At 32.4% G+C, this 144,179-nt stretch overlaps 1 long non-coding RNA gene across 2 annotated transcripts; it reads right to left on the bottom strand.

Moving 5' to 3' along the window:
* Window positions 1-53,161: 53,161 nt before the first annotated feature.
* On the bottom strand, window positions 53,162-135,843 carry LOC116421267. Of its 2 annotated transcripts, none has more exons than XR_004231570.1 (3): window positions 135,806-135,843; window positions 135,606-135,712; window positions 53,162-53,679 (listed from the first exon to the last, which is right to left on the bottom strand). It is a non-coding gene; the product is annotated as an uncharacterized LOC116421267 (long non-coding RNA). The 2 variants fall into 2 exon arrangements; XR_004231568.1 differs by lacking the exon at window positions 135,806-135,843 and adding an exon at window positions 72,096-72,160 and having other exon boundaries at window positions 135,606-135,795.
* Window positions 135,844-144,179: the final 8,336 nt, after the last annotated feature.

The following is a 144,179-nucleotide window of genomic DNA, read 5'->3' as shown; positions in this document are numbered from 1 at the left end:
AGCTCCTAGCTGACAATAAATGAAAAGAACATCAGTGAGAGTTCATGAATTATAGGACTAGAAACTTACCTTTTGGAACTGTCCCTGGAACCCTGAAAATCATAGCCTGCCTCTGGAAATCTAGCTTACCAGTATAAGTGATCAGTAGAAAAAGAAGTTGCAGAGCAAGTGATGCATATATTTTGTTTTCCTTTATGTTCATAAAGATAAAAATGTGAATTAGTTTACTCAATTCTTATAATAGTTGTTTGAGACAGTTACTGTAGGAACCATTATTCCCTTTTTTCAGAAGAGGAAAAATAAGTTTAGACAGGTTGATATGCAGAGAGGTTGATCAGATGTAAAGAGAACAATCTGAACTCAATTATTCCTAAGTGTAGTTCTAGGACACTCTCTACTTCATCATAATGACATGCAGAAAATATGTATCTGTTTATTTATTTCCAACATGTCTTTATATAATATGTTTGATCAAACTAATTTTTGAGTCAATAAATCTTGACTATTGATTTCATTGCTCAAAATATTCTCATTAATGTGAAATTATGTTATTTACACCTCTGACTAATGTCTGAACAACTCTATTTAGGGTTGCTATTCAATGGATCACTGTTGATATGGGAGAATGAAGAATTCCATGAAAATTTGGAAGACTTCAATATAGATGTGCCCAAATTGTCAATTTGATGACTTACATTTCCACTTAAAAGGGATGCTAAGATAGGAAAGTTCATTTTGGAAATGATATTATCAGAATGGATAACAATGAAGACAGTGCATACAAGGGAAAGAACATTTAATATGAACAATAATTATGGCGTTTATTACACAAAATAAATTTGTTAAATCATGTGATTTCTCTGGACCTGACCTCGGGTTTTTTATTATTAGAAAAATAAAGTGGCTAATCTAAGAAATCTCTAGGTTTACTCTCAGCTCTAAACACCTTCCTAAATAATCATACAAAGTGCATGTGGAGATATTCTGAATTATCAATGATAATTTACTAATTAGTAAAATGAACAGCAAACAGGTGAGAAGATCAGGGTTCAAGCTTCAGATCTGTTTATTAGCTATGATATATAGAATGTTCTAGAGATTTAACTTCTGGGTAACTAATTTTTTTATTTGTTTTGCTAATTTAATTAGCAAAAGTTTTCAGTGACATTCTCATATGACCCTAGAGCCCTCATGGAACTCAGTGCTTATATGCTCTTGGAAGAGTAGATGTTGCTAAGGTTATAATACATTCTTATTAGTTAACAATTAATGAGAAGAATGAATATTATAATAAGTGGTAGACCTATTGTAATGAAGGGCTGGTGGATATCACTCAGTTTTGGACCAAAGGATTTTATTCTCTTTCAGAGTCCCCCTCGCTAAAGGAAGCTAAAAAAGGGGGGTCTACCTCTGCTCCAGATCTGGCTAAATGGAACACAATAAGTCATAATTAATCTTAGATTAAAATTTTCACAAGGTTCTGTCCTTGGTTGCAGTGTCTTAGCCAGCATTAAAACCAAGTACACTGGAAATTTGGGTAATCTCATATATCAACAATGCCCTTCAGAGACTGAATAATCTATAGTATCTAAATCAATCTTAGTCCTAATTTGATAATTAATTATAAGTATAAAAGAGAGAAATAATTATTTTCTTTTAACAATGTGGTCTTGGGTGATACACTTTAGATCATTGAGTCTCGTGTTATTTCTCTATAAAACAAGAGTGATGGTATTACATTAGTTATTTTATCTTAGAACACATGATGAGGGAGTGTGTGTTAGAAGGAAATGTTGTTACCATGGTCAGCAGATTTTGCCATCTTTTTTGTCATTAGATACTTAATAAAGTATTTAGAATAATGCTTGGCCCAAAGTAGACATTTATAAGTGCTAGTTATTATTCTTCCACTTCTTCCCCTTCTCCTTCCTCTTCCTCTTCATTCTCCTGCTTCTCTTTTTCTTCCTTTACTACTACTACTACTACTATTACTACTAATATTACTATCACTTTTGCTACTGCTACCATTACTATTATTACTGCTATTACTGTTGCTACAGCCATCTTATTTTTTTAGCATCCTCTCACATATTTCTCTTCAATGCAGAATGTTCTAGGCAAAGTGGCTTACTCAGACAGAGATAAGATGGCAGAGAAAAGACGAGGTTTCTATCTATCCTCTTCTGAGCTTCCCTCAAGTCAACAGTAGATTAACTCTCTGAACTAGTTTTGTAGTGACAGAACCCACAGATATTTGGAGTACAACGAATTTCCAGAAGAAAATACTTTGGAAGTATTTCAGAAAAGGTCTGTTTCCATCTACATGAATGCTGCTGAGCACATATGCAGTTCAGGGAGCCCAGGGTAAGGAGTTGGGGCAGGGTGCCAAGGTGTTGATTGGGGCATCCACATATCAGGAAATATACTGCAAGGCTCTTAAGCTACCTGTCCTGGTTACAAGCCAGTGGTTCAGAGATTTGCTGTGAGACACTCAAAACAAATACAAAAGGCAAATTATGAGCCCCTGAACCCCAGAACATAAGATTTATGCCAGGAATGCAGAACTGATTCAATAATAGGAAAACTATTAGCATAATTGATCACATCAATAACCAAACTAATAAAAATCACATAATTATCTAAATATATGAAGAAAAAAAATCTGATAAAATCCAACACCCATTCCTATTAAAAACACTAATGAGTATAGGAATAAATTTAAAATGATCAGTAGAATCTATTTAAAACCATCAGCATACAGCATACATTATTCATATATAATGGGGAACAAACTAGAACCATTCTCAATAAGATCAGAGATAAAACAAGATTGCCCACTAATACCATTATTATTCAATATTGTGTTAGAAATGTTGTCTTTGGCAATAAGAGAAGAAAAAGAGATTAATGAATTAGAGTAGGGAAACTAAATTATCACTCTTTGAAGATGATAAGATGGTATACTTAGAGAACCCTAAAGAATCAACTAAAAAGTATTAGAAACAATTCACAATTTTGGAAAAGTTGCAAGATACAAAATAAATCTACATAAATCATCAGATTTTTAAAAATATATTGCCAATAAAATACCAACAGCAAGAAATGCAAAGAGAAATTCCATTTAAAAAATCTGTCAACAATATAAAATATTTAGGAGTCTATCTGTCAAGAGAAAGCCAGGAACTATATGAACTCAACTACAAAACACTTTCTACACAAATAAGGCTGAGCAAATATAATAAAAATGACACTACCTAAATTTATCTACTTATTCAGTACCATAACAATCAATTCCCAAGAAATAATTTCACTAGGCTAGGAAAAATAGTAAAAAAGTTCATCTGGAAGAACAAAACATCAAGAATTTCAAGGGAATTAACAAAGCAAAACAAAGGTGGTCTAGCTGTCCTAGACCTAAAATATACATTCTAAAAAAGTATCAAAACCATTTGGTACTGGCTAAGAAAATAGTCAATCAGTGGAACAGGTTAGGTTCATTACTCAGTTTTTAGTGGCAAGGAAATCATAAAGATGAGGAAAAGACCCATATGAGGAAAAAAAATTGTAGCAGCTCTTCTTGTATTAGCAAAGAACTGCAAAATGAACAGATGCCCATCAATTGGGAAATGGATGAATATGTTGTGGTATATGAAAGTAATGAAATATTAGTGCCATATAAAAATGAGGAACAATTGATATTAGAAAGGCCTGGAAAGATGTGCATGAACTGATGCTGGAAGAAACAAACAAAACTATACATTTTACATAATAACAACAAAGAATAGGCAATGAAAAACTTGGTTCTTTTTGGTTCACTGATCCAAGGCAATACCTATAGACTGTGGATAGAAAATGCCATCTAAATCCAGAAAAAGAACCATGGAGATTGAATGTAAATCAACACATGCTGTGTTCACTTCTTTTTTCTGCTGTTTGTTTTTCTCTCCCATTGTTTTTGTTCTGATTTTTCTCTCCCAACATGATTCATAAAGCAATTTGCTTTAAATATAAATAAATTATTTTAAAAGCAATAAAGATACAAAATACTTAAATCTTATATAAAACAAAATACCCACTCTCACATTTCTGATCTAACTATTCCTGTTTTTTCCCTCAATTTTTTTCTATGTCTAAACCCAGAAACCTAACAAATCCATGAAATTAGTAGAGAGTGAATCTTGGGGAAATTTTTTTATCTTCATATTTATTCTAATGCAAGGCTATATTCCAACACTAAATTTTATTTGTATATATGATATATCTCTCTACTAGATAGTAAGCACCAAGAAGGCAGGGATCATATTCAATCATTGTATTTGCCTCCTAGCCCTTACAACAACTTTCACATACTAGCTTCTTAATGAATTTGAAAATTTAAAATGGGGGAAATTATTCCAACTCAGAAAAACAGGCAAAAGTTTTCTTTATTGGCTTGCTACCTTCCTTTCAGTCTATTCTTCCCTACTAGGAGTTTTTTGTGTTTTTGTGTTTTTTTGTTTGTTTTCTTGGTGTTTTCATAATGTCAGTGTTCTATGTTCCATCAAAGTTCCTTCTTCATTCATTGCCAAAGAAAGGGCTCGACGTTTGCAAGTTCAATAACTATCAAAATGGAAATCTCAACTGAAATATGAGAGATCAGACTAGAAGATTTAGAACCTATTGTTCAGATTAGTCAATAGTATCCAACATATTAAAGTTCTAGCTAAACAGGAGAAAAAACTATTGGAGTTAACATGTAGGAGGGGTATAAATTGGCAATTAAGCTCCATTCAGACTGAAAGGCACAGTTAAATTTCAAGGATTTACTTTGTGCCAAGCACTATATGAGGTACAAATACAAACAGTTAATTTTATGAAAGTAAATAGAATATATCTTGGAGATTTAAAACTAGCTATTATCATAAATTCTGCAAATCATTACTATTTAAAATAATTAGAATTAAGTCTATTCAGAAATCCATGTCACACCCATTAGACTGACAAATGTGGCCAGGAAACAGGGGTTGTGGGAGAATTAAGCAGAATAATTCATGCTTGGTTGGTGGAACCTCAAGGTGTCTAACAATTCTGTAAAACATTTTTAAAAGATTCACAAAATTTGCTTTATAGTTCATGACCCACCCAGGTATGCTACTAGTTGTACTATATCCTAAAGAGATGGAAATTAAAGAAAAAGATTCTATCAACAACCATATTTGCAGCAGTTGTAGCAATAAAAACAATTGATGCTAAGGGGATATTCATTAGTTGGGAAATGAATGAAGAAATTGTGGTATACCAACATAATAAAATACTATTTTGCTGTAAGGTGTAAAGGGAAAATATCAATTCAAAGATTCAAAGAAATACTTGTATGACTTGATGCAAAGTGAAGAGAGGACAAAAATAAACAATTGATGCAATAAGAACACCACTATATAAATGAAAACTTTGAAAAACTTTAAGAACTCTAATCTGGATAATGGCTTTCCATCAGTCCAGAGGATTGATGATGAAGCACATTTTCCAGATCCTGTTAGAGAGGTGATAGGGTGTAGAATGAAAGCTTTTAAATATGGTCAATGCAGAATTTTATTTTGCATCATTATGTATATTTATTAATTTTTTTCAAAATGGAATTAGAAACCAGAAACATTTCTAATTAAAAAAATAAAAAAATAATTTTAAACTATATGATCTTGTTTTGTGAGATTTGTGTCATGATATAGGGGGAATACATGTCTATATATAAATATAATATACAAAAGAAAGGCAATGAGGTCTAGTAGAGAGAGTTTTGGCCTTTGAATAAGGAAAACCTGGATCTAAGTCCTGCCTCTGACTTATGTAGTCTACGTTGCAATAGATGAATAATTTGACCTCTAAGTGGCTTCAAGTTACACTCTTAGACTAAAATATTTCTGATCTACTTTAGTAGAAATCTCTAAACTGATGTGGATCTGATATCTCTGATATATACCACTATCAACACCAAAAAATAATGGAACATATTGTGTGAATTACAAAGGAAATTATAAGTTATAAAAATTTTAGGGGAAAAAGTTTATTTTCACCTCATTGGGAACAGAATGGAGGAAAAAAATTGTCATGGAGGGTATGGCACTTATGGACATTAAAATAAGAAAAATGCTTCAAAGTATGGGAATAGGAATGAGAGAAGTACATTCTATTTATAGAGGAGAATATTAAAAAGGCATGGAGATAGGAAATACCAGGAAGAAAGAACAAAAAGTTGTCCAATTCCATTTTATCTGGGACATAGATTATATGACATAAAATAGTATCAAATAAAAATTGGAAAGTATATTGATTCAAATTATGAAGACACTTGAATGCAGGCATAAAGTTTATACTTTATTTAAATTGAAGCATTTAGATAGCACAATGGATGGAGTAAAATATATGGATTCAGCAAGATTTGTTGTCAAATTTAGCCTCAGATGCTAATCACATGATTCTGGGCAATTTATTAAACATTTGTCTGGCTTAGTTTGCTCATCTGTAAATTGTAAATAATAATAGCACCTACATATTAATGTGATTGTAAGGTAAAATAAAATAAATTTAAAGTATTTTTTCAAATTCTAAAGCACTATTCAAGTGCTAATCATTATCAATATTATCATTAAGTAAGTGAAGGCTAGTAATTCCTTAGGAAGATGTCTAAAGAAATGATATGAAGGATTATTTGAGCAGGAATTATATTAGAAGGAGGGAAACATTTTTGGAAAGCTGTTACAATAATCCAATTACAAAAATATAAGACCAGCATCAAGGTTGTGGCAATATAATTAAAGAGCTGGGGTGGGGTAGATGACAAATATACAGTCCAGGCAAGATCAGCAAGATATATGTGAATTGTGGACATGACAAAATTGAAAAATAAAGTAATGCCCAGTATGTGCCCTGAGTAACAGACATTTACAAAAATTAGGTAGCTGGGAAGATGGCTTTATGAGCTTAGGAAAGGGCAGAACAATAATTTTTGAATATGAATTTTAATATTAATTAATGAATTAAAAATAAAATTAGTGAATAGCATTAATTAATGCTATTAAAAGGCTTATTTGGGGAGAGAAATAACATGTGGGAAAATAGTGGCTAGGGAAAGATTTAGTTAAAGGATAATGGCTGGCTATTTAAAACCACCACAGAAAAACCATTATAAGAATTATATACCTATTCCAGAAGCAAAAGTAGTACGTATTTGACTCCTATTCTCAGAGATAGAATTAGAAAAGGGATGGATGGGGAGAGTAGGACCTCTGGTATGCAAATAAAATGGCATTTTGGAGTGATTGGGGCCAAGTAGTTATAATGGGTTTTCACCAATTAATTGTCAAAGTTCTAAAGTGGGATCTGAAATCAGTTTGGAAGGCCTTATATCAGGAGATGGGACATGAAAGGAAGAAAGTGTCAAATGATCTGGGACCCTTCTCTAACTTGTGGGTGCCCAAAATGAAACAAAACAAGCCAGAGACAGGAGAGTCAGGAATCAAACAGAAGTTTAATTTCAAAGTGAGGAAAATACCTGAAAGGGAAAATCTACTTTCCTGAGAAGGAGGGTTAAATAGCTTATGACAAGGGCATATACAGAGACTATTTGAAGGAAGGACCTAAAACATTCTTGAGTAAATAATTCCTAAGCTTGGTATTCCTTGGATTTTGTGGGAACTGTCTCTAAGTTATTAGAATTTTTGAGCCTTGTGATTATCTCAAATTCTTAGTGTGGTTTAACTTTGTAATTGTTCAGCAGGATACAGAACCAGAGTTAGCATGGGAGGAACAGAAGTGAGGTAATAGATTTAGTTTATTTAGCAGATATGAGCAAGGGAGTTCAGGAATACTTAGCATGTAAGGAGATTTTGGTTGATTACTTTCTGCTGCAACATATTAGCTATTTCCAACTTCAAGTCCTTGGGAAATGGGGATTACAATAATAAAAATTTTTGATTTTGCCAGATGATGAGCACAAGGATTGTTGTTATGCCAAACTTAGAGCATAGCTTGCTACCTGGGCTTTAAATATCAAAAAAGAACAGGGTGTTTCCTAATACTTTCATGAAGGCCATAGACAAAACTTTCAAAGACACTCTTGTTTAATGAGTTCAAGTTATATAAGAAATTAGTAAAAGTGAAAACTAACAAAGTGAAGGAATAACCTTTTAAGATAATATCATAGAAACCAAGGAACTACAGATTACTGACAAGAAAGAGTGGTTCAAAGTGTTAAATGTCCCTGAGAGTTCAAGAAGAAGCACAAAAAAGGCATTGCCTTTAGTAGTTATTAGTCTATCAGTAATCTAGGAGAGAGTTATTTCAGTGAAATGTCTTCTACACAAAGCTGTTACTTTCAGATTTACTATGAATTCTTACTTTTTTTTGTATTGTATTTCAATTATTTGTATAAATAATATGTCATTCAGGGCAAATATAATCTCTTTGAGGGCAAGCACTATTTCGGTTTGGGGGTTAATTTTTCCTCTCTAATCCCAATGCCTTTAATTTACTTGGTTTAATTGAACTGACTAAAATTAATAATGAAGATGGATACCAAACTCAAGAAGTTTGGCAGAAAAGAGGAAAAGAGAAAAATGACTCCATCTTTCTAGCTATTCTCAGAAATACAATGATCCAAGACAGTCCCAAAGGACTAATGATGAAACATATTATTCATCTTGGGAAATGGGGAGGGGGGACGGGACTGATATCATCTGAATACAAACTGAAATGTTATTTTTCACTTTCTTTCATTTGTTTTAAAATTTCAAATCTTTTTGTCCAAAATAACCAATATGGAAATGTTTTACACAATTGCACATATGTAAAATATATTGAATTTATTGACTCAGGAAGAGATAAAGGCAAAGAGGGAGGGAGGAAGGTAAGGTTGGGATTTGGGGACTCAAAACTTAAAAAAAATGTAAATATTTTAACGTGTAATTGGGGAAAATAAGTTATTACATATTTTAAAAGAGCATCTTTTGCCATATAGTAAATGGCAAATGTGAGTAGGACTAGCTGTAGCTTTGTGTTAATATCTCTTACCTTCTCTTTGCTCTTCATCCTATTCCCCTTGTCTTACTGCCACATTGATCATAAACTTTACATTTTAAAAATAGGAATCCGGATGCTGGTGTCTAGAAAATCAGAGAACTTTCTCTTCTATGTGACTTGTAAAAATATTCACGATTACTGATTTAGATTGGATGGAACATCTTTGAAAGAAAAAAAATCATGTGTGTAATGCATAATACAGAAATAAAGGTAGGGTAAATGAGTATTATTTTGATTTTTTTATTATGCATTAAACTATCTCATTTCTTGAACATGCTGATCTGTTAATTTTTATTCTTCTAAATCTGGAAAATAAGCCCAGTCATATACTTTCCTGTATGAGGAAATTGATTTTCACACTACTCCAGGTATCATATGTTTACCTTCACTTAACATAGAGGAAAAACTCATAGCCACTTTATGACTTATATTAACTGCAGCTTTCAACCACCTTCTCATTTGTTTATGGCTTTTGTGAAATACTTAATTCTTCAATAGAACAAAAGACCTTCAGGCTTTCACTGAGTTTGTCAATAACATTTTAAGTTTTCTGTAAGTCTTTTCCCTACTCTTCTTATTTCTGATTTCAAAGTGGCCACAAAACAGTTCCTTTGTCATTTGTGGATTTTTTTTTTCAGCTTTCTTTCCCCCTTTCCAGTAGCAATTTATTTTCCTAATGAAAAATGTATGAGATCAATCTAACACAAATAAAGTTCCAAAATCACTCACCTGTGCTTGTCTCTTTACATTAGCATGCAACCTTACTCTGACCTAAACCATAGATCTAAACAAGACATTATTATTCCCTTTTGGCATCATGATATAAACAAAAGAAACTAATAGAAAAATGTGATCATAAAGGGCTAAACATACAAGCATTATCTTTCTCCTTGTTTTAATTTTTTATTGATCAGTATTTCTTTCTCACCCACACTTTCTCTTTTGTCTACCCTTCACATCTCTTCCAAAATTCCCATTTACATCTTAAAGTAACAGAACTATTTTTTTCTTTTCAAGCCAGTGATTTTTTTTTAATTGTTCTTGCTAGCAATGCCGGCCTCACATATCCTTTTATCAGATGCTAATATATGTTTTTTGGTATTATGAGGGAAAAATGATTTATTTTTGCATATATGTACATATGTAGATATATACTAAGTACAATCAATTATTAAAAAGATATAAAATTTATATGAAATTACATGATAACAAACAAAGCATCATATTTCTCTATGCCTGTTCTATACATGCTATGGAAAATTATGAAGTCCGTGTTAGCACCCTGGATATCTTAGAATCAGCTGGAGTCAGAATAAGCAAAAGCCCTTGGTCTTTATTCTTGGTCTTTAGGGGGAGAAGTAAAGGAGATGGACACAAGCTTTCCACAACCTCCCTTCTCTTTATCCACCACCAAAGTGACTCTGGCTTGTCTTACTCCACTCCCTAATCCCTCCTACAATTATCTGTATAAACTAAAAGATCCAGCCAGCACAAAATAGTGAGAAGGGCCATTTTCCAAGCATATCCTAATAGAGTATTGTCCAATAGGTAATTAGCTTTAAGTGCTCAGTTGTCTGATTCCAGTGCACCTATTCAGAGTTTCAGCCCTTTACAGAAAATAGTTTCTGATCAGCAGCCTCCACCAGAGATGATGTATTTTTGTCTGGGTAGAATCACTGCCATCCTCCTACTTCAGAAGTCTTTATGAAATCAGTTATGCTTAGTCTCAGATGATCTCCACTACATGTGCACTATTCCAAATCTGCCTACCTTTATGCCTAATGGAATTAAATCTTTCTGGAGCTACTTCAGGAACACAACTATTTCTTATTCCTATACCCAGAGCAGGTTAAAAAAATAATTTACCATATAATGGCATACCTTGCTGTGCCATGCCATATTCTATACCATGTCACACAGTGTCATGTCATAACATGCTATTCCACATCATACAATATAATAAACATTTATTAAGTGCCTATTATGTACCAGTAACTCTGCTAAATTCTAGAATATAATTAATTAAAAATGATATTGCTTGCTCTCAAATATCTCATAGTCTAATCAGGGCAGGGAGAAAAACACAAAAGCAAGCTTGAAGTGGAAGAAGGAAATCATGGATATTCAGGCCATATACATTTGATTCCATGGAATCCATACCAGGCAAAGTAGCAGGTGTAAAGGGGATTGTGAGCCTGGAAACCTGACCTGACAGATGAAGCACATTTTCTCACAAAAAATGTTTGAAATAGTGATTATGTATTAAAGTACTATTGTTAAAGATCAGCTACTTTGTAAAATAAACTCAATTTGATAAGCTAACATGGCAAAACAAGATATCATTTATAACATTGCTACCTGATTGGGGGATCAGGAGAAGAAAATATCACATTTTCTATTTTTGCACTTAATAATATTTTATTTTTCAAATTACTTGTAAAAATAGTCTTCAATATTCATTTCTGTAAGATTTTTTAATTCCAAATTTTTCTTCTTTCATTCCTTTCATCACTTCCCTTCCTCAAGACTATGAACAATCTAATACAGGTTATACATATACAGGCATGTTTAAAAAATTTCTACATTAGCATGTTGTAAAAGAAGATTCAGCAAAAAAGGTGAAAAGTGTAAGAAACAAAAAGTGAAAATTGTATTTTCAATCTACATTCAGACATCAGAATATGGATAACACTTTCCATCCCAAATTTTTTGGAATTCCCTTGGATCATTGTATTGTGCATAAGAGCTAAATCTATAATAACTGATCATCACACAATGTGATTGCTACTGTGTATAATGTTCTCCTGGTTCAGCTCACTTTATTGAGCATAGATTATTGTTATCTTTACAGGTTTTACTGAAATCCATCATATCATCATTTCTTACAGCAAAATGATATTCCATTACATTCTTGCACCACAACTTGTTCAGTCATTCCCCAATTGATGCATATCCCTCAAATCCAAATTCTATGCCATCACAAAAAAGAGCTAGTATGCATAATTTTAAACATGTGGGTTTTTTCCTTTTTTATGATCTTTTTGGGGATACAAATCTAGAAGTGGTATAGCTGGATCAAAATGTACGTACAGTTTGTTTGCCATTTTGGCATAGTTGCAAAATGCTACACAGAATGATTATATTAGTTCAAAGCTCCATCAACAATGCAGTAGTGTCCCAATTTTCCCACATCTTTTCCAACATTTATAATTGTACTTTTCTGTCATATTAGCTAATCTGATAGAAATGAGGTGGTACTTCAGTTCTTTTATTTGCATTTCTCTAATCAATAGTGATTTTGAACATTTTTTTCATATGCCTATAGATAGCTTTAATTTTCTCATCTGAAAACTGCTTGTTCATATCCTTTGCTTGTTTATCAATTGGGGAATAACTTGGATTCTAATAAATTTGATTCAATTCTCTCTAAATTTTTCATATGGAGCCTTCATTAGAAATACTAGTTGATGTGCATACCCTTTGATCCAGCAGTGTTACTACTGGGATTATATCCCAAAGAGATTATAAAGAAGGGAAAGGGACCTGTATGTGCACGAATGTTTGTGGCAGCCCTTTTTGTAGTGGCTAAAAACTGGAAACTGAATGGATGTCCATCAGTTGGAGAATGGCTGAATAAATTGTGGTATATGAATATTATGGAATATTACTGTTCTGTAAGAAATGACCAACAGGATGATTTCAGAAAGGCCTGGAGAGACTTACACAAACTGATGCTGAGTGAAATGAGCAGGACCAGGAGATCATTATATACTTCAACAACAATACTAGATGATGACCAGTTCTGATGGACCAGGCCATCCTCAGCAATGAGATCAACCAAATCATTTCTAATGGAGCAGTAATGAACGGAACTAGCTATGCCCAGAAAAAGAACTCTGGGAGATGACTAAAAACCATTACATTGAATTCCCAATCCCTATATTTATGCACACCTGCATTTTTGATTTCCTTCAGAAGCTAATTGTACAATATTTCAGAGTCTGATTCTTTTTGTACAGCAAAATAACGTTTTGGTCATGTATACTTATTGTGTATCTAAGTTATATTTTAATATATTTAACATCTACTGGTCATCCTGCCATCTAGGGGAGGGGTGGGGGTAAGAGGTGAAAAATTGGAACAAGAGGTTTGGCAATTGTTAATGCTGTAAAGTTACCCATGTATATATCCTGTAAATAAAAGGCTATTAAATAAAAAAAATAAAAAATAAAAAAAAAGAAATACTAGTTGAAAATTTGTTTTCCAGATTTTTGCTTTTTTTTTTCTAATCTTGTTTGCATTGATTTTCTTTTTGCAGAAATGTTTTAATTTAATGCAATCAAAATTATCCATTTTGCATTTCCTAAGGTTCTGTATCTCTAGCTTGGTCATAATTTATTCCCTTCTCCATAAATTGACAGGTAGACTATTCTTTACTCTGCTAACATGTTTATGGTATAACCTTTTTTGTCTAAATAATTTGCCCATTTTGTTTTTATCTTGGTATAAGTTATAAGATGTTAGTCTATGCCTAGTTTCTACCATACTGTTTTCCAATTTTCTGAGCAGTTTTTTTTTTTCCCCATCTCCCAGAAACTAGTCTCTTGGTTTGTCAAACAGTAGATTACTATAGTCATTGATTACTGTGTTTTATGTGCCTAATCTATTCCACTGAACCATTCTATTGCTTAGCTAGTACCAAAGATTTTGGATGATTGTTGCTTTATAATTTTAAATCTAGTACACCTAGGCCACCTTTCTTTGCAATATATTCCATTAATTCCTTTATTATGGTTGATGTTTTCTTTTCCAAGGTGAATGTTTTTCTACTATTAAAATTAATTTTCCATACACACACACACACACACACACAATTTTCCCACTTATTAAGATTTCACTTGATGTGTGAAAAATACTTTATAATTGTGTTCATCTACTTCCTGAGTTTGTCTTTTTTTAGGTAGGCTTCCAAATACTTTATATTTATACTAAATGATATTTTTCTTTCTATATCTTGCTTCTGGGATTTGTTAATATTATATAGAAATGCTGATTATTTATGTGAGTTTATTAAATATCCTACAACTTTGTTGAAGTTGTTAATTTTTTAAAATAGCTTTTCAGATGATTCTCTAAGTATATCAACTTACCTGCAAAGAGGATAGTTTTGTTTCTTCATTGCCTATCCTAGTTCCTTCAATTTATTTTTCTTCTCTTACTGCTAAAGCTAGCATTTTTATTACAATGACTAATAAAGATGATAAAATACATCTTTGTTTCACTCTTATTTTATTGGGAATGCTTCTAGCTTATGCCCATTGGTGATGGTTTTAGATAGATGTTACTTTTAATATTAAATTAAATTTCAGTTATTACTATTCTGCCTGCTATTTTTTAATATAATTGAGTGCTATATTTTAAAATGATTTTTGTTTATCCATTGAAATATTCATATGATTTCTGTTAGTTTTATTACTGATATGGTCAGTTATGCTAATAGTTTTTTTTTTTTAATATTGATCAGTCCTGTATTCCTGATATAAATTCTACCTGGTCATTATTAACATGATAATGAACTGCTGCAATCTTTTTGCTAATACTTTATTTTTAAAAACTGCATCAACATTATTCAAGGAAATTGGCACCATATTTGTGTCATAAAAGGAATTATAAGTAATTTTTTCAAATAGTTTATATAAGAAATCTATAATTTATATTAGGAAAATTTAAGAAATTTTTCATACAGTTTTTATAATATTGGAAAAATATTATTTCTTTTTAAAAGATTTTTATTAAATATTTTATTTTCAAAACATATGCCTAGATAATTATCAACATTAACCCTTCTTTGCAAAACCTAATGTCCAAAAATTTTTCCCTCCCTTCCCCCAGTCTCCTTTCCTAAATGGCAAACAATCCAATATTTATTAAACACATGCAATTCTTCTATACATATTTTTGCAATTTGCACCAGAAAAATCAAATCAAAAAGGGAAAAATGAGAAAGAAAACAAAATGCAAGGAAACAACAATAAAAAAAAGTTAAAATACTATATTGTGATCCACACACAGTTCCCACAGTCTTCTCACTGGGTACAAAGGATTATTTTCATTGCAAGACCATTGGAACTGGCCTGAATCATCTAAGAGTTGAAAAAAACCAATTATCCATCAGAATTGATTATCATATAATCTTGTTGTGTACAGTGTTCTCCTGGGTCTACTAACTTCACCTTAGCATCAGTTCATGCACATTTCTCAAAGCCTTTCTGAAATCATCATGTAGATTGCTTCCTATATAAAACAATAATATTCCACAACATTCATATAACATAACTTATTCAGCCATTCTCCAACTGATGGGCATCTACTCAGCTTCTAGATCCTTGCTACTACAAAAAGGGATGCACACGTAGGTGCTTTTCCATGTTTTCTGATCTCATTGAGATACAGGTTCAGAAGAGACATTGCTGGATCAAAGGGTATGCACAGTTTGATACCCCTTTGAGAATAAATAAAACTGAAACTTGGTTTTGTTTATTGGTAGAATAGTTTTCTTACTTTCAATGTTATTATTCTCTCATTTTCTTCTCAGATTTTGATTTGATATTTGATCAAGTTTTTTGTACCTCTTAAGTGAATATAATTTACTCTATTTTGACTTGCCCTTTCCTCTTCTTCCAGTGCAATCATTATTTTTTTTTAATATTTTCACTAAAATGTCAACTTAAATGTACACTTTCTATGTATATATCTTCTAACTGAAGTAAAAGAGAAACATTTTTCAAGAGTTACAAATATTATCTTCTTAAGTGGGGACATACATAGCTTAATCTTAATGAATGACATTTTTTTGTTTTTGTTTTGTTTTGTTTTGTTTACTTTCTGTTTAATTTTTTATGCTTCTCTTGAATCTTATATTTGAAGATGAAGTTTTGTGGTTACCTCTAGTCTTTTCATGTTATGGGCCAGAACTCTAAAACAAGGATTCTTACAAGGTGTTAACTCAGTGGAATTGATGAAACAATGGTTATCTATTTTAGCATGGTGATTAATAGTTCTCTAAGTTCAGTATAATGTCCAAGCTAGCTCCCTAAAGGCCTCAGGGTCAGTCAGAGTCAAAGCAAGCAAAAGTCCTTGGTATTTAGGGAGAGAAATGAAGGATATGGACAAAACTTCCACAAGCTCTCCACTAACCTTGCTTCTCCTGGTCCTGTTGCAAAGTGAGTCGGGCTTGTCTCACTCCACCCCAAAAGATCGAGCCAGCACAGAATAGTGAGAAGGGCCATTTTTCTAAACATATGTTAATAGAGTTATTGTCCATAAATAATTAGCCATAAGTGCTCAGTTGTCTGATTCAAGCACACCTTTTAAGAGTTTCAACTCTTTATAATTCAGTATGATTGGTTTAATCTTATAACAAATAGTGGTTTCCTAGTGGTATAATGATTGATTTATACTCGGTGTAATGCATATAAGCTGGGACTCAGAGACAGGGACAAATTTAGAAGGATTTGGAGAGAGACTCAGAAGGACCAGACACAGACTTGGAACATTTTGGCTTACAATGAGGGGCTAAGAACTAACATCTGTGATGCAGAAATTAGGGTGAGTACAAAAACAGGCAAGAAGGAAACTTTGTTAAGGGCAAAAGTAGTGTTTCAGCTAAAATGGGACAAATGTTTAGAAAGGAGCCTTTTCCACTTCAAGGAAAATGTGTCAAAGCATAGTTAAACTCATTAAAGGCCAAGGTTTGATTGTAACTTAGGAGCAGATCATTGAACTTTTAGAAACAGTACAGTACACATCTCCTTGGTTCTTAAAGGAAAAAGAATTAGATCCAGAGGAAAGGAAATTAGTAGGAGAGCAACTAAGTGAATATTACAATGATAATGGTACCGATTCAATTCCTAAAGAAACATTTTATACATATAGCTTAATACAATTGGCTTTAAGAAATAATATAAGTATTAGAATAAGAAAAAAGAAGAAAGTGCAGGAGGGGAGGATACTGACAAACTAGGTGAAAAGGATGAAGAATTAGACAAGAAAGGTGTTAAGTACAATTCTGATGAAATTAAAGAGTGTGGTGCTTCACAGCAGGCGCCATTAGGGCATTCCCCACCCCTGACCTATTGTCCTCAATTAACCTTTCATAGGTGAAGGGAGAGGGATGAGGGGGAGGGGCAGTGCACAATCAGCACCACTTATGAAGCAGCCTATGACAAGATTACAAAAGGCAGTAGTTAAAGCTAAAAAAGAAGGACAGGATATATCTGATTTAATAGAAGCATACTCCGTGATTGAAGAATTTGATTCTTCAAGCAAAGCCAGAAGAAGATACACTTCTTTTGATCTGGGAAAAAAAAGCAAGGATTTGAAAAAGGGTTTCACTCATTATAGGACTACATCATCTCATGTTAAGATGGCATTAGAGAATTTGGCTTATGAAATCTTAACTCCTAGTGATTGGAAATCTATGGCAAGGACATGTTTAGAACCTGGACAAAACTTGTTGTGGCTTTCAGAGTATAATGAACTATGTAGGATACAAGCCCAATGAAACAGGCAAACTCAAGTTAATATACAAATCACCTTTGACCAATTAGCAGGTAAAGGTCAGTATGCAGAGGCTTCAGCACAAATTAATTATCCTTTGATAGCATATAAGCAAATTGCTGTTGCTGCTGCTATCAAAGCATGGGGCTCCCTACCAGGAAAAGATAGAGGAGAAGCTTCACAAAAATAGAGCAAGGCCCAAATGAACCTTTTGCTGATTTTGTGGGACATCTGCAAACAGCTGTCACAAGAATGATTGGTGAAAATTCAGCAACAGGAATAATGATCAAACAACTCACTAAAGAAAATGCTAATGAGGTTGTAGGAGAATTATATGGGGACTACACAAGGATGCTCTTTTAGAGGAGATCACAAAATGCTGTGTCACAGTGGGCACAAAAGCCTTTTATACCCATACTATGATGCAGAACATGGGAAGACAGGTCCCTCTTGTCAAAGGACTTCAAGAGAGACTTATCAATGCTTTGAATATGGTAAAGTAGGGCATCTGAAGGCTCACTGTAGGCATAGAAATAAAGTAAGAAGACAAGGTGAGAGAACAAGACCCAAACCCCCATGTATAAAGTGCAATAAGGGCTTCCACTGGGCCTCAGAATGTAGATTGACCCAGTGAAATGAGAGTTGGGACTCAGCTCCAAGATCTCAAATAACAACAACAACAACAACAACAACAACAAAAAAAAAAAAAAAAAAAAAAAAAAAAACAGGTGGGGCATGATGGCAACTGAGGTTACACCCAGAGAGTCTTTAGAAGTTCAGGACTGATATTATCAATCAGCAGAGAAGCAATCAGATAGCAGAAAGGGATTACAGTTGGGGAGAATACAGGGTTTTTAACCTGAAAGAAGGGCAGTGTCCAGTTCAAGCAGCGGCAATGTAATTGCCAGGTGATGGGGAGAAATCCAGAAAGTGGTGAATGGAAGGTACTATATAGGTTAACTGCTTGGGAGAAAAGGGTTTGCTTGTATCTCTATAGCTGGGTAAGGAATCAAATGGGTGCCAAAGAGCCATATATGCTTTGTCCTTTGGAGAGAGACAGAAAAAGAGAAAAAACCTTGAAACAAAGAAGATGATCTAAAAAACCTCTGACACTGAAAAAGCATGGCTGATAATGAGACTGTTACAGAACATCAAAACTCGCAGGAATCATTGGATTCCTTGAAATAAAAAAAGTTGATAAGACTGATACAGGCCTTCAAAATCTGCAGGAATCATTGGATTCATTGAGACATGATAAGGGTGATACAGAACTTCAAAATCTGCAAGAATCATTGGATTTCCTAATACATAATAAGACTGATGCAGGACTTCAAAACTTCCAGGAATTATTGGATTCCCTACACATGTACATTAATGGACTATAGATTGGTTGGGACTATTGGTTATGGACTTGTATAATTCCTCATGTTGATTCATGCTTGTTACATCACTATTAGCCTTGTGTTACTATGTGCTTGTATAATGACTCCCATGTTGATGGATTTATGTATATCTGTTTCAAATGAGAACCTTCAGAAACCTGCTAATCTGGTTTGATTTCCCATTTTCCTTTGGTTTTTATCTCCCTTCCTGACATCTCAGGAAGGGTGTGATCACCTCCTTTTTGATGTTTTCACCTCCTTTTTGAGGAGTCAGGGAAGGCATGATCACCTCCTTTTTGGGGTTCTCACCTCCTTGAGAAGTCAGGGAGGGTGTGACCACTTTATGTTCTAAAACAAAAGAAAGCAGGAGATGTTATGGGACAGAACACTGAAACAAGGATTCTTACTAAGTATGAAGTCAGTGGAATTGATGAGACAACTGTTATCTCATTTAGCATGGTAAGTAATAGTTCTCTAACTTCAGTATGATTGATTTCACCTTCAACAAATAATGGTTTCCTAGTGATATAAAAATTAGTTTATACTCAGTGTAGAGCATATAAGCTGGGACTCAGAGCCAGAGACAGACTCAAAAGGCTTTAGAGAGAGAATCAGAAGGCCCATATACAGACTCAGAACATTTTCATTAGGTACATTGAAAAATTCCCTATTTCACTGAATCTCTATCTATTCCCCTAAAACATTATGGTTAATTTTGCTGAGTAGTTTATTCTTGATTGTAATTGAAGCCCTCTGATTTAATGTAGAAGGTGCTAAAGTTGGTGAAATCCTAATTGTAGCTCAATGGTATTTGAATTTTTCTTTCTGACTGCTTGCAGTATTTTCTCCTTCACCTGATAATTCTGGAATTGATTACAATATTCCTTGGAATTTTTATCTGAGAATCTCTTTCAGGAGGTAATTGGTAGATTCTTTCAAGCCCTATTTTATCCTATGCTTCTAGAATATCAGGACAGTTTTCATTGATAATTTCTTGAAAGATGCTGTCCTTGCTCTTTTTGGATTCTTGACTTTCAAATAGTCCAATTGTTCTTAAAATAACTCTCCATCTGTTTTCAAAGCAAGTTATTTTTCAATGAGGTATTTTACATTTTATTCAATTTTATTTTTCACGTTTTATTTGATTCATTCATGATGACTCATAGAGTCATTAGCTTCCACTTTCCCAATTCTAAATTTTTTAAGGAATTCTTTTCTTTATTCTACTTTTGTTCCTGATTTTGCTTTTGGGCAGTTCTATTTTTAAGTTATTCTGTTCAGTCAGTTTTTGTGCTCCCTTTTTTAAGCTATTGACTGTTTCATAATTCTGCTGTGTTACCAACCTGATGATTCAGGACCGAAAGGTCTTGGTTGTTATCTATTCTGTGGTTAAGAGTCTCTTAATGGCTTGTGCATATACCTTCTACCCTGTATTGCACTCCCCTTTTATACAAGTGAGATAGAAATTTCCTGAAGCCCTTCTAAGTTACACTTAAGTTGGAAAATTATCTTTTTGTGGTTTCTGTTGCTCCAGAATGCATTTAGAAGAGTGATTCAATGATGTTTCTGAGAGGAACTCTGGATTCAACTTCCTGTTTTCTCTCTGCTATATCAAAATGTTACACCTCACAATATTACAATTTTCAGAAACAACTAATTTTAAATGAACATTTTTATATACTCTTATTTTAGGCTGGCAAGTACCTATAAATTGTACATGCTAAAATTAGTAGTGAGAAACTGCTATGTGTTACACACTGTGATAAGTGGTGTGGAAATTATGTGATTAATATAAAATATGAACACTTCCCTCAGGGAGCCTAAAATCTAAGGGGATAAATAGGGCATATCCATAAATCAAGTATATTACAAAAAAAAAAAAAAAAAAAAAAAAAAGTCATGATTTAAGCTAAAATGTTTAGGTTATCAAGTTTGATCTAAGAATCCTAATTCTGAAGGCTAAAATTATGTATATAAAAAGAACACATTTTGTAGATGCTTGTGAAAGATTTGGAGATAACTAAGATCTAATTCCTGCTCCCAGTTTACAATCTGGTAGTACTGCTTTGTTATTTAAAAGTATTGGAACATCACCTAACTCCTTAGGTGGACACTTAAGATGAAATTTCAGCTAGTTTTTCTAATTATTCTTTATCTTTCTGCAGCTTTTATCACCTTGATATTTATCATCTTCAATCATAAATCTCTCTTTTCTCCTTGATATTCACTTCTCTTTAGGATTTGTGAATGGTCTTTTCAAGTTTTTCTCTTAAGTGTGTTTTTGTTCCTTCTCAGTATTCTTTGCTGGGGTCTTCATTCAGTTCATGCCTGTTTACCATGGGTGTCTCCCAAGACTCTATCCTATGCCTATTCTATTCTCTTCTCTCCTTTTAAGTTTTAATAATCTAATTAGCTTCCATGACTTCAAGCTTCATCCCAAAGCAGATGATTGACAAATCTACTAGTCCATCTCTAACTCCCCTCTCAACTTCTATTCTTACATCTACAAATGACTTTTAGACATCTAAAAATAAGTTCAATATAGATAGCTTAAACTCAATATGTTTGAAATTATTCTTACTCATCCCTGCAAAAAGGAAAAAAAAAACTTCCCTTCATCCTAAATTCCCTGTTACTATCAGAGCTACTACCGTCCTCCAATCCAAAGAAGCTAGTTGTAATATTAGTCCTTTTACCCTCTGATATCCTTTCCTTCAGTTGTGAAATCCTGTCACTTCCATATTCATAAAACCTCTCATAAGTGTACAATTCTCTGCTCTACCACTGCCACCATTTGGGTACAGGTTGTTCATTTGCTTGAAGTATAGCACTCATTTTATTTTTTTGTTTATTTATTTATTTATTTGTACTCCTAGTGCTTAGCACAATATTTGGAATACCAAATTTCTATTTGGAAGTAACTTTTGAAACTGAGAAACACTTGAAGGAGATTTAAAGAAATAGATAGAGTTGATGTCTTTTATTCCAGGTTCAAATGTAACACTTTGATGTAAAAGCTTTTAAAGGAAGAACAGTAGTCTTCAGAATTTTCCAGAGAGTATATACGCTTGCATGTAGGTATGCATAAGTGCATGCATATATACACAATGTTTAATTGAAAATATGTTTGTTTCCAGCAAACAAGAAACTGAACCTGGAATATCTGTTTGAGAAAATAATCACTTTTATGTATTATATGTATATTATATAGCACATTAAATAAATAGGAAAGAACAAGTTACTTGTTTAATTTAATTTCTATTAATTTCTATACTGTAATAAATTTAAAGAACTGAAAAGAACTCTTGGAGTACTCCCTTTTCTATTAATTTAACAATTTAACCTTTTAAAAAATTTATTTGCTGTTATTATATTTATTTTTCAACATTCATTTTTATACAGCATTGATTTTTAATTTTTTTTGTCAATCTCTCCCTCTCCTCCCACCATCTCAAGATGGCAAGCAACATGATACTTATACATGTACAAGCATATTAAACATATTTCCATGTTAGTCATGTTGAGAAAGAAAATCAGAATCAAAGGAAAAAAGCATGAGAAAGAAAAAACAAAAGACAGAAAAAAGTGAAAATAATATGTTTTCATCTGCAATCAGACTCCATAGTTCTTCCTCTGGTGGTGGATAGCACTTCCATAGGAATCTTTTGGAATTGTCTTAGATAATTGTATTTCTGAAAAGAACTACGTCTATCAAAGCTCATTACACAATCTTCTTGTACTGTGTATAATGATTTTTTGATTCTTTTCATTCACTCAGCATCAATTCATAAGTATTTTCTGGATTTTCTGAAATCTTCCTCCTCCTTTTCTTCATTTCTTATATGACAGTAGTATTTCACATATTCATATACTATAATTTATTCAGCCATTCCCCAATTGATGGCTGTTCCCTTCATTTCTAACTCCTTGCCACTACAAAAAGAAATGCTATAAAGTTTTGTTTATGTGAATTTATTTACTCTTTTTTATGATCTCTTTGGGATATAGACCTAATAGTGATATTGCTAATTCAAAGAGTATGTACAGTTTGAAAGTCCTTAGGGTATAGTTCTAGATTGCTCTTCAGAATGACTAGATCAGTTAACAACTTCATCAATAATGCATTAGTGTTCCAATTTTCCCTTGTCTTCTCCAACATTTATCATTTTTCTTTTTTGTCAAAATAGCTAATCTGATATGTGCAAGGTATTACTTCAGAATTATTTTTAAATTTTCATTTCTCTAATTAATAGTAATTTAGATCATTTTTCATGTGTAATATGTAAAGCTATAGACAGCTTGCATTTCTTATCTGAAAAAAATCCTGTTCATATCCTTTGATCATTTATCAATTATGGGATGACTTGTACTCCTTTAAATTTTATTTTTTTTATTTTGAAAAAAATTTCTTTACAACATTATCCCTTGCACTCATTTATGATCCGACTTTTTCCTTCCCTCCCTTCACCCCCAACCCCAGATGGCAAGAAGACCTATACATGTTAAATATGTCACAGTATATCCTAGATACAATATACGTTTGCAGAACTAAACAGTTCTCTTATTGCACAGGAAGATTTGGATTCAGAACATAAAAATAACCCAGGAAGAAAAACAAAAATGCAAATAGTTTACATTCATTCCCAGTGTTCTTTCTTTGGGTGTAGCTGCTTCTGTCTATCATTGATCAATTGAAACTGAGTTAAATCTTCTCTTTGTCGAAGAAATCTACTTCCATCAGAACACATCCTCATACAGTATTGTTGTTGAAGTATATAATGATCTCCTGGTTCTGCTCATTTCACTCAGCATCAGTTCATGTAAGCCTCTAAGCCTCTCTGTATTCATCCTGCTGGTTATTTCTTACAGAACAATAATATTCCATAACATTCATATACCACAATTTACCCAACCATTCTCTAATTGATGGGCATGCATTCATTTTCCATATTCTTGCCATTACAAACAGGGCCACCACAAACATTTTGGCACATACAGGTCCCTTTCCCTTCTTTAGTATCTCTTTGGGGTATAAGCCCAGTAGTAGCACTGCTGGATCAAAGGGTATGCATAGTTTGATAACTTTTTGGGCATAATTCCAGATTGCTCTCCAGAATGGTTCGATGCTGCTGACTATTTTAAGGAAAAGTCAATTTATTCCTATCCTCCCAAGTGTTTTTTATTAGGAATGGATGCTGAATTTCATCAAATGCTTTTTCTGGATCTATTAAGATGATCATATGATTTTTGTTAATTTGGTTATTGATATAGTCAATTATGCTAATAGTTTTCCTAATATTGAACCAGCTCTGCATTTCTGGTATAAATCCTACTTGGTCATAGTGTATTATCCTGGGAATTATTTTCTGTAATCTTTTTGCTAATATTTTATTTAAGATTTTAGCATCAATATTCATTAGGGAGATAGGTCTATAATTTTCTTTCTCTGTTTTCAACCTATCTGGTTTAGGTATCAGTACCATGTTTGTGTCATAAAATGAATTTGGTAGGACTCCTTCATTTCCTATTTCTTCAAATAGCTTGTATAGCATTGGGGCTAATTGTTCTTTAAATGTTTGGTAAAATTCACATGTAAATCCATCTGGTCCTGGGGATTTTTTCTTAGGGAGTTGATTAATAGCTTGTTCTATTTCTTTTTCTGAAATGGGACTATTTAAGCAATTTACTTCTTCCTCTGTTAATCTGGGAAGTCCATATTTTTGGAGGTAATCATCCATTTCACTTAGGTTATCAAATTTATTGGCATAAAGTTGGGCAAAGTAACTCCTTATTATTGCTCGAATTTCTTCTTCATTGGTGGAAAGTTCCCTTTTTTCATTTTTAAGACTCACAATTTGATTTTTCTCTTTCCTTTTTCTAATCAGATTTACCAAAAGTTTATCAATTTTATTGTCTTTTTTTCATAAAGCCAACTCTTAGTTTTATTTATTAATTCAATAGGTTTTTTTTACTTTCAATATTATTAATTTCTCCTTTTAATTTTAGAATTTCAAGCTTAGTATTTAATTGGGGATTTTTAACTTGGTCTTTTTCTAGCTTTTTAAGTTGCAAGCACCGTTCATTTATCTTCTCTTTCTCTATTTTATTCAAGTTAAGTCTCTAAAGATATAAAATTTCCCGTTATTACTGCTTTGGCTGCATTCCCCAAATTTTGGTATATATATATATATATATAATTTGCTGTTTCACCCAATCATTCTTTAAGATGAGTTATTTTGTTTCCAATACTTTTGGTCTATTTACCCCTAACTTTTTCTTGAATGTAGTTTTTATTGCATTGTGATCTGAAAATAAAGCATTTACTATTTCTGCCTTCCTGCATTTAATTTTGAGGTCTTTATGTCCTAATATATGGTCAATTTTTGGATAGGTTCCATGAACTGCTGAGGAGAAAGGATACTCTTTTCTTTACCATTCAGTTTTCTCCAAAGATCTATCATATCCAATTTTTCTAATATTCTAGTTACCTCTTTAATTTCTTTCTTATTTGTTTTGTGGTTTGATTTACCTCATTCTGAGAGTGTAAGATTGAGATCTCCCACTATTATAGTTTTGCTGTCTATTTCTTCTTGTAAATCTCTTAACTTCTCCTTTAGGAAGTTAGATGCTATACCACTTGGTGCATATATGTTTAATAGTGATATAGCTTCATTGTCTTTAGTACCCTTTAGCAAGATATAGTTTCCTTCCTTATCTCTTTTGATTAGATCAATTTTTGCTTTGGCTTGATCTGAGATCTACCTCTGCTTTTTTGACTTCACCTGAAGCAAAATAGATTCTGCTCCAGCCTTTTACCTTTACTCTGTATGTATCTCTCTGCTTTAAATGTGTTTCCTATAAACAACATATTGTAGGGTTCTGACTTTTGATTCAGTCTGCTAACCGCCTCCTCTTTATGGGAGAGTTTATCCCATTCACATTTACGGTTAAAATTACTAATTCTGTATTTGCTGCCATCCTAAAATCCCCAGATTATGCTTTTCTTTTTCTTGCCTCCCCCCTTGCTCTCTTCCCTAGTATTAAACTTATGGGTCCCATTTGTGTCACACAGCTCTCCCTCTTTAGAATCGCTCCCTCCTCCCTTTGAATCCCTTCCCCTTTCTTGTACCCTTACCTTATTACTCTTTTTCCTTTTCCTTTTTCCTCTCCTACTTTTTATTGAGGTGAGAGAAGATTCTCTGTAAAATAAATATGTCAATTCTTTCCTCTTTGAGCCAACTCTGATGAAAATGAGATTCACACAATGTTCCTCCTCCTCTCTAAGTTCCCTCAGATAAGATATCAGATAAGATAGATTTCCTTTGCCTCATTGTGAGATGTAGTTTCCCTCTTTTTATCTCCCCTTTTCCCTTTTTCTGACACTATCCCCTTTCCATTTCTACTTCCCTTTTTTATGTTATATCAGTAAAATCAAATTATACATGTGATTTTTATATATATCCCCAAAAGAAATACAGTTCTCAAGAGCTGCTTTTACCTTTTTCTACTTCTCTTGAGTATCCTATGTTTATAAAGATAAAAATATGAATTAGTTTACTCAATTCTTATAATAGCTGTTTGAGATTGGAGATCAAATTTTTTGTTTAAGTCTGTTTTTTTTTTTTTTTTTTTTTTTTTTTTTTTTTTTTTTTTTTTTTTTTAGATACAAATGGAATTCCTCTGTTTCATTAAATGCCCATCTTCTTCCATGAAAAAATGCTCGGCTTAGCTGGGTAGTTTGTTCTTGACTGCAGTCCAAGTTCTTTTGCCTTTCGGAATATCAGATTCCAGGCCCTTCGATCCTTTAATGTTGTGGCAGCCAGATCTTGAGTGACCTTTATTGTGGCACCTTAGTATTTGAATTGTTTTTTTCCTGGCTGCTTATATTTTTTTCTTTAGTCTGAAAATTCTGAAATTTGGCCACAATATTCCTTGGAGTTTTTATTTTAGGGTCTTTTTCAGAAGGTGTACAATGAATTCTTTCAACGCCTATTTTACCTTCTGGTTCTATTACCTCTGGGCAGTTCTCTTTGATGATTTCCTGTAAAATACTATCTAGGCTCCTTTTTTCATCAAAATTTTCAGGTAGTCCAATGATACTCAGATTATTTCTCCTAGATCTATTTTCCAGGTTTGTTGTTTTTCCAAGTAAATATTTGACATTTTTTCCATTCTTCCATTTTTTTGGTTTTGCTTGATTGATTCTTGATGTCTCAATGAATCTATCATTTCTATTTGTTCAGTTCTGATTTTTAGTGAGTTATTTTCTTCAATAGGTTTTTTTATTTCTCTTTTAATATGTCCAATTGTGTTTTTAAATGAGTTGTTTTGCTCTATAGAATTTTTTTCCATTTCATTATTTTTTTTAGTGAGTTATTTTCTTTTTCCAATTCACATATTCTATTTCCCTGTACTTCTTGGGAGTTTTTTTACCTTTTCCAATTCACATTTCAGCATGTTGTTGCTCTCTTACATAGCTTCTCTTTCCTTTCCCCATTTTTCTTCTAGTACTCTTTTAAGGTTTTTAATAATCTCTTCTAGGAGAGGGGACCAACAACTGTCTGGAGACTGTCTGCTTATTAGTCTCCTCGGGGTTGAAAAGCTGCTCTCTTTCTGTATAGAAGCCATTGATCCCTTTTGATTTTTTTACTCAATTTTTACTCAATGCTGCTCTTTGTCCTGCAGGTACTGGAGTGAGTGCTCTGGGAAAGAGTTCCCCACCTGGAAGTAACTCAGGCTTGCAGGGCAGAGCTGGGAAAGTGCCCTGCAAAGAACCCTGCTATGTGGGTTAATGACTGTCTTGGGGGTAGATGCTGAGCAGTGAAAGTTTCACTAACCCAAGCCAAATCCCAGCCTGGGGCTGTGGGTATTAGCAGCTAAGCAGTAAGGGGTCCTTCAGGGACCAGAAGTGTCTCTGCCCCAGAAGCACAGTCCTATTGGGGAAGTTCTATTGCTCCAGGCCGAGCCCCCTACTGTGCAGATTAGAGGCTGCCATAGGCTGTGCCCTTCTGTTGTGCAGATTTGTAACTGCCCCAGCAAAAGCCCCGAACTGCAGAATGTGACTGCAGGGCTGTGTTACGAGTAATTACAACCAGATCTTGTTAGGTTCTGGTGTTTTTTTAGAGAGTACCCTCTGTTTTAGGCTTTAATTTCTCTGCCGGTTTACTGCTTTGTAATCAAGGCAGAGCAGTTAGCCTATACCAGAGTCATCTCTATAACTTCTCTAGCCACAGAGATCACCCCCGCCCTTGGTCTGCTCAGGATGCTAGTCTCTCCCTGCCTGTGCTGGTCTGTTCCTGACCCCTCAAGACAAACCTTTCCTGGCAATCTTGCAGATTATCTTTAGCTGGTGAGTTGTGCTTCTTATTTTCATGAATTTTAGCAGTCAAGTGCTATTTTTGAGGCTGAACTTAATAGTTGGTTGTGACGGAATGAGAGGAGTTTAGAAAGTCACGTGTCCCTTCTCAGCCATCTTGGCTCCACTCCCCACTCCTTTAAATTTAAATCAGCTTTCTATATGTTTGATAAATGAGGTCTTTATCGGATACACTGACTATATTATTTCATGTTTCTCTTCTAATCTTGATTGCATTGATTTTGTTTGTACAAAAACTTTTCAGTTTAATGCAATCAAAGCCATCTATTTTGCATTCTTCATATTCTCTTTCATCTGCTTGATCATAAATTATTCCTTCCACTATATTTCTGACAAGTAAACTATGCCTTGCTCTTCTAATTTTTTGTGATATTATGCTTTATACATATATCATGTACCCATTTTGATCTTATTTTGCTATACAATGTGAGATGTTAGTCTATGCCTAGTTTCTGCCAAACTCTTTTCCACTTTCTCAAGCACTTTTTGCCAAATAATGAATTCTTATTTCAGAAGCTGAATCTGGTTTTATAAAACAATAGATTGTTATAGTCATTAACTACAATGTCTTGTAATTTAATAGACTTTAAAAGAGAAACATTTATGAGTATTTTAAAATAATATTTAATCCAAAGAAATGAATGGTGTTAAAATGGGGATTCCAACATTATTCAGAAATACATACATATGTGTATGATATATGTATATGTAGTAAATTTTCTACATTCTTGCATTTACTTTTGATATTTCAAGCATAATTTTCTTATAATTTTCTTTTTATTATTTTATTATTAACTTCATTTTATTTTATAATTTTATTATTAACCCCATTTTCATTTTCATGTTGGCAACACAATATATTCATAACTATGTACAGTGGAGGGAAAAATTCAGAAGTGCAGAGTGGCTAAATAACCTACTAGGCATAATTGATCTAAAGACAAAGAGGTTACTGATCCCATCAATCATCACAGTCTCACAGCTATATATCAGCTTTCCTCTGTTATAGTTCTGTACTTTGAGCCTTGGAAGGATCTCAAATGGTCCACAAATTAGATGTTACTAATTTGTTACTAAATGTTACTAGATTATTTCAAGCTGATGTATCCTTTATCATCTCCAACACATTCCACCAACCATGAAGAACAGAGTATCAAAGGTTAAGTTTAGAACTCACTAGTGATAGCATCTTCTAACAACAGTAACTAAATTTCTAGCACCCTTGCCTTTTAAATTTTTTTTCAGAAGGTGGCCAAAGTAGACAGATTTATAGCAGGACAGTTTACACTACCATCTAACACAATAAAAGATAAATTCATGTAAAAATATTTAAATTTTAAGAATAATTTTTCTGTATAGTATTTATATCATTATACATTTCATGTATTATAAAAATGAAGTCAGAAATAATTTTAAGTGCAATGATCATGTGAAAGGTCACAGAATTATAAAGAATTTCTTGCAAGAAAAATGTTTTGAATGTTAACATTATTTTTGTACCCATTTCATAGATTATTTCCTGATTACTGTGTTATGAAAAGTGCATATTTTCAGAATTAATGTTTTGTAATATAGAATTATGTGCAAAAAAGGTATAATTTCAGCAATTTTCAGCAAAAGATTACAATTACAGTTAAATCACAGGAACTCAATTCCTTATTTCCTATAGGTCCAGTGTATCAAAATTATTATTTTTTTTGTTTTATACTCTTTTCTAGGAACATTAAAATTAAAGATTGACTGTATAGAATTTATCATTAAATCAATGAATCAAAAGTTATTAGCTGAGTAAAAAAAACCTTAGTGGACTCTGCCCAATTAGAGGAAAATAAGTCAATCAATGGAAACTTAGAATATTCTTGTAAAGTAGGTAATATTAAGGAATGTGTTTTTTGAAAGACATAAATTAAAATCCACAACAGAAAAAAAGAAAAAGTAGCTGAAAAAAATAACCAGCATTTTTGGATTTTGATGTTACAAAATTTGCTTTGATTTTTTCAGGGTTTTTTTTTTGTCCTTCAGATAAAATAATAGGATTTTTATTTAATCATTTTTGCAGATAGCATGAAAGAGGTAAATGAACTGTTAACATGATTTACTTGTGTATTAATTGATTTCAATTAATCCTAAACAGTTTATCCTATTTAATCTAAATAGTTCTTATTCAACCTTGGATTGTGTTACATGCTTTAGTGACACTAAAGAAGGTCATCACTGAAGGTATGTCTTTGTTCGATAAATCTTAATTACAATATTAGTGTAACAAAACCATTATCTCAGTACAAGTAATTTATAAAGATGTTAGTTTAAAAGTTCAAATCACTTTGTGAATGTTGTTGCACTGTCAGTTCAGGAACTCAGCTAATTGCTTTTTGAAATATAGTTCCTTCCTTGGAAGTTCTAATTGATTTTGAAAGCATTTTCAATTAAAATAGCAGTACAAAAAATCTTTCAAAACAATGTCCAATTATATTTTTCCACATAATGAAAACACCTTAGAATTATGTACATAGATTATGTTCATAAATTAACTCATTTCACTAATATTGAGTGGATTTTGAGTTGCTACACCACACTTTAAGAACAGATATTGAAAACAACAATTCACATGGTCATTTATGTGGGTGATTTATGGTTTCTGTTTTGTTTTGCTTTTAATCTTGGAGGAATTAAGATGTGCTGTTTATCCATCTCGATATTTTTAAAATGCTTAATATTTTAGAACCACAATCTAAAAACAATGTTACTTGTTAAAACATATTTTCTCCATGTCTGGAATTAAATTTTACAAATTGTTATAAAGTTCATAAAAGAAAAAAGCACCACATTCTTTCCTAATAGGTAGTTTTCTTTTTTGTTTGTTTAACAGTTTCATATCAAATATTTCATTCCTCTCCTGACCTATTTAAATATATAGGAATGTTCTCAAATTATGGTAAGTACTAGGGGAGAATGGATTGAACCGAGTTGTTTTGTTAATCTAGGCAATATGAGAAGCACTCATGTTTATAGAGGGTTTTAAATTTTAGAAGTCTTTTCCTTTAAAAATGCCCATAGAACCAGTAATACAATTATTTTTGTTTCCCTCTGCCTTTTTTTATTTTTTCAAATATGCAAGCTGAGACTCAGAGAAGGTGAGTTTTCCACCATCATAGAGGCAGAAACTAAATTCTAACTCCAAACTACTGATATTTCAGTATACTTTTCCCCAAGCAAACCAGATTTTCCTATAAGCTAGCCATTTAAAATAACACTAATCATTTTACTTTATGTGAATTGGTTACCATTTCTGCTTAATTATGGTTAATTACCAAAACAAACAACACTAGTCATACTCATCCTTTAATTAAAAAAATTAAACAATCACTTCACAGATTCAGGTCAGATCCTTCTATACCTTCTAATGTTATATAATTCTTTTCTTTCCCTATAAATTCTGTACACAAATTCTGAACTGGAGTCAGCTTAACTTTAAATTAGGCCTTAACTCTTACTATCTGGATGATCCTAAGCAAATCTCCTGACCTCTGTTTATCTTGGCTTCCTTTTCCAGAAAATGGGAATGATAATAACAGCATCTATTTCCCATGGGTTCTATGAGGATCAAGAGAGATAAAATTGTAAAGTTCTTAGCACAGTATCTTGGACTTGATACACATGATTAAAAAAAGTCATTGTTGTTGCTGTGCAATTTCCTGATTAAATGACAGACTAACTTCATGGTAAATTTCATTTTAGATTCTGCTCCCAACTGAATCACATTTAGTTCTTTTTCTTTGTACTTATTTTGTTCATTTGCCTACCATTGAAAAAAAAAATCAAACAATCAACCAAGGAAAATCCAGCAGAAATCCTCTGTGATCTTATAATTACATACCTTATAATAGACTATTTTCAATATCCCGTTTCCACATTCTTCTAAAATTAAAAAGTTTAGGCTGCTATTTTTTTTTTTTTGCTTTTTAAAAATGGAACTAAATACAAAATAATAAAAAAGACAGAATAGAAAAAAATGACAGAAAAGGAAAATTTTTTTAAAAATCATCATGTTTCCAGCAAAATATCAAATAAATTACAAAATAGAACAATACATTTTCATTTTGAGAAAGAATATACAAAAATATAAGGAGAAATCATATTCATATTTGTGGTTGTCCATCTTTTCTTGGCTTCTTTATAGATTGTTATTTTGTTTTTTGCTGTGCACTTTTGATTTTATTCTTTTCATCTCTCCCACCTCCCCCAAGCCAGCTATACTTAAGCATAGATATATTTATATGTAAATATATATAAAATATGTTATTATTATTCACACTTACCCATAGACCCACACATATACATATATCTATATATAAATACATGCTACTGCATACATACATACCCTTATGTACCCAAATATACAACATGCATACATGTATGTATATAGATAAGAATATATATATACACATACACATACAAACACACATGCATTCACCCATATGTAAACATGCATCTAAAAGACTATTAACATGACTGGCATACAATGTAGATCACTCTGGATTGAAAATTTAATTTTGACTTTGACTAAGATCAATGATAACTAGCCCATTTTTTTCCCCTAAAAAATTGTACTTTTGATCCTTGTAGGGTTGGTGTATATTTTTTATTTCCTATCCCTGCTAACTCTTCTACTTTAATTCTACTCCTTAATCTCCTCCACCTAGCTATCACTTAATCTCCTCCACCCAAGGATCACTCTCTTTTCCCAACCCTTTCCTTCCTTCTTTATCCCATTCCCATTAATCTACATCCCTTATTCCATTTCTATTAATTCATATAACCTTCTGTACCTCACCTTATTTTATGTTCACCCTTTCCCCACCTCTTTAGCTCTTTCCTATTAATTTATACACCTTATCCCACTACCATAACTCTACATATCCTTCTATAGTCAACTTTATCCTTTATGCCATTTCTAATCAGTAGAGTTTTCTTTAATCTTTTTGGACTCAAACTTCTGATTGTGCACACTGTCTGTCAGGGAACCAAAAGTTCTTGTGGTTCTGGAATCCAACTAGCCCCATAGTTCCTTACTTGCTGTTTTTGTAGAACTATGCTGGACATGTTTACACTTCACACTAGTTATACTTCACCCTGGGGTCTTCTTTGGTCTTCTTGAGTTGTTTTAGGAGGAAACCTGTTCTGCTCCAAATGTTCTTTGTTTTCATCAGTGTATGTTCTCCTTGAGATACAAAATTGTTTCTTGGGGGGGGGGGGGGAGGAGAGAAATATGAGGAGCTTGATATTTTTGACTGGTTCCATCATTTTCCCAAAATCTTCCCCAGGTCACTGCTTCCTGTATATAATTGCTCTGGTAGCAGAATTCTCCTCTAATGTATTGTATTGAACATATGCTTTAACATATTTAAGATGTATTGGTCTACCTGAATCTGGGGGAGGGGGTGAGGGGAAAGAGGGGAACACTTGCAACAAAAGGCTTTGTAAGGGTCAATGCTAAAAAATTACCCATGCATAAATCTTGTAAAAGCTATAAAAAAGAAATAATTCACAACTTTAACAAAGTCTTATTGTATGGTGTTAAGAATAGGTCAATGCCTAGTTTCTGACATACTAATGTCCAATTTTCCCAGCAGTTTTTGTAAAATGGTGAATTCTTATCCCAAAAACTGGGGTTCTGGAGTTTTTCAAATGTTGGAATCTTTACAAATTGTTAAGGCATTAGAGTTGATAGAGACAATAATTATCTAATTTAGCTTAGTTCAGTAGGATTGATCTGATCCTAGGAGGAGATATTATGAACCAGAACTTGAAACAAGGTATTAAGTACAATTGATAGAAACAATGCTTGTGTTCACACCTTTAGAGAGCTCATATAAGCAAGAAGTATTTAAGTACTTATTGGAGTTCACACGTTTGGGTTTGGGAGATTTCAGGGTTTAATATGAGATATCCAAATTCACACCTCCCTTAATCCCTCCCTCAGGAGGAGTCAACCTTTGGGAGATCATATATTTAGAAGAAGTTCTTAGAGCTTCAAGTGAATTACTTCAGAACATTCCCAGAGGTCGGAGAGGAGCACTCTGGGACAGACACAGAGCACTCTGGGAGATTGAGAGCCAGAAGCCCTCTCTCGAAGGCAAGACAGATTCACCTTGGTACTGGCTGGAGGCTGAAGGAAGCAGAGGCAGAAGCAAAGGACAAAGCTTCAAGAGCTCTTAGAACCAAGGAGAGAGAGAGGCCTCTAAGAAAACAAACCGGGCTATATTGGAGACAATAAAAGATCTGAACTTTTAACATCTGGCTGCATTTGGGGTGATTATTACTCTTAACTGAAACTAAGGCTGCCTCCAGAAAACCTCCCCAAGAAATCTCTTTCCCAGAAAGAACCATTATTATTTTAAAGAAGAAAAACACAACACTCAAACATTACATTATTAAAATTATTGTCTGTTTTGTCCTGTGAACCTAACCTACTCCACTAATCAACTAGTCTATTTCTTAGCCAATACCAAATGGTTTTGGTGACCACTGCTTTATAATATAATTTTATATCTGGTACAGCTAGGCCACCTTCATTTGATTTTTCTTTCAATAGTTCCCTTGAAAGTTTTGATCTTTTGTTCTTCTAGATGAATATTGTTATTTTTTCTAGGCCATTAAAATCATTTCTTGGGAGTCTGATTGGTATAGTACTAAATAAATAGATTAGTTTAGGGAGTATTGTCATCTTTACTATATTAGCTCGGCCTATCCAAGAGCACTTAATATTTTTCCAATTATTTAAATCTGACTTTATTTGTGTGGAAAGTGTTCTGTAATATATAACTCTGACTTTCCTTTGGTAGATAGATTTCCAAATATTTTATGCTATCAACATTATTTTGAATGGAATTTCTCTTTGTATCTCTTGCTGTTGGATTTTGTTGGTGATGTATAAAAATGCTGAGGATTTATGGGGATTTATTTTGTATCCTGCAACTTTGCTAAAGTTATGAATTATTTCTAATAGCTTTTTAGTAGAATCTCTGGGGTTCTCTAAGTATATCATCATATCATCTGCAAAGAGTGATAATTTGGTTTCTTCATTACCTACTCTAATTCCTTTAATCTCTTTCTTGATTCGTAATAATGGTGATAGTGAGCAATCTTATTTCACCCCTGATCTTACTGGGAAAGGTTTTTCCCATTACATATGATGCTTACTGATGGTTTTAAATATATCCTCCTGACTATTTTAAGGAAAAGTCCATTTATTCCTATCCTCTCAAGTGTTTTTATTAGGAATGTATGCTGGATTTTAGCAAATACTTTTTCTGGATCTATTGAGGTGATTATATGGTTTTTGTTAATTTGGTTATTGATATACTCAATTATGCTAATAATTTTCCTAATATTGAACCAGCCCTGCATTCCTGGTATAAATTCTACTTAGTCATGGTGTATTATCTTGGGGATGATTTTCTGTAATCTTTTTGCTAATATTTTATTTAGGACTTTAGCATCAATATTCATTAGGAAGATAGGTCTATAATTTTCTTTCTCTGTTTTCAATCTAACTGATTTAGGTATCAATACCATAAAAAGGAATTTGGTAGGACTCCTTCATTCTCTATTTTTTGAAATAGTTTATATAACATTAGAGTTAATTGTTCTTTAAATGTTTGATAGAATTCACATGTAAATCCATCTGGTCCTGGGGATTTTTTCTTAGGGAATTGATTAATAACTTGTTTTACTTCTTTTCCTGAAATGGGACTATTTAAGCATCCTCCTCTGTTAATCTGGGAAGCCTATATTTTTGAAGGTAGTCATCCATTTTACTTAGGTTATCATATTGATTGGCATAAAGTTGGGCAAAGTAATTCCTAATTAATGCTCTAATTTCCTCTTCATTGGTGGAAAGTTCTCCCTTCCATTTTTAAGAATAACAATTTGATTTTCCTCTTCCCTTTATCTAATCAGATTTACCAAAGGTTTATCTATTTTATTGTTTTTTTCATTAAACCAATTCTTAGTTTTATTTATTAATTCAATAGTTTTTTTTTTTTTACTTTCAATCATCAATTTCTCCTTTTAATTTTAGAATTTCAAGTTTAGCATTTGATTGGGGGTTTTTAATTTGCTCTTTTTCTAGCTTTTTCAGTTGCAAGCCCAATTCATTGATCTTCTCTTTCTCTTTTATTCTATTTATATTTCTCCATTTTATTCTATTTATATCTCTATTTATTCTATTTATGTTTCTATATTTTATTCTATTTATATATCTAAAGATATAAAATTTCCTCCTATTACAGCTTTGGCTACATCCCACAAATTTTGGCATGTTTCCTTATTGTTGTCATTATCTTGAGTGAAATTATTGTGTCTATGATTTGCTGTTTCACCCATTCATTCATTAGGATGAGATTATTTGGTTTCCAATTACTTTTTGGTCTATTTACCCCTAGGTTTTTGTTGAATGTAATTTTTAGCACATGTGATCTGAGAAGAATGCATTTACTATTTCTGCCTTTCTGCATTTAATTTTGAGGTCTTTATGTTGTAATATATGGCCAGTTTTTGTATAGGTTCCATCAACTGCTGAGAAGAAAGTGTACGCCTCTCTGTCACCATTCGTTTTTCTCCAAAATTTTATCATACCTAACTTTTCTAATATTCTATTTACCTCTTTAACTTCTTTTTTATTTGTTTTGTTGTTTGATTTATTTAATTCTGAGAGTGCAAGGTTGAGCTGTCTCACTATTATAGTTTTGCTGTCTATTTCTTCTTGCAGCTCTCAACTTCTCCTTTAGGAAGTTAGATGCTATACCACTTAGTGCATATATGTTTAATATTGGTATAGCCTCATTGGCTATAGTACCCTTTAGGAAGACATAGTTTCCTTCCTTATCTCTTTGATTAGATCAATTTTTGCTTTTGCTTGATCTGAGATAAGGATGGCTACCCCTGCTTTTTTGACTTCACCTGAAGCATAATAGATTCTACTCCAGCCTTTTACCTTTATTCTGTATATTTCACCCTGCTTTAAATGTTTCCTGTAAACAACATATTGTAGGATTCTGGCTTTTGATCCAGTCTTCTATCCACCTCCTCTTTATGGGAGTTCATCCCATTCCCATTTACTGTTAAAATTACTAATTCTGTATTTCCTGCCATTTTATTATCCCCAAATTATGCTTTTCTTTTCCCCCCTTAACTCCCTCTACAGTATTAAACTTATGGGCACCATTTGCCTCACATATCTCTCCCTCTTTAGAATCCCTCCCACCTCCTTTGAATCTCTTCCCTTTTCTTATACCTTTCCCTTATTATTCTTTTCCTTTTCTCTTTTCCTCTCCTACTTTTTAATGAGGTGAAAGAAGTTTCTCTATAAACCAAATATGTCTAATATTTTCTCTTTGAGCCAAATCTGATGAGAGTAAGATTCACACAATATTCCTCCCCCTCTCTTAATTGCTTCAGATATGATAGGTTTCCTTTGCGTCTTCATGGGATGTAGTTTCCCTCTTTTTATTGCCCCTTTTCCCTTTTTCTGATACTATCCCCTTTCCACTTCTACTTCCCTTATTTTTGTATTATAACAGTAAAATCAAAGTATACTCGTGCTCTTTATATAGGCTGATAAGAAATTTAGTTCTCAAAAGTTCTTTTTATCTTTTATGCTTCTCTTGTCCTATATTCGAAGGTTAATTTTTTTTTTTTTTGTTTAGCTTTGTTTTTTTCATTAGGAATACATGGAATTCACCTGTTTCCTTGAATGTCCATCTTCTTCCCCGGAAGAAAATGCTAAGCTTAGCTGGGTAGTTTATTCTTGGCTGAATTCCAAGTTCTTTTGCCTTTTGGAATATCAGATTCCTGGCTCTTTGATCCTTTAATTGGAAGAAGCTAGATCCTGGGGGATCCTTATTGTGGCCTGTCGTTATTTGAATTTTTTTTTCTGGCTGCTTGTAATATTTTTTTCTTTAGTCTGATAGTTCAGAAATTTAGCCATAATATTCCTTGGAGTTATTTATTTGCAGTTTATTTTAGAGTTAGTATTTATTTTATACTTCTTTGGAGTATTTATATTCAGAAGTTGTTAGATGAATTCTTTCAATGTCTATTTTACCTTCTGATTCTATTACATTATGCAGTTCTCTTTGATGATTTCCTGTTATAAAGTATCTAGGCTCTTTTTTCATCATAATTTTCTGGAAGTTCAATAATCCTCAGATTATCTCTCTTAGATTTATTTTCTATGACTGTTGTCTTCTAAGTAGATATTTAACCTTTTTTCTATTGTTTCATTTTTTTGGTTTTGCCTGAATGATTCTTGATGCCTCAATGAATAATTCATTTCTCTTTGTTCAGTTCTGATTTTTAATGAGTTATTTTCTTCATTAGCTTTTTTTTTTTTTTTTACTTATCTTTGCATGTGTCCAATTGAGTTTTTAAATGAGTTGTTTTGCTCTATGGATTTTTTTTTCCTTTTCACTAATTTTCTTTAACTGAGTTATTTTCTTTTTCCAATTAACAAATCCTACTTACCTGGGAATTATTTATCTTTTCCAATTCACAAATTCTGTTTCCCTGGGAGTACTTTACTTTTTCCAATTCACATTTCATTAAGTTGTTTTCTTTTTCCACTTTATCAAATTTTTCTTTTAATTAGTTATATGCCGTTTCTATACTTTCTTGCATAGCTTCTCTTTCCTTTCCCCATTTTTCTTCTAGCTCTTTTTTAAGATCTTTCATAATTTCTTCTAGGAGAGCCTTGTATGATGGTGACCAGGTTATGTCATCTTTGGGGACTTCATCTGGAGATAATCTGCCTTTAGTCTCCTCTGGATTTGAAATATGTTCTCTTTTGTTATATAAGATATCAATTGTTAGAGTCCTCTTTATTTTTTTACTCTTTTTTTTAAAGTACAGTTAAGGTCTGCTTTTAGTGTTGAAGAGGTTTTCCAAGCACTAGCAGCTGTGCTGAGTCAGTGCTGATTCACTCATGGTGCTGGGTGTGTGTGGTCAGGTCCCCTGAGATTCTGACATTTTGGGGTTCACTATTGATCTTTTGTAATTGTGTTGGATGTTTTATAACTTCTCTGCTAATCTACTGGCTTGCAGCCAAGGAAGAGTGGCCAAAACTGCTGTAGTTTCCTGTAGATAGCTCCTTGTGGAGATTCTCTGACACATGGAGTCTGCACTGCTTGGCAGTGTCTGCATTTGTACTCAGTTGGTTGCACTGGCTGTCTCTCTTCTCTTCCCAATTGAAACAGATCTTTTCTGGTGATCTTTGAAATTGTCTTTTCCTGATAATTTGTTGCACTCCCAATATTTGTAGGTTCTGCCTGTCCAGAGCTAATTCAGAGGTTGTATTTTGTAATTATTGTGAGGGTTGTAAAAAGGTCAGAGAGAAACATGTGTCATCTGTGCCATCTTGGCTCTGCCCTGGAAGTCCCCATATTGCCAGTTCTTAATGATATAGTAAAGATAACTGAAGAGAAGCAGACCTTCTTCTGACTTTGTTTTCTGTGTAGTGTTGCAGGTGCTCACTGAGGAAAAATTGCTGAGGCCAATGTTTCAACTTCAAAGACAAGTCAACTTCTACATCTGCTGCCTATGTGATCTCTTGCAAATTTTTTTCAGAAGTAGAAAATCTCTGTTGTGAAGAACAGTAACATTCTTATGACCTTAACCCTTCAATCTCTCTCTCTTTTTTATAATAGCTTTCCCCCAAAAAATACAAAATTAATTTTAAACATTTTCCTTTGCAAAACCTTGTGGTCCAATTTTTTCTCCCCTTCTACCTCTTCACTTGTGCTTATTCCTTGAGGAAAAAAAAAGAAGAAAGTTAATAGAAGTTTGAATTTCTTTCTTACAGGATACTATCTCCTATCTAACCCCCAACCTTTAAAGAAAGGAGAAATAGTGAAATGGGTTCTCCTATGTGAACTTCTTACCATGTGGCTTCCATCTCATGTTACATTTATCAGTTAATTGATCTCCAGTCTACTCTCAGAAGAGGAGTAAATGGTGCCTTTTCACATCTGGCCAAACCTTATACATCCCAGTGCTTTCAAACCTTGTGATTCATCATCCAATCTCCATTCTCCCTCCACAACCTCATGTTTTTTTTTTTTAATTCTCTTGTCACTTACTCTACATACCTCTAAATCCCAATCAAAAACCACTTAACCTTTCCACTATACACTACAGAATGCCTATTCCATTAGGAGGTATTGGAAGGTAACAAACATCCTAAATCTTTTCCTTTCCCACTCTTTCCATTATTTAACAATCACTGAAACTTGGCTCCTCTCTGAGGCATGGCCTCCTTGAACACCTTTTTTAGTATTTTGCTAGATGTACTATCACTTATTCTTCCATTTGCTGATCAAGTCAGGGGAGTTGGAATACTTCTTCCTCTCTATTATCTCAAAATCCATTACTCGGTAATTTCTCTTTTTATGTATAAGCTATTCAAGTGTAGCACCCAATCCACATCCTGTTAGTGTATTGTCTGTAGATTTGCAGTTCACTGATAAACCTTTTTCAATAAGTGGAGTATATGCATCAGAATCTTTCAAATGGTTATCCCTATGGATCTATTTGAATTCTCTTCTCTTTACTTACTGTTTTCACTTAGTGATCTCATTATCTCCCAAGGATTTAATTAACATTCTATAGTGATCATTCTCAAATTGGTCTATTATGTTCTAACTCTGTGCTAATCTCCAATCTACATCTCCAACTGCCTTTTAGACACTTAAATTAAACCTGTTCAAACTGAATTAATCATCTTTCTCTTTGAACTCTCATGTCACCAAATTCTTTATTAGTGTCAATGGAAATATTAACCCACTAATCTCTCAGGTTCATAACCTGATTGCCATTCTTTGTTCCTTACTATCTTTCATTCCCCATAGTATCTGTAGTCAATGACTATTGATTTCATCTTTGCAACATCTCTCAAATATGGCCCCTTTTTTTCCACTGATATTACCACCACCCTGTTATTGGCCTTCATTATCTTATTTTTGAATAGTTGCTACAGATTATGTTTGTCTGCTTCAGTTTTCTCCTCTACAATTCATTCTTCATTCAGTTATCAAAGTGACTTTGCTTAAAGTCAACATATCACTCTCCTATTCAACAAACTCCAGTGACTCCTGTGGCCTCCAGAATCTAAATCAAAATTCTTTGTTTAGCATTCAAAACCCTTAATAACCTATTGTTCCCCCTTTGTACCTTTTCATAAATTTATATCTTGCTTCCTATCACACATTCTTGGACCTATGTACATTGGTCTCCTTTCTTTTCCTCAAACAACAGAGTTGTATTTTCTCCAGCTGTTTTTCATACTTGGAATGATTTCCTACTTTATTTCTCCTTATTAATTTCCCTGATTTTCTTCAAATACCAACTAACATTTCATCTTCCACTGCCTTTTTTAATTCCTCATAATTTAAGTAGCTTTGTGTCCTTTAATCATTTTCTATTTTCCTGTATGTAACTTATTATAAATATATTTGCTCATTATTTTCTCCATTAGATTTGCAGTTCCTTAAAGACAAGTTCTATCCTTTTTCTTCTTTTCTAGATCCAGGGCTTAGCACAGTGCCTCCATATAGTAGATGTTTAATAATTTTGCATTAAACTGAGATGATAAGTGTCTATGTGAGGTTGGTAGCAGTATCAGAAGAGAATAGGAGTATACAATAGATATAAAAATGATAGAACCTGACAACTCCCATTGGCAAAATGAGGGAATGAAAAATAGTAAGGAGTCTAGAAAGACAACTTAATTGGTATCTTGGGAAATGGGTAAGATGGAAATGTCCTTGAGAGGATTAAGGAGGTTAGGAAGAGGGAAAGATTTGTGATGAAAAATGACTTCAGTTTTGAATATGTAAAATTTAAGATGTATATGGGATATACAATTTAAGACCTAGATTAAATTCCACATAAAATATCTTGTGGATGTGTGATTTTTGCCAAGTCACTTAAATCTATAATGCTAAAGCAAGCTTTAGAAAATATCATAGAGAATTTGCTGATATGCAGGGTTAAAGGGAATTTTCTTACAAGGGAATTCCTTATAATGATAAAATCAAAAGCCAATTCCAATTCTTTATCCTATTTATTCTTTATCTACATGACTCAGTATATAGTGGGTGATAAATATGTGTTTATTGATTGATTAAATGCATAACTTTATTAGTGATATCACAGATTCATGAAAATTAATACAATAATAGCATTTATCTTTCAATGATACTGATGAATTAAACAGGAAAATTACAGCAGAAGTTCCATAATACTAGTATGGAAACAAATACATCACTATTCAAGTACAAGTTTTCCTACCAATATTCACCAAAACCTGTTATTGACAAAATATCTTAAGGATATTTTCCACTATATTTGTCTTAGTCAGTTAATAAACTAAGAATATTAAATGACAAAGGTTAAAAAAGGATGGGTTTTGACCTTTAAAAAGTCATTTTGGTAAACAAAATGTCTATGACAAATATAAGAGAATTTTTCAGTATTATCAGTTTTCACTCTGAAATGTTGGATGTGAGTCTATGTCATTAGTAGAATAAGAAAGCAACTACCAAGCCAAAAGTAATGAAACCAAATATGTGAACTTTACAGACACATGCCAATGTAAGATTTTGTTAGCATCTGGGTATGACAGATGGTGTTTGAGTTGTCTAAGATGCCAAATGAAGATAGGTTGCATTGCCACCTACCAGAAAGTAATCAGATGGATGTATTCTCTCACAAAATAGATTCTCATGGACTAGAGAGACTCTTTAAAAAGACAAAAATATCTTAGAATGATTCAATAAAGCAGTTTTCTGACTAATAATGGAAGCAATATATATTTGAGAGGAAAACAGATGGTAGACAAAGCATGAGAAAATAAATAGCAACATGAGTATTAAGTTTATAAATCTATACCAGCACATACATAGTTTCTCTACATGGTGAGAATAGATTACTGAATTTGATACTTCAATGATAGTAGTAAAATTATGTATTTTCTGAACACCATGGAGATTCCTACAAAAATGAGACTTTTTTTGTCCTGATAATAACAGAACTCATGTCTATAATATTGATAGTATTCTTTTCAAACTAAAATAGTTTAGCATGTTCCATCATTTTAAGTAGGTATTTCTCATAAAATTGCAAAATTGTTATGGATAACTTATTTTTAAACTTTTTACTAAAAAGACTTTCATTATTTTTAACACTAAATCATTTAATTCCATTAAATTTCAGAAATTGTCTAGATAAATTACTTTCATTATTTTAGGTGTTAGTGATAATATCAAAACTGAAAATATCCTTTCCTTCCAATACCTCTATGGCCCTTTTAATAACCCGTATGTTGTGTTTCAGCTCTTTTTATGATCACATGATTCTTAGATCCCATAAATTCAATTCAGTTCAATTATATCAGCCCATTAAGTTGTTATGATGAAAAAATATTATAAAGCAGAATGTCTAAAGAGAGGGAGATTATTTGGAAGGACACTGTGATTCTTCTGTAAAGATTTTGTTTTGATATTTTACCAACGTTTTTGTATTCATGCTACAAACACTTATAAATTTATCCTAATCTATGAAAGGGTTCTTATAACAAAGTGAAAAAAATAAACAAAAATAGCAATGCAGTGACCTCATCTGAAAATGCATACAGTGTTACTCATCTGTAGCACCAAACCAAGCTCTCAGCTTTTGTTTTAATTAGCAGCAATCTCTTTCTTTCTCTGTAAGCCTTCTCCCCAGTGAGAGGAAGGGAAGAGAGAAAAGTGTTGTTTTAAAAAATATATATATAGGTGGTGCAGTGGATAGAGCACCATCCTTGAAGTCAGGAGGACCTGAGTTCAAATCAATTCTCAGACACTTAATACTTGCGCTGCTTGTGTGACCTTGGACAAGTACCTTAGACCCAATTGCCCCCGGGGGGGGGGAGAATATATATATATATATATATATATATATATATATATATATATATATACATAAATACATAATCAAGTAAATTATTGCTTTATGAAAAGTTTAATGTACCTCAATTTAAATCCTAAACCTATTATCTCTATATAAGAGAAAACAATTTTTATTATTAGTCCTCTGGAATCATGGATGGTGAATCTAATAAGCACAATTCTCATAATTTTCAAAGTTGTTTATATTTACCATACTATGCTATTGTATAAATTTGCCTCTTGTTTCTGCTCATTTCATTGTTTGTCAGCTATAAAAGTTTCAAAATTGTTTTATTTTTAAACATTTTTATGGTGCAAATTATTTCACTTTATAATACCTTATAAAAATTTCCTATTTCCTCATTTCTTAAAACACATTGCTGATATTCTATCATATTCATACCACACAATATATGCAGCCATTCCTCAACTGCTATATTAAATATGATATATTTATGTTTTATATTTTTGCATGTTAGATCTTTTCTTCTTTCTTATCCATTTTAGGTTATAAGCCTAGTAGAAAAGTTCCATAGTGTGTAAAACATGTTTTGGATATTTTCAAAATGCTTTCCAGAATTACTCATTTGTAAATACATCAATTTTGCATCAGTGTGTATATTTTTCCAAAGCCCTTCAGTATTTATCATTTTTCCCATTTTATCGCATTTGTCCATCTAAAGAGTATGAGATAGAATGTTAGAATAGCTTTAACTTGTATTTTCTAATTAGTATTGATTTTAGAGCATTTTTCTTATTGTTCTAGATAGTCTGAGCATTTGGAGAAGAGCTCTTAATTTGAATAAGACCCTTATGCATTTTGGAAATAATATTTAGACCTAGAAATATTGCTTCAAAACTTTTTTCTTCCCATTGATTATTTATCTTTTTATCTTGATTTCATCTGTATATAAAGTTTTAAATATTACATGATTGAAATTATTCATTTTATCTTCCATAATCTCTTTTTGGTGAAGAACTTTTCTTCTAGAGAAGAGGGGCAAGCAGAGCCAAGATGGAAGAAAGTACACAGAATATTGCCTGAGTTCTCCCCAGCTTCCTTCAGAATCAACAATAGATCAATCCTCTGAATGGATTATGGAGTGACAGAACTTATTCACATTAGGAGTATAATAATTTTCCATCTTAAGATATCTTGAAAGGATTTCGGGAAAGGTCTGTCTCACTGGGCAGAGGGGAACACAGCTTAGAACAAATGCCAGGGCAGGGAGTTCTAGAATGGGGAATCTAGTGGGATATTCTTAGCCAAAATGCAGCATTGTTGACTACTTTGTCCTGTTTCAGAAAGCCATTAGATCAGCAGGCCAACTGGAAGACTTCTAACACAACTACAGAAGGCAAATTATGAGCCCTTGAACCTACCTAGAATAACCGGTCGACTTGGACAGGCCCAGCCAATGCAGTGGGAAAGCCTGAAACACCACCAACCCCAATCCCACTCTGTACATTCAGTGGAAGGCCCCTGCAAAAGAGCTAAGGACAATTTGCCCAGCATCCTAGGAGCAGGGCTGAACTATAAGAAAAAAAAAAAAAAAGAAAAAAGAAATAAGAGCTCTGAATATAGAATGTTACTGTGGAGACAGATCAGAACACAAATCTATAAGAGGAAACAAAGGCAAAATTCCTTCAGATGAACTATTATCTAAGGCAAAGCAGGTTTCACTTTTAAAGGACTGAAAAGCCTGGAATATGGATATTCCAGAAGACAAAGGAGTTTGGACTACAACTAAGAATTAACCACCCAACAAAGCTAAGGACTACCATTTCAACAAAATAGGGGGATTTCAATAATTTTTAATGAAAAGACAAGAGCTGATCAGAAAATGTGATCTTCAAATGCAAGACTCAAGAGAAATATAAAAATCTAAAAAGGGGGGGAAAACCTATTTTTAAAGGTTAAAAATTTTATATTCCTACATGGGAATGTAGATATAGATGTGTATACACACACACACACACACACACACACATACATATAATTGACATTAGCAATAGAGTAGTTCAAAAAATGGGGGCAGAGCTGAGTAGACTTTAAAAAACAAAACTGCCTAGAAAAAGGAAGATATTATAACTATGTTCTACAATGAGGTATAGAGGAAGAATAGACACAGTGGCATTAGAGAGGGAAGGAAGTCTTGTAGTTCTGAAAACCTACTCACATTGCAAATTGTTTAGATAGCCAACACCATAGATAGATAAATATAGATACAAATATGGATATATAGATATAGATATATAGATACCAAGTATATATCAAGGTAGATCATCAAGGGTTATAGCATTCTCCAAAATCTACAAAGAAATAAGATACCTATACCCCCAATATACAGAGTGGGATTGGGGTTGGTGGTGTTTCAGGCTTTCCCACTGCATTGGCTGGGACTATCCAAGTCCCACCTGTTATGCTATATAGAAATGCTATGCTATAAAGAAATAAGGAGGATGGGGAAGCAAAAGGAACAGGAAGAACACTAGAGGGATTCATTGGTGGGGAAGGATTAAGTAATAGCAAGGCAAGTTAAGGAGCAGATTTATAGCAGAAGAGTTAGCAGGTTTAGCAAGGAAGAGATAATTCAAACTTAAAGATTCAGTTAAGAGAGAAATCTACAGTATAGATATCACATTATACCTCCTTTTATGTCTAGGATCAAACATAAACATTCCTAATTTAAATCCATTCACAATCTGATTCCAATCTCTCTTTCTAGTTTTATTTAACATTATGCATAACATTATGAGCCAGTTAAACATGGCTTCTTGTTGTGCTCACAAGGTCCTACATTCTGTGTTTCATTTATGGTTCTTTATAATTACTATCCTTCATCCTTAAAATACACTCTCATTTTCACCATTTTTTTTAGAATCCATTGTCTTTTTTTTCAAGCCTCATTGCAGGTGTTAGTTTCTTCATGAAGTCTTTCCTGATCATCTGGATACTATTATCTTATTTCAAAAATTAAGATGTATATGTTAACATATTATTATATATAGAAACACACATATGTGTTTCCTCATTGAATATATCCTCCTTAAGGAAGCCAAGAAATGTTTCACATTTGTCTTCATATTACAGCAACCTATAGTTGAGTGTAACAAATATTAAACCCTGCATGCATTTTTATTATTTGATGAGCTAACTAACTAGAGTCTTGATTACTTTATATATCAGATGAAGTTTGTAATAAAACTTAATTGAAGATTGTCTTAGTGACTAGAAAGTGAAGATCAAGTGCTTCTTCACTAGAAAGTTAAGCATAGAAAGTGAAGAACTTGTTCCAAGTCTTTTGTAGGCATGTACTGACCATGTGACCTAATTCTTAATGTCCACATGCAACTTTCTAAGACTTTAAATTATAGAAGTGTTGCTTCTGCATATCTCTGTGCCAATGAAATCCTAAGTCCACAGTGGAATAAAAACAAACAAAATAAGCAAAACAAAACAACAACAAAGAACGAATAGGTTAATAAAAAATACTATTATTCAGTGATCCACAAATGAGATAACATATGCTAAAAACTTTATAACTATTAATTATAAAGCAAATATGAACTTTTTCTGAGACCATTAATTTCAGACTTGCTTAAAAAAAAAAGTAGGGGAAAGGAAAAGGACACCATCAAAAGTGACTTGTATTAAGTCAAAGTTAAGAGAAATTCTCCAATTACTTAATGCACTTATTTCCCCAAATATTAGAATATAAAAAATACTTCAAAAATGGCTTTGGTTAATCAAAGTTCTTTCCACAGGCTTCTGTTTGCAAGTACAGTAATATAGACCTCAACTATCATTTCTCAGAATGAAAAAGCAAAGGCTTATTTTGCTATATAAAACCCATCATTTATACAATTCCCAAGGTCCAGTAATATCTTTAAGAACCCATCAAACAAATGTATTTTTTATTTGAAAGCTCATTTTCTGAGAAAAATAAAATGAGTTAAACTACTATTAACACACTTCTTCTACCTTTTCTCCCTAACTCTATTTACTGCTTTTTATATTAAATAAGTTTGGACAGTGTGTAAAGCCCTAATGATATTAATGTCCTATGATTTATGCAATCGATGTCTTGATCACATTAACCATGCTGTTTTATATCTTAATCTAGAATCTATTGCTATCATTTTTTATTTGTATATCATTTCCACTATGGTTTTATGTCAGCTTAAAATTTTCATTAAAGAAGTTTTTAAAAATACCTACAACTACTGAATCTCCCTCAAGTATATACATTTTATTTTGATATAATTATATTTTTAAATTGAGTAGTTGGAAAGGAAAGATGAAACTCAGGTATTATTTCTTATGTTGATTTCTACTTAAAGGTGACAAAAATGTCAAGTGAGTTTCAATCTTCATTCATGAACATAAATGTCTCTTGATGAGGCCATAGGGTTCTTTAAATAAATTCTTCTTTTCTTGATAGTAAGAAAAAAATAATATTTTAACAACTGTAAAAGAATGTCCAATTTTTTGAGGAGATGAACAGTATTTCCAGTATAAGTGAGAGGCAGGTATCATGGTTAAGAAATGTATTTTACTACCTCCAAAAACAAATCCCTCAAACACCCTCTCCTCTTCCCAATTAAACCTTTACCATAAAGCAGGAATTCTTAACCTGAAGTATTTTAACTTCAAAGAATGATAATTTGGTAATTGTATTTCAACACTGTTGGTTTTCTTTTCAATCTTAAGTGCCTTGTTTTATACATTTAAAAACTGTATTCTAAGAAGGAATTCCAAGGCTTCACCAAACTGCCAGACAAAACCATATTCAAAAAAAAAAAAAAGAATCTTTGGTATAGTGGCACCAATATTTTGTCAATTACTCAATCTTTTTATCTCCATTTCATACTTAATGCTTTACTCATCCACCCTTCATGTACAATCTATTGACAACTTTTGAATCTACCTTCCTATTTCTCCTATTGGTTTTTTCTCTTTATTCATCCAGTCAGGACCCTCATTTAATCTCCTATAACCTCTCACTTGGAGTATTGAAATATCTTTCTAATTTATCTTTCTTCCTTTTGTCTCTCTTTATTCCAATTAATTCTCTGTATAACTGTTAAAGTAACTTTCTTCATCTCCTCACTGCCTACATGGGAAGATGATATAAACTATCTTTGAGAAGTGTATATTTGTCTAGATAGTCAAAAGAGGCATACTTAAAGTTTGTAGGTATAAATTGACTTAACATGATGATATATATTTTCTAAATTTTATTTATTTATTTATTTATTTATGTATTTATTTTTGCTGAGGCAATTGGGTTTAAGTGACTTGCCAGGGTTACATAGCTAGGAAATACTAAGTGTCTGAGGCCCGATTTGTACTCAGGTGTGCCTGAATTCAGGGTCGGCATTCTATCTACTGCACTATCTAGCTTCACCTTAATTTGATGATATTAAAAAATGAGGGGTGAAAAGGGATTGTACTGGGAGAAGAGAAAAGGGGAGGTAAAATGGGGTAAATTATGTGGCATGAAGAGGCCCAAAAGACCAATTAGATTTGAGGGAAGACAGGGAAGAGGATGAGCACTGTTTTAACCTCAGTTTCGTTAGGTTTGGCTCAAAGAGGGACTAACATACTTAGTTTTTTATATAAATCTTACTCATCCTATAGGGAAGTTGGAGGGGAAAGGTGAAAAGAAAGGAGGAGGCTATTAGAAGGAAGGGGAGAAGTAGAAAGGGAAAATGATAGCAAATGTGAAACATTTCTTGGCTTCCTTAAGGAGGATTTATTCAATGAGGAGACATATATGTGTGTTTCTATATATAATAATATGTTAACATATACATCTTAATTTTTGAAATAAGATAATAGTATCCAGGTGATCAGGAAAGACTTCATGAAGAAACTAACACCTGCAATGAGGCTTGAAAAAAAAAGACTAAGGATTCTAAAAAATGGTGAAAATGAGAGTGTATTCTAAGGATGAAGGATAATAATTGTAAAGAACCATAAATGAAACAAAGAGTGGAGGACCTTGTGAGCCACAACAAGAAGCCATGTTTGACTGGTTCATAATGTTATGAATAATGTTAAATAAAACTAGAAAGAGAGATTGGAATCAGATTGTGAATGGATTTAAATTAGGAATGTTTATGTTTGATCCTAGACATAAAAGGAGGTATAATGTGAAATCTATACTTTAGATTTCTCTCTTAACTGAATCTTTAAGTTTGAATTATCTCCTCCTTGCTATGCCTGCTAAGTCTTCTGCTATAAATCTACTCCTTAATTTGCCTTGCTATTACTTAATCCTTCCCCACCAATGAATCCCTCTAGTGTTCTTCCTGTTCCTTTTGATTTCCCATCCTCCCTTCTCCCCCTTATTTCTTTATAGATTTTGGAGAATGCTATACCCTTAATGATCTATCTTGATATATACTTGATATATAAATATATAGTGTTGCCTATTTAAACAATTTACAATGTGAGTAGGTTTTCAGAACTACAAGCCTTTCTTCCCTCTCTAATGCCACTGTGTCTATTCTTCCTCTATACCTCATTGTAGAATATAATTACAATTTTTTCCTTTTTCTAGGCAGTTTTGTTTTTTAAAATCTACTCAGCTCTGCCCCAAATTTTTGAGTTACTCTTTTGCTAATGTCAGTTTTATATATATATATATATATATATATATATGTGTGTGTGTGTGTGTGTGTGTGTGTGTATGTGTGTGTATACACACACATATAGATAGATAGGTATATAGATAGCTATATAGACATAGATATAGATATATACACATTTCCATGTAAAAAAAATAAGCAATTTGTTGATGTTAAGTTCCATGAAATTGATCTTTGATATTGTTTCTTATATGTCATTTCCTATCTAGTTCAAGTTTGATTAAAAGAAAGCCCTAAAAATCTGCAAGTTTGTTGAATATTCACCTTTTTTCATTCAATATAGTGGATAATATTGCTAGATATGATATTTTGGGGCACAAGCCTAGTTCTCTTTATGGCCAGTTTATGTGATTTCACGACTGGCAGCTTTTTATTGTGGCTGCCCCTAAGGCCTATACAAGTCTATTTTTAAGCCTTTTGACTTTATTTTATTATTGGTTGATCTCTCATAGAATCATTAGTTTCCATTTTATCAATGCTAATTATTATGTAAACATTTTCTTCTGTTACATTTTGTACATCTTTTGTTAATTTTCCTTTACAAAACTTTATTGAATGACTCTCATTTCTTTCCCATTTAAATTATTTTTTCTCTTTACCAATCCATTTGTTTTTAACATCATTTTTGGTGAAACGGTCATTTATTGTTGATGCAATTGTGAACTAATTCAATTATTATGGAAAACAACTTGAAACTACACTCAGTTATAAAGTTATGCATATTCTTTGACCCAGCATTAACACTACTAAGTATATATTCCAAAGAGATCACAAAAAAGGAAAAGGAACCAGTTGCATAGAAGTATTTGTAGCATTCTTGTTGAGGTAGCAAAAAATTGAAAATCTTGGAGATGCACATCAATTAGGGAATGGCTGAACAAAATTGTGGTACATGCTTCTAGTGGAATATTATTGAGCTATAAAAATTATGAGCAAGATGTTTTCAGAGAACCCTGAAAAGATTTATGTGAACTGACATGAAATGAAGTGAACAGCTGCTTAAGCACCACATTCTACATTTGTTCTTGATCTCTTCCCCCTCCCTGTTGTTAGAGATTTCTCTTTCTTAAAATAACTTTGTATTTATTTTTATGTTGACACCACATGTGTGTAGATATGTCTATCACACACATATGTAAATACATACACAAATGTGTATATGATTTTCCCCACATTGCAAGTCCATGGAGGCTTATCATTCTCTACCTCCTGGTTGTTTTGGGAAGTTACTGAATTAATTGATAGACAAAACACTTAGTAGTTAAACAATGGTTTCGGAGTCAAAAAGTGAGAATTCATTATGGAATCAAAAAACCTTAATTCCAATTCCTGTCTACATTTTTGTCATTATGGCCTTGAGCATTGTAATCTGTAAAATGAAAAGGTTGGATTAATGATATGTAGGTTCAATTCTAATACTGTCTGTATATATGCAGAGAATGATGTTTGAGTAACAGAAGGACTTCATCTGTACCATTATTTCTCTTCCTTTTGAAATGTTAGGTAGTGTTTAGTTTCTTTACCACAATAAAAATGGTGAAAATTGCTGAAACAGTCTCTTATTCAAGCATAAATTGTGATATGCAAAGATGTCTACAAAAAGAGCTAAGGAAATGCTTTAAAGTTGTAGCTCTCAAACTTTTGTTCTCAGTATTTTTATGTTATTAAAAATTATTGAGAATCTGTCCAGAAAAAAAAAAAAAAAGAAATGAAGTGAGCAGAATCAGGAAAATACTATATATAGTAAGAGCTGTATTGTAACAATGATCAGTGGTGAAAGACTTAGTAATGGAGGCTGAGTAATACAATGATCCAAGAATTCCATAAAATTCCATATAACCCATAATCACAGAACTGATGAACTCTGAATACAGAGTGAAGCATATTTTTCCCATTTTACTCTTTATTTTTATGGTTTCATTTTGCTTATATCTTCCTTTGCTAAATACCTAAAAGGAAAATGTTTTGCATGACCAAACAGGTATCATCAAAATCAAATTTCTTCCTTTTTTTTTCAAGAAGGAAGGAGAGGTAGGAGATAGGGAAAGGATTTGGGACTGAAATTTAAAAACATTATTTTAAAAATGTATATGTATATGTAATGAAATAATAAAAAATATGAAAAGTAGTTTTTTGCTCTTTTCTTTTTTAACTTTTTTCTTTATCTTTATCTTTATTCATTATTTCTTCTAGATATTCTTATTGAGTTTATATCCAATCTGCATTTGTCTCATGGATGGTTTTGAGTCATTTACTTTTTCTGTATTTGTGTTTTGAGCTTCCTTATCATCATAATAGATATCTACAGTCAAGTTCTTTTGTTGATTATTCTTCTAGACTACTTCTTGACATGGGACTTTATGCTAGTGCTGAGTTCTGCTAATTTTTAGCAGAGATGTAAGCCCTGAGATTCTACAGTTTTCATATCTCAACTGTTGCAGGGTTCTGCATGTTTTCCATACTATTAAAAAAGTATGATTTGAGCAGAAGTTTGTTCAAAGTCCCCTGGTCTGAATTCTTCAAATTAGTGACTCAGGTTCTAGTATTTTAGTTTATGTGCATTTATGTCAATCACTGCTAACCTGCTGGGAGGTTCTCCAAGTTCATCTGTTTAAATTGTAGACTCCTTTTGGTCTTCGCTTCTTCCCCTGGTCTTTTCATTGTCCTGAAAAAAAGAGTAGAACTGAGTAACTGTTCTGAACCCATACTCATAGAACACATATAATTTTCTAAAATTTGGTTTCTGCTCAGTATTCATGTATATTCTACATATTCAGTCATAGCTTCTTCTTCCTTTCATATATATATATATATATATATATATATATATATATATATATATTATATATATGTATTATATATAATATGACATAACTACATAATGAATGAAAGATCTGAAAGCATATTTTCTTGCATCCAATGCTAATTCAGGCATCATCTGAGATGACATTGCGTTTCAGTACTTCCTCATGTGATTTTCTATGTAGTTTCCCTTCTCATTCTTGGATTTTGGAATACTACTGTTGCTGTTCTTGCCATTGTCCTGTGATTCTGGTCAGCCTCCATTCCAGTTCTGCGGATCCTTAGACGTATCTTTCATGGCAAAGGAAAGAAATATCCTTTTTCTTAGCTTTTCTAACTAGAACCCAATCTGGTACATTTTCTAGATTGATGTACAGAAATTGTGTTGGAAAAGCTAGGCAAAAACATTAATTCTCAATCTACTATTTTGATTCCACTTCTGTGGACAAGATCCATTCATTAAAATGTCAATATTCACATTTATATGTGAAAAATAAACACATTTACATGTGAAAAATTCAAACGTGAAAAATAAACACAGCAAATCAAGTCTTGATCATACAAGCCTTAAGACTGATGGGAAAATGTTAATAGTAAATTTCAAAATTAAAAGGTGTTGCCTTAATCTTTCTCAGAGAGTCTAGCATTCAAATTTTACCAGAATACTTTTAAATATAATGATATTTTTGTTTACATACCCATTTTCTTAGACTTTCCTGAGTTATTATTTGCTATTTTTTTCTTTTCCATTTCTCTACTAACTAAAAAAAAATTATCACCACACTTCACCAACCCCATTACAGTGATGACTAGTAGATTTATCAAACCCCTATTGGGTTGGAATAAGGTAGGAACTTTTATATATATACTTTATAACCCATGGGAAAAGAAAATCTGAGCATACAACAAAGAAAAAATAATAGATTCTCATTGACTGACCAGTCCTTTCATTACAAATAAAATAACTCAGCTACACTTAGTATTAGGGGTCAGGAAGCAATCTGCTACCTTTAGCCCAAATATAGCTGAATAAAAGGGTAAAAAAACCTATCATACTGTCAGGAAAAGTAGATAACAAATCAGGAAAATCCAGGAAGGTCATTATGGATTTGAAGTATTGACTCACTAGCATTTGAGACTTTTTCAAAGTAGAAAAAAATTATCATGAGAGCTAACTTTAGAGTTTGACAAAAAAGCTAATAGAAAATATTTAATTTCCAGAAAGCATAGAATTATTGTTGAAAATGAAAAGGTCTTTAAAAGGATGGCAGAAACACATTAAAAAAATTAAAAGGGAAAATCTCTAAAAAGGGAGAAAGGCCTCATATCAAGAGGCTGGAGGATAAAATAATGTAACATGCAAAAGAATAAAAGACAAAGGAGAACCAAAATATCTTATTTATATAAGTATTATAAAATAAAATGCTGTAAATAAAAAGTATTGGGTTTCTAGTAAGAAGACCTGGATTCAAGTTTGTGTTTAACTGTTTATTGTGGATATGAACTTGTCAGAAGTCAATTATTATAGGGTCAGTTTCTTTAGCTATAAGATGCAAGAATTGTATTAGTTTAGAGAAGAATCTGATTCTAGGTCTTATTATCTTTGAAAAAATAATGTTAAAATATCTCTAATGTATTCTGTGCATTATAATGTGGATAGTAGTTCAACAAGGACAAAACAAAGATACAAAATGCATTCAGCAATACATTTCCAACTTTTCATGTCTCTGAATGTCCCTCAAAGAAAACTTGTCATGAGTTTCAGAATGAAAGAAAACAAAAGAAAGTTATATCACTAAGAGGCATGGGGCCCTGCACCTGCACTGAAATTTCTAGGACTACTTGTTGCTATCTTAGTGGTAGCCTTTACCTAGCTCTCCACAAAAGTCTGACAGATGAAATTCAGACACGGAGATGTACACTGCTCTCTTGACTCAAGGGAGTTCATGGTTCCAGGAGTAATTAGCTTTGGAGCAAAAATAATTTCTGAATTAATAGCTTAGTAATGAAAACTGAATCTGTATAGATACACAAAAAAGGTGTGTGGGCCCTTTTACATAACCTTTTTAGGGAAGCCAAGAGAAAATATTTCAGGAATAATAACTATAGACAGAATTGGATGTGAAATTGTGACTATAGTCTATTACAGACCACCGGGACAGAAAGAAGAAATAAATAAGGAGTTTGGGAAATAAGGAACAAACCTAATGATAACATGGAAAAGTCTACCCCTCTTTCATTCCCTTCACCTTGGACAGTGACAAAAGTAACATGCCACTTGATGAGTAATTTCTATAGGTTTATGGAAAAGAAAACTAGCCAAATGTAAAGGGTACATTTAGTTACTGAGATACTTTTACACATCTTTTCTTTTTGTTTCAAAAGCTTAGTAGCTATCTTTTTTAAAAATTTTAATTAAAGTTTTGAAAATATATACATGGATAATTTTCAACATTCACCCATACAAAATCTTGTGTATTAAGTTTTTCTTTGCCTTCCTCCCAACTCCTCCCTTAAATGGCAAGTAATCCAATATATGTTAAACATGTCCAATTCTTCTAAACATATTTCAGGGAGGGCCGAGTCAACATGGCAGAGAGCAGACATGACTTTCTGTGACTTCCTCTGACCTTGTCTCAATCTCAAACCAACAGTAGATTAAGCCTCTAAACTTTTTTTAAGTTTTGGAGTCAAAGAACCCACAAATATTGGGGTACAACAAATTTCCAGGAGAAGATATCTTGGAAGAACTTCATAACAGATGTGTTTCAAATGGACAGGGAGACAGTCTGCCAAGCCTAAACCACAGGACAGTGAGACTAGGGCAAGGAACTGGAGCAGAGCCTCTTCCACACACCTGGGAATCTTCTGTGAATCTCTTACACTACTCTGTTCAGTTGCAAGTAGGTGATCTAGCAGATTTGACAGAAAAGGCAAATTGTAAACCACTGAGCCCTGGAAGAACACAGGGCCTAGCCAATTGCCCAGCACTCTCAGAATTAGATAAATCAAACCACAAAATAAATAAGAAAGAAGTCAAAAAGGTAAATAGAATACTGGAAAAGTTAGATATGATAGATCTTTGGAGAAAACTAAATGGAGATAGAAAGGAATATGCTTTCTTCTTAGCAGTTCATAAAACCTATACAAAAATTGACCTTATATTAGGACATAAAAACCTCAAACTCAGATGCAGTAAGGCAGAAATAGTAAATGCATCCTTTTCAGACAACAATGCAATGAAAATTACATTCAATAAAAAGCCAAGGGAAATAGACCAAAAATAATTGGAAACTAAATAATCTCATACTAAAGAATGATTGAATGAAACAGCAAATCATAGACATAATTAATAACTTCACCCAAGAAAATGACAATCAGGAGACATCATACATATGGGATTGCAGTCAAAGCAGTAATAAGGGGAAATTTCATATCTCTAGAGGCCTACTTGAATAAAATAGAGAAAGAGAAGGTCAATGAATTGGGCTTGCAACTAAAAATGCTAAAAAAGGAACAAATTAAAAACTCCCAAACACTAAACTTGAAATTCTAAAAATAAAAGATCAATAAAATTTAAAGTAAAAAAAAAACTATTGAATTAATTAATAAAACTAAGAGTTGGTTCTATGAAAAAAACAACAAAAAACAACCCTTAGTAAATATGTTTAAAAAAGGAAAGAAGAAAATCAAATTGTTAGTCTTAAAAATGAAAAAGGAGAAGTTGCTAATGAGGAGGAAATTAGAGCAATAATTAGGAGTTACTTTGCCCAACTTTATGCCAATAAATTCGATAACAAATGAAATGGAAGAATACCTTCAAAAATATAGCTTGCCCAGATTAATAGAGGAAGAAGTAAATTGGCTAAACAGTCCCATTTTAGAAAAAGAAATAGAACAAGCTATTAATCAACTCCCTAAGAAAAAATTCCCAGGACCAGATGGATTTATATGTGAATTCTACCAAACATTTAAAGAACAATTAACTCCAATGCTATATAAACTATTTGAAAAAATAGGGATTGAAGGAGTCCTACCAAATTCCTTTTATGACACATAGTACTGATACCTAAATAGGTAGGTTGAAAACAGAGAAAGACAATTATACATCTATCTCCCTAATGAATATTGATGCTAAAATCTTAAATAAAATATTCACAAAAATTATAGAAAATCATTTCTAAGATAATATACTATGACAAAGTAGGATTTATTCCAGGAATACAGGAGCTGGTTCAATATTAGGAAAAATATTGGCATAATTGACATAATCAATAACCAAATTAACAAAAAACATATGATCTTCTCAATAGAAGCAGAAAAAAGCATTTGATAAAATCCAACATCCATTACTGATAAAAACACTAGAGAGGATAGGAATAAATGGACTTTTCCTTAAAATAGTCAGGAGCATATATTTAAAACAGTCAGTAAGCATCATATGTAATGGGAAAAACTGGAACCTTTCCCAGTAAAATCAGGAGTGAAACAAGATTGCCCACTATCACCATTATTATTCAATATTGTATTAGAAATGCTAGCCTTGGCAATAAGAGTCAAGAAAGAGATTAAAGGAATTAGAGTAGGTAATGAAGAAACCAAACTATCACTTTTTGCAGATTATATGATGGTAAACTTAGAGAACTCCAGAGATTCGACTAAAAAGCTATTAGAAATAATTCACAACTTCAGCAAAGTTGCAGGATACAAAATAAATCCATATAAATCCTCAGCATTTTTATACATCACCAACAAATCCAACAGAAGAGATACAAAGAGAAATTCCATTCAAAATAATGTCAATAGCATAAAATATTTGGGAATCTGTCTACCAAAGGAAAGTCATGAATTATATGAACAAAATTACAAAACACTTTCCATACAAATGAAGTCAGATTTAAATAATTGGAAAAATATTAAGTGCTATAAAATATTATAAAAGTGGATAGGCCGAGCTAATATAATAAAGATGACAATACTTCCTAAACTAATCTATTTATTTATTGCTATACCAATCAGACTCCCGAGAAAATATTTTAATGACCTAGAAAAATAACAATCAAATTCATATGGAAGAAAAAAAGGTTGAGAACTTCAAGGGAATTAATGAAAAAAAAATCAAATGAAGGTGGCCTACCTGTACCTGATCTAAAACTATATTAAAAAGAAGCAGTCACCAATATCATTTGGTATTGGCTAAGAAATCGATTAATTGATCAGTGGAATAGGTTAGGTTCATAAGACAAAATAGTCAACAACTATGGCAATCTTTCACAAGACAAAATAGTCAACAACTATGGCAATCTAGTGTTTGACAAACCCAAAGATCCCAACTTTTGGGATAAAAATTCATTATTTGACAAAAACTGCTGGGATAACTGGAAATTAGTATGATAGAAATTAGGCATGGACCCACAACACCATATACCAAGATAAAATCAAAATGAGTCCATGATTTATGCATAAAGAATAAGATCATAAATAAATTACAGGAACATAGGAGAGTTTACCTCTCAGATTTGTGGAGGAGGAAGGAATTTGTGACCAAAGAAGAACTAGAGATCATTATTGATCACAAAACAGAAAATTTTGATTACATCAAATTAAAAAGCTTTTGTCCAAATAAAGCTAATGCAAACAAAATTAGAACAGAAGCAACAAACCGGGAAACCATTTTTCCAGTTAAAATTTCTGATAAAGGCCTCATTTCCAAAATATATAGAGAATTGGCTCTAATTTATAAGAAATCAAGCCATTCTTCAATTGATAAATGGTCAAAGGATATAAACAGATAATTTTCAGATTATGAAACTGAAACTATTTCCACTCATATGAAAGAGTATTCCAAATCACTATTGATCAGAGAAATGCAAATTAAGACAACTCTGAGATACCACTACACACCTGTCAGATTGGCTAAGATGACAGGAAAAGGTAATGATGAATATTGGAGGGGATGGGGGAAAACTGGGACATTGATGCATTGTTTGTGGAGCTGAGAACAAATCCAACCATTCTGGACAGCAATCTGGAATTATGCCCAAAATGTTATCAAACTGTGCATACCCTTTGATCCAGCAGTGCTACTATTGGGCTTATATCCCAAAGAGATATTACAGAAAGGAAAGGGACCTGTATGTGCCAAAATGTTTATGGCATCTCTTTTGTGGGGGCTAGAAACTGGAAAATGAATGGATGCCCATCAATTGAAGAATGGTTGGGTAAATTGTGGCATATGAATGTTATGGAACATTATTGTTCTGTAAGGAATTACCAGCAGGATAAATACAGAGAGACTTAGCAATACTTAAATGAACTGATTCTGAGTGAAATGAACAGAACTAGGAGATCACTATACACTTCAGCAACAATACTGTATGAGGATGTATTCTGATGGAAATGGATATCTTCGACAAAGAGAAAATCTAATTCAGTTCCAATTGATCAATGATGGACAGAACCAGCTATACCCAGAGAAGGAACACTGGGAAATGAGTGTAAAGTGTTTGAATTTTTGTTTTTCTTTCCAGGTTATTTTTACCTTCTGAATCCAATTCTCCCTGTGCAACAAGAGAACTGTTTGGTTCTGCACACATATATTGTATCTAGGATATACTATTACATATTTAACATGTATAAGACTGCTTGCCATCTAGGGGCAAGGGTAGAGGGAGGAAAAGGAAAAATCAAAAGAGAATTAAGTACAAGGGATAATGATATAAAAAATTACCCATGCATATGTACTGTTAATAAAAATTTATAATTATTTAAAAATTAAAAAATAAAAAATAAATAAGAATTTAGATCCTACACCACTTGGTGTATATATGTTTAATATTGATGTTGCTTCATTATCTGTGCTACCCTTTAGCAAAATAGAGTGTCCTTCCTTATCTCTTTTAATTAGGCCAATTTTAAATTTTCCTTGATCTGAGATCAGGATAGCTACCCCTGCTTTTTTGACTTCACCTAAAGCATAGTAGATTCTGCTCCAGCCTTTTACCTTTACTCTGTATGTATTACCCTGCTTCAAATGTGTTTCCTGTAAACAACATATTGTAGGATTCTGACTTTTAATCCAGTCTGCTATCTGCTTCTGATTTATGGGGGGGGGGGGGTTTCCCAATTCACATTTATGGTTAAAATAACTAATTCTGTATTTCCTGCCATCTTCTTAACCCCAGATTATGCTTTTCTCTTTTCTTTCCCCCTTACCCTCCTCCATAGTATTAAACTTATGAGCAACACTTGCCCCACACAGTCCTACCTCTTTAGGATCCCTCTCCCCACCTTAAAATTCCTCCCCCTTTCTTACCCTTTTCCTTCACAATTTCTGTTTTACTTTCCACTTAGCTTACTCCTTCCCTTGTCACTTTTCCCCTCCCACTTTTCAATGAGGTGGGGAAAGGTTCTCTGTAAATCAAATATGTCTAATATTTTCTCTTTGAGCTAATTCTGATGAGAGTATGAGTCACACTATATTCATCCCCTTCTGTTATTTCCCTCAGATCTAATAGGCTTCCTTTGTCTTTTCGTGAGATGTAGTACCTCCACTTTTCCCTTTTTCTGGTACAATATCCTTTCTACTTCTAGCTTCTTTTTTACATTGTAATAGTTAAACCAAATTATACATGTGTTCTTTATGTATACTTATAACAGAAATCTAGTTCCCAAGATGCCGTTTTTACCTTTTTTCTGTTTCTCTTGAATCTTATATTTGGAGGTCAAATTTTTTGTTTAGTTCCAGTTTTTCATCAGAAATAGATGTAATTTATCTATTTCATTGAATGTCCATCTTCTTCCCTGGAACAAAATGGTCATTTTGGCTGGGAACATTATTCTTGGCTGTATACCAAGTTCCTTAGCCTTTCAGAATATCAGATTCCAGGCCTTCATACCTTTTATGTTGACACTGCTAGATCCTGAATATCCTTATTGTGGTTCCTCTGTATTTGAATTGGTTGTTTTTTTTTCCTAGCTGCTTGTAGTATTTTTCCTTAGTCTGATACTTCTGGAATTTAGCCACAATATTTCTTAGAGTTTTGCTTTGGGCATCTCTTTCAGTAGGTGATTGATGAATTCTTTTAATGTCTATTTTACCTTCTATTTCTTTAACATCTGGGCAGTTCTCTTTGATGATTTCCTGAAAAATAGGAAGTCCAATTATCCTTAGATTATCTCTTCTGGATCTGTTTCCCAGGCCTGTTGTTTTCCCAAGTAGGTATTTAACATCGTTTTCTATTTTTTCATTTTTTGGTTTTATTTGACTGATTTTTGGTGTTTCCTTGAGTCATTCATTTATATTTGTTCAATTCTGATTTTTATTTAATTATTTTCTTCATTTACTTTTTTATTTCTTTTTGTAATTGTCCAATTGAGTTTCTAAATGAGCTGTTTTTTTTTCCATGGACTTTTTTTTTTTTCATTTTGCCAATTTTATTTTTTATGGAGGTATTTTCTTTTTTTCAGTTCACTAATTCTGTTTTTCAGGGACTTGCTTTCTTTATCCACTCTATCTTTTAATAAGTAATATGACTTATCCAGGGCCCTCTTGAAAAGCTTCTCTTTCCTTTCCCCTTTTTTCTTCTAGTTATCTTTTAAAAGCCTTTTAAATTTCTTCTATGAGAGCCTTGTGTTGTGGGGATCAGGTTATATCACCATCTAGGGCTTCATCTGGAAACAATCTGTTTTCAGTCTCCTCAGGGTTTGAAGTCTGCTCTCTTTCAGTATAGAAGCTATCTGTAGTTAGAACGTACTTTGCCTTTTAACTCGTTTTGGAAAAAACAAACAAACAAAAAACAATTGCAGTCTGCTTTTGGGGCAGTGTGGTGTTACCAAGCTTCTTCTACAGACAACAAGAAGTTGCAGCAAAGCAGCAGCAGGTGTGCTGGGATCAGCATCTGCTCTGTGATCAGCAGTTGCACACTGAGATTGTGCTGAGTTCCTTCTGATGCTGCGAGGGTGTGACCATATCCAGAGGAACTATGGTGTTTTGGGGTTATAGTCTTCACTCTTTGTGTTTATAGCTTCTCTGCTGATCTACTGACTTGCTGTCAGAGCAAATTAGCCCACACTGTGTAAAGTTCTCCCTGTAAATTTTCCACTGGGTGAGACCATAACCCATCCCCCTCCAATCTGCTCACCGTGAGCTGCTTACCTGCTGTCACCACTAAATTGCCTGATGCTGTGTCTGACCTATCCATTCACATCCACAAGCAAAAACAGACCTTTTCTGGCAATTTTTGAGATTATCTTCTATTGGTAATGTGTTGTACTCCCAATATTATTGGGTTTTGACAGCCAAGCACTAATTCCGAGGCTGTTTAATAAGAAAGTAGTCTGAGGGTAAGGGAGAGCTTAGATAGGCGTGTGTGTCCTCTCCACCATCTTGGCTCCACCCCCCTTCCCCCAACTGTGAATGTTCTTGAGAGCAATTTGGAACTATGCTCAAATAGTTATCAAACTGTGCATACTCTTTCATCTAGCAGTGCTTTTATTGGGCCTATATCTCAAAGAGATCTTAAATGAAGGAAAGGGATCCACATGTGCAAAAATGTTTGTAGCAGCTCTTTTTGTAATGTCAAGAAATTGGAAACCAAGTGGATACCCATCAGTTGGAGAATGGTTAAATAAGTTTTGTTATTTGATTATTGTTCTATAAGAAATGATCAGGATGATGATTTTTGTGAGGATTGGAGAGACTTACATGAACTGATGCTAAGTGAAATGAGCAGAATGAGGAGATCATTGTACACAGCAATATAAATATTATACGATGATCAATTGAGATGACTCATGCCAGTTCCAGTGATTTTGTGATGAAGAGAGTAATCTACACCCAGTGAGAGGACTGTGGCAACTGAATGTTGATCACAACATTAACATTCTCATTCTTTTTGTTGTTGTTTGCTTGCATTTTATTTTCTTACTCATTTTCTTTCCTTTTTGATCTGATTTTCTTTGTGCAACCAGAGAATTGTATAAATACAATGTATAAATAAAGAAATGAATGAATTTAACACGTATTTTAACATGCATAACATATATTTGATTGCTTGCCATCTAGGAGATGGGGCATAGGGAAAGAAAGGAAAACCTGAAACATAAAGTTATGCAAGGGTCAATGTTGAAACATTATCCATGCATAAGTTTTGAAAATAAAAAGCTTTAAAAAAACATTTCCATTAAATATCAAGCTGCACAAGAAAATCAGATCAAAAAGAAAAAAGAGAAAGAAAGCAAAATGCAAGAAAACAACAACAAAAATAGTTAAAATTCTATGGTATGATCCATACACAGTCCTCGCAGTCTTCTTTCTAGCTACAGATCTTATCACAAGACCATCTGAACCAACCTGAATCATCTATCTCATTGTTGAAGAGATCCACATCTGTCAGAATTGATCATCTATAAGTTTGCTGCTGCCATGTATAATGTTCTCCAGGTTCTACTCATTTCCTTAGCACCAGTTCATGTAAGTTTCTCCAGGACTCTCTGAAATCATCCTGAGCAGCTATCATTCATGACTTGATTTCATGGAAATTTCACCTTTCAAAAGATAAAAAAGGAGGTTGAGCCAAGATAGAAGAATAAAGGACTTGAGTGAGCTTTTCCCAAAACCTCTCCTAGTACCTTTAAATAATGACTTCAAACAAATTCTAGAACCCACAAGAAGACAGAATAAAACAATTCCCCAGCCCAAGACAATTTAGAAGGTCAGAAGGAAAGGTCTGCCATACTGAAGTGAATGTGCATTGTAATCCAGTACAGTGAGTGCAGAACTTCCTGTTTCCCAGCAAACCAGGTGCAGGTCTTGGGAAACTACTCAATCAGCAGAAGTGACTTCCAGAGCTCTTTGCCTACAGATATAAGGAGGTGGAACAGCTGTCAGGAAATAGGATAAAGGAATTATCTTACTATCACTCAGTTGCTTTGTCCATACTCAGATATGTGATGCAGTCCTAATTCACAGTTCCAGGGTGAGGAATAACATTATTATACTAGTACTCACAGCCACAGTGGAACTTAGAGCTTCCTCACAGTTCTAGAGTAGCAGAGACTGCTTGTGATCACTTATATACCAGAGTGCATGCCAGGAGAATAGTAAACACACCTTTCCTGAGATCATACCACCTTGGAATAATTGACAACTTTGAGGGACTTATGATGAAAAATGTTATGCATACCCAGAGAAAGAAGTGATGGTGTCTGAATACATATTAAAGCATGCTTTTTTTTTTTTTTTTACTTTTTAAAATTTTTCTTGAGGGTTGCTTTGTTTTGTTTTGATCTGTTTTTTTTTTTTCACAGCATAACTATTGTAGAATTGGTAAAAATAAAATAAAAAATAAAGGAATAAATAAGGGGAAATTTTATACTCCATCTTACTTTTGCTAAGAAGGATGAGATGTATAATTTACATTATATATGCATTTTTCTCTGGCTGGCACAGTGATTAAAATCCTAGGCCTGGAGTCCAGACAATTTCAGTTTAAATTCTGCCTCACACTTAATAGTGTTATAGCACTGGGCAATCTACTTAATTGCTAGCTGCCATAGTACTTTCAATTATAAAATGGGGACACTAAGAGTACCTAATTTATAGGATTGGTGCGAGAATCAGTTGAGATGTAAAGTGCCAAGGGCATATAAGAAGTTCTTAATAATTTCTTGTTTCTCCAATTCTTTCCTTCCTCAAAAATTTATCGAATGTATCATGCAAACTTTGGAAATTTTAAATATTTTTACTGAATGAATTAATAACATGCTGAAAATTGATTAATTCAGTTAAGTTTTAAAATATTCAGTTTAACCAAAATATGTAAAGAGGAAGATTACAAGCATGTATTAAGTACATATTATGTGCTAGACTGTTGTTAAGTCTTTTTCAAAAAAATTATTTCATTTGACTCTAATAACCCTTCTGAGAAATATATTACTAGATATTATAATTTAACACTTCAAATTACATCTTTTGTTAGACAGAAACAATGAGGAAAATATTTTTAGTTATTTTGATTTATTTGAGCCAACTATTTGGCTTTATGAAGCATTAACTTCAATATGAATATCTGGTAAAAAAAAGTGCATAATTTAAGTGAAATTTTAAAACATGAATTGTATTTTACTAGTTTTCAGAATATTATAGATAATAACATAACATTAAAAATATTTTAATTGTTGCAACCAGACAAAATTTTTAAAACATAGGTAGCACTATTTAATTCAGTTGGGCAGAAATTTAGATGGGATTCAGTTTAATGAATACAATTTGTAAAATGGTAATAAATATTTTAACAATAAATCACAAATCAATTTTATTGAAAATAAATTTATAGGGAAAAATCTGATTAGGCAACAACTATATATGTCAAAATATGGTTGGGTTGCAATCATAGTTTGGGTATGGGCACAACAGATAGGCAAAAATAAATAATAGTGTACTATAAGAATCAGTGGGTTTATAATAAAAAAGGATTATTAATTTGTAAATTGTGTGGTAGCCATATTTTAGAACAGCAATAGTTATAATAAATGTATATACTTATATTAAAATTCTTACCTTATTTTTGGAGACCTGTTTATTAAATATTTAATAGTATATGACTGTATATAAGTATCTAGCAATTTCTACTGTCTTGTTGTGCCTGTTATTATTTACTTCTTGATTAGTTCCTTATTTTTAAATCACAATATGAAATCTAAGCTCAGCTTCTCTCATGGACCAAGTCAAGATTATGAAAGATTCTTTTATAGTGAAGAGAGACTCGAGAGAGGAAGAATATAATTAGCATGTCAACGCAGTAATTGATGAGAGAGACAATAAAGGCCTGAATTAAAGTGATGGTTGTATGAATAGAGAAGGGAAATTGAAAATCAGAATTGTTATAAAGTCATAAAAGGCATGATTCAGGATGTAATTGAATGTGTGAGTTGAGATAGTGAAGAATAAAGATAAATGCTGAAATGAAAAAAAAATCTGCTTCCAAGCTAGCTCATGTGAAATGCAGTGATAACCAAAAGATAAAACCCCAAGGTACCATACTAACAGGACAAATGAATCAGAGAAGTAGTGGCTTATGGCAGTTTGCATTGGGAAGAGCAGCAACCAGGTCACCTAATTGAATCATCAGGTGTAATGGGCCAAAATTCTGGAGAAATGTACTTGAAACAAGGATTCTTGAAACAAGTATTAACTCAGTGGAATTTATAAGATAATGGTTATCTAGTTTAGCATGATGATTAATAGTTCTCTAGTTCAGAATGATTGATTTAATCTTATAACAAATAATGGTTTCCTAGTGATATAATGATTGACTTCTACTCAGCATGATGAATGGATTTAATTGTAATAGAGTATTTAAGAGGTCAGAGTCAGACCTAGAGGAAGACTTGAAGAGACTTGAAGACAGAGACCCTTGTGGTGGCTGGCCTGTCCTCCTGCTTCCTCCACTGAGACCACAGGCAGTCTGAAGGGTCTCCAGAAAGCTAGCCAAGCCCCAGGCAAGGAGACAATAAAGACTTTTGGACTTTATCTCTGGCTATTCTCCTAGTGATTACTTAGCTGAAATGAAGGCTGGTTCAAAGACCTCCAGAAAATTAAGCAGAACATTACAATCAGGTGTCCTTAAGTTTAAGGTAATTGTAGTAGCCATGACAAAAAAAAGTGGAGCCAAGAGACTCACAGAAGAAACCATAAGGAGGTTTTTGGTTAGACGTATCTAAAACATTGGCTCCAAGTCTTCCATTGTTCTAACAGTGGTTGAAACTTGCTAAGGAAAAGATAATATAATCTCATTACTCTCAATCAATCATGCCAAACTGAGATAGGGACATTACTATAAAAAGAGTATATAGAAATAATATAAAAATGGCCCTTCAGAAAAAGTTCATTAAGATATTCATTTTGTAATGCCAAAAAAACTGAGCAAGACAAGAGATTAGAGACCAATTCAACAGTTTATTAAATGGAGAGAAATACTGGGACCAATGGATCCATGTTTGATCTCAGGGCTAGACGAGACTATCATCTCAAAGAGTCTAGCCCTGAAGTATCAGAGGGCAAGCCTTTTATAGGATAACAAGAACAAGGACACAATGGGTAGGTACCTGGGTGGGGATAACCTAATAATGGGGGAGGCCCCTAGGATGACACAATGGAGGGAAGTTATTGATATTCTAATGACATCTAAAATGGATAAACCTTTATCTTGTCAAACATTAAGATATAATATATATATATATATATATATATATGTAGATACAAAATCTTTATCTCAAACATTAAGAGGGAAAGATTATAACCTGAGGCAGAATAACTAAATAGGACAATTGGAGAAACTGGATCACGACATTAAAAAGGGAACTTTGGCACAAGAATTGGAGGGATGATGGCTCTTTGCAGCCATTCATAATAAATAGAAGAAATGAGAAAACATAAGATAACTTTAGCACAATGAAGAAATATTGTGAGATAAGAAAACCCAAGTATGAAACTCCAGGAAGGAAAAAAAAAAAAAACTCAATAACAATTATAAGAACAAGACTCTGTGAATAAATGTCATAAAAAATGAAGAGATATTCACCCCCTCAAATATAGATGTGAACTTATTGATTTGTATTTTCCTCTAATGATATAAGTTCTAAGCTATTCATGATTGAGCATCATATGTAATTCTTGTCAAAATTCTAAAAGTTCAATATATAGAATCTACCCTACAGGTCAGAACCATAATAGTCTTACTTTTATTACTAGAGAAATGTTAATAGATAATGCATTCTATTGGTCTGATATTCAAAAGTCTCATTGTGTGATCAGTGAGTCATTCAATTCCTTGCTGATATATTTTTACTATTTTTCTTCAAAGATTTTGCGTTGTATTTTGAAGGCAGACTACAGCTATCATGTGTCCCTCTTTTGTTTTGGTGTACCACTTATCATTAATTCCTCGGACAATATATTGTGTAGAATTTATGTTTCTGGAGAAGCTCAGGGTCATCAAGACTTTTTCAATTTCCTAAAGTTAAACTAGTCCAGAAGAAGAGATAGGGAATCAAACTAGAATTTTTGAGGCAAAAAAAAAGACCCATAAAAAACAATGATCTAAAACCAAAGGTATAAAAACTTTGGCAAAGTAATAGATGCTCAGGAAAATAAAATGGAAGACAACAAGTGGTTTGATGTTTTTAGAAGGGATATAATTTTTTTTAATTTTTCTAAGTAGCACAAAGTATAGAGGGACTGATTAGAATTGTATGATAATCACTAATGAGTACTAACCTTAGACTAATTTAGTTAGACATATCTGATACACTGATTCCAATTCTTCCACTATTCTAATAGTGATTGAGATTTGCCAGGGAAAAGATTATATCATTTCCTGGCTATAAATCAATCACGCCAAATTGAGATAGAGATATTATTATAAAGAGAGTATGAAGAAATAATATATAAAATGACACATCAGAAAAGGTTTATTAAGATATTTATTTTTAATATACAACAGATACAAGTATCCAGTAGCAACATTTAACAACAACAAATCTTTCAAATTACTATCTTTCCCAAACCGCTGTTTTCAAAAATGATGAAAATTATAGATGTAACTTCTCAATTTAATGAGGATCCCTGAGATTTCAGAGGTATTTTACCTCTAAAAATTTGTGTAAAGAGTGATTTTCTCAACTCATTATTTCTCAAAACATGAATGAGTTCATTATAACATGCAATGATCATGATTTTAAACCTAGAATAATATAGATAACAGATGACACCTAAAGATCTTTAATATCTTTGTTTAAAGTATTTTTTAATAAAAAATGAATTGTGGCTTGAGAACATCAATGGAGATATTTTAAAAGCCTGGGAAATTAAACTGGAGGAGAGGGAGACGTTCTGAAGTTTACACAAATGGTATTGTTGTGTTCAGAGATAAAGACAATTTGATTTATGTTCTAGAATACTTTTTAAAGAAGTCTGACCAGTAAACAACTCCGCAATACATCTTCTGTTTTTGAGACTTGAAATAAATGTGTTTAACATTACATATGAGGTTCTATTTATAGACTGAAGTCTGTGTAATATTGAATTATGGACTTAGCAAGTTACCTCTCCTGCTTGGCCAAAACTTGGCCAATATACATGCTTTATTTTGTTTTGTCAGTGTGAATCACTAGTCAAGGATACTCAGGAAATATGTAAGTGGAAGAAAGGTTTTGAAAAAAGTAATGCTGTTATTAGGTATTAGGTAATGATCACTATTTTTAAAACTCTTTATGTTTCACTGAAGCAATAATGTGACGCATAGACTCTATACTAAATGTCATAAAGTTTTCTTCCTCTGGAAAAATTTTACTTTGTATCTATACAAACACCAATGTGCTGAAATGATTCTCAAAATCAAGGATGAGTTATTGTGGGAAACAGGGAATATAAATTAGCAAACTGTTGAATGCAGAGCTTGTTTCACAATCTTATGAAAAATGATTTAACTTGTTAACAACTACATGCTTTGACTATAAATGTTATAAAAAGAAGTTCTTAACAACTTAATCTCCTTTATTCCAGTAAAACATCAAGACTTCTTTTGGATTTTCAAACGTATTATTAATTTGTGGACAACAATGACTTTGTCAAATTAGACAAACTATAAAATGGGAAGTTCTTCATTCCCCAAAACTGCAATCCACCTGCTTAATTTTTGCAGTGACTAAAGTGCTCCTTTCACATGTAAGGATCAAAAATGTTGGCCTTTGATTCTTTTGTGAGAATTCTTCTTGTGTATGAGAGAGAATTAATATCACAAGTTTGCTACTTTATTCTTCTGACAATGCCTCTAAGATTGGAATGGAGCCTTAAGTTTTCCATTTCATTTATCAACATTAATGACTCTGCTTGTTTTAAAGATCACTACTGCATTATGCATATTTTATGCCCAAGTCAGTGTTTCCATCTCCACTTTGCTTCCCTCTGTTTCTGACACAAATTTGTAGGAAGAACAACTTACATGAAAGCAGAAAACTTACTTTTGTTTTATGTTCCCTAAAGTCTTTTGAGCTCTGACTAGTGTCAGTTGAACAAAAATAATATAAATTTTCATGGGGAAAAAAGCAAGATAGAATCTATTCTTAGTTACTAAATAGTTTTGGGGAATAAAAAAAGAAAATAAAGTACAGTTTAGGGATTCTCTCCCCCCCCCTTTTTTAACCTCTCTAGCTCCTCTGAGAAATTTCTTTAAATAAATAACACTAAGGAGAAAAATCAACTTGTTTTGGTATTTCTTTATTAGTTTTTTCTATGTATATCTCTCTGTGCTTGCAGGACAGTGTGTGTGTGTGTGTGTGTGTGTGTGTGTGTGTGTGTGCAGTTAAAGGCTTCATATTTTCAGCTACCCTTTTTTTTCCCCTCCTAAGCTGTGTTGGCTTTTATTCAATTTATTATTTGTTGGATCCACTTAGAGATAGGCATGAGAGAGAAGAAAGAAGTAAACCTCAAAAGCTCTTTGACATTACAACCTTTCTTTGAGGATCTTGACTCAATCAACAGAGAATGACTGTGTATTCTCAAAGCTGAACAGGTAGGAAAAAGAAGAATAGGTTTAATGCCAAACTATGAAGTTCTATTAGATGTTTTACTGATAACTATCCACTAAGAAGTATATCCAAACCTCTTTTACTTCTTGTTTTGGCCTAAATATCAGTACTTTTCTGTCAAACTTTGTTTCTGTAGCAAACCTCAGTCCCTGGAAATATTCCCAAAACTTGGTTCCATGCTGACTTCACTTGGCTGTCTCTATAGCCATAATTGATATGTTCCAGGTGGCCTAGATTTAATCTAAAATTCTTAAGTCATTAAGATTTTTACTAAATGGCTATTTTGTCCTGATATTTAGATCCAAAATCCCATTCCAAATCTCAATGTATGCCCTTTTGAATCAACCAAAAAATTGGCAAAGCTATTTTGTTTGAATGATCCAGATGAATCATAGTCTTGTTTCTTCAATATAGGGTTAGTTATGATACTGCTAAGTCAGAATGTAGAAATTTATTCTACAAAACAAGTAAATGTTTTTTATTAAGGTTTTCATTAAACCATTGAGGTGTCCAACAAACTTCAAATTCCAAGGGCAGAATAATTACCACAACTCTCTTGCAATTCTTTATCCTATTGATCTCTTTTATAAAACTACTATAACTTTTAAAATCAGAATGTTTTCACCAATTGTTTTACACATATTACTCTTATCTCAGGTGGATGATGTTGCATGGTTTTTAACATACCTACTTTGTCTAAACTTTGGGCTTCACATGAGAAAGATGTTCTCCTTTGATTGACTGCATGTCTCCTTTAAAAAAAGATGAGAGTGAGACTAAGATTGTTCTATTTCTATTATTTTCCCCCAATTGCTCTATTCAGCCATTCCTAGCTGCTTGAATTGGTGAAAAGGAAAGCTTTTACTTCTGTGCATACCTCTCTTTTACCTTTTTTTTTTTTAATGGGCCTAAAGGTGTTTATTACTATATTGTTCTCAGTTGTAGGTAAAAAGAAGTAATTTTTGGAAACCTGGAATTCAAATCATAGTGACTTTGGAGCAAAGATTATAATGCAAATGCTGCAGATAGCCAATTTGGCAAGAAAACCCTGAAGGAGTTTTTGGATTTGAAACTGGTACTGTGCTCTAAAGGAACCAAATTAAGAGATAAATCTAATCCATTTTCTACCCAGAGAGACTGATTCAAGGAGAGGGAATTAGTCCTTCTATGTGCTATAGGATAAAGTTCTATGTTTGTTATTATACCTTGTTAAAAAAAACTTCCCATTTTAATAGTTCCACAGTGAGTTGCAATTATCTCAAAAATAAATAAAATCTCAATAATAATAAATAAATGTAGTCCTCACAGTTATTAGCAGAACAGACCACACATTGTTGATATTTAATGAGTATGTTTTGGTTGGATTTTGTAAAGAAATAAGAATTTTGTGAGTGTCCAGAATATTAAAATTTGTTAGTATAAGATCTGTATTTATTTGGTGGTGATGATGATGATGTTGATGACAGATTAAATGAACAGAAAACACAAATAAGAGACTAACATGGAATTGTAAGTGTATTGTAATTGTAAGTGAATTGTAAGTAATTCAATCAATGCAACCTAAAAGTCATCTTTTTGTTTAGTTTATTTTATTTAAGATTGAATCTTTCTATCTTACCCAGGCCAAAGTATAGTGCCTACTAGTGACCAAATCTCATTAATGATTGGCAAGGAAGATTTGATACTCTCTGCTTCAATCTGGACTAATTCACCCTTCCTCCAACACCTTGGTGCACTCCAGATCTCAGAGGTTCATCATATTTATATAGAACTTAATACATATATCATGTTGCACGTATCCCACTTTACCTCAAAATTCTAGATCTCAAGAGATTTATCACCTTCTTTCTATCTAATAGCAAGTATTCATGACTTTGCCCGGTCCATCCTTTTATCTTCAAAGAAGACTATGTTTAAACCATTTTTAGACTGTTGGGTTTCTATTGATTTTTTTTCAATCCTGAAGAAATATTATTGTCAGTAAATTGTTCATATTATATGTCTAAATTCTTCATTATTTTTTTTAAAAGTCTTTATCCTCCATCATTGTATTGGAGAATCTATTAACCATTATAAAATCTTAGAAAGATTATGAAGATTTTGTTAGGAAACTGAATAGTTTTGGGACACAGGTATTGCTTTTTTATATATCACTGCTACCAATAAATAGCAAAAATATCTTTTTAAAGGTGTTTTTTCTTTTCTTTCCCCTCCAAATTTTTGGGAGGAGAATGGTGAGGGAGAGAAATAAAAAGACTTTTTTATTATAAGCAAAATTAAATCGAATTTTTTTAAAAAAAATTACTAATGATCTCTTAAGTGCCAGATCTGTTAGTCATTTGTTAGTCCTAAACATTCTTGATCTATTCTTAATTTAGCATTTATATGCCACTTTGAAGTATATAGTTTTGCACATGTTATCATAATTAGTTCTTATAATAACCTAATAAAATAGTTGGTATCAAGAGGTTATTTTATAAATGAGGATTATAAATCTGAGAGCATAAGCAATTTGCTATAATAGCTATGTAATAGCTATAATGGCTAATAAGTATCTGAAGCAGGTTTTGAAAACAAGTCTTCCTAACTCCAATTCTAGAACTCTGCATTGTGAATAGAGGTAGGTATGTAGTGCAATGGATTTAGGTTTTGGAGGATCTGGATTCAAATTTGACTTTAGATACTTTTTAACCCTAGACAAACCACTTACCTTTGTCTGTCTCAATTCCTTAATATTTAAATCTTGCCAGTAGACATACATATATATATATATACTTTAAAGTGAGGATAATAATAACACAGGATTAAAGCACTAGACACAAATGTCTATGAAAGGGAAAATAAAGCAGGTGATCTTGCACAGCCCTTCCCCCCTTAAATCCAATTCACTTGCACATCATGACATCACTTCCCTGATGTCATAGTACTCTTCAAGAACAAAGGACAAACAACAATAAACTTTAAAGTGAGGATAATAATAACACAGGATTAAAGCACAGATCAAATGAGATAATATATGTAAAATGCTTTGAACTTTAAAGCAACATATAAATGCTAGTGATTATAATTATCCATTGAAATACCTTGCTACTTGCTGAATTTGTTATTATTTACCTCTCTCTTTTCCTGAATACTCTTTCCCATCTTGTTTTTTGAGGCTCATTTTTCCTGATTGATCTTCTGGCCCTCATCATCTATTGTCTAGATTATTAAAACAGATTCCTAATTGATCTTCCTATCCCAAAACTCAACACTCTATTCCATCACACACAATGTTCCTGAAATAATCTCTTTAACCAGGAACATGACCAGGTGACTCCCCAATATAATCAACTCCAGTAATTTCCTATTGCTTCTAAAATAAAATATAAACTAAGTTTAGCTTTTAAGTTTTTGCCAAGCTGTCTTCAATACATCTTTCCTGGCTCATCACACATTATTCCCCATCTTGGACTCTTCAATTCAGCCAATCTTTCTCTTTGCTCCTGATTCAAGAAGCTGTGTATCCCTTCTTTGAATTTTCACTAGCTGTCTTCCATGCCTAAAATTGAGCCTCTCCTTACTGTTGCAGAGGATCTATCTTCCTTTACAATGTAGCTCAAATATGATTTTCTGCATGAACTTTGTTCTGATAATTCTAACTGCTAGTGCCCTACTTCTCAAACTATTCTATTTAACAGCTTTGTAAATATCTAAAGAAATATAAATATTTAATTATATGTATATATATGAGTGTGTATAAACACATACGTGTATATACATACACATATAGCTTAATATAGAAACACATTACTTTATTTTTTATGCTTTACAAATGTTTTATGTTCTTGTTTCACCAATTAGAAAGTAAACTTATTTTAACTAGGGATTGTTTCATTCTTTGTAATTATGCATATCATCTACATCTAGCTAACACATAATGAGTGATTAACACCTAATAAGTTCTTAAGAAAGATTTTTTTATTGATTTTTGATTAATTTTTTTTTCTGTCCAAGCTCTAAATTGTGTGATCTTTATACAAATAGCAACAGCTGCATGTACCATTATATGTAGTACAGTATAGCTAAAAGCAACTATATTGGCATTGCCTCTAAAAGTCAAGTCAGGAGATATAAAAAGTTAATGAAATGATAGGTAGTTGCTAGAGACATAAATGTAGTCATACTAATAAATTTCTAAATAGTGAATTGGTAAAAGAACAAATAATGAAACAACTATTATATTCAACAGAATGACAGTAAGACATTATACCAAAATACATGTGTTTGACTAATACAATCTCTTAGTTGTAATATGTGGCAACACAAATTTACAAAATAGATGAGAGGATAATTTGATCTTTATATTTAAAAAATAAATCAATAAATTAACAAGGCTAAAAGAAGCACACAATAAAATTTGAAAACTAAATTATGAGTAAACTTCAAGCAGAAAAAAAAGCTGTTTTTCCCCATGGAGTTTTTTTAAGTTTCTGTCGACAAATAATGCCGATCAGCAGTTATTCTGCGATTTATCAGTTTACAAGAGAATTGCACAGAGATCTGAGGGCACAAGGAGCTTTGAGAGGGTTGCATATTCAGAATGCTTCAGTAGATCTTCTTGACTGGGAAATGGATTCTCTATTGACTATATAAAACTAACTCTCTTTGGATAGATAAATGAAACATTTTAAAAATTAACCAAATTGTCAACCATTAGTTCATTTTTGAGAGATAAGTAGAAAAAGAATTTGTTGGTTAGGAACCAAAGAGAGACAGAGAAAAAAAGAAGGAAAGGGAGAAAGGAAGAAAAGGAGATAAGCAAGAGAATAAATTGCACAAAACCAAAATGAAAACTTTCAATAGAAATGCAGAAAGAAATCTGCACAAGAGTCAACAATTTTGTCCAGAACAAAGCTAAGAATATAAAGAATATCAATAAATATGACAGGTCATTGAGAGAGAGGTCACATGTACTAAACTATCCATAGGAATATAATTTTGTTGGAGCAAAGATCTGGAAACAAATTATCCACTGACTGATTATGTCATTAAGTAACACCAAAATTCAGGTCAAATAAATGAACTTTTATTTTCATATGATTGATATTAGTTAAATAATTTATTAAGATTTCTGTTTAAAATGAAGAATGATTTATCATAGACTGTGTTTTTGTATGTATGTGTCAGACAACTTTTTTGCTAAGATTTAATTTAAACTTTGTAACAATTCTTGTTAGTGATGTTACCATATATTCTTTTTTCTTAGCTTTATCTTTACCTGCTTTAGAAAACAGGGCTTTATTTGGTTTATTAAGTTGATTTAATAAAGCACGTTTCAAGTTTCTTTGGTATTCTATAAATAAATTTCTCCAGAACTGGACTATTTACTATATTTTTTATTAATTTGAATATTGTATAATTTTAATATTGTGTATAATATTACTTTATCTTTGAATTCTAAGTTTTGGATAGCATACAATTATGATGATGAATTGCTAAACTCAACTTTGCTAGAATTGATAATTGTTTCAACCAATTTTAATTTATTCTCTAAATATGTCATCATCATATCTACAGTGATAGTTTTGTTTTGTCATGACTATTCTCATTTCTTTAATTTCTTTTTTTACTCTTATTGCTATAGTAAGCATAACAAATAAAACATTAAATTTTGGAGACAATAATAGACATATTTGCTTCATACCTAATCTTATTGGGAAGACTTCAAGTTTATCCCCACAACAGATAGTGCTTGTTTTTTGGTTTTAAACAGACACTACTTATTATTTTAAGAAATACTTCATTTATTGATAATTTCTATTTTATTTTTAATAGTAATGAGTTTTTGGGACACTGATACATTGTTGGTGGAATTGTGAATACATCCAACTATTCTGAAGAGCAATTTGGAACTATGCTCAAAAAGTTATCAAACTGGGCATACCCTTTGATCCTGCAGTGTTACTACTGGGCTTATATCCCAAAGAGATTTTAAAGAAGGGAAAGGGCTCAGTATATGCAAGAATGTTTGTGGCAGCCCTCTTTGTAGTGTCCAGAAACTGGAAACTGAGTGGATGCTCATCAATTGGAGAATGGCTGAATAAATTGTGGTGTATGAATATTATGGAATATTATTGTTCTGTAAGAAATGACCAGCAGGATGATTTCAGAAGGACCTGGAGAGACTTACATGAATTGATGCTGAGTGAAATGAGCAAGATCAGAAGATCATTATATACTTCAACAACAATACTATATGATGATCAATTCTGATAGATGTAGCCCTCTTGAACAATGAGATGAACCAAATCAGTTCCAATAGAGCAGTAATGAACTGAACCAGCTACACCCAGCAAAATAACTCTGGGACTATGAACCACTACATAGAATTCCCAATCCCTCTATTTTTGTCCACCTGCATTTTTGATTTTCTTCACAGGCTAATTGTACATTATTTCAAAGTCTGATTCTTTTTGTACAGAAAAATAACTATTTAGACATGTATACATATATTGTATTTAACTTATACTTTAACATATTTAACATATATTGGTCAACCTGACATCTGGGGGAAGGGTTGGGGAGAAGGAGGGGAAAAGATGGAACAAAAGGTTTTGCAATTGTCAATGCTGAAAAATACCCATGCATATATCTTATAAATAAAAAGCTATAATAAAAATTAAATTAAAAAAAATAGTAATTTCTTTTTGCTTTTCTGCTTTTATTGACATAATCATACAATTTGTTTTTGTTCTTGATTTGATATGATCAATTATGTTGTTAGTTTTCCTAGTATTGAACCAGCTTTTCATTTTGGGAGTAAATCCCACCCAGTTATAGTGTCTGAGCCATATAACATATTGCTATAATCACTATGCTAGTATTTTATTTAAATTTTCATTAATTTATTTACTTTATTTATTGATTTAAAATATTTAAGGAAATTTATCTTCCCTTCTTTAGCTGATGCATGTGTTTAAAGATGTACATTTTTCCTTAAATACTTTTTTGATAGTACTTAGAGTCCCACAAATTTTAAAATGCCACATTGTCATTCTCTTTAATGAAATTATTTTCATGACTTGTTTTTGACACAATTATTTTTTAGAATTAAATTATTTAGTTTCCATTTTTTTATCTTTGCTGCTACAGCACTCTTTGTCTAACATAATGTACTCTGAAATTGGTGCATTTGGTCAGCCTTTCATAACTTGGTTTTTGAGATTTATGTCTCTAGGGGCGGAGCCAAGATGGCAGGTAGGACACACATCTCATCAATTCCAATTAATTAGCACCTTTATTAAAACATAAACATTTATATTAACAAAAAAGTTCTTTAAGAAATTTGATAAGAAAATATAATTATATGTTATATATATTATATAATTATATGTTATATGTATCATGAATTATAATCTAAGTTCAAGGGGGTAAATCTATATAATTCATTATTACCTTGACTCAACAGATTTCATTTCATCCCCATCTTATTTGGAATAATGAATTTACTTATTACTTTCATGTTCATGTAGGATCAACTATTTGTTTTAATCTGATGCATTGTTTTGATAATATATATCTTTCATTCAAGATACACAACCAGATCAATATTTTATTTTTATTATCTTCTCCTCCCTTACTCAAATGGAAAAATACTGCCAGTAATTTGGAGCCAAACTATTATAGAACCTATACAACTATTAAAATTAAGCCTTCTTTTTCCAAGAAGAAATATAAGTTGGAGACTGGTAATGCAAGTGCTCAAAAACAATTCAGGCTATTGAACCATAAAATTGATGACATGAAGATTTTTGCCTAAAAACATCTAAGATAAAATTACAAAAGCACATTCTAGTTAACAACATTGAGAGCAAATACCAATCCAGCCCATGTCTTGCAATATCATTAGCAATATGACTTGGCAGTAGAAGTTAATGGTACATAAAATCAATATATTCATGAAATCCAATGATGAATCACTAAGAAAAACTGATACCTAATGGTAAATTATGTCATAGCTGAACTGAAGCTGTAGAATTATATTTTCTTTTTCAGAACTGATTTTTTACTCTTTTCTTTTTAAAAGAAATACCATTCCTTTCTAGGGATTACTCCTCTGCTATGGACAGCTTATTGTAAGTACATATTACCCAAAAAACAAATTAACATATTGATCATATCTGAAAAAGGTGCATACAGTCATGATCATCATGCCCACTGCTCTCTTGTTCCTGCTAGCTTTGTTCTGTCGGAACATTTAAATCTTTACAACTTTCTTGGCATTCCTCATAGCTATACTTCATAGGCCCCAGTGAATGAACATCCACTTTTCTTTCAGTTCTTTCCTATCACAAAAAAGTTATGATAAAAATATTTATGCATAAAGGGAATCTTTCCCTCTCTTGTAAATAAATTGTGAAGGATCTAGGAAAGAATATTTTTGCTTTGTTCCCACAGTGTAATAATGCTTTGCATATGCATATGCATATTAACCTTCAGTAATAGGAATATCAATTCCATGAAAAACTAAACTATATTTTATTAGGATAAAAAATAAATTTTCAATTAATACTGCTCTAATATGACCATATTAATCTCTATCAACTTCTCATTTTGAATAAAAGACACTAAATATAATAGTATTAATTAATGAATCCAATAATATGCTAATGGAAATTATATGTTCACAAATAAATAACAAAATACAATAATAATCAAATATTCTACTGGAAAGAGAGAAACAGAAATAGAGACAGAGACAGAGGTAGGACCCAGAAAATGTTTTTCTGTGGTGGAAACCAAAAATGAAACATCATCATGCAAATATATTAGAACTAAATCCACAACAGCAGTCATTTTAAAATAATTTTTGAAACATTAGAACATTCACTAATTAGATTGGGCATATCATTAAGGACCATACAAAGGAGAATTCTGGCTGTGTCTTTTATCATAGGCTAGAATAGGGTTTGACACAAGTGTATCCAGATGGGAAACAGAAGGAGCAGTAGGAATCTTTTTTCCACAAATGTTCCAATATACTCTATGTTCTATAAAAATCTACAGTTTTTGGTGCTAACTATTCAGATTTTTGAAGCACTTTCCCATATATTGAAGTGTATTGATACTATAGTCATACTATTTTATTAAAATAACACAAAATTCTAGATTTACAACAGTAAACAGTTTTCATCTCAACTTGATTGTTGTTTATATAATGGTTCATATTCTATTCTTTTAGACGTTTGTTATGAAAACAGGACACAAAATATCTCCACATACCCCTATATTTCCTACACTTGTAAAAATGTTTTCCCTTAAATGTCTAAATTTCAATAATATGTGGAACCTCCAGATGAGGAAACTTCCCCTATCAATGTGGCTTTAAGAATCTTTTTTTTTCTTCTTTTTCTTCTTTTGGAGAAGCAAACTGTGTTAAATGATTTACCCAAATTACACAATCAATAAATGTTGTGTCTGATGCTGGATTCAAATTTAGGTCCTCCTAACTTCACAATCAGTGCTTTTCCCACCGTACCACTGAACTGTCCCTGTATTTTTAGATTCCTTACCATGTATAGTATCTAAGAATCATCTAGAGAGCCAAGAGAGGTTACTTGTCTACACTCACTATGTCAAAGAATCAGGATATGTTATGGACCAGAACTTGAAACAATGTGCTAAGTCAGTGGAATTGATAGAGACAATAGTTATCTAATTTAGCATGGTGCTTAATAGTTCTCTAGTTCAGTACATGTACTTATTATAGTTTTGCAAGATTCACACCTTTAAGAGAGCATATATAAGCTAGGATCCTCAACTGGATTCAGTCTGGGAGATTGAGAAGCCAGAGAAGGCAGCAGGAGCTTAAACTCTCGGAACCAAGGAGGGAAATAGGCCTCTAAGAAAGCTAACTGGGCCATAGGAAAGGAGACAAGATGTGGAAAGAGACAATAAAGGATTTGGACTTTAACTCCTGGCTGCACTTGTGGTGATTATTGAATTGAAAGTAAGGCTGTTCCCATAAGCCTCCAAGAAATCTGCTCCTAGAGAACATTACATTTTAGAGAAGAATATTACAAGGATAGAATTCAGATGTTCCTGATTTTGATGCTAGCCTTGCCTATCCACTTTACAATGTGGCCAAATTATACAAGAAGTTTAGCCTAGCATTTTCCAGTTTTTAATCTGTAGTGATTATATTATCAATCATAACAATATAAATGACTCATCATTTTGACATTTTCTAACTGCTTTATATTGTTTTTTGACTACCTCCAACATCTCTGTTATATTTTTACTTAAATCTTCAAAGCCTTAAAGAGCTTTGGGATCTTGTCAGTGTGAATACTCTAACAGGCAGTAAGGATCTCCATCCATCTACAACATAAGTTCTTTCTGATGTCATTATCAGTATACCCTTACCATGCTTGAAGAATTCTGCTGGATCTTTAAATATCTTAAAGGTAAGAATAAAGGACTGTTATCTATTTTCTTTCATTAAATAAACAGCACATTACTCTTCTGTCTGTACATGATCATTACTTTTCTCACAGGTTGTACAAAGTTTGAACTAGAATGAATTCTGGATTTTATCAATTTTTACAGATTTATCTTACAAATAAGGAAACCAAAGCTAAAAATATATGGAATATAAAATGGCTACTATGGACATTTCTATAGGACATCATCATTGTTAATATTACATTGTTTAACAAAGTTCATAACTGATGTATCTAAAAGTTTTTTGGTCACAATCAATTTTGAGTCTTTTAGGATTATGACATTCCATATCTTCTGGCTATACCATATCACATGAGGATAGTAAACTTAAAATACCAATTTTAGGGTAACTGTGATTATGGAAAAGTACTGTGCAGTTTCTCTGTTGACCTTCTAGTACTCTATTTGAGGTCAGATTGTTTTTTACTTGTATCTATCTAATCCATCAGATTATATATGAAGAAACTAACTGGACAGTTAATTCTGCCACGTCTAACAATCTATATGGTATACATTTTTCATACATCTTGTTATCTTATCTTAGTAGTAAAAGTGGATTGTTCTGAATTCTTTTTTTTTTTTTTTTTGCTTGCATCTAATCCATCAGATTATATAAGAAGAAACTAACCGGACAGTTAATTCTGCCATGTGTAACAATCTATATGGTATACATTTTTCATACACCTTGTTATCTTATTGAAAATAATAGAAGTGAATTGTTCTGAATTATTTTAGATTTTCTTGAAGAGACTTTTAAATCATTTTTATGATTTAAGCAATTGATGTGTTATCTACAAATAAAGTGTTTAAAGAAACTCACTTGCATAAGGAAAGCCTGCTTTAAAAACTGTATATAGCATGACACCAATGAGTATCTTAGATGAATATGAAGTTTTAAATTATTTCAATGATCAAGTGATATCTACTATAAAATAGTGTGTGACTTTGACATATGAGATATCTGGTATGATGACATTAGGAAGCTCAGATACCAGAGATAAATTGGGTGCATGTATATGTCTGAATAAAATATCATTTTAAAGATGAGGAAGCTAAAGGGCAGAAAGGTAAAATTATGTAACTAACAATACATAGGATATAAATGACATATCTGGAAATCATGCATTGGTCCTCTGATCTCAAAGCCAATACATGTCCATATTTAACCACGTCTAAATCCGTATCTATATATTTATATATCTGGGTGTATGTATAGATAGATATATAGATGATAAAAGAAAATTTTAATTATATCAAATTAAAAAGCCGTTGTACAAACAAAACTAATGCAAATAAGATTAGAAGGGAAGCAACAAACTGGGAAAACATTTTCACAGTTAAAGGTTCTGATAAAGGCCTCATTTCCAAAATACATAGAGAATTGACTCTTAATTTATAAGAAATCAAGCCATTCTCCAATTGATAAATGGTCAAAGGATATGAACAATTTTCAGATGATGAAATTGAAACTATTTCCACTCATATGAAAGAGTGTTCCAAATCATTATTGATCAGAGAAATGCAAATTAAGACAACCCTGAGATACCACTACACACCTGTCAGATTGGCTAAGATGACAGGAAAAAATAATGATGAATCTTCGAAGGGATGCGGGAAAACTGGGACCCTGATGCATTGTTGGTGGAGTTGTGAATGAATCCAACCATTCTGGAGAGCAATCTGGAATTATGTCCAAAAAGTTCTCAAACTGTGCATACCCTTTGATCCAGCAGTGCTACTACTGGGCTTATATCCCAAAGAGATACTAAAGAAGGGAAAAGGACCTTTATGTGCCAAAATGTTTGTGGCAGCCCTGTTTGTAGTGGCTAGAAGCTGGAAAATGAATGGATGCCCATCAATTGGAGAATGTTTGGGTAAATTGTGGTATATGAATGTTATGGAATATTATTGTTCTGTAAGAAATGACCAGCAAGATGAATACAGAGAGGCTTGGAGAGACTTACATGAACTGATGCTAAGTGAAATGAGCAGAACCAGGAGATCATTATATACTTCAACAATGATACTATATGAGGATGTATTCTAATGGAAGTAGATTTCTTCAACAAAGAGAAGATTTAATTCAGTTCCAATTGATCAGTGATGGACAGAAGCAGCTACACCCAAAGAAAGAACACTGGGAAATGAATGTAAACTGTTTGCATTTTTGTTTTTCTTCCCGGGTTATTTTACCTTCTGAATCCAATTCTTCCTGTGCAACAAGAGAACTGTTCGGTTCTGCACACATATATTATATGTAGGATATACTGTGCCATATTTAACATGTATAGGACTGCTTGCCATCTAGGGGAGGGGGTGGAGGGAGGGAGGGGAAAAGTCGGAACAGAAGTGAGTGCAAGGGATAATGTTGTAAAAAATTACTCAGGATTGGGTTCTGTCAATAAAAAGTTATAACTATTTTTAAAAAATATAAAAAAACACATCTAATGAAAAAAAGATAGCTTTCTTTTAAAAAAAGAAGTTGAATGACTACAGATAATTAGATAAAAGAATTTCAGAATTCATGAATATAGATGTGGGACACTTCTAAATGAAGGCAAGATGCATTATGACCATTGCAATGTGTAGTGAGGTGGAAGATTAGATCATGGAAAATTAATAAATTAAGATATTATAGAGTTTGAAAGAGTATGAATATTTATATTTTCAAATTCCCTTTTTTGACAGTAGAAGTTAGCAAGGAGAAAAAGATTTTGAGACAGAAAACAAACTCATTGTGCAAGGAAGATGAATATGCTAGATGGTTATAGATAACAGATACCAGAATATTGTCAGATTGATAAATTTTGATTGAATGCATCTTAGAGGAAAAGAGATTATTACATGATATTAGTAGAAGGAGAGACTAGAAATAATATCTAGGAGCTAAAATTATTCCAAGTCTTCAACCATGAGCAGGAACTGAGCATATGAATAAAAAGTCAAGGTAGCTATAATATCAGAAGGAAGTCAGGTTTCAATACAAAAAGATGGAAGATGTGAGAAAGGAAGAGTTTTAAAATGAAGTTTGATTTTTTTTTACAACAGGTCTAAAGACATTACAGAGAGTATAATGGAATAACTTGTTAACTTTAAATTTGAATATTTTAAAGGATGGCTTTGAAGGAAATGGGAAAGTAGTAGTGGTCAGTTTCAGTAGAGAATGGGTTTTGAATAGTGGTAACTGAGAATACAGAAGCCATTAGTTTGGAGTATGAATGATAGCATGGAAGTGTCCATCACTGAAGAATGAGTTTAGGTAGGCTGTATGTTTATTGTGGTAGTCACAGACCAAGTTGTCCCAGAGACAATAAAAAAGCAAGGGGAGTTAGTTGGTTTTGCAGTGAAGGACACAAAGAAAAACTCTAAATAGTAAAGTTCTTTAGGGGTTAATCAATGTGTTTTTAATTTGTTGGAGATTAGATGAAACTCTGTCTTCAGATCTTGCAGTTACCTTTAATTACTGTATATATAGTACATAGTTCCTTTCATTTGATATTTAGGGGTTGAAGTTTGCAGAAATCAACAATTCAACAGCTTCTTGCTTAGAGGTTTCTTTGCTAACAATGAGAGTGATGCAAAAATAAATACTAAAGCTAACAAATAGAAGAATTCCCTGAAGAAGCAAAATTGGCCAAAATGAAAAAGGAGGTATAAAAACTCAATGAGGAAAATAATTCCTTAAAAAATTAGAATTGAGCTACCCTTTGACCTAGCTGTGCCATTATTGAGTTTGTATGCCAAGGATATCATAAAGGAGGAAAATTGATCCACATGTGTGAAAATATTTGTAGCAGCTCTTTTTGTAGTAGCATTAAATTGGAAAATGTGGAGATACTTATTAATAAAGGAATATCTACACAAGAAATGGTATGGAAAGGTAATGGAATATTATTTTTCTGTAAAAATGATGTAAAAATTTTTTTTCTGTAAAAAAAAAAAAGCTGATGTAAGAAAGGTCTAGAAATATTTACATGAACTGATGCTGAGCAAAACAAGCAGAACCAAGAATACATTGCACAAAGTAATAGCAAGAATGTGCAGTGATAAACAATGAAAGACTTGGTTCTTAATGGTTCAGTGATCCAAGACCATCCCAATAAACTTTAGATAAAAAATATCTCTGCATCCAGAAAAAGAATGATGAAGATTAAATGTGAGTCAATACATGCTGTTTGCTTCTTATCTCTGTTTTTTTTTCTTCTCCCATAATTTTTCTTCTTGTTCTGATATTTTTCTCCCAACTTCATTCATAAGGCAATGTGAAAAACTAAATTAATTAAAAAAACAAATTAAACATTTAAAAAACTAAATTAAATTTTTAAAAAAGAATCAGGAAAGATCTTAATGTTGGAGATGTTATTTCTGAGAGATGACATTTCAGTTTTGTATTGAGGGAAAATGGAATCTAATATCAAGTAAATGAGGGAATGCATTCTAGTCATGGATGGGGGTAGGAAAGAGAGGGAGAGAGAGAGATGCTATATATTTATAGATATGCCTACATAAATATATATAGCACATATGCTATGTAAATATTATTCCTATTCTCAATAATAATAGCATTTATATAGCACTTTAATACTGGCAAAGCACTTTAAAAATATCACATTTCATTCTGAGAGGCATTATTATCCTTTATGATTCCCATTTTACATATGAAAAAAACTGAAACAAACAGAAGCTGAATAAGTTGCCTAGGTTCACAATTAAATGTCTGAGGCAAGATTTGAACTAAAGTTTTTCTGACTCCAGGCACATTAGTCTATCCACTATCCCACCAAGATGTTAAATTTCTGACCTTGATCTATCTACTCACCTATAGCACAAAACAGTTCTCAACAGTACATACCGTTACCCTGCCCCATTTTTCCTATTTCCATGTCTGATCTAAAGAATACATTAAATTTTTATGTCCAAGAATTTTGTATTACTGCAAATATGTTCCTTGAGTATAACTCAACTAACAAAATTATTAAAAAATTTTATCTCATAATTTGATAGGGAGTTGCTCTCCCATGCTTAGTGAATATACACAACAAAGCTCGCTTTAAATTTAGGTTCTAACAAGACTTTTTTTTCATTCCACACCCCAACTTTGTTTCTTTCTTATTCTCATGTAGTATATGTAGAACAGAAAGTAAATGCAATTTATATAATGTCAACAATCCTGTGAAACAGCCTTGAAGACTATAAGAACAAGGTACCTGGAGACTGAGCAAAAGCAGTAGAATAAAAATTGGAAGATGAAGGTTAGTAGAAATGCTCCTAAGAAATTCTGAACTATATCTGCACTTCTTTCTTATTCTGCATTTTTGATTTAGTATGTTGCATCTCCTGAAGTATTATTTCCCTATATACATCCTTTTTCTATCACTCTTCTTCTCCCTACTTAACAGTTCTCAGTGAATACACTGCCATCTTCATAGAAAGTATTATTCACACAGATGAAATCACTTGATTCTTGTAATATTTGGATAGTCATTTCAGTCATGTCCAACTCTTTGTGACCCCATATAATGTTTTCTTGGAAAGAATACTAAAATGTTTTGCCATTTCCTTATCCAGGTCATTTTATAGAAGAAGAAACTGAGGTAAACAGGGTTATGTGACTTGGCTAAGATCACATAGACAGTAATTATCTGAAGCCAGATTTGAATTTAGAGAGATGTCTTCCTGTCTGTGCCTACAATCTATCTACTGCACTACTTAACTATCCCTAGCTTTTCATGGTCACATAGCTAAATTATATGAGAACCTGGCCTGGATCAAAGGTCTTCTAATATCTTATCCAATACTCTTTTTTAAAATCACAGCAAATTCACTATATTCTACCTGGTATCATTATTTGTTTTCCTCATTTGTAAAACAGGAATATTTCTTAACTGAACACTTTTGGGGCTTTTGAGCTTAGGCTATTTATTCATTTTCCTATTGTAGAGAATTCTAATATTCAATTCATAAAGAATATAGTTTCTGTTTTATATATCTATTTTTTGAGTTTTTTCTCGAATAAACTTATATAATTGTTTATTTGGAATTATTTTTAATTTTAATTTTAGCTTTGTTGGAATCTGGTCTGCTCAATACATAATTCAAACACATAATTGTTATTTGGATTAGTTAGATTGGATATCTTTTACCCTAAGCCAAAATTCTCATATATTTGCAGTTGAGCGCTCTTCAGTATAAACCATTTTATAATTTAATGCATAGAGCTGTAATGATTCCATGCCAGAAAAATTCACATATCAGGTAAGATATGGGAAAAAAAGCAAATCTTTTTCCTCACAACACAAAAATTCAGGGATATATAATGAGATAAATTCCAATCTATATACCACAAAAGTAATTACCCATCCATAAATTACCGTAATGAAGGCCAGCATGGACTTGTGATGTGATCAAGAAACCAGGGTTAAATGGCATTTGGGGTGCCAACTTCAGGATTGCCATAAGCTTGTCATTTAACCTTTCTGTTGCCACCTGTAAAATGAGCTTGATATTCACTAACCTCACTGGCATGGAAATTATTCAGATGGATGCTTAATGGGTTTATTAATGATTACAAACTATCTTTATAAGTACATTTGCATAATTTATTAAATGTTTTATGAAAAATAATTATGTCAATAATCCTATTTTTTTATCCCAAGAAACAATGAAGCAGAGAAACTTATTTTCTGGAAAATTTACCTTATTTATTCTACCTTGTGACTGAGTAAGGAAAAATATCTCTCCCAAAAATCAGTCATAAGAAAGGTATGACTTTTTTCATAGAATCTATGATTTGGGAAGAACTTCAGAGGACATGTCTTCCAAACCATACTTAACTATGAATTCCCTTCACAAAATCACTAATAAGTGGTCATCATACTTCTGTTTGAAAAATTCCAGTAATGAGTAACTCACTACTTTTCAAAGCAGACTATTTTTTACATTGGTCTTATTATTATTTTTTTTTTATGTTGAGTTGACATTTTTCCCACCTATTGTTCTTGGTTTGGGCTTGTAGATCCAATGTTAACAATTCTAACTCCACTCCAATATGAGGCCTTCAAATATATCAACACAGTCACTATGTTTTTGAAGCTTCTTTAATTATCTTCTTTTTCAGATTAGATATGATCTCAAAGACCTTTACCACCTTGATTATTAATCTTTGGATACAATTCATTTTGGCAATATTAAGAAAGTCTAATAGGTGGAAGAATGAAAAGAGTGCTGGGTCTAGAGTCCGGAAAGCATGAGTTCAAATTTAAACTCATATTTATGAGTTCAAATCCTGTTTTAGATACTTCACTAGTTATATAACTGCAGGTAAATCAATTAACTCTGTCTCAGTTTTTCATTATTAAAATGTATCTTTTACAACAAAATAACAAAAAGGGTTGTGAAGAGTCAGACAAAAATGAAAAATTATTCCAAACAATAAAGATATATACAGCGTGGTTTAAAAAGAGAGATGATTGATACTCATAATAAAGTTTGAGAATATATATTTAATACTATATAAAATCTTAATTTCATCTTTATAGTTTTCCTCTCCACCATTATATAGCAGATACTTTATGTCTTAATAATTGATTTGAAAATGGCATCACTTTGTATCTTAACCTTTGTATATATGGGAGTCCTTTGCTTAATTAGACTCACTCTTGGATGACAAACATTGTTAGGGACAAGGAAAGGTCAAATTCAGTGCATCCAAGAGGTTGAACTTGAGAGCCACGGAAATAACTTCTGTGTGCTGGAAGAGACTTTATCACAGGTGGAAACTTTTAGCCACATTGAAGTAGCTTCGTATCTGGAGACATCTCCCTTTCTGATTGGCTGTGCATGTGACCTCACAGACCCTACTTAATTAAGCTCTATGCAGGAGGAGGTCTGTCTCTTTAATGTGGGAGTAGCTGAGAGGTGGGAAGTAGGTTGTGAAAACATGGGTGTTGACCTGGAAGTCAACAAGAGATCAGGGCAGAATGTAAACATGTGAATAAAAGACATTAAGCTCACACATGGCTGTTCTTGAGCATGCTACCAGTTTTTAAACTACAGTTTGTGAAATTGTAGCCAGAGTAAAGATCTCAGAACGAGGTAAACTGAGTAAAATTGGTTTATACACTGCAAAATATAGTGGTCAGAGGTTTCTTTGAGGGCCTGGGAATTAGGAGAGACTAGCAATATGAAAAATACAGAGTTGCACTAGGGTGTTCACAAATGAAGTGAATGCCCAAGGTCAAGCAATTTATTTTTCAAAACATGAACACTCCTCCCAATTATGGCTGATGTATTGCAAAACCCTTTCCTAAAATACAAGTAGTTAAAGGATACGAACAGACCATTTGCAAAGACAGAAATGTAAACTACCATCATAATAAGTATGTGAAAAATTATTCAAAATCACAACCACAGTGTTTAAAATAAGAGAAATACAAATCAATACTTCTCTGAAGTGCCATCTCACACCTTATCAAATAGATATGGCAAAAGATTGGAAAAGTTAAGGTAGGGAAGGATGTAAAAGACAGAAACACTAACTTCTAGTCTTTGAAGAGTCCCATCATTATGGAACACAATTTGACATTTAGTCAAAAAACCTTATAATCTACATATAAACTTTGATCTAGAAATCCCACTTTTGACTTGGCATTACAAGAAGTCAGCACAGGGTGAAAGGTCTGACAGACACCAAGATATTTTTACCATAATCTTTATAGAAACAAAAAGTTAGAAACAGATTACATGCTCCCAAATGATAAAAAATATATCATTGAGCCATAAAGACAAATGGCTAAGAAGGAAGAAAAAACATAAAAAAATAAAAATAAAAATAAACATGCAAAATATAGAAAATAATTTCTTTCTTTTAAAAATAGGACAATGTATAATGGGAAAGGATGTTTACAGATGACTGATATAGCAAACAAGATGTATCAAGGAGACTAATTTTTTTTCTCTTTTTAGAGACCCGGTAAAGATAGGATTATATTGGTAAAGCCTTTGAGAACCCAGGGTCTCCAACATATGAACCACTGGATAAAAGAGGGGTTAGATGGTCAATATTTAACAACTAGCTTTCTAATATAGGAGACACTTTTAAGTTTAATCTATATTATTAATAATTTCTCCATTACTTTGAATTAAGACAATCAATAAACCAACAATTCAAGTTTTGATTGGTAGTATTTGTTGATGTTTGAGGTATAAATATCCAAACAGAAAATTAAACAATCAGACCCAGCCAGTTTGCATTATCTCCAGCATACCCCTAACATGACTTTAATGGAAGTTTAATTAGTGCTATGAATAAATTGCTAATTGAGATCAGAATCCTAAGTTATGGTACTATCATATTATTAACATTAATTATACAAGATGCCAGTCCATAAAGAATTTCAAAGATACAAACACTTGTACAAATATAATTTTACAAAATACTTGTACTTGTACAAAGATATCTTCATCAATTTATCTTGTAGTGAAGCAATCATGTTATGTGATGTTATTTAGTTCCAAAAATTCCAACACTTAGATATGGAAAGAGTCAGTAATCATCCAGTCCAAGCCATTTCTTAAATGAATTCTCACTTTAATATATTAAATCATATGATCATTCAGTCTCCTCTTGAAGACTTCCACCAGTTCTCAAGGCAGGCCTTTGTACTTTTGGATAGCTCCAGTTTTTGGTGAAGTTGTTTTTGTTTGTTTGTTTGGCTGACTGGTTGGTTGGTTGGTTTGAGGTTTACGGGTTGTTTTTTTGGTGGGGGGAAGGGGAAGTGTTTGTTTTTTACTGACATAAAAGTTGAATGTGCTTCTTTGTGACTTCTACTTATTGCAATTAATTCTGTTTTATGGAAACAAAGAATGAATATCTCCTTTTCCACATGACTGTTCTTCCATTACTGGAAGATAAGTATGTATTCTTTAAATCTTTTCTAGGATAAGCATGTCATGTTCTTTCAATCAGTCATCTCAAATCATACCAAATGGAAAAAATTAGTCTTTAATCCTCCATAGCTATTAAACCTTGTTTACACTTTGACCTAGTGACAACCTTACTACACCTATATCAAAAAGGAAGGGAAAAGAGAACGACATTCTTTAAAAGTCTCTATGTCAGCTCTCTTGATGGTAACAAAGAATTGGAAACTGAGGTGGTGGACATTATTTGGGGAAGAGATAAATAAACATGATATGTAATTATGATGAAATACTGTTGTTTTGTAAGAAATTAAAAAAAGGATATGGTTCCAAAGAAATTTGGAAAGAGTTATATGGAATGCTGTAAAGTAACAAGATAACAGGTTTTACAATTACAATATTGTAAATAAACTTAGCAAATCTTAGCAACTTTGATCAATATAATGACCAGCAATTTCAGAAAACTAATAATGAAATAGTTCCTCACTTGCTGATGCATTCAGAGCACAGATCTAAATAATCTAACCCTCCATTTACAAACAAGAAAACTGAGCACCAGGTGGAAGAAATTTCTTTCCCAAGGTCATATAGTTAGACAGTATTCATTTATTAGTTGGATACTCAATTTCTGTAAAGAAATTTGTCCCAATAAGAAAACTGAATCTAGCCAAAGTTAACTGAGACAATAACACATTGGGCACAGAAGAAAGCATGAAAGGATTTGCCTGTGATTGGGGATACTATTCATTCTAATGTAAGTGCCTGGAAGGACAGAGTTTATCTGGGTTTATATAACCACACTGAGAGTGTCCCTAATGGGAGTAGTAAATAAAGCTATTATGAATACTTACATCATGCTGTGTTTTTGTTGTTCTGTATCCTTAAGAGTCAAAATTATAGAGATAAGGAAAGGCAAGAACTAATAAATGATCCAAGGTTTTTGGCAGACAAGAACAGAATAGAGTAGGATTGCAACCTCCCTTGAGTATACATCCTACACCTATCACTTAAATCTGGGTTATTTTTAACTAGGCATTCAATTTCCCCAGTTCTTAGTTTTCTCATATATAAAAAGAGAGGACTGGATTACATTGCCTCCAAGATCCATTCTAGTTCTTTATCTATGATATGATTTAGATTAAATGACGATGAGGTCTCTTTCCACTTTATGTTGCTATGACCTACCTATGATAATGTTAGCTTTTACAGATACATCATCAATTTATGTTGACTCAATTCAGCTTGAAGTCCATTAAAACCCTCAGCTTTCTTTTTCATATGGAAAACAAAATTGTCTTTATTTATACAGTTGACTCAACTTTGTTAGTACAAATGCAGTCCTTAATATCTGCATCTTTTAAATTTCATCTTAATATATTTAGTCCATAAGTCTAAACTGATAGAGGTTTTTAAACTTTATTCTGTCATCGATTATATTCATTATCACTCCTAGCTTTGAATGCCCAGAAAATTTGATTACAGAAGGCATTCATGCCTTTATTTATACAAGCTATTGATAAAAATAAGATTTCTATTTATGAATGTAAAGTATTATAAACCAATAATGGATATCAAAGTATGAAAATATTTGATTTTCCAAGGGCAAAGACATACTTGCCCAGATCCAGAAGGGAAATAGATGGAAAACTCAAGGGTAAGGATCCTGTGGCAATGTTATCAAAGAGCTGCTGCTCTGTTGAAGATTTGACTAATTATTGTTAGTTCGAGGTCAAATCTGAACAGAAAGAATTGAATCAGGCTATCTTTGGTGAGAGCAATATGGAAAAAAATCTTCAAGAACACTGAGCAGGTCCTTTTCTAGAGAATTCAGACTTCAATGGGCCACATGTGGGATGACAGTTGTCATTTGTCTTCCAGAGTGTGTATCCTGAGTAGGCAAATGCTTTTCATTCAGTTCAGGACAGATATGTAGACGGGACACAGACTCATCAGCAGACTATCTGAAATTTGCTATTCCTAGAGAAAGACTATACATGTGAGAAGCTTCCAGCCAATGTGGTGACTTCCTTTTTCAGAACTACATTAAAACTTTCTGTAAATGTCCCACAAAACTAAGCTAGTGTATGGATGTAAAAACTATAAGATTCCTAAAGTTTTAAGTCTTATATGTGTTATATTGTGATATAAATAGAATAGGTAATAGAAGAAAATCTTTCTTATTTAGTTAAAAGTACTCAGGTAAAGAATGAAATATCTGGTCTTTTGGCTGGCACTTTCAAGTAGTATAATGGAAATAATTTCCCTAAGCCTGTGAAGTAATTAAAGAAGGATATGTAATTTTGATATATAGAAAGAGGGAGACATAGAGAAAGAAAGAAAGAAAGAAAGAAAGAAAGAAAGAAAGAAAGAAAGAAAAAGAGAAAGAGAATATTTATATTCCACATTTCATTTAAATCTAACATATTTCCACATTTAAATGTAACATATTTTATTTCAAATTAGAAAACTGAGCAAAAACTAAATTACTTTATGTGCTAAGTAAGATTATAAAAATCTTAAATATAATGGTAATATAAATATAACTATAATTCAGTAAAGTATTATATTATCTTTTCCCTATAGATACTATATAAGGTATTTTGCTGTGATATGTCTATAAAATTTAGTTCCTGTTCATATTCTTTGTGTGGTCAATAATTAAGAAAAAATGTAATAACTCAAAGAGAATAATATGAATATGTCAAGAAAATTCAATGTTACTAATTAAAAGTCATCTTGAAAATCTACTGGTTAATAATAAGCATCTAAATAAATATTCATATTTTATCTGAAGTATAATTATGATCCCAGAAGTCAATAAGTAAATGAATTCCAGGAAGACTGCATTAAATTTGTAAAGCTAGAGGTGACTGATGGCAAATATATAAAGAGAGCCTGTTTTGTCAGCAACATCTCAACCAACTAATCAAACATCAGGTCTCTAAACCTGAAATCAGATGGACACTTAGTAAATTCCAAAATTTGCTTTTATGATTTTATTTTTATTTATTCTGTAACTGTGCTTTTCATACATCCAAAATTTATCTAACTTTTAAAAGTATAAGTAGGATATGGTATATTCAATATAGGGCAGACCCTCAAGTATTCATCTACTATTTCAAATTGTAAATTCACAGTCCTTCTATAATTTATTCAGAACAAGAATCACTTTTCCATCAGCATCTATGTCAATCTTCAAGTTTACTATACCATTAGCATTATACTTTTAGAAACTTCCAAACAAGCTACAGATTGCAAAGTTAAAGAGAACCACTATTCCAAAAACAGATAAATGAATAACTGCCTTGGGAAAACCATAGTCCATTTCTTCTGTTGTGGCAGGACATAATTCCTCAGTGGCATATCAGTAGTACCCTTATCTTCAATAGCAAGGTCTAAAGTAAGCCACAGTCTTCAATTTTACTACTCTTATTTTTCAGAAAAAGAATACCTCAAATTATATTTAATTCTGTTAATGAAACTATTTGCCATTCAAGTCCTGTATTGTATCTGATCTTGGCATATAAATCACCCTGGATTTACTAGGACTATTACAGAGAAACAGCAGGTGTGACAGGCCCTACAAAAATGAAAAACCCTTGGCAGTCATGTCTAAATCTGCCAAATGGAGAGATGATGATAATATGTTTGATATTTTTCAATAGAGCAACTCATAAAGAACATCTACTAAAGTATGGAAAAAGATCTAGAACTCACATTCATCTGCTGTTTCATAGAAATCATAAGAACTATGATATGATTGAAAAGAGTGAAAATATTGGTGAACTTTTTCCCTCTCTAATGACAAAGCAAAAGCTGGTTCCTTTACATGATTAATCTCAATAGCTAAAAACTATCTATAATCTTCATACATAGATATAGCTATATATTTATATATAGAAAAAGCTAATATTGATATAAAAAGGTAGATAGATGATACATAGATAGATGATAGCCAGATATTATATTAATTTAAATGTTTTCTTTCCCCCATTTTTTTGCAAGGAAAAATAGTCTCACAATGTTTTTCTTCTCATTCGTGTTAGGAGATTAAGGAGAGATAACAAATGCTGAAGTTCCTTGGTCACCCTTAGACAAATCTACTTTATGACATGTAAAGCAAGAGACATATATTTCAATTATCAGTAGTCATTCCTCTAGATCTTTTAAGTTTTATCAGTCTTCAAGAGTTCTGTATTACTGTGCAAATGATCCTGGGAAAGGTTACACCTTAAGCCTTTAAATTAGATTCACAAGTCATGAAATGAAATCTCTAAAGAAATGGAACCCAAATCAGATTCCTGGGATAGATGTGTAGGAAATAGTGAAGGGGAAAGCCAGAGATCCTAAAAGACAAATGCCACTTACTTCACCGTTCTGTAAAAGGCCAGCTCTGTTTACAGACACGACTTTTCATTGTCTGTGTGACCTTTATGAATGATTTTCTTCCTTTAGAATATCAGATTTAGATAGTTTAAAAGTAAACAAAAAACCTGACAACTTGGTATTTTATCTTTAATAATAACAAATGTGGCTTCTAAGAGAATATAGAGGTACTTTTTAAAATATGTTCCCTCCACTCTTGTCTTAATGAATAATTAAAAATAAATCAAAACATTGTTGCTGATTTTCCCCAAATATAGTTATCAACTTCAAAGCTTGAGATAACACTGAAAATAAATGTTTGTATTTATATAGGGAACCATGCAAGAGTGGTTTCTTTATTTTTTATTTTTATTTGTTTTCCTTAAGTATCAAACATGTAATTCCTCTAAGAAGGGGAAAAAAATCTAGCTTAATAATAAAGCATAAATTTGGTCTGCTATATTCAAATATTATAAAAGTTCACGTTTATGTCCTAAGGTTTCAAGGAAAAGGATTTTTAGAACATATATATTTTTGAACAATTTGTTCACTCTGGAGGGAAGGTGGCCTTCATTCTTCCTTCTAGTTCTCTACCCCCTCTCTAAAAAAATTAGGATGGTATAACTATTCTAAAGTTGGACTTGAAGAACATAAGAAAATCTCTCTCCCAAAAAGAAAACATTCCTTCTAAGTTAAGTATTCATTATTAAAAGCAGTATCTCCATTTGAATATTAGGATTTCTTTACTTAAATATTTAGTAAGTGGTGTTGTCTTTTTTGTTCCTTTCCTAAATTAGGTACAAAGTTGAGAATAACTTGGATTCTGAGATTCTGACAAGTTATTTTAGGTTCTCAGTTCTGGTGCTAATTTTTTTTTTGCACACTCACAAACAAGAATGGTGTTTTTTGCATTATAATTCCCAAGGTAGCAGCACAGATGAAATGTTCTCATTGTAGAGATAACAAATATGTACTGAACATCCACTGAACATCCAATGAAGTTCTCATTCTGGAATAGGACAAAAAGAGGGAATCACAAAAGTATAATAAGGCAGTTTTTCCATCTAGAAAAATATAATCTACTTGAGCAGATATAATTAAAAACTTACACATAAAAAAATAGAAAAAGCAACTATGAATCAGTATTTAATCAAATACTAGGTTTGGTAGTGCTATGCTACAGAATTCCAAAGATGGAAAATATGCTTTTGGATTTGAGGGGGCAGGGACAGAAAACTTCAAGGATGAGCTAAGACTTGACAGTGAGAAGGAAATGCCAAATTTGATTTGTTGAAAGGAGGTAGAAGGGCACTCCTGATTTTTGAAAGACCATAAGCAACAGCTTAATCTTTAAGAAGGAGCAAGATATATGGGGCAAAATATGGATATGCAAGGAAAATAGCCAAAGATAGAAAATCTGAAAAGCAGCTGCATAATACTGTTTCTGTTGCTTTATGTCACAGAATACTTGTTATAATGGTTTGAACTAAGCAACTTTGATGAGACATTCTTTTGAAAATTTTGAAAAGTTTAAACTTGCCTAAAATGAATGAAAACCTCTTTTGACTATATACAGCTGACTGAAGTCCCATATCACTTTCCCTTGGGGAATTTACTGCTTCAGTCAGGATGGAAAAAAAAATTACTTTATGGGGTAGGTAGTAAACTTTGGGACTCACTCTCCTAAGAGGTAGTGCAGGCTAAAAACAGAAATAGCTTCAATAAAGATTTAGTGAATCTATCACCAGAGAATTAATGTGGGGTTCTGCTCAAATGTCTCATTATAGCATGGAGGTGACCCTGAGTTGTCAAAGGCTATGCCAGCAGTATACAAACTCTAGCTGGTTCTCCTTTTCTGGAAGAGATTTGGTTTTTGATTGTTAATGAATTGTAAGCATTACTACCTTTCACATACTCTGTGTTCTGGTTAGATTGGTGGTTTTGCTGTTTTCCAAACTCAATACTTAATATATAACCTCTATGCCTTTGTCCATGTGCTCTGCCATTTACAATCACTATCTTCTTTTAAGATTCAGCTCAGAAGTTACCATCTATGTAAAATCCTGCATAATCCCCTAGTGCTATCTTCCTTCTTCCTTTTTATAGATGGATAGACACAGATGTATGTGTCTATATATAATATATGTATCTATATATATAGCCATACATATATAAAGCATATATGTGAGTACATACACACACACATATATATATATACTTTGCATATTACTCATTTCCCACATGCGTATACACACACATACAAACACGAGTGCATTTATACATGTGTATATTTATATCTAAGTGTTTATATATATATATATATGTATTCTGACTTTTAGCCATCTATTTTATATTCTAATTCTAGTTTTAAAAACATTCTATCACTAAATCAGGAGACTAAACAGTCTCCCTTTTCATATTTTACAGTGACTCATTTGGCACTCAGATTCATCCCAAGTTAATTTTACATAAATAGATAGACAGGTAGATAGAAAAATTTCCACATTAATGTACTTAGAGACTTTTTTAAAAAAGCAGCTTAACATAAGGGAAAGATCAATAAAAATGAGCTGATAATTTACTTTCAAAAGAATAGGATGAATTTCCATGACAGCAATAAATTTTCTCGAGGCTTATTTATGTTCATTGAATTAATTTTGGTGTCTCCATAAACAATCTTTTCTTAATATTTTTCCCAGTTCTAATATTCAGTGCATTTGAAACTTTTAAACTATTGATTCAAAAGGTAACTACCAGACCATATAAGACTGAGCCTCAGTTGTATCCTGTAAGCTCTCATGATAACCAACGGTAACTATTAGCTGCACAAAGGAACTGAAATATCCGTTCAAAATAGTTGCCTAACCATGTTTTACTATGATGGGTATTGTACTCTGTCAGGTTCCCCTAGATATATGCTCCTAGAAATTGTCTTACTTGGATAATAAAGTAGAATAAGTGAGACTAGTTCACAAAGAATCTATTGAGAGGCTCAAGCATAAATGAGATGCAATCTGGGAGGTATATTTTTACATATGTGTCTTCACTGGCCCATAGGCATTGGCATTTATATTCATGGGACCTGCAACTAACCTAAACAAACTCAGATATTTGTGAGAATAATTAAAGCTTGTGGTTCAGAGAATAATCTGAACATTTATAAGTCTCAAGAACTCATTACATCGCCTCCTTTCAATAGTGACTTTCTCTCAGTCTAGAATTATATGGTACAAATAAATAGGAATACTAAGTATGCTTCTCCCCCAAACTAGAGAAGAGAAAAATACATGTCAGAATATGTCCAAACTCAAGATTACATTGCCAAAAAGTAAATAACAAAAATAAAACGTTTTACAAGAAATATTTTAAATTTAGATGTCATTTTTCAAATATTGCTTCATAAAAGGGTTCAATTTATGACATTCATTGATTTATTAATATGTGTAAATAAACAAAACCACATTTCCTTTTCCATGTAAATGGGTTTTATTCATAATTGTTAATTGGAAAGTTCTTCAAAAATCCCAGAGTGAAGAAGTCACTTTGTGCTGACATAATCATCACTATTACTGTCATCAGAGGAAACTAAAAGATTCTATGTATAAGATACTGAATTTGGAGTTAGAAAAAACTAATTTCAAATCCTACATTGAAGATCACTAAGTGTGTCACCCTAGAAAAAATCACTTATCTCAATTCACTTCTTTATAAAGTTGAGATAATAGTGGCAACTACCTCTTGAACTACTTTTCTGATCAAGAAAGATAATATATTTAATAATAACAATCCTGTGGCTACAGGGCTACAGTGACTGAAGGTTAGGTATGTTATATATAATCCCATCCTTTGGAGTCTCTGGTACTCTTAAGAAAGTTTGAGGGTATTTAGTCTCTGTCATTGACTCCATTCACCACCAATTTTGTTCTGTAAACTGTTTCTTTAAAAGTTCTATCTAATTACTAACAGGCAGATTAGGTTTTAGAAACAAATATTTCCTTCAAAGATATAACAAAAACAGACATTAAAAACATCCCTCAAAAATATGGATGGCATAAATCCCTACCTTAAACCACTTTAGTTATTGAAGAAGGAAGGGAATAAAGTTCACAGCTTAACTTTGTTCCTTTCTAACTCAATCCTACCAAGTTCCAAGTCCAAATATTTACACTCACATACTAGTACCTTAACTTTTCAGGACTTGCCTACTAAACTGACTCCAACACCTGTTCTGGTATCTGGCCTCCAAGATCACAATGACTGGAGTCTAAGTCAGAGACTTAATTACCTGAACCTAGAACTGAAAAGGACAAGTAAAACCAAACCAAACTTATTTTTTGGGACACATGGCCTTAAAGGAAGAGGAATAAAGTTGGTACCACTCTCACAAAGCTAAATTCATAGTGCTCATTATGTGGGCTAATAAAACTTTCTTTCTGGAAAGAGAGATTGTCATATCTGATAATTTTAAAGCTACAGCTTGTTTCAGGATACTCCCATTCATATGGTAGGGAAACACAGATCTCCCAGAAGTAGATCTCTCCAACACAGATAATATGCAAACCCTAATTGCATATGTAAAGTACCTTGTAAACTTTAAAGTGCTATGTAAAAAAATTGATTATTATCATTAATTTGGAATTGAGAGAAAGGTCACCTACTCTAGTGACCTAGTCAATCTAATTCTCTAATTGAGGAAACTAGAGTCTGGAAAGAAAAAAAAAAAAAGATTCGAATCCAGGTCTTATGACTGTAAGTCCATTACTCTGTCTGCTATCTTACAGTGCATCCCTATAATTAGCATGAACATAAAGAAGTAGTATTATTAAAGTCTGAATTGTGAAAAAAACAAAAGGTGCTTCACTAAACTTTCTTACCTCCATAAAAGAAAATAACTGAGAAGAGAATTTTTTGAATTGTGTATTTTTTAATTTTTTATTAAAGCATTGTATTTTCAAAATATATGCTTGGATAATTTTTCAACATTAACCCTTGAAAAACCTTGTGTTCCCATTCCCTACTTTTCATTCCACCTTCTCCCCTAGATGGCAAGTAATCTAATATGTGTAAAACATGGTAAAAGTATATACTAAATCCAATATAAGCTATACATATTTACACAATTATCTTGCTGCACTAGAAAAATTAGATCCAAAAGGGAAAAAATGAGAAAGAAAATTAAAAAAAATAAACAACAAAAAGAGTAAAAATGCTAAGTTGTCCTCTCTCTGGCTGTAGATGGCTCTCTTCATCCCAAGATCATTGGAACTGGCCTGAATCATCTCATTTTTGAAGAGAGCCACATTCATCAGAATTGATCATATAATCTTGTTGTTGCCATGTAAAATGATCTAGTTCTGCTCAGTTACCTTAGCATCAGTTCATGTAAGTCTTTCCAGGCCTCTCTGAAATCATCCATAATTTATTCAGCCATTCTCCAACTGATGGGCATCCACTCAGTTTCTAGTTTCTTATCACTACAAAAAGGGCTGCTATAAACATTTTTGCATATGTGGGTTTCTTTCCCTTCTTTAAGATCTCTCAGGGATATAAGCATAGTAGAAACACTGCTGGATCAAAGAGTATGCACAGTTTGATTGCCTTTTGGCCATAGTTCCAAATGGTTGGATAGTTCACAACACCATCTATGTATTAGTGTCCCAGTTTTCTCCACATTGCTTGCAACATTCAACATTATCTTTTCCTGTCATCATAGCCAAATGTGAGAGGTATGTAGTGGTAGCCCTGAGTTGCCTTAATTTGCATTTCTCTGATCAATAGTGATTTACAACACTTTTTCATATGACTAGAAATGGTTTTAATTTCTTCATCTGAAATTTGTCTGTTCAAATCCTTTGATATGAATTGCTTGAATTATAAATTTGAGTCAGTTCTGTATATATTTGAGAAATGAGGCCTTTAACAGAATATTTGAATGTAAAAATATTTCCCAATTTATTATTTCCCTTATAATCTTGTCTTCATTAGTTGAATTTGCAGAAAACCTTTTCAATTTAATATAATCAAAATTATCTATTTTGTGTTCAATAATAAACAATAGTTCGTCTTTGGACACAAATTTTTTCCTTCTCCACGGATCTGAGAGGTAAAATAACCTTTATACTTTTAATTTAATTGTAATATTGCTCTTTTATCTAAATCATGAACCCATTTTGACCTTATCTTCTTATATGATATTAGGAGTGGGTCAATGCCTAGTTTCTGCTATATTAACTTCCAATTTTCCCAGCAATTTTTGTCAAATACTTAGTTCTTATCCCAAAAGCTGAGGTCTTTGGAATTTTCAAATATTAGGTTACTATAGTCATTGACTATTTTGTCCTGTGAACATAACCTGTTCTACTGATCAATTACTCTATTTCTTAGCCAATACGAAATGATTGTGATTACCATTGCTTTGTAATATAATTTTAGGCCTGGCACAGCTAGGCCACTTTCATTGGCATTTTTTTTCATTAATTCTCAACCTTTTGTTCTTTTAGATGAACTTTATTATTGTTTTTAGATCTATAAAATAATTTCTTGGGAAATTGATTGGTATGACAATTTATAAGTAGATTAATTTAGGTAGTATTGTATTTTTTGTTATATTATTATTATTTTATTATATTAGCTTAGTCTACCCATGAGCACTTGATATTTTTCCAAACTGATTAGATCTCACTTTATTTGTGTGGAAAGTGTTTTGTAGTTGTGTTCATATATTTTCTGTCTTTGCCTTGACAGATAGACTCCCCAATATTTTATATTATCAACAGTTATTTTAAATGGAATTTGTCTTTGTATCTCTTGCTGCTGGACTTTGTTGGTAATATATAAAAATGCTGATGGATTTATTTATTTATTTATTTGGATTTATTTTGTATCCTGAAACTTTGCTAAAGTTGAGAATTGTTTCTAATAGTTTTTAGTTGATTCTTTAGGATTCTCTAAGTACACCATCATATCATCTGCAAAGAGTGATAATTTGGTTTCCTCATTACCTATTCTAATTCCCTTTATCTCTTTTTCTTCTCTTATTTCCAAATTGAACATTTCTAATACAATATTGTGTAGTAATGATGATAGTGGGCAACCTTGTTCCACCCCTCATCTTGGATCTTTCTAGTTTATCCCCATTACATTTGATGCTTACTAATGGCTTTAAGTAGATGCTACTGATCATTTTAAGAAAAAATCCATTTATTCCTATACTCTCTAGTGTTTTTAATAGGAATGGATGTTGGATTTTATTAAATGCTTTTTCTGCATCTATTGAGATAATCATATGATTTTTGTTAATTTGATTATTATTATAGTCAATTATGCGAGTAGTTTTCCTAATATTGAACCAGTCCTGCATTTCTGGTATAAATCTTATTTGGTTATGGTGTATTATCCTGGGAATGACTTTCTGTAATCTGTTTGCTAATATTTTATTTAAGATCTTTGCATCAATATTCATTAGGTAAATCAGTCTGTTTTCGTCCTACCTGGATTAGACATCAGTACCATATCTGTATCATAAAAAGAATTTGTTAGGAGACCTTCTTTCTCTATTTTTTCAGACAGTTTATATAGTATTAGAGTTAATTCTTCTTTAAATGTTTGGCATAATTCACATATAAATCCATCTGGCCCTGGAGATTTTTTTCTTAAAGAGTTGATTAATAGTTTGTTTGATTTCTTTTTCTAAAATGAGACTATTTAAATAATTTATTTCCTCGTCTGTTAATCTAGGCAATTTATATTTTTGTAGGTATTCCTCTATTTCACTTAGATTATCAAATTTATTGACATATAGTTGAGCAAAATAACTCCTAATTATTACTATAATTTCCTCTTCATTGGTGGAAAGTTCTCCCTTTTCATTTTGGAGACTAACAATTTGATTTTCTTCTTTCCTTTTTTTACTCAAATTAACTAAAGGTTTAGCTATTTTTTTTTAAGAGAACCAACTTTTAGTTTTAAAATGTATTAATTCAATAGGTTTCTTACTTTCAATTTCATTAATCTCCCTCTTTGAGAAGGGAATTTAAAAAATCTATTCCTCAGTTTTTACTAGATGCATACTTCCTTCTAATTATTACTTTAAAAAATTAAGCAGTATCTCAACTGAGCATTCCCACCAATACCTCAGAAACAATTTGTGTGAATTATAAATATTAAACACCATAAGGCAGATGGAAGAAAATATAAGATTTCCTTTCACAGAACTGCTTTCTTCAGGCCAAACCACAACTTCAAATGGATGCTGTCTCTATTTGACCATTCTTTGATCCTCATTAGAATGCTTATGCTCTTTCTAGTAAGTGAGATGGTCTAAGTAGAAACATCTTTGAATGATAAAGGTTTCTTATTGCAACTTTAAAAATGATACCATCATTATCAAAATCTTAATGCTAATTGATACCAAAAATGAATCTGTCCAGCAAAAACTGGGAGGGGGTGGGCAATTTCATTTTATTTAATCTAAAATAGATTTCTCCTAAATGATTCCATCATAAAATAGTATTTTCTTTTAAATCAATTTCATGTACTTTTAGTACAAGAACATTAAAAATCTAATAGGGATTGTGTCATTTTGCAAGTTGGAAAACCACATAGAACAAGGCAGGAAACGGGCTGAAACAAAATAAGCAGCCAATGTTGGTGAATGAATATTTTTTTTTAAAGAGTAGCTTTTCTTATAAAGGGCAAAAATCACATGGACTGCACAAAGACTCTTTGGAAAGCTGAATTTGCCTAGACTGGTAAAACCAGAAGGCTTCTTTAATGACAAATTAGTAATATCAACAATAAAAATAACTGAATAAAACTCAAAAGGGCTGTTTCTTTACCATCAAATCTTGTTACTTTTTCTTATGCACAATTTCTTTTTAGTAATAGGTCAGTTAGAAAAGCTCAGTAAGCATCTGAATTAGTATCCACGGTGCCGAAGGGTATTTTTTTAGGTGCATATTAACTAAAAACTACCTCTGATTCTTTGAAGGGTGAAAAAAAATCGCATTTGCACTAATCCCAAACATTGGCTGGAGGTGAGTGTAGGGGCAAGTGGAGAAATACATGCCCTAAAAAAATCTAATTCCCTTTAAATGTCAATTACCAGCTATGGCTTTTCTTTCTTTCTTCATTTTCCAGTAAGTTTACCTTTAGGATTATATTAAAGTTTCCCCAAGGAGGCTAGACCTGACAGCTTAACTGCAGGGCAACCCTGATGAATTTGAAGGTCAGTCCAGCAAATGTATAAAGAACACTAAAATACAGCAAATGGATGGTACAGGGACTTCACTCAGCAAATCTAGATAAATAATTCAACAACACCAGACAAAGAGCCCTGTCATGTTTTATAGCAAAGTTGGAAGAATAAATGAAGAAAAATAGTTATAAACAAGAGGATATATTACTTGGCCCATATAGGATTTTTAAAAAAATACTAAAGTCATATGTAAATAACACTTGATCCATTGCAGACCTGCCACTACTATAGAATTGAGCTCTAGATGGATTTGAAGATAATCCAGAGTCCTGAGTAGTTCATGGTACATTAATACAAGAAAGTAAAATATCATGTAGTGCTTTGAACCACATGCTGTCCTTGTTATATGTTTCATAGCCCAAATTTCAGTCTCGGTTGATTCCCAAATATAAGGTCAAATACCAGTGATCCAGTGATATTTAATTGTGTTCTCACTTAAGTGAAAGCTATTGCTAAGTAAAACAGAAAAGCAAAACACAGTCTTTTGTCCTAAGATATTACCTTAAATTCATGTTGACATTAACAGAAATTCTGAATACTGATGGGTCTTTGTCTTGTATTCATTAAGCAACTATAATTAATGTAATGAGGCACTAACCAATGAGAGAGCTCAGTCATTAAAAGTGTACTTTTAACTTACTAATAGGCACTTACTAACTTTTGACCCTGGATAAGACACCTAATCCTATTTGCCTCAGTTCCTCAAAGAAGGAAATAGCAAGCCACTAAAGTATGCTTGTCAACTGGAGTCATGAAGAATCAGACAAGACTGAAACCAACTGAATATCATCATCATTTGTCAAAGAGGGGTGGCCTTCGAATTGACTGATAAGCTGAAATTGTAATAACTACTAATATTTAATCTATCTATATTCTGATGGTGATTGAGGCAGATGCTACTTTATTTAAGTCTCCATGTCATATAGAGAGAAGTAAAAGAAGTGATTAAGTTGCTCTTATCAGTTATCTATTTCCTTTCTTGGTACTATGACTGTTAATATGGTATTTCTGTTCCTTCTGTGTATACACTGTTTCTGTTGGGTGAATGAGTGTGGAAGATAGTATGAATTAAACTATCACCTCACAAGAGCTCTAAATGCCCCAGAACTAATTTATAATCAGAATTTGCTGGCAGCCAAGCTATGTGGGGAGTGTCTAGCAGGAACTAGCCCATCAGAGAATTAACCTGGCAGAAAAAATGCAGTTCTCTGAAAGCAAGGAAACGCCTTTATCCATTGATCCCATCTTCAGAATTGAAGTTTATAAAGCAAATGTTTTGTAGCAGTCACTTTGTGGATACTCTCCTCAGCAACCAAGGTTCTTTAGGAAAGTATGACCCATTCATGGGGTTAAGGATTTTTTTTTAATTTCTATTCAATTTTTAGTAAGCTAATAGTTGTTAACTGAATATATTCATAGTAAGGCATTAATAATTACTAAGTTAATGATACAAGAGAATTATTTACTGTAACTGGTGACAGATAGTTAGGAGAAAACAGTGAAACAGGGACTTACATCAATGGAAACAGACAAAAACCCATAAACCTGTAAATTAACATTTGAACTCTAAAGAAAAGATGTAATTGACCTTCTGAAGCTCCAACACAACAATGTGAAAGAGAATTAAGATTAGAACTCTTAGAATTCATGAATTTACATTGCACTATTTTATACTTATTAATCTATCTTTGAAGGACTTTTTGTTTCCCAGGAAATTCCAAAAGTGAATAGGTAAGCCCTTGGGCTTACCTTGGGAATTACCTGACATAAAAATTAAGTAATTTGTATGGCGTATCAGAGATAGTGTCAGACGTAATATTTTGAGTCAGGTTTTCCTTACTCCACCCCAGTCCTTTTTCCATTACCCCATGCTAACTTTAGTATTAATCAAACTCACTTATTGTTTAAAAAATACTAAACTAAAATTTTGTGTAACACAATTGGGTCACACAAATTTTCTTTCAAAATATAAAGAATTTTTAGTAAAATTATCTTAAAATTATCACATATCAAAAGATGATAAACCTGCCCACAAATTCTAATCTGAAGCATCTTTTGTAGCTTATGTATTACTTGTTATTTGAAATTTTCAACCAAGGGGCTCTGAGTATCACTAGGATGTGGTTGAGTTTATTCCTTCCACATATGGCAAAGAACATTTACTCCTTTCATATATGGCAAAGAACACTAGCTCTGGGATAAGAGAAGGGACTTCAAAACCGTTCTAGATGAAGAAAAAGAAGAGCCTGAAGAAAAGATGAATGACTGTAGTAATTCAGACTATATCTTCTCTGAAACCAATATATTAACCATTTATTCAGTCCCTACTTTAAGAGGTATATAACCTCATGAGAGACATGGTTTATATCTGGAAGATGTTGTCATTTTAATAAAGAAGACATTGATAGAATTTATATAGAAGTAATCTATAAAAGTATGTACATATGAACTAAATTAATTACCAACTTGTTTTTGATGGAAAAACTGTGGTCTAGTGGTCAAGGAGACAGATTTTTCTATGCCAGGTACTCTTTGGATAGAGGGACTGCTACACACATATAAACCCACTCAGGTTCAAATTATATTATATCTTGACCAGACAATAAGGTTTTATCTGACATGTTTGTAGCCAATCTCAGGGAGATAGAGATTTTTTACACTTCTTTTAAAGTAAGAAAGAAGAAAATCACATAACCTCAGTCTCTTTTGACCCATTAGTGAGATAATGGGTTGATTCTTTTACCATGTGGTACCTTTCACAAAGTTGGAGGAGGTGGAAAAGATTTTGATAATTCCCTATGTTCCCTGCAACCTCAGGTAACTTGAAATTATTGCAGCATCCTGGGATCTTCTTATTGTCTGTTCATTGTTGCCAGATTTGTGATAATATTTTATTCTAGTATCAACATATTTTGTGCCTGGAAATTAATGATAGAGTTTTGAATTTTATGAAATCTGTGCATATATTTATGATGGGGCCTTGGTGCAAGACAAGATTGCCAAAATACAGGTTAATTCAGGGACCATGTTAGTCCTGATAATTTAAGAGCAAGGTTTGCAGACTGGCTGGCTGGTTGCAACATCCAGTTTGGCAGGAAAGTCTGGAGAGGTCAGAATCTCTGGTACTCTCAACCAACCACTTTTTTATTTTGTTTTGCTATGTGCCTTTCCCTTTTACTCTACTTATTCTTTCACAACGTGACTAAAGTGAAAATATGTTTAAATGCTTGCACATATATAATATATATCAGATTGCTTACTGTCTTGGAGAGAGATATTGTACCTCTCATGTGTTAAGGTGGCAAGTTTCTATGTTTGTGATTATGCTTTAGAAATAAATATGCCTTAGCAAAAGCTAATTTGACTTATAGTGGATAAATGGAACTGAGGAACAAAGAACTGCATACCCTGATCTTGAGAAAAACTATGTTTGGAGGCTGAAGCAATGTCCAGAGAAAATAGCTTCTCCTCTGTCCCATTTAAGAATACTATAGAATCCTGGAGAAAAGACAAAATGTAACATGTTTGGCCTTGCAAGCATTAAAGGCCAGGACAGATAGTAAATGTTACATATTCAAAGAAATAAATTATTTCAGCACATTTAGGGGCTTAAAAACCTACAGTGAAAAGTTGTTTTTTTTTTTTTTACCATTTTAAAGTACAAAAACATTTTTGAAAATCTCATTTTTAAAATGTTGAAATTTTGAGAAAATTCAAGGAAGTTAAATCTGTCTTTGGTTTCAAGGGCAGGTATTTTGTATGGTATAAAACAAACTGGGGGTCCATAGGTTTCTAATTTTTTCCTCTACCCATGAGAGCTAACTTCCCCCTAAGACATAGGGTCTCAGAATCCCACCAAGTCATATTTCACATGTAGTGTATCTAAAACAAATCAAATCACTTCATTCATTCCTGTTGTAATACAGTCACATTTAGATAAGGCAGCTATGAAGAAACCTTATCTTTGGGCTTTCTACTTATGAAGCATGTTTTCCTTGAAATGTGATTTTAAATGAGTTAGTCAATCCAATGCCCATCTATATCCACTTACTTAAATAACAAGAAACAGCAGCATTATATGGGTAGGAGAAAAGGCACAAAGTATTAAGGGACTTGACCTAAATCTCCCAAGGAGCAAACTTAGTAATGTAACTCTGAGCTCCTGAACCTCTATCTCACTCCTACTGGGCTGATACTTCATTCCCAGAATCATATTCATACTCCATATGCTGATAACTTCACAGAAATATCCTGTGAGTGGGTGTCAGACTCTGTGTTTTGCTAAAATAATGTTTTTTTGCTTTTAATTTCCCTTAGCTCAAAATTAAAAGCTTATGTTCCTGCTCTTTATAGGAAGTACAGCTAACTATAAACTAGTTTATTTACATTATTTAATAATTGGTCAAAAGAATTACCAAGGCAATACCATTTCAAAGCTGGCTTGGCCAACAAATAAAATAAAAATCTGGAAATATCAAGAAAACTATAAATTGTGTTGCTTTCTGAATTTGCAAATGAACTCAATAAACTAAAATATGGTGATTAATCCTTAATAACATGATTAGTAATAGTTTTCAGGTGTGAATATGCTAATGCCATCATTAAGCTTCTGCATACTAAAAGGCATTAGTGAAGTTAACTTTTCTCAAACACCAGAGCTCTCTCTTTGGCTAGAGGTCATTAATAAGATATCAGAGTTTTCATCCAGAGGTTATTGCCTTGAAGTGGACCATAGTTACAGACATCTGAAAATCATTATCATCTGAAAGCTGAACCACCACCCAACACCTCTCTATGTCTCTGTGAGTTCTCAGGTGTTCACATTTCAAAAAAAGACAACTGTGAATAATTGATATACAATCTAAAAATCCCTATAGAACCTTGGAAAGAGAAGGAAGGGAGGCAATCTGACAACAAAGGAGGAGCATATCAAAAGCCACCTCACAAGTCTTTAGGGATGCAAACTACCATATATTAGCCAGAAACTGGATGCTATAGGTTACAATTAGGTGAAGAAAATGTTTAGAGTTATCACTCATGCACAGAACTCCAAATAAGCAGACTTGCTTTGCTGGGAATTATCAGAACTAAAAAGACAATTACACAAAAAGAATGAGATCTCATTACAACACACAGGGAGCTGAATAAAAAAGATCAAGTCTTATGCTTCTTGTCATTTTAATATGCATTTTTATAGAAGATATTTCTATTTATCAATAAGAATGATAACTTGTATTTATATAACTCTATAGTTTTGCAAAGCATTCTTACAAATATTATCTAATTTTCTCCTCATAATGACTCTGAAAGGTAGGTACTATTATTATACCATTATACAATATAGGAAATAGAGGCAAAGATCAAGTGACTTATTTACAGTCACATAGCTAATAAACATCTGAAGCTGGATTTGAAATCAGATCTTCCTGGCTCCAGGTTCAATATCCAACTAGCCACCTAGATATGGTGGTATAAGTTGTCATGCCTTGACATAAAGGCCTGTTTTATACTCATGTTACTTCATAGGGCTGAGCCTTTTCCATTTCATGGGCACTAGTATAATCCTAATAATAATAATAATAATAATACCTTTGGTAGTTTCTCTTTTTTTTGTTTTTCCAAAGGATATACTAAGAAATCTCATATTTAATACATTGTAATTATCTTTTCAAATGTATTTCTAAAGAGCCTCCTTGCTCCTATTTCTATAATAAGTACTTATAAATATATCATTTATAAATGATAAAGATTGTAAAGGTTATGGTTATTGTCCTCAGGCATTTAAAATATTTTTGAGGAAATGAGACAAACATATTAATAAAATTTGGAAATAACATAAGAGCATTGATAATGTGCTAGAACTTCCTTACACTTACTATATTCCTCTCTAATTGTCCTTTATATGATTCTCAACCTCAGTACTTTGGAAAATGTAACATTTTATAATTGTTGGTTGTATGGGATTAAGTGAGGAATGCTGTAAAATAGGTCTTTGTTTCAGGAAGAAAGTTATGCCATTAAAAGCACTGTATGATTATCTCAAAATAATTTAGCACACTCCTTCACAGGTTCATCTTGGAACTCCATCCATTCTTTATGTGCTAGATAAATTCATCTGTAAAAGAAGGTGGGCCAATGTTGTAATAAGAATAAAATGGATCTGATGGACAGCCAGATGCATTCATTGGTATTTATGCAGCATCAGAAGAACTGAAGTTGCTCATCTCTGTGTGGATTCTTTATGAAGCATTTAAAGGACAACTTTGGACAACAGTTGAATAGAATGAGAGAGCATAGATGGTGATATAATTTGATTCTGCAGAGAGACTATGCACACTCATGTCTCAGATCCAAGAAAATATCAAAATAAAAAATAATATTAGTGAAATATTAAATGTAATTGAACATCTCAGTATATGGCATAGAAACAAATTTTACAGTCAGGAAGGGGAGCAATCAGTGTTGGTTTGGGAATCATACGTTGAGGCATACATTGATAGGTAGTAATAATCCTAATTTCTGTTCCTAATAAAATTTTTTAAATGTTTAAAATCTTCTCCTGGAGCCTAGATTATACGTGTATGCTTATTAAAGCCATGAAGAATAACTCAAAGAGCACATACCAAATGTAATTCAAACACAAATCAATAAAGAGTTGTTTTCTAAATTTAAATGTTTTATGGTGGCATTTCCCCCATTATTGTCAATGTTTAAAATAAATATTCAAAACATTGAGGAAAATATCTCCCCAAAGGCTACTCAAAATATAAACAAGGCATACATAATGGGTCTTCACCAACTGGTTCTCTTTTCTCTTTGGAACATTAATTCAATTCAGTGAACTGAGCTAAAGCTATGGGTGGGCATGTTTAGGAAAGCTTTTGAGTAGATCTATTTAATTAAAGTATTTTATTACTTTGCCTGATGGGATAATTCTTTCTTAACTTCATAAAAATGATATCTTTTTCTTGGAGGTACTGCAATTGTAGAATAAAATCATAGTGGTGAAAAGAGATAATTAAAGTGATGAGTAGAAAATGTTCAGGAAGCTTTATCAATTCCCTAATGGAAATGATTTATATATTTTAGTAAGATATATATGTGTGAGTGTGTGGGTGTGTACACATAATGTTTTATGTATTATGATTATAGTTATGCTCAACTCATTGAAACAAACAAAAGACCATTATGTCTATACATTGTGATTTTTAAAAAAAGTTATGGAAATAAGAAATTTAAATCCATATTTTATCCCTTTACTTTCTTGGACTGGATCTTTAAAAAGAAATGATATAATAGCACAAAAGGAGTTAGACTGGACAAATCTGTTAATCCTTTGAACACTTCAGGACATGCCATATTAGCTTTAGGGAAATTTCTGGAGGATTAAAGTGAATCAAAGTTACTTCATACCAAGATTTCTGCTATTTTGTGAATTTGGGACCAAATAAAGGGCTCACATGGGGAAAATGCTATTTATTATTCATTTTATATATGTCTCCATTAATACTATGGGCTTTCAGTATAGTTTTCATTAACTTGTGAAAAGAGCTACTTAGTCATTGTCCATATATGAATTACCCATGGAAATTATTTATATCAGGCTGTCTTTCTCCTGTCATACAAATTAACACTCACAGAATGTGATTTCAATTTTCTATTCCTCTCACTAAAAGACATTTATCCCTTACTCATGACATGAAGACCTCTCCTGACTGTTTTCTTGTGTTTCTTATTGAAATTTCACCTTCTGACCCCCCTTCCCAATTGAACAAACATTTATGGACTGCCAAGACATTGTGATAAGAACAAGAGATTTTACAAAAGATCAAAACAAGATGATCTTTTACCTCAAGAAGCTTATATTGTAATAGAGAATGGAAGCAATACATCATGAACATGAGTATTTAAGTGCATGATGATGTGAGGAGGAAGAGAACATTAAGAATGAGGTTACAGCTCAAAAAATGCCCCATAAGGAGGAAGAAGGGGAGAGGTGAAGCCTTGAAGAAAGGTAAGTTTGATGAGATGCAGACATGAGCCATGAATATATTCCATATATAAGGGGAAGTTTCTATGAATATATGCACCAGGGAGATTAGCTGAAACAAACCATAAATGAAATAAAGTTATATGACAAAAAAATTGCTAGAGATTGGAACTGGATTGTGGAAGGTCTAATTACCAAGTTTAAATATTTATTTCCTATTATTGTGCTATAAGAAACAATCAGCAGGATGATTTCAAAGAAGCCTGGATAGATGCTAAATGAAATGAGCAGAACCAGGAGATCATTGTACATGGCAACAAGAAAATTATACATTGATCAATGCTTATGGGCATTGCTTTTTTCAAAAGCAAGGTAATTCAGACCAGTTCCAATGATTTTGTGATGGAAAAAGTTATCTACACCTAGAGAGAGAACTGTGGGGACTGAGTGTGGATCACAACATAGTATTTTCACCTTTTTTATTGTTGTTTGCTTGCATTTTTTTCTTTCTCTTTTTTTTCCTTTTTGATTTGATTTTCCTTGTGCATCATGATAATTGTGGAAAATATATAGGAAAATTGCATATGTTTAATATATTGAATTGCTTGCCTTCTGAGGGAAGAGTGGGGTGAAGGGAAGTAAAAAATGGAGCACAGGGTTTTACAGGGGTGAATACTGAGAATTATCTATGCATGTGCATTCAAAATAAACAGCTTTAACCAAATAAAAAAGAAATATTTATTTTCTAGCATACCTATAGTGAATGGCTCAAGATTTTTGAGCAGAAGAGTGACTGGTCAGATTTATAACTTCAGAAGATTATTTTGGCAGTTGGGTAAGAGAAAAATTGGAGAAAAGGGAGATTGGAAGCAGGAAATACAATTATTTGACTGTTATAATAGTCCAGGTAAGAAGTAATGAGGGCCTTAAATAGTTTGATAGCCATGCAAATTTATAGACAAATATGGAGCTCAGGTGTTGTTGAGATATTAGCTATCTGAATGGAAGACCCAGTAGAGTTTAATTTTTATCCCTCTATTATATAAATGTACTTAGTGTTTTGGGGATTAGAATTGCTCATAGCTAATCTAAGTATGGTACCTGAAAAACTACAAAATTGTAGGAATCTGTTCAGGGAAGAGGAATAGAAAATTATTTAGATAAGAAATGCAAACAAAATGCTTATAATATAGACATCAGTGACAATCCACAATAACCAGCTATAACTAAACTTTAATATTTGTTTATTCAAATTACCTTGAGAATTTCATCGTTTGTTTGATTACTTACATTTCATTCAAGTCTGTACTTCTATGGTTTTAATTACATTGTAAAAATTATTTGTGACGTGATTATTATATATTATGTAATGTATATTTATTCTTTTATATCTTGTTACTTTTCAATAAATTGATCCATGTAGAGACATAAGCTAAAAGTTTCATCTAAAGTGAATATAGAAGATATAGGGGCAAGGTATATGCTATATGGGAAATCATGCTATATTTGGAGTTAAACAAATTTTTTAGCTTTTTTTTATTTTAGTTTTTATTTTAGCTTTGACACTCACTGTGACATTAGAAATAGAAAGAAGAAAAAGTGAGTAATGAACAAGATGAACTTAAGACACTTATTCAAGTTGGAAAATATGGCCTTGTAGTTATATTTAAGATTGATTGGATAAGAGCTAGGATTGGAATAAAGACAAGGAAAAATATTCCTTATATAAAATAAGCAAAATGAGTTTTAAAATGTGAGAATTAAAATGGTCTAGTATTGTATAATATTGTATTTGATGGTGATTGTGGTATTCATCCAATGACATAAGAAGGGATGTCAACTTCTAAGTGAATTAGATTTAAGTGATACAGAATTGTGCAGTGCTATCAGTCCCACTCTCTCCTGAATCATCAGAGACCTGTGACAAGTCATGGATCAGAACAACTGTCAATGGTCCAGGAAATGGGAAACTTTGGTCTTTTCAATCTAAGGTCTTTCCCAGCTCTCAGTTTGTCTGAGACAATACTCATTCGGTATTAAAAGCTAGGTAAGAATTGAGGTATGGGGCAGCTAGATCACAGTGCATAGAGCACTAACTCTGTAGTCAGGGGGACCTGAGTTCAAATTTGACCTCAGGCACTTATCACTTCTTAGCTGAGTACTCCTGTACAAATCTAGTAACCTCAATTGCTTCCCAAAAAGGAAAAAAAAATAAAAAGAACTGAGATAAGACATAGTCTACTTTACCTTCATAAAAGAATCAATCAGAGAGATGAATACACTAAGGATTTCTGGCCAAAACAGAAACAATTGCTATTTATATTAGTGCTGATCCATTAAAACCTAAGCAATAAGCCTAATATTATGAAGATATTATTTGAAGAAATACAAAAACAGATATGGAAAGCATTACTGTTGAGCATTTGGATGAAGAATAGAGGAAGAGACAAAAAGGGATATTGTAAATATAACATATTTCCAATTACTTAGACAAAAAAAAAAGGAAATAGAATGGGAATTTAAGAAATAGATCACATACTTGGGATAGAGGCAGAGTACAGTTTTTATTGTTTCTGTCATGTCCAACACTTGTGATGGAGTTTTCTTGGCAAAAATATTGAAGCACTTTGCCATTTCCTTCTCCTACTCATTTTACTGATGAGACAACAAAGATTAAGTGGCTTGTCCAGGATCACACAGCTACTAAGTGTCTGAGATGAGATTTGAATCCAGAAAGATGGAAATTTTCTGACTTCAGATTTAGTACTCTATCCTCTATTCCACCTGTCTGCCCTAGCATAATACTAGTATAATATGGTCTTGTTTTCCAAATTTCTACTGGATCTTTTTTTGTCCTTCTGTCAAAAAGAAAAGCAATAAAAAAGTCTATATCTATATATACCTCTATCTATATATCTGTTCCTACACCTATATTTATATCCTTACTTACTTCTACACTTAATGCTATACTTATGCCTATATCTATAACTATGCTTTTATCTATAGCATCTATCTCTATGTATCTATCCATACATAATAAATATGTTCCTATGCATATGTGTAGTTTGGGGCAAAATTTTTGTGGACTTGTCAGGCAAATATGTTTCTCTGTTTTTAAAAAAAATATTTCTATATGAGTGGACTTGGAGATTTAATAAAATATTTTGGAGCCAAGTACTTTATTGCTCAGATCAAGAGAAAGAAGCAACTGTCAACGTTTGTTGGGGGAGATGAGGTAAGAGATGAGTTAAGAATGAATCCAAAATTATGAAATAGTTGAAAGAAAACAAGAATTTTAACTCAGTAGCATTTTATTTTTGTGTTGAATTGCTTTTTATTTATTTTATTATATATTTTTCAATTATATTTATAGTTCATTTTTCTCAATTACATGTAATCAAAAAACTCTAACATTCATTTTAAAATTATTTCAGTTATAAATTTTCTTCTACCATGTCTCCCACAGGCTTGGTAAGGAAAGCAATATGATATATATTATTACATGTTTAAGAATGTAAAACATTTCCCTATCAGTCATGTTGCAAAAGAAAATGCAAACCTCTCCCCAAAACAACCAAGAATAATTAAGTAAAAAAAAAAAAAAAAAAGGATGCATCAACCTGCATTTATACTTCAACAGTTTTTTCCTTTGGAAATAGCATTTTAAATCTGGAGATCTTTGGAATTGTCTTGGATAATTACATTGTTGAGAATAACTAAATCGTTCATAAACTGATCATCATAAAACTTACTATTACTGTGTTTAATTTTCTTCTGATTATGCTCAATTTACTTTGCATCAATTCATGTAAGTCTTCTCAGTTTTATCACAATGATAAACCACAACTTGTTCAGCCATTTGTCAATTGATGAACATTTCCTCAGTGTTCAATTACCATCACAAAAAGAGCTGCTATAAATTTTTGTGAGTATATAGGTCCTTTCCTTTTTTTTTTCTTTAATTTCTTTGGGATAAAGACCTAATTATGGTAATCTGGTTCAGAAGGTATATGCAGTTTTATATCCCTTTGGCCATAGTTCCAAATTGTACTTCACAATTGTTGGATTAGATCATAATTCTACTAATAATGTTTTACTGACATTTTTCCACATCCTCTCCAACACTTTGTCCTTTCCTTCTTTTGCCACATTAGCCAGTCTGCTAGGTATGAAATGGCATCTTAGAGTTGCTTAGCTTGGCATTTCTTTAATCGAGTGATTTAGAGCAATTTTCATATGACTATTTAAGAACTGTTATTTTTCTACGGAAAACTACCTGTTTATATCCTTTGATCATTTATCAGTTGAAAAATGACTTGTATTCTTATACATTTAACTGTTATCAATTTGAAAATTGAGATTTTCTCAAAGAAACTTATAATTTCCCCCCTCCTAATTTTATATAAATTGTTTTTTTCAAAAACTTTTTTTAAAAATTATATAATCAAAATCATCCATTGTACATCCTCAGTTCTCTATCTCTCTTTTTTGGAAATAAGCTTTTCCCTTTTCCATAAATCTGAAAGGTTAATGATTTATGTTCCCTTAATTTGCTCACGGTATTACCCTTTTATATTTAAACCCCGTATTCGTTTTGGCCTCATAATAGTATATAGTATGAATATTGATCTATTACCTAGCTTCTGACAAAATACTTTCCAACTTAAGCAGCAATTTATCAATTACTGATTTCTTGTCCCAAACTCTTGATTCTCTGGTTCATCAAACACTAGATTACTATGGCCATTTACTACTATGAATATGTACTTAATCTACTCCACTGATCAATGTCAAACTTAAAAATTATATATCTATATCTACATATATATATATATATATATAATATAGACATATATGTGTGTGTATTCATGTTTAACAATAGTTTGCTTGGGGGGAGATTGAAAGGGTGAAAGGAGAAAAGGAATAAAGTAAAAAGTGCACAGCAGAGAATTGTAAAATCTGGAGTAGCTCTGTAGAGGACCTCAGGATCATCCTGAGTCCTTGGTCTTAGTGAAGTAGTGAAGTAGGCAGGAGAGCCACCAGGAGGATGGTCAAAGATGGAATATCTCATTTCTAGTCCTCTCAGCCCTTAAATATCCTTTTACAATTACATCATTATAGCATACTGAATATGTATTAACTAGAGAACCATTAGATCACCATGCTAAGTACCAAGTACATGTAAACTAGAGAACCATTATCTCATCAATTCCACGAAGTTAGCACCTTGTTGTAAGTATCCTTGTTTCAAGTATACTTCTCCAGAGTTCTGGCCCTCTACAGAGTACAAAAGAGTAACCCACAATAAAGCAAAGAAAGCATAGACAGTCATGAATATGATCTCTTCTATTATTATATATGCTTTCTTGAAATGGAAATTCATGGTTATACATTTTGAATCCTCCCTGATATTCTGCTGAGCACATGACAATATTGTGTTTTGTTTTTCTATACTATCTTTCTTTTTCTATTTTGTGTTTATTTTTCTTATTTTGCATTTAGTTTTAAATATTTATTAAATATGGATGATATTTATTTGGTGCATGTATATAATATTTAGTATTAATATTACTTTGTTGTTCAAGGTATCTTTAAGTAAAATGTAATTATCTTTATTTATTTATTGGGGCACTGTCTCAAGTTTCTTATTTTTGTACTACTGTTTTCAGAGCTAGCTCTGTGGTTCTCTAGATTTTTTGGTGCTTCCAAGGTGGTGTGATTTACAGAGAGAGGCAATCACTGTTTTCCTGACCTGTCTCTGGAAATGCTTCTTCCCTTAGACTATCCTGCTCCAGTTTACTCTTTATTACCAGGATGCTGAGCCCACAAATATTATTGGTTGTCCAATAATAACCTGTTGGTCTGTGTTAACAGGGTTTCTGAGATTAATGAGCAACAGCAATAAGGTACTTAAAGTTGACACAGGCAACAAGATTTGTTGTCCACCACTTGATCTAGTGACATTTCACAACTAAAAAGACACCTCTGAAAGCCCCAGCAATGGGCTCTGCCCAGAGAACTATGACACTGGGCCTGTACATAGTCAGAACCAGACCACTCTTCAATTTTACCTCTAAGCCACAAAATTAGTATATCAGTGACATGAAGGGCCTTGGTTTCTCTAATTTTTCTGTATATCTTCCACAAATTAAATTGCACTAATTCATTTTGACTATTACAAGATATGAAGCAAAGATTTTTCAATATTGTAGGAAGACATAAATTAATGGAAGTTAAAACAACTCAGAGTTTTCATTTTTCCCCAATAAAAGGAGCAAATATGACAAAAGAGGAAAACAGCTATTGTTAGTTGGGAGTGGAAGGATAAGAAGATGGGTGCACTGATGGAGCTGAAAGATAATTTAACCATTCTAGAAAAAAATTTAGAACAATACTTAAAAAGCAACTCCATATAACCTATGATTCACTGATACCAATATTAAGAATAAATGTACTCCAAGAAGTTCAAACACAGAGCTAAAAAATCTTAGGTGTACAAGAACATTTACAATGCACTTTTGATTGTAGCAAAGATCTGGAGTCAAACTGAGTCTCAATTAGCAATTGGCAAAACAAATTACAACACATGGATGTAATGAAAGATTATTGCTTCACAAGCAAAAATAATATGCTGCATTCATAGCAATATGGAGAGACTAATATGAACTGATATATAGTGAAGTTAATAGAATCAGCAAAATAATTTACATGATGGCTAGAGTAATAATTTGGAGAAAAATAACTCTGAAAGATTCTATAGCTAACCAAACCATGACTAATCACGACTTCAAATGCCTGAGGGTGGAAATATACTTCTCGTCCCTTCATAGAAAAGTGATGAATTAAAGATACAGATTCATACATGCATTCTCATGCATGGTCAATGTGATTATTCATTCTGCCTGTCTCCTTTCCTTTTCTTTTTCTTGATATATCTGTCAAGCATTATATGTGTTTATTACTTTCCCTCCTCTTGATAGAGGAATGTTCCAAATATTCCTTATATTTTCCTCTTTTTATCATCTCTATTAATCTCATTTATGCTCTTGGAATATCCTCTCTTATTCTTCTACTATTGACATATCGCCCATTGTTCAATATCTGGCATAAATGACATCAACTTCATGATGCGCTATTTTGTAACCTGTGAACTTTCCTACAAGGATCTCTCACACTTCCTCTCTCTCTTGTGACCTTTAACACATAATGCCTTGTTTTAGAGCCAGTTATATTTGTGTATATCTTATCTTATTTATTATTAGGCTTCAAGCTTTTTAAAGGTAAAAGGTACAATTTCAGCTCAGAAGGCTTAGCAATGCAAAACATATAACATGTTCTTAAAAATATCTGTGAATGTAACAGTTCCTGGCCATATTTGTTTTTTCTTTAATATTCCAATACATTTTTTCTTCCCAGAAAGTACTAAAGCTAGGAATTATATGTGACTTAAATATTCTGAAGAGAAAATATTATCCAATTATAGTAGGACTTTTAAAAGCACAGTCTTTTATGGTAACTTTATGGTAACCACAGTCCAAGAAAACTAGATGAAAAAGTGTGTCAGATATCAGATTGCATTCTTCTTTTCTTCTCCCTCTCCTTTTTTTTTCTTTCTCAGTTTTTTCTTCTTCCCTTCCCTTCTACAATCCTAGTAATGCAGTATTGGAGCTGGCATAGGTATACAGCCACCTAAATGGAAAAAGGAGCAGAAATGGTCCAGAGAAAAATAAAAGGAAAAGAGAGAGTCAGAATAGACAAAGATTGTCCAACATGGATACATGACACCAATATTGGGAATATAAGAGTTGCTAGACATAAGTGATCTTCTGATCCAGAATCATTCTGGTCATTGATCAGGTGGCAAAAGCTGCCTCAACAAGACCTAGAGTAGTCTCTTTAGTTTTTTTTGCATTGATACAGCATATTTCATAATTTTATGTCTATAGTAATAAGAAATGAAGTATATCTCTCCTCTATCATTGATTAGGAGTGGTGTCTTTCCCTTAGAGTAAATGAAATTTTGAATTTAGATGAAAAATCAGACGTGAGAAAGAAATAGAACTTTGGAATTTCATTTATAGAGCATCTTTTAGATTCCACTTTCATACAAAGAGCAAATGTGATTTAAACTATAAAGCCCATGTATTTTCCTTTTGCAAATTGAGGAGAAGATCATAAACTCCAGGTTGGAATAAATGAGTACATTTGTCATGAATTTATGGAATTTCATAGGGGACACAGTTGATATTTTAAATATTAGACTGTATCAAAGAGAACTTTTACCACAGCAACAGGAGATAGAGAAAAGAAGATACATTCCTGGCAACAATATCCGAGTATTTTTTATTTTTCTTGTGCTAGGAAGTACAGTATACTATAGTATATTACTTTGTATAGTATTGCTTGCAGCTTCTTTGTATAGTATTACTTGCAGCATCATCAATTTCTTACATAAAGAGGTAACTAACCTAGCAGCCCCTTCTATATTGAACAAATGTTTGAATGAACATGAAAGGCTGTAGAATTCATGATTAGATTATTTTTCATTGATATTATGAATTGACCTGTTTTAGAGATGAGATTATCATACACACGCACACACACACACACACACACACACACACATACACACTGCATCTGAGTTTAAAAAGATGTTCAAATTTACTTCACCTTCATCACTTCACTTTGGTTTTGTATTTTTAAGTTTTATTTATTTTTTCTTTTAATAGCAGAACTATTTCTAATTACGTTACACTATATGGAAAGTCAAGAAAACCGGAGTCCAAATCCTGTCCTAGATACTAGATGCATGAATCTAAGTCAATTTTTCTTCATATCTAAAATGTGGATAATACTAAGTTATCCCTCATAGACTTGTGATTCTAGGATGCCTTGAAAGTGGCCACAATGGCCTAATACTTTTACTATCTGATTCCTTCCCTACTATCTTATGGTTGCTTAATTAACATAATAAAGTCCAAGATTTATCTTTCCTTACCATTAATCAATACTGCCTACTCTGACTCATAACAGCCTTCTTACTCATGGTAGATTGATTTGGTATCAGGCCCCATCATGATCACTACCTAGGGGTTAGAAAAGCAAGATGACTTTGAGCTCTTTTTAACTCTTTATAAATCTTGAAATCTCATGAAAAATCTTCGGTTCCACCCCCTATCTAGGATGATCACTCTAGTGGCATCCCTTCCCCTGTATGAGATGTTTTGGATTTGCTGAATAAACTTTATTGCTTTACCCATTTTGTATCTCTGTAGTTCTGACAATGAGAGGCCATTTTCTAAATACCTCACAGAAATTTCTCATAACATTCCCCATAACTGGGACTATGTTGGAATAATTATAAACTGTAAACAAGGGTCATCTAAACCTCAAGAATTATCTTGATTTATATAGAAAAGAAGGGTTGGGAGTGGAAACTCTAGGTTCCAACGTCATTGGCTTCTAGTTCTCCTTTAACAAATACCTTATCAGACAGTAGGGCTAACCCTAAATCTTGTATCCTTTAGATGTCCTTCACCTTGATTTTTTTTTCTGAGAAAATTGGGGTTAAGTGATTTATTCAGAGTCACACAGCTAGAAAATGTTAAGTGTCTGAGACCAGATTTGAAGTCAGGACCTCCTGATGTCAGGGCTGGTGCTCGATGCACTGTGCAATTTAGCTGCTCCCACCTTGAGTTCTTAAGTAGAGACAAGAGGGGTGAAATAACATGTAAAGTTCACAGAAAAACTTAAAGAACTATGTAAATCCTAACTCATTTTCAAGTATGTAACTCCTCTTGCTCTTACCATTGCCCTTCTTCCCCCATGAATTCTTATAAAAAAAAGGGGAAGCAGTTATTCCCAAAAAATACTTTGTTTTTTGTTTCTTTTTTAAAACCTAGTCAACTTCTAGCATATTCTTGTCTTTAACAAAAGGAAAGAGTGATATTTCCTCCTCTTTGGGGCCAAATTGATTATTATTATTATATAGCATTAAACTTTGTTTTATTTTCATTTTCTTCATTGTAGAAATTGACTAAATTATTTTCTGGGTTCTGTTTATTTCTTTCTGTATGAATTCATAGAAATATTTTTCATGTTTACCCAAAGTCTTTATATTCATCATTTAATATGATTTAATATTGAATTATTATAATATAATATATTTAACCATTCTTTAACTGATTAGAACTAACTTTCCTACCATAAAATCATAGCATGAATTTTAGGGAAATTGGAGAATTTTTTTTTATCTTTGAAATTCTTTCATTGTTAACGCAGCAATTCAGATGGCAAGAACAAAAGGTAAAAATGGTTTAGTTACTTTTAAAAAAATCAAAATTTTTCTCCAAAATGAAGGAATCGTTTCATAATTCTACCAGTAGTGTATTAGTATCCCTATCTTGTTGCAGCCAATCTAGCAATAATTTTTTCCATATTTTGAAATAGGTTATAATTGTTAATTTACTATATATATATATATATATATATATATACACACACACAAAACAAAACCTCTGAACTGTATTATTTTCAAAGTAATATTATTTATTTGTAGCAATCATTTTTGTAGTCCTTGGCAGATTTTGTCTTTTTTCATAAAATATTGATCATGTGTTTTGACTTTATATTTCTCTGTTCTGTGTACATATAAATAAATCTATGTATATATATACACATAGAAATACACATTCATGGATGCATGTGTATATACACATGTATACATATATGTGTAAAATTTTAAAAATGTGTTTAATATCAGAGCTTTATCAGAGACATTTCATGAAATGTTAACCCCACCAATTGACAGTTTCTTTTTGCTCACCAATTTTGTTCAGGTGAAAGTTTTCAATTTCAAAAAATAAAAATAAATAGTGTATTTCATATCTCATGACATTGGTGTGTTTTTGTCTGCAAGCAATAATTGCTCAAATGGTTCTATAATGGTTTTGTCTATCTTGTGTTAACTTTTGACTATACCTCACACAATTTTAACAGAATCTACCTAAAAAGCTGAACATTTTCATCTTTTGTCCTGACATCAAGATACACTCAGAACACTGTACACTTTTTATCCCTTGCCCTCATCACATGTCTATTCCTTCTTCTTTTCTTGTCATGCATTTCCCCGATATCTTTTTGTTCCAGTTTTTCCTTAAAGATCTCCTTACTACCTATATTTTAGAAAGGACTCAGACTCAACTTGTGCTATCCATTGCTTTTATATATTGATGTTTGATTTTTTAAAAACTGGTTATATTCCATGATTTGGAAAAAAAATGATGTTATCATTAAGCACCAGTAGAATATTAGTATTTTAAAAGATAGCTCTTTGTATATCAATTCTTAGCTCTGACAATTTATTCTGAAGGAGCACAATTGATTAAAGTATGATCCTGACATCCATAATGACATTTTCTTTTTATGATAAGGATCTTATTTCTCAATATATATAGAGAATTGACCCAAGTCTATTAAAAAAGAGGCTATTTCTCAATTAATAAATGGCCAAAGGATATGAACAGTTTTAAAAAGAAGAAATTAAAGTTATCAGTAGTCACATAAAATGTTCTAAATCTCTATTGATTAGAGACCTGTAAACTAAAACAATTTTGAGATACTTCTTCACATCTATTCAGATTGTCTAACATAACAGAAAAGATGCATGAGAAATGTGTAAGGGGACACAGAAAAATTATTGGTGGAGTTGCAAACTAATTTAATCATTCTGGAGAGCAATTTGAAATTGTGCCCAAAGGGCTATCAAACCACATACTTTTGACCTGGCAATATATCAATGTATTGGTCTGTATCCCAATGAGATCAAAGAAAAGGGAGAAAGACTTATTTATACAAAAATATTTATAACAGCTTTTTGTTGGGGTAAAGAACTGGAAATTAAGGGATGCCTATCAATTCAGAAATGGAGGAGTATCCTATGTGATATAGCACTGTTACATCAATATTATAAGGGTTATCAACTGTAAAAGACAGATAATTATCCAGTCAATAATCCAAGAAAATTCCAAAAGATCAATTATGGAAAAATGCTATCCATCTTTAAAGAGAAAAAAAAAAAACTGATGAACTGAGTACAAATTGAAGCATATTTCTTTTTGCTTTATTTTTCTTATTTTGTGTTTTTTTTTCCCTTTTGAACTACGGGATTTATTTTGCATAAATTCTCTACATAGAGAATTTGTGCGTGTGTATATGTGAGGATGTGCATGTGTGTGTATAGCTTTGTTTTCAAAAGATAGGTAAAAGAATTTTGAATTCAACAATTTTAAATGAATTTTAAATTTTACATGGAGTTAGGAAGTATCTAATTAAATAATATAATATGGTAAATTTAAAATGATATTTTCCTACCAGATAAAGCTAAATCAATCTCACTTTTGTGATTTTTTTTTGGGGGGGGGGGGCTTATCACATTCAGCACCTATCTTTTTTTTTTTTTTTGGAAGGAAGAAGAGAAGAAAGAAAATCTTAAGACTTTAGCATAATCTACAAATCTTTAACTCCTCTTATTCTTTTCTTCTCATCTTTTTCCCCCTACATTTTTCCTTATCATCACCTACTCCCACCTTTTAATTTCTATCATTGAATACCAAAGGTATCTTGATTTTACTTGAAGGATATAATTGAGTTATTTGAATAATTTTGCTACCTCTTCCCAGTCTTCAACTGATATTAGGATATATATTTCAGTTTCATAGGTTGATATATTTGCAAATGTTTAACATCCAAACTACAATATGAAAGGACCAAAAAGACCATAAAATATAATTTCTTTTGCTTTTAGAATTTAATTAAAATGAATTTTTCCTGTTCCTTTTTTGCCTCTCCAAGGAGTACCTGTGAATCATCATTCCATGAATTGCACCTTTTTTCTTTTAGATTATTATTCATAGTTCATAATGTGAACTAAGTCAAGATTAATAAAATTCAGCTTTTCCAATATTTATTACATAAGCACTTTACATTTAAGGTACCAAAATCAAGTTAAAGTTTATAGATTGTATGATTCTCTAATATCTTTTCCGTTTTCCTCTATCCTGCCACTGCAGAATTCAAAGGAAACTACAAAGGACTGAAGGAAATTTTTTTTTTTTTTTTGTTTGTTTGTTTTGTGGTTCTTAGTTTTTCACCTACATAATATAGGGGTGATATTTGAACATGTCTAACTTCTTTTCTTGTTCTAACACCATACACTTTATAAAGTCTAAACTAAGGAAGAGGGTTTATTCAAGAGGTAGGGTTTTCCAGGTTTGAAACCTATGTTTTGGGGGCCACTATTTCCCTGGAAATTCTTTAATTTCCATAAAGTTTATCAGGTACTGATAAAATTTAACACTTCCTTCTTCTATGCCACACTTACTCAAAAGGTGTACATCCAAGTAAAATGGACATATAATTCAAATTAATTATATAGATATCAATGTAGATATATTCATCTATGGTATCAATATGATCTTTTATTTGTTATTTAATTGATAAAAATATACAGATATAAATAATAGTAATAGAGTGACATAAGAAATATATACATATAATCTCTAATATATCAACAATTTTAAATGGAACAATATTTAAATAATTTTTGTTTAGTAATTTCAGTTGCATCTGAAGATTTGAGATGGCATTAGGTGTTTTCTTGATAAATATACTGGAATGTTTTGGCATTTTCTTGTCCAGCTTAATTTTACAAATGAGAAAATTGAGGCAAATCAGGTTACGTGGCTTACCCAGAGTCATACAGCTAGTAATTATCTGTGGTCACATTTGAATATGAATCTTCCTGATTCCAGACCCCACATTATATTCATTACATTATTTAGCTATTATAAAATAAATAACTGATGACTTCTAATACTCAACAAATTGACTTTTCAAACTTATTCAGCCATGATATGCTTGCAGCAACACAAGGTTGAAGATTCTGCCTTTTCAAATAAATGTAAGTATCTCTTTAGGAGTTAACAGAAGACCCATAAATTCTGCCAGATCACATATACATGCACATATCTCCCAATGAAGTTACCCAACAGCAATAGCCTTTTTGTTTATGTTCACTATATTCAGGCTACCTAGATATACTGAAGAAAAAAGTAACAAATCAAGTTTAGTGATGGGGGAAAGAGAGTAGTATATGAATGGTGATAGAATCAGTAGATAAGCAGGTAGGCAGTGACTAACCACACCCAAAATATCATAAAAAGATTAATATATATTTTACCTTGAAATAGATCTGGCAATATTAAAGAAAAAATAATTTTAAAAGCAGTATTTGAATAGAAAAAAAAGGAAATGCAGAATCAGAGAGAATTAAGTACATAATATAAATGATATATCTATATTAATCCCACCTGACAAAGTGAAGCTATAAAAACTCTAGTTACATCATATATTCATGTATCCATATATCTCAACCAGTGCTTCTGTTACAACTTTCCCAGTTGTAATTTAGTTTCTTACTAAAAGCAAGAAACAAGTGCTTCAGGCTTATGGCACTCTTCTGCTCCCACAGTATATAGTTTTTGGGTTAGAAAATATTTTCTCTCCATATATCAGTTTAAAGACAAAAATCTAAATTCCTGTACACAGAAAAGTCAATTTTGTTCCATTATATTCTCTATGATATGTCACTCACTATAGATCTCATCAGTAACTGTGCCACCCATAGGCCAATGATAGAGTAATTTTGATGATGTGTTACAAAAGCAAAAAAGCTGTTTCAAAATGATGCATGTTGAGAAACCTTTTGATTTTTTTATACAAAGAGTAGATATATTAAAAGTCATTTTAAATTAGTGAGTTTTCAAGATACATTAAGTATAAAAATATTTGATTAGATATATATTTGTCTTTCCTTCTTTCCTTTTACTTTTTAATTAAAACTTCTGATATCAAAAGTAGCACTTTATTATTCATATGATTCCCCTGAGCTTATTCTGCACTAACCTATACCTGGCACTGCCCAGGGATGGTGACAGAAAGGTCCCTGAGCTGCATTGATAACAGCTTTGCTGTCAGTTATTATCCAGTGATTTTTAAAAAGAAGAGGAAAGAAAGAGAGAGAGAGAGAGAGACAGAAAGAGAGAGAGAGAGAGAGAGAGAGAGAGAGAGAGAGAGAAAGAAAGAAAAAGGAAAAGAAAAAAAAAGAAAGAAAGGAAGGAAGGAAGGAAGGAAGGAAGAAAGGAAGGAAGGAAGGAAGGAAGGAATGGAGGAAGGAAGGGAGGAAGGAAGGAAGGGAGGAAGGGAAGGGAGGAAGGGAAGAAAGAAAGAAAGAAAGAAAGAAAGAAAGAAAGAAAGAAAGAAAGAAAGAAAGAAAGAAAGGAGAGAAAAAAAATAAAGAAAGAAAAGTCATAATCTTTGGCCAATAATGGGATGTAATAGCATTCTTGACTAAGAAATCAGCAGGGATCAAGTGATGATGGGAGAGTGAATTCTGTAATCTTCTGTAACCCTTTCTTATATAATTTTAAAAAATATTACATGAATTTTTATTTCTAAATTCCAGCAGTTTTTTATAATCTGGATATTTATAATCTTCAGCAGAAATATTAGTGAATACTGATTTTATTTGGAATAGAAATATAAAAATAAGTATAATGAATTTCCTTTGAGCAGGAACTGTTCCTGCCTTCCTTTGTAACTCCAGCACTAAACATGTTACCTAAACTAACCATAAAAGGCTTTTTGATGAACTGGATAACAAATTTTATTAACTGATGTGTTGATGTAATTAATATTGGAGAGAGATCTCTAGAGATTCACTGAAGAACTCTGTAAAGATTTGTGAAAACCACAAAATATTACAGTTGGAAGGAAACTAAGACATTATCTAATTTTTCATGTCCATTTAGAAGAGAAAGCTGAAGCCCAGAAAAAAAAAAGTAATTTAATGTTAAAAGGTTAGTCCAAAGAAGGACTAAGTTTACATATAGACTGACATAAATCCAATACTTCTTTCATTTTTCAAAATATTTTGTGGGCATGTTTCATATTGACATCATTTCCCAATGTCCTCACTCCAAATATATTGCTTTCTCATTTAAAAAAAAAAAAAAACTATAAACAAAGTAAAATGAAAGTATATCCACACCTTTATTCTTACCAGCTCTCTACTAAAAGAAGTTTACTTATTATTAGTTCACTGGAGTCAAGATTTGTCATTACATTACTATTAATAGCTTTTAAGTGTTTTTTTCTTTAATTATTGTTGCCACTATTTATGTTGTTTCTCTAGGTCTAGCTATTGAATACCCTGTCTGTGTTCATTTATACAATTCTTCACAAGTTGTTCTGTATTGTAATGGTCATCATTTCATAAACCATAATCATAATTCATTAATCCATTAATGATCAGCAAGCATATATTTTACTAGTTTGCTACCTCAAAATATGTTTCCAAGAGTATTTTGTTATATATATATATATATAGTAAATTTCTTTCTTGTTTTTCTTGAGGCATTTGTGGCTAAGTGATTTGTCCAGGGTCATACAGCTAATAAATGTTAAATATCTGAAGTTAGATTTGAACTCAGGTACTCTTGACTCCAGGGCTGATGCTCCATTTAACTACTCCAATTTTTTTTTCTTACTGACCTACTTGAGGTAGATAACCACAAAATGATAAATACTCTCACAACTATTCTTAATATCCCAGAAATTCTGAACTTGTGTAAATTATCACCCAGACACTGTTCCATACACTCTACTACACAATTCCTCATTCCCATTTCCCTCAACCTTCTGATCCCCACAATTTTTTCATACTTCTGCTAAGTTCTTCTTGAAGGTCTGTTCCATAAGCAACAAACTTCCCTTTAACTTAAATATCCCCCCACTCCTTCAATGTATTAGTTTTTACTGAAACCTAGCTTCCCCTGAGGACAGTTTCCCTGGCTACTCTTTTACTCTATTATTAATTCTTTTCAGTTTCCTGGTAGAGGGACTGGAGTTGGAATCTCTTACTACCCTTAACACTTCCAAGTTTTCCCCTTTCTTCCATTGCTCAGTTATCTTCTTTTGAGATTAATGCTATTCATATCTACCACCACAATGAAAATGCTGATATGTGTTTTTATCATTTTTCAGGAGACTCTACTTCCTTACTTAATGAGTTTTGTGTATAGCTTGCAATTTTTCTTCTTCCCCAATACATGCCTTCATGTGGTTTTAATATACATTATTTATTTTTCTTCTAATAACTTAACTACAGTTTCTCAACCTACTCACCTATCTGTCACTCTTCCAATTCTTGATTTTACCATCACCCACAAATGTTTATATTCAAGAATTTTTGAAATTCTTCTTATCTAATCACAATCTATTGGATTTTCACCTCTCCTTCTGCCTTCCCTTACAAAGCTCTACTCTTTGTCTCCAATCCCTTGACATCTCAATTCTCTCCCAAGTCATTTATACTAAAATGTGAAGACTGAGTTAGCACCCTGGATACTTTAGAATCAGTTGGACTCAATAAGCAAAGGTCCTTGAATCTTTATTCTTTGTTGAAGGGAGAGGAATAGATGCAGGAATCCCCTCTTTTTCTCCCTCCTGGAGTCACCCTGGCTTGTCCTACTCCACCCTTTAATCCCTCCTCCAAATCTCTCTATACACCAACAGATCAAGCCAGCACAGAATGGTGGGCTGGGCCATTTTCCAAGCATATGCTAATAGAGTATTGTTCAGCTCTCTACACTAAAATATACACATTCTACTCTTCTTCCATCTTGACTCCTAAGTCAAATCAATATGATCTCCCTTTCTTGAATATCTAGTCCCCTTACATATTGAGTATGCTTAACCAAGCATCATCCTATAAGCATTCCCACTATTCATCACCTTTGGTTCTACACATGTGCTGCCAAACAAAGGTGAAGAAAATCATATGACCATTCTGACTGGATTAACTACAAATTTATATTATAAAATCTCACCTGGTTCCTTACTGCTGCTGGGAAATTCTTCATCTTCCTTATCAACTTACTATCCAATTCTTCATAGTAGTTCCCTGCTATCTAGAGGCAGAGACTACAATCTTTTATTTCTATCATAGTAACTATAAATCATCACTCCTTATTTTTTGTAGGTATTACTAAAAACCATAATGGAGCTATATTATTATTATATTATATTATATTACATATATAATATATTAACAGGGCATTTTGCCATGACTCTTTTTTTCTTTTGTTCTTATAATTGTCAGTGAAGAAATTCCCTCAAATAATGTGAGTCAGGACCTAGTCTGCAACTTAGACATTTGCTTGGGGTTTGTGGTTGGAGTCAATGCAGTGAAGTAAAAAAATCACAGCTACCAAAGTTACCACTAAAACTCTCCCAGAAGATGACAAAACAAAGTTCTGAAAAGTTGAGTGCATGAAAGCCAAAAAAAAAAAAAAAAAAAAAAAAGTAAAAGTACATAATTTCCCCTGCCCAGGCCAGCTTAGAAAGATAAAAAACCTGTTTGTGGACATTGGGATACAGTGAACACTGACACAGCAGAAAGCAAAGTGCTGTGGAAGTGGCATTATTTGTGAGTTGTGGTGGAGGATCATGGCTCAAGAATGGGAATTGATACATTGTGAGAAAGAGATCCCAGAACATCCCAGATCACTGCATGAAGGAATGGATGCTATCTAGCAGTTCTCTCACCATTACTAAATTCCAGGGTATTCCAGTTCCAGGGTAGAGAAGTATGATCTTGATTATAAAAGATCAAGATCCTTTTCTGTGCTTAGAACAAGGATCATACCACATGAGAAATACTACAAATGTACAATATCCAAGATAAAGCTGTGAAAGCAAAAGGATATAAAATTCAGAAAAGCTCAAGTCAGACATACTCCTAGAGATAAGCAGAGTCTAACTTTAGCATAAAATCCAAAGCAATCAATGAAAAATAAAACAATCATATAATCAATTATGAGGCAGGGAGACTCAATATACAAAGTCAGAAGCCAATGACTTAAAAACACCTATATATGAAGCTGCCTTATATGTAGATTGGATCCAAATCCAACAAGAATTCCTAGAAGACCCAGAGCAGGAGGGGAAGAAGCAAAAAAATTGTGAAATTCACCTTTGTTATCCATCTTCATCCCCATCTCACCTGTGCCTTCAAGAAGCTGTAGCACATGCACCTGTTACCTTCTAGTAAACCATGTTGGCAGATGGACTAAACCAGATTGTGAGTAACTGACAGGCCTCAAACCTGTCAGTAAGAGGATCTCTAACAGAAGTAGGTGAAAACTCTCCCTATCATAATGGGTAGATGAAAACAATATGTTCCAAGGGCCAGGAAGGCAGCTAAAGCAGCTACTGTGGGGAACTAAGAGCATGGTCAGACAAGAAAAATGCCCAAAGCATTATGAAAACAAATTTATATAATTATGAAAATTTTGAAAAGAAAATCAAAACTTTTGTAAAAGAGTTACAAAGAATACTAAACAAAATAACACTTTAAAATTAGGATTGGCCTTATGTAAGCTAATGATTTCATAACACATCAAGAAACAATAAAACAGTCAAAATTCTAAAAGCAATAGAAAAATTGAATTCTCATAGGAAAAATAACTAATATAAAAATCAAGAAGAGAAAATTTAAGAATCATTTAATTACTGAAAGTTAAGATAAAATAAAATGCCTCAGCAAAACATCTTAAAAAATTACAAAATTGCCCAGATATCTTTGAATCTCAGAGAAAGTTAGAAATTGAAAGAATTTATCAATTACTCTTGAAAAGAAAATCTCTAAATTAAAAATCCAAAAATTATTATAACCAAAATCAAAAACCCCCAAGTCAAGGAGAAAATACTACAAAGAGCAAGAAAGAAATAATTCAACTATTATGGATCCATAATCAGGATCATACAGGAGGTATCAGTTATCATGCTAAAGGAGCAGAGGGCTTATATATGATTTTTCAAAAGGCAAAAAACTAAGATTCCAACTAATAAAAACCTATCCAATAAAACTGTGTATAATCCTAAAGGGAAAAAAAATAATGAAATAAAGGACTTTCTACCATTTCTGATGAAGAGGAAAGCTGAATAAATATTTGACATTTAGATAAAATTCTCAAGAGGATGATAAAAAAGTAAACATGAGTGAAATACCATAAGGGAATTAGTAAGGTTAAACTATTTACATTTCCAATTGGAAAGATGACTCATGTAACTTTTAAAATTATCATCATTAGTGCAATTAGAAGGAATTTACTTAGATGGCATGAATGGGTTTATTATCTTGGGATGATCTTAAAAAAAGAATAGAGGGATGAGAAAGGGGAATGCACTGGGAGAATGGGGGTGGGGAAGAAAAAATGGTGAAATTTTTTTTAGAAGAAGAAATGGGACAGAAAGCCAGGCTTCAACTTCACACTGTTTTTAACTGGTTCAGGGAGGGAAGTGTACAGTTATTCCTTTCACATTGTGAAGGTTAGGGATGGGCGACCCTATGACACCTATGATCTGGAGAATATACACAAAAAAAACTTTTTGTCCTCCCTTTATAACAAAAAAGAAGTATAATTTTTTAATGGAATTTTTATAGTACCTTACTGTAAATTTTGGGATGATATTGTGCAATGTTATGAACATAGTTCATTGCTGAGGTTCTTAATTTTTTTTCTGTGTCATCTGCTGATTGCATGGTAACCTACAATATATCAAAAATGCAATTGAGGGAAGCCATAATTGGGAAGGGATTACTGTATATATTTTTCATCCTTTTTTTTTTTTTTTTTTTTGGCTGAGGCAATTTGGATTAAGTGACTTGCCCAGGATCACACAGCTAGTTAAGTATCCAAAACCAGATTTGAACTCAGGTCTTCCTGACTTCAGGGCTGGGGCTCTATCCATTGTGCCCCCTAGCTGCCCCCTCATCCTTCATTTTTGAAGAGGACTAATGATACCATGAGTGATGTCTTTACTTGCCTGTGTATTAGATTTATGTGAAAAAGAGATATGCAAAGTCATCAGTCTCCCTCTCTCTTCCTGAATCATCAAAGTCCAGTGATAAAAGTAAAGATGCTTTTGGTGTTTTTGTTGTCTGGCCGTGCTATCACTGTTTAACAGTATCTGCTATAGTTGACTTCATGGTCCTTGAAACAGATTGTTCTCATCTACCCATTCTGACAGAAAAAAGTTTTCACATATTTCAGGTAGATATCCTCCTATTTATTGACAGATTTGAGGCCTGTCAATTATTCTCAATCCGATTTAGCCTATTTGCCAAGATGATTTACTGGGATGTGGCTGCTGCGTATGCTACAGCTTCTTGGAGTCACAGGGGATAGTTGGATGAAGATGAATTACAAAGGTGGATGAACAGTCTTTAATAAGCTCAGCACAAACTCACACCATGCGAAGTAAGAGGGAAAAAAGATTGAGAAAAAAGCAACGATAATAAGAGGAAGAATAGATTAGGAGGGAATGAACAGAGGTACTGAGGAATGCTATATTGAAAGAGTTCCGGTTCCACCTAATTATAATATCATCTTATTCATGTCTTCATAATTTTTATAAGAATATTCTACTTTGTTAATTGTTTAGCTAAGAGCTGGGCAATTTATATCTGCAAAATTCCCTTGTTTTATAACTATGTTAAAAAGATAATTTGTTTGGTCTATCTTAAACTGATCTAGGTAGATAGAATTCTCATAAAATAGACTGAGCCTAAAGGACTTCTAGCCAAGATGGCTATTTGAATGGAGGCAAAATACCCATGTCCTATATATCTACTCTAACAAAAGATATTAAATTTCTGCTGTGTCAATTAATGATCAAGAAATTCAACAGGAAGCTATAGTGACTTTTATATGAGAGTGTCTTCCACCAGCACACAAATACATCTGGAAGCTGTCAGGTAATAGAAAAGGGGGCCAACTAATAAGTCAGTGCTCTACAATGCCTGCTATAGCTGCCTTTATGGCCCTTGGAATATATTGTTCTCATCCACACATTCTGAAAGGTAAAGTTTCCACATGCTTCAGGCAGACATCCCCCTACTTACTGACAGGTTTGAGGTCCATAAGTTTGTAAAACCATATTGGCTCTTTGAGATCAGTATTTCAAAACGTTCATCAATCAATTCTTACATCTTGCATCTCTTAATCATCTTATTATTCCCCACCCCTGCTCATGAATCCAAATCAAGGTTACTGACCTGTTATTTTGAACAATTCATGGCATAGCTAAGGGTTGGAGATGAAGTTAAGATGACACTTCTACTCAACTGAAATCTTCAGATCCAGATCACTGCATATGATAGCACTGAAAGAATCAGCATAAGAGTTTCATGAAACATTTGATCTCCAGTATTTTCTATGGTCTTACAAAATTATGTGCTAGAGACCACAAAGATACCTGAGGCATCCTAATCTAAATATTGCTTTACTGTTCTAGTAACTATTGTTACCTGAGGCTTCCGAGTTCCATGGCCTGAGGCTTTCTTACTATGATAGGCTTTCACTGAGAGTGTGATTCTTTTGTTGCCTCTGGATACAGAGTGCTGCAAGCTACACATGTCTGATGGGACTCTAAACTTATTTGATTCTACTGGTACTGAATTAGTAATCGGCCCCCTTTTCTATTACCTTGACAGCTTCTAAATGTATTTTTATGCTGGGGAAAGACACTCTCAGATAGAAGTCATTATAGTTTCCTATTGAATTTCTTGAACATTACTTGGCACAGCAAGAATTTCATATTTTTTGCTAGAGTAGATATGTAGGAGCTGGGGAATTTGCCTCCATTAAAATAGCCATCTTGGCCAGAAGTTCTCTGGATTCACTTTTACTTTTATGGAAATTCTACCTACTTAAATCAGGTTAAATCATTAAAATATAATAGGTTCAAGATTTTAAAATAATCTATATTCTGCCTTATAATATTAAAAGAGAATAGTTCTACCAATAATTTCAAAACTCCTCCTAATACACTGGATTACAATAAATACATCCCCAAATTATGAAATGAATTTTTCTTTGAAATACTCCCTTCCCACACTGATCTATTTTTAGAAATCTGCTTCTTCTTTATAGAATTAATTTTCCAAATCTCAATGTCCTTAACCCAGTCATAACATTCAGTTTACCAACGTAAGAAGGTACAATGTAGTTTTCAATATAGAATTGCCATTCTCATTCCTGCCCCATGCTTTCAACCATTCTTATGCCTCTTTTCTATATCAAGTATCTTATCACCAGTTCTTTCAGGATGCTTTTTTCTATATATTGACATTAGTTAACCTAACATTTTTATCTAAAGTATAAATATTATTAATAGGCATAATATATTTGTACATGTGTATTTTAACAAGGGCATATCAGAAACCTTGCATAAACCCAGAAGAGTGAGTTTAATGGAAAGGATTTTAAGTACTGTTATGAATGAAGCCTGGGAAAGGAGATTTTTTTTGGCTGACTGACTTTTTTGACCCTTCCCCACTAAAGAACAAAAGCAAAAACAAAAACTTGTTGATCGACACCTATATCACCTACACATTGTAAAGTCTCTTGAGAAGTAAGATTATCTGAAACAGAAGTGGCTTATGAAATAATTGAATCAAATCCTATTATTTGGAAATTGGTCAAGCCCAAGTCAGTTACAAGCCATGCCATTATGTGCTATTATGATTCCCTTTACTCTTAAAACTATTAGAGAGCACATTGTCTTTTATGTTTTTAAATTCCCCTTAACTCACTTTTTTTTAAATACCAATATTTTTTCTTTGAATAACACTGACCTTGAATAGGGGAGCCATATGGCTGTGAGATATGGAACACCACAATCTCAGAATAATCACATTTGTGGATGATTCAAATGGCAACGGATGTACCTGGTGGGCTGCAGCATGTTACCAGTGATAATTTACATTCAAATAGTGACAGAAAAAGACTGTATCATAGCATTAGAATTGGAGATATTCTTAAAGTTATCTAGTTCAAGCTCTTCATTTTACTGATGAGAAAACAGATGTCTAGAGACTTTAACTTTGCCCAAAATTCACCAGGAATAAGCATCAGAACAATCAAGACCCATCTTTCATAATTCCAGGTCCAGTGTATTTCCCACCATATTATACTACTTATTATATCACTAAAAATATGTATGATTGAGAATAAAACAAAATAGAGACAGCTTACAGTTTTTGCTAACCATAACCAAATCGCTGTTCCCAGGAAAGTTCAGAAAGTTGTTTTTCCTCTCATATGCCACCCCTCAAAAAAGGATGACATTTTTAAATGAAATTTATTTTATTTGAAGAAACAGAATAATAAAAAAGAAAAACAGAAAATCAATACAAAACAAAATGAAACAAAACAAAAGAGAACACTGCCATATGCCCAGCAGAACAGGAGGGATGACTGAAAATATATAACATCATATACTAATTTAAGAAAGTATATATATTATATATATATATATATATTTCAAAAAATATATTCATAGGTGTCCATCTTTTCTTTACTTCCTTGTAAATTATTCTTTTGTTTTCTATCTTTTTTTTACCCCCCCCTTTCATCCCCCCCTCCATTGCCAAGCAGGCTGCAGTTAAGAAAGGATACATTTATGTATACACACACACACACACACACACACACACACATATATATATATATATATGTATATATATATATATATATATACACACACACACATAGACATATACATATCTCCTCTTCATCCTGCCTATTCCCAAATTACAGTTAAGAAAAGATATATTTTGAATACATGTGTAGATATATACATACACTCACACACACACACACACACACACACACACTGCATACACACATATGTCTTTCATATCACTGCTGACTCTGTTCTATAACTTGGCTTATTATCACTTCACTTCCCCCTACCCAGGGATCCCTCCCTTCTCTTTTTTCCTCACCCTTTGCTTCCTCATTCACCCATCCCTTCCCTCTTATTTCTTTACAAATTTTGGAGGGTGCTATACCTTCCTATATCTAAGTAAATCTACTTTTATTTCATTTTGCTCCATTATCAAATCTAAACTACCTGAGAACTAGCATGAGTGGGGCCCAGCTTAAAACAACTAATATTCATGACATATTAAAAGAACAAAATGAGAGCCTTCCCTCTACTGAAGAAAGAAATAAGCAATAGCAATTACCCAAGATAATGATTCTTCTGGTTGTTGGGAGAGATTAAAATGATAAAGAAGAGGATGAAAAATCAAGGTAAGAGAATGAGGTCAATACTAAATATTCATAGAATGCTTGAAAGTTTATAAAGCATTTACATATGTAATTTTATCTTACCTCTACAATATCCCTGTGAAATTAGTATTAAAGGCATTATTATCATTTTATAGATTAGGAAATTGAGGCTAAGGAGAAAAGTGATTTGGATGAAAGAATCAAATAGCCAATAGATATCAAGAGGCATATTTCAATTCTTTTTAACTCTAAGAGCAGTGGAGTATCCCTTGTGTGTCATGAAAGAGAAGAGTAGCCACAATGAGATAACAGTCACTGACTTAAGAAACTAATTCTTTAAAAAACTTAAAATTTTCATTTTCTTTCTCCTAGTTGCTTGAAACTTTACATTTCTGAACAAGAAAAGTAAATGCACACATGTCTACCTCGTACTTCTCATTCTTCTAAGGCACATATTTTAAATCCAATAGTATGATCACAACAGGAAGGTAGTTTCAGGTAGGTAGTTAGTTATACTCCCTTTATACTGAGACAAAGAAATCCAACACAACAGGGTGAAAGATAGTGCCACAGTGAACATAAGTCAAGCTTTTTGATTTTTAATCCCTACAAATCTAATGCTCAGTTGGATGCCATGTGAACACAGTATTATGTGAGAGGCTTACAAATGACTCTTTGCCCTTATTAGTAGGTCTGATGCCTCACAGGCAGAAGGCATTGATGCTCATGGATGATTTCCCAGGGGTCAGTGCCTTTTTTGTATTGCCTTTGCTTAACATTTGGTATCCCTGCTTAGTGTTCTATGCCTACTTTTTCTTCATTTTTATAACAGAAAACGTTTGTACCACACATTCAGATATCTATTGACAATAGACAATTTTTGAAAGAACTAAAGAGTCAGATCATACAGTTTTCTCTTTGCCTTTATGTGGACATATGCTAAGAAACACAAGTATGCATTCTGAATCTATTTTTAAACTTATGGAGCTGGGTGACCAGGCTTGGAAAGAGATAGCCATGACAAAAAAAAATGAGGAAAAAAGTGAAACAGAAGACTAAGATGACAAGTCTAACTGATAAGTAGGGGGAGAATGAGTCCTGAGAACAAAAACTCTATTTTTGTTTCTATCACTAGCTAATTGCATAACTTTTGGCAAGTCACTTAGCCCTTCTAAGATTCTTCTTAGATTCCCTTCTTAGGAAATCTTAGGCCTTCTTAGAATTCTTAGCTATAAGATGACAGCTTTTGACTAGATGCGGTATAACATTCTGTAGAGCCTTACAACTGTGACAATGTGTAATTCTCAGCATATATATATATTTTAGTTCAAAAAAACCTATTAATTTTGGAATCAGAGCACATGGGTTCAAATTCTAAATGAAACAGAATGTCTGTGGACCTCATAAAAAGTTATTTTATTTTTCTGTGACTCAAGTTCCCAGATTGAACAATTAGGACCTCTAAGTTTACTTTCAACTAAATCGATGGGATGGGTTAAGCTACATGACATATAGAAGATTTCCCTTGCATAGGAGGATGAGCAGTTGTCTTGATGGGACTAGATACCTGATTGTTTGACTATGAAGCCTTCTTCACATGTTGGAAGGTCTACAACTTCTAGATTGGATATGTTAAAAAGAGCGCATCAAGCTACAACTCGAATGACCATTCTCTACAAACTTTATACTATTAATAAATTACATTATGGTATTTGACTATAACAACAAATATAGAAATATTTTTCAGAGATTAACATATACTTTTCTAGAACAAGTTCCCCCCATACATACTTTGAAACATGTTTAAATCAATATGTTTACTCACCATGATGATGAGTAAATATTCATTGGAAGTAGTGGAAAAGGTTAGTTAATGCTTTCATCTTTGATGCAAAACTAATAAGAAGAGGTCAGACTAGAAATGCTTGCCTGGAAGAGCTGAAGGCAAGGGGATAAGGTCAAGGGGAAAAACTAAAATACTAAATAAAATTAAAAAATTAGCAGGAAAAAATAGGTAAAAAGAAAGCACTATAAAGTGAAAAGGAAGTAAATAATACTAATCTAGGAATAAAAGATAAGCCTTTTACTGAAATTCATAATCTCCTCCAGTGTTATTGTAAGCAGTTCATCCCTGCTTTCTCTAATATTCTCCCTGGTGTGTTTCTAATTATTTTGTGGGTTATATAAAATTCTCAAATAAGTAAAAATAAAAATTGGCAAGACTAAATTAAACTTTAAAGAAATAATATTGCTTGGAGTCTCTTTAAAAGGATAGGACACAACTCAATGTACATAGTAAGGGTATTCCTGGGGCCAGACAAAAGAAGAACTTTTATGAAGAATTTTATTGCTTTTTTTGGGGGCACGTGAATCTCAAAGTGCCCCACTACTTCCTACTATCATCCCCTCAACCCTTATCCCACCCCCTTCCATCTTTGCAATTTTTCAATAACTTCTTTGATGACCATTTTATTCAAGATTCATAGTTAGTCATTTGTCATGTTAAGAGGTAGAATTATGTAATATGGAAAATTAAGACCACATCAAAATTATTTTATTTTTTAAAGTTACATTGAAAATAAACTTCTTCCAGTAGAATCCATAAGAAAAGGGCAAAGATGAAGAAAATGCAGTTAAGGTTATTCAGTGGTTATGCTATACTTGAAGGGGTTCTGAATTAAGAATTATTGTTTAAATAAAAAGAACAATTTACAAAGATGGTGTGTCTATATATGAAGACAAAGAAAATCAATTAGAAAGCTGCCAGTCAAAAACTACTTCATTAAATTTATCTACTGAAATGTTACAGTATAAAGACATATAAGAGGTAGAAAAGCTTTGATACAGAAGATGGTTAGAGAGAATCAGATCCAACTTCCAACTCAATCCAGAAATCCCCTATACACAACATTTAAGATAAAAAAATAACCTAACATTTCTTTGATACCAGCAGTGATGGAGAAATAGGAGCATTTATTATCCCAAAAAGGGCAATCCATTTTCTTATTGAATACTAATTATTGGCAAAGTCTCTCTTATGTTGAGGCAAATCTACCTATGTCCATCTCCCAAACATCACTTAAGTACAACCTTAGGCTTACATTGAAATTTAATCCATAATTTACATGACAGCCTTTCAAATATTTGCATACAACTTTCATTCCACTAAACACAAGCACACACATATACATGCACACACACACAAACACTAATACACAAAGTGATACAAAGACACAAAGACAAAGAGAAAGAGATAGAGAGAGAGGGGTGGTTTCTCTTGTTAAGTCTCCATTTTTTTTCAATTGTTTCTTCATAGTATACAGTTTGATGTGCCTTCTCCATCTTAGTTGCATTCACTGGATCCCCTATCAAAATAAATGTCTTTCTTCAAATGGGGTGCCCAAAATTGCAAAACTACTTCAATGCTATTTAACCTAATTATAATTAGATAGAATTATGACCCACTTTATTATGAATGTTTTCCTGCAAGGCATTGTGGGAGAATGCACAGTGAATTTGAAGTCAAGAGATCTGAGTTTAAGTATTGTTTTTTTCTTCCACTTAATAGCTATGGAATTTTAGACAGTAATAAAAGTCTCAGACACATAGCATTAGAAAGGATGCTGGAGGCTATTTATTCTGATGAAGCTTCCTCATTTGGTCTACATATATTTCTTTGAAAATGAGCATCAATGGGAACAAAATACCTCCTATAGCCAATTATCCTTTTGGATATCTCTATTCATTAGGAAACATCACTTTACAAGAAACCTAGAACTCTTTTTTTTAGTTTCTAATCATAGTTCCTAGTTTTACACTCTTGGAGCCAAGTAGAATAAATGTAATTCATCCTCAATACGACAATCTTGCAAATGCTTAACGAGAGCTATTATGTCCTCCTTAAACTCTTCTAGAAATTTCATTCATTTCACTTTTTACTGATTCTCAATATCCTCACCTGCAAAATGGAAGTGATGCCATTTCAGTAACTAGTTGTCACAAATTCCACAGAATTTGGAATCAGGAAGAGCTGAGTTCAATCTTGCTTCATACTTAATATGTATGTATTAGGTATTTATTATGCTTCTTACTCACAGGGATCTTGGGCAAGTCATTTAGCATTTGCCTCAGTTACCTCCCTCCTAAAACGGTGATAAATTAACATAGGCAGTTGATGGCACAGTGAATAAGATGCTGGGCCTAGAGTAAAGAATCTGAGTTTTAATCAAATCTAAGAAACTTAATAGTTACATGTTACTGAACAAGTCACTTAATGTCTGTTTTCCTTGTTTTCCTCAATTCTAAACTGGAAATAAGAAAAGCAAGATTATTATGAGAATCAAATGAGATAATATTCATAAAAGGCACTTAGAACAGTTCTCAGCATGTAGTAGATGCCAATAAATACTTATTGTTTTCCTTCCCCCTTTTAACTTTCTACCTTATAGGGTTACCAGTAGTATTAACCCATTAATCTACAAGTACTTATAAAATACTTAATATACAAAGACAAAAAATAGAATATTTACTGCCTCACATAAGTTTATTAACTTATCAAGTTAATCAAGTTAATATATATTATAATAATGATAGATTTAAATAAATAATATATAAATAGATATTGTTCATTAGTTAATTTATTGATAATAAAATGAATTAAATAAATAAATAATAATATATAAATAAATTTTATAATAAACTTAAATTAAATTTAAGTATTTTAAGAAGTATCAGTGAAGGAGTACACCTGAGTAAGGATACATATAGGGTGGACAAAATATGCAAAGGCCTTAGGATTAATAAAATGTGATCAATTAATCAATAAATATTTATTAATACCTACTGTCAAATCCTGAAAAAAATTACTAAAGAGACAAAGAAGTTATGCACCAACTATTAATTCTGAAAATAGAATAATCAAAGAGCCATAAAGGCTAATATATCAACTGTCAACTCTGACCAAAGTGCCACAGAAGTTATACCAAAAGCTTTTTAAGATTTGTTAAGAAGGAGGAAGGAAGAAGGAAAAGGAAGAGGAGGAGGAGAAAGAAGAAGAAGAAGAAGAAGAGAAGAAGAAGAAGAAGAAGAAGAAGAAGAAGAAGAAGAAGAAGAAGAAGAAGAAGAAGAAGAGAAGAAGAAGAAGAAGAAGAAGAAGAAGAAGAAGAAGAAGAAGAAGAAGAAGAAGAAGAAGAAGAAGAAAATTAGATACACATGCTGAAGAGATTGCAAGTAAGCAAGACTAAGTCTTGATACATATACTTGTAACTAGACAAAGAGCCAGAAAATGAGGTACAACCATAACAATGAGGTGTAACAGCAGCACAGCATTTGCCGAATGACAAAAAGTCTATTCCTAGCAGGGATTCATGATCTGGACATGGTTCCTTGTCTGAGCTCAGGGACCAGCTAGGTCTGGCTTGAGCAAATTCTGATCTAGCTGTAGCCAAATTAATCCAGAAGGAAGTGTAACTGCTTGTTGTTACAGCAGGCACAAGGCACAGCTAGCTTGCTGGGCTAAAAAATTCGCACCTTGGAGTGGAGGGAGGGGGAGG

Source organism: Sarcophilus harrisii, chromosome 1 (genome assembly GCF_902635505.1).
Source record: "Sarcophilus harrisii chromosome 1, mSarHar1.11, whole genome shotgun sequence".
NCBI classification, from domain to species: domain Eukaryota; kingdom Metazoa; phylum Chordata; class Mammalia; order Dasyuromorphia; family Dasyuridae; genus Sarcophilus; species Sarcophilus harrisii.
This window is presented reverse-complemented; position numbering and strand designations above follow the sequence as displayed.